The sequence below is a fragment of the Rhinolophus ferrumequinum genome (assembly GCF_004115265.2).
Source record: "Rhinolophus ferrumequinum isolate MPI-CBG mRhiFer1 chromosome 5 unlocalized genomic scaffold, mRhiFer1_v1.p scaffold_110_arrow_ctg1, whole genome shotgun sequence".
NCBI lineage: Eukaryota > Metazoa > Chordata > Mammalia > Chiroptera > Rhinolophidae > Rhinolophus > Rhinolophus ferrumequinum.
In genome coordinates this window covers 10,196-154,374 of record NW_022680355.1, presented here as the reverse complement: position 1 = coordinate 154,374, position 144,179 = coordinate 10,196, and the positions used below count along the sequence as shown (strand labels likewise).

The 144,179-nt window shown below is 40.9% G+C and overlaps 4 protein-coding genes and 1 pseudogene across 10 annotated transcripts in view; 3 read left to right on the top strand and 2 right to left on the bottom strand.

Moving 5' to 3' along the window:
- The window catches only part of PHYH (phytanoyl-CoA 2-hydroxylase), a 16,424-nt gene extending 5,437 nt beyond the window's left edge, over nt 1–10,987 (top strand). Inside the window, exons 5-9 of the mRNA XM_033100567.1 lie at nt 2,652–2,733; nt 3,362–3,543; nt 6,628–6,777; nt 8,613–8,747; nt 10,662–10,987. Of these exons, the coding sequence (XP_032956458.1) occupies nt 2,652–2,733; nt 3,362–3,543; nt 6,628–6,777; nt 8,613–8,747; nt 10,662–10,715 (603 nt within the window). The 3' untranslated portion in view covers nt 10,716–10,987. The remainder of the gene's footprint in view (nt 1–2,651; nt 2,734–3,361; nt 3,544–6,627; nt 6,778–8,612; nt 8,748–10,661) is intronic.
- Nucleotides 3,553–6,621, top strand: LOC117019133 (quinone oxidoreductase-like protein 1; annotated as a pseudogene).
- Nucleotides 10,988–32,201: 21,214 nt separating the features above from the next.
- UCMA (upper zone of growth plate and cartilage matrix associated) lies at nt 32,202–42,005 on the top strand. Its single transcript, XM_033100568.1, has 5 exons — nt 32,202–32,373; nt 32,672–32,737; nt 32,839–32,934; nt 36,859–36,957; nt 41,541–42,005. Exons 1-5 carry the CDS (start codon nt 32,316–32,318, stop codon nt 41,636–41,638), a joined length of 417 nt encoding a protein of 138 aa, XP_032956459.1. The 5' UTR covers nt 32,202–32,315; the 3' UTR covers nt 41,639–42,005.
- A 7,779-nt stretch (nt 42,006–49,784) lies between these two features.
- MCM10 (minichromosome maintenance 10 replication initiation factor) lies at nt 49,785–84,506 on the bottom strand. The gene is given in 21 exon segments (XM_033100562.1): nt 49,785–53,382; nt 53,466–53,508; nt 56,463–56,608; nt 58,570–58,683; nt 60,426–60,544; nt 61,244–61,388; nt 62,432–62,657; nt 64,077–64,194; nt 64,281–64,391; nt 65,060–65,160; nt 66,652–66,851; nt 68,935–69,051; nt 70,292–70,459; nt 72,093–72,258; nt 74,482–74,653; nt 76,292–76,344; nt 76,346–76,430; nt 76,574–76,675; nt 77,409–77,759; nt 82,434–82,519; nt 84,373–84,506. Coding segments are annotated over 20 exon segments (2,628 nt in total). The 5' UTR covers nt 82,441–82,519; nt 84,373–84,506; the 3' UTR covers nt 49,785–53,298.
- A 4,692-nt stretch (nt 84,507–89,198) lies between these two features.
- On the bottom strand, nt 89,199–129,047 carry OPTN (optineurin). 7 transcript variants are annotated; one of them, XM_033100537.1, is made up of 16 exons: nt 128,843–129,046; nt 122,790–122,973; nt 122,117–122,293; nt 121,242–121,444; nt 116,954–117,127; nt 114,807–114,880; nt 112,870–113,004; nt 104,781–104,883; nt 103,422–103,537; nt 101,966–102,115; nt 101,490–101,583; nt 101,264–101,311; nt 99,920–100,078; nt 94,900–95,030; nt 93,828–93,910; nt 89,199–90,145 (listed from the first exon to the last, which is right to left on the bottom strand). In XM_033100537.1, exons 3-16 carry the CDS (start codon nt 122,280–122,282, stop codon nt 90,018–90,020), a joined length of 1,764 nt encoding a protein of 587 aa, XP_032956428.1. In that variant the 5' UTR covers nt 122,283–122,293; nt 122,790–122,973; nt 128,843–129,046; the 3' UTR covers nt 89,199–90,017. The 7 variants fall into 7 exon arrangements, with proteins under 7 accessions (XP_032956428.1, XP_032956427.1, XP_032956430.1 ...); XM_033100536.1 differs by having other exon boundaries at nt 122,807–122,973; XM_033100539.1 differs by lacking the exon at nt 122,790–122,973 and having other exon boundaries at nt 93,828–93,907; nt 128,843–129,047.
- Between the last annotated feature and the right edge of the window lie 15,132 nt (nt 129,048–144,179).

Genomic DNA, 144,179 nt, shown 5'->3' with positions numbered 1-144,179 from the left:
CTAACAGCCCGTCTGCATGCTTGCCTCTGAAATCTGCTCTTTTTACTTTACCGGTGTCTTTCTGCTGTGGCCCTAGAGCAGTGGTTCTCAATGAAAGGTGGCATTTGCAGTGTCTGGAGACATGCTTGGTTGTCATCCATGGACCAAGGAGGAATGGTGTGCTACTGGCTAATGGGTGGAGGGCTGGGGATACTGCAATGGGGCCCAGGGATCCTGTACTGTACAGAATAGCCCCCTCCCCACAAAACAAAGAACTATCCAGCTCCAAATGTCAGTAGCTGTCAGATGGAGAAACCACACTCTAGCCTTTGCTAATTAATTATCTTTGGTTGGGAAGAGCAGGAATCCTGTGTTAAAGAGGCTTTCTCACACTGGGTACAGGCGTGTCAAAGGGTGAGAATGCTGAGGCTGGCTATTCACCGCAAATCTATTTATGTTTTCCCTTTTGTTTCATGAACCTGGTAGGCAGAACTGTGAGTTTGTTCTTATATTTAAACTAGTTTTGGGTGGCCGGTTAGCTCAGTTGGTTAGAGCGTGGTGCTCTTAACAACAGGTTTGCCGGTTCGATCCCCACATGGGCCACTGAGCTGCACCCTCCACAACTAGATTGAAACAACTGCTTGACTAGGAGCTGATGAATCCTGGAAAAACACTTAAAATAAATGAAAATTAAAAAAAAAAAAAAAAACCTTAAAAAATTGTTATTCCTTAAGAGTAATTCATATTTATGAAAATAAGCAGTCCAGAGGGGTATAACATACAAAGTAAGGTCTCCAACCCCCAGCCCCACTCACTGCTCTTCTCTTTTGAGTATTCATCTACAATTATTTCATGTATATGCAAGCATATTTGTATACCCCCACCTTGTGTGTAACGTGGGAACATACTGGTTGTCACCTTGTTTTTCCCACTTACAGATCTTCGACATGTTTCCACCAGTATCTGTGCATCTACTTCATACTTTTAAAACGACGGCACAGTATTCCATTGCATATATGTACCACAGTTCATGAACCATTTACTTAGAATGGATTTACAGGAGATGTCACATATAGTACTTATGAGAAATTATAACCCCAGGTGCTGTTAGAGAATGTGACTCATGAAGAAAGGCTGTACAAGTAGCCACCTACGCTGTCCAGCCCCTTTGTTGGGGATCGGACGGGAAACGGCCCCTCTGGACCATCCATTCATCCCGACCTCAAGTCCTGTTATGGACATGGAAGTTGTGTAGGTGGATCCAGGATGAAAAGCTTGAGATTAGAGACAACCTGGGGGTAAATGAAGCGTTATCAGGATTGTCAGATTTTTCTACATCTGTAAAGGGTGAACCATGTATCTGGTGGTGCATGCAATGATTTTTAGGAGGTATGCATATTTTAATAGTTATCTATTTTAATGTGTAATAGGAAAAAATAACCAGCACATTTAACCCATGATTTCAAAAATCAGGATAAAACTAAGTAAAATAAAGTAAGTTAATTTAAGGAAATCACTAGCTAACTATATTGGGAAATTCTGCAATGTGTGGCAGAAATGTGGAGGATGGCTCTTGAATGACTGAGATTTAGAAAATACTGGCCTAAGTGAAAACCAAAAAGAAGAAAAAAAAAAAGACAGGCTTTATAAAAAATAAGTATGAGGCCTGAGGATTTTTGTAATGTTTCAGGTGTTTCATACGCAAATTGCCAATGTTCCTTATACACAAGAGATCCAAGAGTGAGAAAGCAGTAAAATGTGCTTCTGTTTTTGGAGTCAGATAGACTTGGAGTGTGAATATCAGCTGTTTCATGTAACTGGTTCTGCCAACTTGGGCATCTTATCTTCAGGGATTGCGGTGAGGCTTCACTACGGTGGGGCTGATGTATAAAGTCCCTGGCAGGTAGTAGGCATTCAATGTTAAGTCCTTTCTGCTTTTCACCCCTCCCAAGAAGGGTTCGATGCTAGAGGCAGCTCCCCGGCTGCCAGAGCCCGTGACTAACTCAGCCCTCCTTGTCACGTGCTCTCTTTGCAGCTTCTTCCTAGCATGTGTCTCAACCACAATTGCCCATGTCATTAATTAATATACTTCTGTGCACCGGACTATAAAGTCCGTGGTGGCAGGGATCTGCTTATCCTGTTCACTGTCGTGTTCCCATTCCCGTCAGTCTGCCTGGCTCACAGACCTCAGTAAAGAGCTGCGGAGTGAATGGCCGCACTAGTTGCAAAGTGTCCTCCTAGTTGCCATTCTCCTTTCTTCTGGGCTGTGCATGACAGCTGCAAATGGGTTGGGTCCTTTCATGGTCTCTTCTTCAGAAGTCTCCGTGAAGGAAGAGGAAGCTGGCGTCTCACTGGGCAACTATCCACGGCTTCCATGACAGGGGCGTTGCTGTCCTCCCAGCTGATCTCTCACAGAAACGTCTATCTCTCTTGTAGAGAAAGTGCTTAGGTTTCCACCGGGCTCCAAAAAGCCCATTTAATTTCCGGTGGTATAGATTTCCAATGACTTCCAAGTGCTGACTTTTTCATGCTTTGTTTGCCATGTCATGAAATACCCATTGGTTTTTTTAAACTATTGCCATCTTGGTTCTCATAAAGACAGTTGCATTTTGTGCCACTTGCCTGTGCATCTGATTTCCCATGAATTTCTTTTTTTTATCCTTTTCCCTTAGATTCTGAAATATGTGCAGTGCTTCACTGGACCCAATATCATGGCCATGCACACAATGCTGATAAACAAACCTCCAGATACTGGTAAAGGGCTCTCATTTGTTAATGAGAAGGAAAAAAAGCTTAATCAAGATACCGAAGGTTGATGTTATAACTATAGCTATGTGTATAACTGCTAAACTTGCATAAATGGATATGTGTGTATTGTTTAAAAAGAGACAGCGGGCCCCAAATGGAGTCACTTGTGCTAAGTCTACATCACCGAACGCAATACCTAACCTGACTGCAGTTTCTACTTCCCCCCAGGAATAAAACCTTAGTTCATATTTTCTATTAGCCACTTAGCAGGTTATCAGGGGAACCTTGGATTTGACCACTTTCTTCAATGTAATTAACCAAATCTTTTTTGGAATACTAGGCTCTGTGCCCTAACCAGAGTTAGAAAAGAATAAAGCACAATAGAGATGATGACACATGCACTAGAAAACAGTATAAGTATCTGGCTACCAGAAACCCAGAAAAAAAGTATAGGCTCTGGGGCTGCTGTGTTCATTGGATGTTCCGATCTGGTGCTTATGTCTTTAGGCTGGTTTTCTAGAGTGCTGTATCCTTTGTTTGGTTTGGGTTTTCGGGGGTAGGGCATTGTTCTGGGTTTTTGGGCAGAGGAGAATTCTGAGGCTCAGGCATCTTTTAACAGCAGGCTCCTTTTCAGGCAAGAAGACGTCCCGCCACCCCCTGCATCAGGATCTGCACTACTTCCCCTTCAGGCCCAGCAACAACATCGTTTGCGCTTGGACGGCCATGGAACACATCGATCGCAACAACGGCTGTCTGGTCGTGCTCCCCGGCACACACAAAGGGACGCTGAAGCCACACGACTATCCCCAGTGGGAGGTAGGTCTGCCTGGCAGCTGAGTCTGGATCAGAATCTTTTACTGTTTTGATTTCACAGCAGTATACATCAAGAGCTCTACCCATGAGCTGGCATTTCCTTTCATAGCAAAACACTGTTCTAGCATTTGGAAATCAGGATCAGGGAAACTGCAAGGATGTCAGATAAAATCATCATGGGTGTACTTTCAACAAGGGTTTGAACTCTGGTAGGTGCTGTACAGGATCTGAGGTTATAAAGCCTAATTGTAGAGGTAAGACATAAACACTGCGAGACCAGAGGCATGTGCCAAGTCTTACACTCTGAGTGATGGCTCTGGGAGTAAAGAAGAGGGCGGGAGCGTCTCCTTCCAGCTGGAGAGACCAGCACAGTCTCTGGGGAGGACCGAGCAGGATTCCACTGCCTGGCTGTTTCACAGTTTATCGATTCAGCTATTGATGCTGAAGGACTATTAAAAGCTTTAGAGCCCATGAGCGATGAGATCAAACCGGTTCTTCAAGAAGGAGGGGCTGTTAGGGCCGCCCGGAGACAGGATTTATTGTGACTATGACAGGCTTATATTTTCAACAGAGTGCTACGCATGAAGTGCTACACATTTGTATTTCAAGAAAGGGAAAATCTTCCTGTTGCAGAGGATAACTCTGTGAAACTTCAAGTTAAAGCTTGTGCTCTGAGCCAGATAAATACAAAGCTTCTGGCAGAAATGAAGAGGGAGCAGAATTTCTTCCCTGTTGGGAGAGAAATTGCTGGAATGGTGTTAGATGTTGGAAGCAAGGTATCATTCTTTCAATCAGATGATGAAGTAGTCGGAATTTAAAGCCTGGACTCTGAAGACCCTGGACTGAGTGAAGTTGTTAGAGTACATGAGCGCTATTCACAAGCCAGAAAAAGTTACACGCACAGAAGCTGCTGGAACCATGCGGGATGGAGTATGAGCCTATACAGCTCTGCATTGTCTTTCTCATCTCTCTTCAGGAAAACCAGCGCTGATAATGGAAGGAACAAGAGCCCTGGGTACCACAGCTATTCAGTCAGCACACCACAGAGGAGCCAGTGACTGCCATAGCATGCAGCATTGATGACAAGCAGTCCATTGAAAGACTCAGGCTTTCTATAGCTGAGTGATGGGAAAACCCATGATGCTGACAGCTGTTAGAAGAAACAGGTGGCCTGGGAGTAGATACTGTCCTAGATGCTGGAAATTAGGATCAGGGATGTAAAGATATATGGGATAGATTTATAAAGATGATGAAGCAGCTGTAAGATTACAACTACTGCCACATAAACATCGTATCATCACACTGCTTGGCGTCAGAGGCCGTGAGGGAACAACAGAAGAACACCTGCCATTGGCTCCTCCCAACAGCCACTACCTTTTCCTTAAGGGAGCAATGGTGGCTTTCCTTAACGATGAAGTTTGGAATTTGTCAAATGTACAATAAGGAAAATATCTTTGTATCTTAAAAGATGTGATGGAGAAGTTATCAACTGGTGTTTTCAGGCCTCAGTCGGAAGAACCCACAATATGAAAGTTTCCACGGAAGTTGTTCAGAAAAATCAAGGAAGAAAAAAAGCAAGTTGTTCAATTTTAATTTTGTTTTTTCTCAGACCTCAGTTGGATGAATCCATCTCAGTATTTGAGGCCAGAGTTTCCTTGGAAATTGTTCAGAAAAGTCAAGGAAAATAAAAGCAAGTTGTTCCATTTTTAAGCATGTTTTCCTGCTATCTGACAAGATGTTCCGGGTTATCTCAAGTATTTGAAAAATTACTATACAAACAGCCAAGATAATTCTATAACATCCAAAGGGAATAATCAGTCTTAGTGTTTTAGTTACAAGGCGATAAAGTTTTGAAACCCTGTGATGACAGTCAGAATGGGAAGAGCACCTGTGTTAAGGCAGGAAGAATGAATGTGGTTCTTAGGAAGTAAAAACAATGGCTCTAAGAATGTCTGTCTTGCTTAGAATCCATGCACTGATGATTAGCGCCAAGTGAAGAGAATTTGAGTCTGGATTCTGATATAAAATCTGAGATTGTGCGATTCATCAATTAAGGTGAGGTTTAGGGAAGGTTTGGTGCAAGCAAAAGGGAGTGTTTTGGAGAGCTGTGAGGTCATGCTGAGTCTATGGAGGGCTGGCTAGCTCTGGGCAGGAAAGCGGGCGTCATTGCTCAGTGGGAAGAGTGGGGGTGGGGTCCCTGATGTGGGCTGTTGAACCCTAGGTCTGGTCTCTTCCATCCTCTTAGATTTAAAGTGGCCACAGTGAGAGATGAGATTGGCTTAGCTTGGCTAAGCTTAGAGTCACATACTCTATCCACCCTGGCAGGAGAGAAGCACACGGAACCATAGTCCCAACACAGTAGGGACTCAGTCGGTCCAAAAAGGAATTTGGGACAGTCTTAGGAAGGGGAGTGCGATGCCGCCCAGCCTCCATCCTAAAACAGCAACTGTCCCTCCCCCAAAAAGGCTTGTAAACTTTAAACCACTTTTCACTGTAGTTTGTAATACAGATATAACCATTACCTAAAGCAATAACTAACTTTGGAAATAGTTATAAACAAATACAATGTTTTAACGTATTCTTCTTTCTTTACGCTGGATGTGACATGAGTGGTTTCTGAGCTCAGCAAAATGGATCATTTTCTCTCCCCTAGCTCGGGAGAATAGCTTCTCAGAAATACTCCTGAGTAATAGAAGAATGATTTATGCAAAGTTCCAGGTGAGGACAATATCATAGAGGGAAAGAATGTTTGCAGATTCAGGCTGGAAAGGTGGTCTCCTGCATTAACCGAAAAAGGCAAAGCCTACCTAGATCTTCATTTATAAGTCAGTAATAAAGGGTAGGTGGAAATTCCAAATTTTTAATTTGGTCCAAAAAACCCATGATTTTAATATCAACATGTGACTTTCTAAAACCAGACATCTGAGGAGCTTTTGTATATTTACTTTTTTTTTTTTTAAAGAATCTAATTTATCTTTTTCCCTTGGAAGAACTTAGCGAACCTTTGCTTTTCGTGATAAGCCATTGATAAAGTTTGTAATTACTGGCATCCTCAATTACAGACGTGGCTTCTCTTATGTGTTCTAGGGAGGAGTTAACATCATGTTCCACGGAATCCAGGACTATGACAGAAACAACGCCCGAGTGCACCTCGTGATGGAGAAGGGGGACACCGTTTTCTTTCATCCTTTGCTCATCCATGGATCTGGTCAGAACAGAACTCAAGGATTCCGTAAGGTATGCATCATAACATCACTGCATTTCCCAAACATGAGTGGTTAGAAACAAAAATGTCAAGATATGTTGAAATTTAAAAGATTTGTGATTTTTAACTAAACTAGCCATTAGTCCAGTGTATTTCCCAGGAGGCGTATTTGCCTACCTTATGCCGTTTTGCTCCAATCAGTAGGAAGCCAGGTGACCTCAGGATGCCCGCCTTAATAGTGAATCATGATCACGCATGGAATTGCTTCAGAGCAAGGGCTTACTTGGTAGCCTCCAGCCTGTGCTTCGAAGGCAAAAACCATCACTGGCATACTAAAATAATAAACTCTGGAATGTATATAGCTCATCGTAACCACATAAGAGGAAGTTTATAAATATTATTGCTAATGGGAAAAATATTGCTGATCTCAAAGAAAGGTTATTTATGTCTGAATTGGCTGCCCAGAAATCAGAGTTAGCAGGCAGCCATGTTTTTCACCTTAGTCTTGGAGTGTTTTAAACTTAGTGATTTCATTGCTTACATTAAACACTGACAAATTTCTCATAAATTCCCAGGTTTCTCATTTCTCTAAAATTCAGCACATCTGACAGTGCTGTGGACTCACATTTTCCCCATGATAACATGACTGTTGATACTCAATTTCGGAGCCTTCTGTGAGACCGAATGAGGCTGTCCGTGTTACACTAACCCCTTTGGTCTTCCTGAGGCCAAGGGTTAGTTGCCAGATTTCATCTTTCATTCATTCATATTTCCACCAGGCTCACCAGGGTCAGAATGGGGGTGTGCTGAGAAGGCACTCTCCTCAGGGGCAAAATTTAGTGGGGGCAACTAAAAAAACTCAACGATCAAGTTAATATTTTTAAACTAGAATTTTTAAAAATTACAATTACTCAAAAAAATCCAAGGTGAGCACAATGCCAAAAATTTAAATACAAGTAAGATCAAACTCTCTGTTATCACAATCCTCAGAAGTGTACGATTATTTTGATGTTTGGAAAAACATTAACCATTAAAAATACAGAAAGACATGTATAAAGGAAAGCACAGGTTCCCTTTTGCCTCAGGCTCCAATATAGCTCAGCATGGCCCTGGGGCTCTCGTGGGAAATGGAGTTTGTGACTCCACTGCCTAGAGATGTGATGCTTTGGGCAAAGCAGGAAGTCCTTCTGACAGGTGTGGTCACCTTAAGGTAACTAACTGGTGACAAGGAAGGTGAGTTTTAATTATAGCCTTGCAGCAGATGTGTTTGTAACTTTTTCAAGAACAGGGAAGCCAAGTTACTTCTGTCTCACCTTCATAAGGAAATAAGATAGGTATCTTCTGTGAATGCTATCAGACTTTAAAAGCCCTTTTGAGTCGAGAAGGGTGTGTGTATTACTTTCCTTTGCAAGGTGTTTTGTTTTTTTTTCTCCCCATAATCTGTGGCCATTGAAATAACAAACCATGACAAACTTGACAGGAACTAACTTCTGTGACTAAGAAGATGATGAAAAACCCTGGAATACTTCCTTTTCAGCAGTTGGGGATATCCACTTTTTAGAAAAATGAAATGCTAAAAAGTTAAAGACCTCTTACTTATGTAATTATGTTCCCTGCCCCATATATACGTCTGACAAATAAATATCACAGCTAGTTAAAAACCTTGTAATTTCTCAAGTAGGCTTTAGCTGGGGATAAAAAGAGAGACTGAGCCACAAAGATACTGAGTTAAGACTCAATGGAGCAGGTTTCAATCTAGAAATCGAATGCTGAGTGAAATAACTGACTTTCTTAAAGAAGACTCCTTGCTTGGGTGCTGGTGTTAGTGGGATTTGTTCCTTAATATTAATTGGTTCACTTTGCCCAGGCAATTTCCTGCCATTTTGCCGGTGCCAACTGCCAGTACATCGATGTGAAGGGCACCAGTCAAGAAAACATTGAGAAGGAAATTTTGTCATTAGCAGATAGATTGTATGGAATTAAAGGCGATGTCTCCATGAAGGTAAAGATTTCAGTTTTTGTCTTTTCTGCAGGTGCTTAATGCTGCTCATACTTGATGTAATTTGAAAGCATAAAGTGCTTGGGTTGAGATCTCCACATGGCTGAGACCCACTAAGAAAGACAGTGGAGTTTCAGTTTGTACTTGGTTCCCCTGTGCTCTCTCTTTATGTCTTTGGGCTGTCCTGGGGTGTGCAGGCTACCCTGGTCCACGACAGACAGGAAGGAAAGAAAATAGAAAACAGAGGAGAGGAAATGAAGGACAAAGGGTATCTTCTGAACACTCACAAGGAAAGTTAAAGGTTTGGAATATCAATCACAGGCCTCCTTTATTCCTACATAATTGAGTAGTGATGCATTTGGAAATCCAGTAAGACTCCCAGAAAGCAATTCTCAAGTATGTTTTTGTGTTTGTTTGTCACTCTGCACCCAGAGTGACTCACAGGCTATGAGAGGTACAGCTTGCTTGTTGCAGAGATTAAAGATCACAAATGCTTATCAATAAGGGGCGCGAGACAATATTTCATATGCTTTCCTAATTCATACATCACTTGTAAATTTATTTTTACCTAGTGGACATTCAATGCTGATGAGGATCAACAGAAAAATTATCAGTCAAGGCAAAAAACATATTTGCTTTGTAGACTATGTACGGTTTAGCCTCTGAACCAAGAAGCTGATCCTGTTTGTTGTGTTTTTTTTTTTTTGAAATTTGCATTAGGTAATCACAAATGCATGCATGTCCTATGGGGTGACATGACCCCACATACACTGAGTGTAATGAGAACGCTGGGCCTTCCAGTCCTTTGAAGAGCATTGCACACCAATGGCAGGCTTCCAGTCCCTTGGGAGTTATTTCTGAATACCTTCCCAGCTCAAGAATCTTATTTCACCCTTCCCCCCATCTCCGTTTAGAATCTAGGAATCTATAAATGCACCCCATATCTGAAAATGCTCAGATTTCACATTTGCACATCTTAGAAAGCCTAGTCCTTCTTCCTTTGTCCAGTACTTAAAAAGCCTTACAAAGGGAACACAGGTGTTTAATTGGGGCTTCCACCCCACACCCTGAATTTTAAAGCAGAAACAAAACACGTATACACGATGTTTGAGGTTTGTCAATGTTGTGCTAAATGAATTACCTACCCCCTGTATTAATTTTAGTTACTCTCTTAAGTTATAGTTTATAAGCTATACTTAGAATAACAATACAACGTTCTGCTCTACAGTTCTTTGTAAGGTACAAAAGAACTTTCATAGCCCTTTTCTTATTTTCATCACCAAAACCCAATGGAGCAGAGATTATAGCTCCATGCTCTTAATGAGAAAATGAATTGTCCAAGGTTGGCCTAAGTTAGGTTAAGATGACCCAGCTAGACTTCAGAGTTAGGTCCAATTCCAAAATCATTCTTCCTAGCATACCTTGCTGGTTGCTTAAAAATAAACAAGAAATAGGAAATTAGAGAATCTAAATTATTTTATTAAGAGCAAAGAAGAAAAAAAAATACCCAATAACTCAATGATACCATTTTCATGATTATGATCTAATCAGGAGGCGATCACTCACAATGGGTCAAGGAAATGACCTAAGGACGGCAGGAAGATGGAGAGTGAGCTGTTTCTATTGCATGTGGCCAAGCATAACACTCAGCCAGTTACAATACGTACGGTATAATCAACAAGAGTACCAACTAAATCAGGGCTGACAGTTTGGGGACTCTGTGTCTTAGATTATTTAACATATTAGATGTTGGCGAGAAAATTAATCAGAGTCTCAGAATATGGTTTATTTTCTAAGTGTATGACTTAGATTTTTTTTTTTTTTGCCATTTGTAGATGTTAGAAATTTACTTTCTGTTACGGTAAAGAGACAAATTCAAGTGTTCTATAAACTCATTCTGTTTGGCATTATTTCCAGGATATTTGGCAATTTCGAGGACGACTTGTGAAAGGACAAAGAATCAACCTGTGAGACAGCCTTTTGCTAAACTCTTCTAAAGAAAACCAAAATGAAACACGATGTCTAAGGAAAATATTTTCCTAATGATATGATGTAATCTTTTCCATTGCTTGTTAACAAAAATCAAAATGCGTGTTATCAGATACTTAATTGCATGTGGGTAATTTTGCAATGCAGCCCTGTTGCTTTAATGAGTGTAAAAATAGTAAGAGTGAACTATTACAGTTTTAAGGAAAATTGACTCAGGGTTACAACTAAATAAAGAGGACTGTTGTATAATTGAAGCCTGTTAAATCTGTTTCTTTCATTCATTTAGCTCTTTGCCCTAGCAGAAATAAATGCTTTGAAACTCCGGGTGTGTTGAGTTTTGCATCCTTCTCCTGGAAAACAACCCACCGCCTACTACTTTCATGTCATGAGAGTCTTCTGTTCAAATCTAGAATAATGAATGATGCAGGAACATTTACTGAGGGGCGTAAGAAGGGCACCGTGGACTAAAAATAAGGGGAGATACAAATGCTCACAGACAGGATTCCTTCCATGACATCTCCAACCCAAACCACCCTCCTTATGAAAATAGACTGGCCTGTCCAAGTGTTTCTAAAGAATGAAAACAAGGTAACTTATCTGCTATTTCGTATTGGGCAGGGCAGCTGAAAACCTTCAGCATTTATGAATGAAACCTAACCTCTTTCAAGGTACAGGGACATTTTTAGATACTTTGGTTTGGATTTCGAATGAGCAAGAACTGGGGGAATTTATTTTAATAATAGAGCATCGTATTTCTATACCAGCTGAGGGCAGCAAGGAGACACAGACTTTTTTCTTTTTTTAATTTAAATACCAGTTAGAGCTTTAGTAAGAAAGAGTCCCTTTCTTGTCATTCTGCCAAGCACAAGTTTTCCTAAATCTACTTGCACTGCCTTTTTGTTGGTTTCTCTTGTAAGGACACCCAATTTAAGTTCAGTGCCAGCTGGAGACTGGGGCGGGCAAGATAATTACTGACAAGGTTTAAGGACATTTGATTATGGAATACCTGAAAACAACATGTACGTAAGGAATGCCATGTGAACAGCATGTATGTGGCACTGTTCTATAATCCTTGGGCTTCTTATCATGGAAGCAGAAAGAGCTGACTGCTAAGTCTGCTGAGATGTGTCAGACCTAGACTGAGAGTCTCTTGGGGCTCGTCTCTCCACAAGGAAATGAAGGCAAGGACCTTTGCTCTGCCACGCGTGGCAGCAACTAGAACAGAGCACTCGGCCTCCACCATCCAGCCTCCACTTCTGGGGGCGCTGGGCCTGCAGGCGGTCTGGGCCCCTCTCGGGGAGTCTGAGCTGAGCGACGCCTGCTTGCTCCCACCTTCCTCTGCAGCCTCTTGCCTTTTGACACAAGACACAGAACCACTGCCCATTTCCTGAGCTTCCATGGGCTTTGGGGGTGGCACCACAGTGCCCGGGGTGTTGGAGCCACAGTTAAGCCCCACTGCTTAGAAGTTGACCTGGCCGAGATCTAAAGAGCATCCCACTCAAGGTGGCTCAAAGCCCCTCTCCTGAGGATGACGCTGAGGGTGAGAAGCCCACACCTAAGGATTCGTTGCTCCAGGAGGTGACGACAGCTTAGCACTTGCAGCCACTTTAGGATGAGGACTTGAGCCCACTGCTGACTTGGACACACGTCACTGAGGCCAGGTACCAACGCAGACCCCGGTCTCACCGGGCCACTGTCCCAAGGCCAGCCTCCCAAACGCAACCAGAGCAGGTGGTACTGCGCTGAGATACAGAGGGAGAGACGGAACTCCTGGACTCTGCTACTGCCACTAGACGGGGGACTCAGGTGTTCCCACTCCCGGGGATGGGGGGAGGTGCGTTAGCTTTGCTCTAGAGGGTCTGGAGGAGTGGGTCTCAGACCTGACTACACTTGAATCTCCCTGGTGCTTTAAAAATACCAATGGCTGGGTATTTCTAAGATAGTTGTGTGTGTGTGTGTGTGTGTGTGTGTGTGTGTGTATACAATTTGAAAAATTCATGTATTTCTATCAGCAAGTGCTAATTAAAAAGTCCCTGAATCATTTTTTTCCAGCTTGAGGCATAATGGACAAATCAAAATTGTATACGTTTAAGGTGTATGATATGGGCCCCTCTATTTCTGTTCTCGGGATGTCACTACCTCCCCCAAGACCACACATCATAGTGGGGCTGGGATTGCCTCAAAGCAAGACCAGGTTGCTAACACTTGTATCATGCCTTACTATGTGCCAAGCACTGTTGTAAGCACTTAACTAGTACTGATGCTTTTAATCTCATAATGACTCTACAGGGTAAATACAATCATTATCCTGATTTTATAAATGAGACAACTCAGGCACAGAGAGGTTCAGTAACTTGTCTAAGGTCACACAGCCAGCAAGTGGTAAAGCCAGGATTTGAACCCCAGCTGTCAGGCTCCTTGCCACTTTATCATTGGAATAATTCATTAAAAGATCACATATAACATCGTTTATACATTTTTTTAGCTAATTAACATTTTTTGTATAATGTTTAAGAACTTTAAATTTTTCCAAAATTTTAGCTCTACTAGAGTAATCTCTAATAGAGACACTGGTGTGTTTATGGAAGCTAGTGTTATAAAGGGACTCTGCTGTATGTACAGAAACTGTGTCCAGCTATTGGCTGATAAACCATTGTCAGCAAACGCACAGATTACAGAACCATAGGATACACAGAACATGAGAGCTGAAGAGGGTCTACGGATGATGTAGTCCAAGCCCCTGATTCCATCCATCAATCCATCCATCCGTCCACCAGTCAGTCAATTATCAATACCCTCTGTGGACTTTTCCTGCGTCAGGGTGCGAAGCACATAAAGATGACTGGGCACTCCTTCTGACTGCAAGGAACTCAGCCCTGGGCTCTGAGAGCCCTGAGCTCGAAGGAACTTCCGAGCTGATACATGGAGCAGCAATTTACTGATTGCTAACCAGGAAAGGAGAATAAAAGTCCCCCAACAATACCTTAAAACATCTATGATCCTTTAATTTCTATAAAGAGAATGTAGTCATATATTACTATATTTAAAAATTAATTTTGAAAAGTTCATGCAAATTACTCCTGGTAGTAAAAACACAGTGGAGTTCATTAGGCTAAGCAAAGAGGTTTGATGTTTTTTGGGGCCCTAGTAAAAGTAGAAGATACTATTACAGAAACAAGTCATTCAAAGTGTTGTTTGACTGGGGCACGTCTGTTTGAGTCACGTGTGCCTGTGTACTGGCTAGGACCTTAATTACAGGAACCAGCTTGAGCACGACGGGACCTTTACAATAAGGATCCTGGGCCACCCCATGACATCTAAGACAGGTGGACCGCAGGCCCCTGGCAGCGCCACAGGGTTTCCGGGAATCCAGGACTCCTCCTCCCCAGATCCTAATTCTGCTCCTCGCTGTGCAGCTGCTTCATTCTCTCCCCTCACAGATCAGTTTCTCTTGACTCCCAATATTCGGTGGAATTTGGCTTCTGCCAGCAGTTCTGAGTTTATAACTTCCCCTTTCCAACAGAGCAGTCAGACTGTGGAATTCTCTTACTTTCAATTCCAGATTCCTAGGGAAGGGGTTCACTGGCTCATTTTAGATCAGGTCTCCTACCCGGATCTGATTACTTTTGAATATTGTCAGCTTCTCCCTTAAATAATGCTAGCAGTCGCTAGTAGTCCCAATGAGTGTGTGCATCAGTGTGTGGGGATGAAGGTCAGGGCACAAAGGGGTGTGTGCTAGGTGAGGGCGGGCAGGGCCAAGAGCTGATCAGATAAAGCAACTGGCCAGGACAGGCGTACCTTAGGCAACACATCTCTCTTAAAGCACACTGATCCCCCAGACGACCCGGATGGACCTAGAGGGCATTATGCTAGGGGAAGTCAGTCAGAGAAAGACAAATACCACATGATCTCACTTACATGAGGAATATAAAGAACAAAATAAATGAACAAACAGAACAGAAACAGGCTCATAGATACAGAGAACAAACTGATGGTTGCCAGACGGGAGGGGGGTTGGGGGCTCTGAGTGATAAAGGGGAAGGGATTATGAAATACAAATGGGCAGTTACAGAATAGCCCCGGGGGTGTAAAGTACAGCAGAGGGAATATAGTCAATAATATGGCAAAACTAGATGAATTGGGGGGATCACTTTGTAAATTATATAAATGTCTAACCAGTATGCTGTACACCTGAAATTAATATAAAATAACACTGACTGTCCAAACAAAACAAAACAAAACACCACTGCTCCAATCCAGCAATTCCACTTCTGGGCAGATATCTGAAAGAATTGAAAACAGAGTCTCAAAGAAATATCCGGACACTTACGTTCATAGCAGCACTACTTACAGTAGTCGGAAGGTGAAAGCAACCCCAGTTGTTCAAGGGATGAACGGATACACAAAATGTGATCTAAACACACAATGGGATATTATTTAGCCTTAAAATTCTGACCGTACCTGACTAAATTCTGACCATAGCATAGATGAGCCGTGAGGACACTCTAAGTAAAATACTCCAGTCAGAAAATGACAAATATTGTATGAGTCCACCTATATGAGGTACCCAGACTAGTCACAGTCATAGGAACAGAAGCAGAATGGTGGTGTCCAGGGGCCGGAGGGAGGAGGGAATGGGGAGTCGGTATTTAATGGGTGCACAATTTCAGTTTGGGAAGATGAAGAGTTCTGGAGACGGAGGCGGGTGATGGTTGCACAACAATGTGAAGGTACTTAATGACACTGAGCTGCAAACTTAAAAAAAATGGCTAAAATGGTAACTTTTATGTCACATGTATTTTACCAAAATTAAAAGAAATAAAACAAAAAAAATTTAACCATGGAAAAAAAAATGCATCCAAATTTCCTAAGATGCTATGAAGACGTATACACCCAACTTCGGCACTCTGATGGAAAAGGCTTGTCCCCACTTGGAAAGACTTAGAAAAGGGCGCCCAGACAGAGTCCTGCCCGCCTGTGGCTGGGACCCTGCACTAACTCCATGGTGGCTCAAGTCCCTCCCAAGCAGAGTTAGGTCAGTTCCTCCTGGACACAGCTCAGCACTGACTCCAGGGGGTTTGTGACTCGGCCTGGGGGTCACTGGAGACTTGACTCAGCCCTGAGGAAACAGCTTTCTCCTCACCAGATGCCTTGGACAATCTCTTCCTGATCTTTAACCTGTCTTGCCTGGTCTGTGGGCATTTCCCAGTCTGAAGACAGAGCCAAAGAAACAAAAGCAAAAACAAAATAGTCCCCAGTTCTCCTCAGGGGCTTCAGCATTCCCCTCAGACAGTCAGGAGGTGAAATCCAAGCTCCATTATTTGCTCACTGTGCAAATCACTTTACATCTCTAGACCTCAGTTTCTTCATTTATAAGATGGGGCTCCATGGGGTGGTCTCACATATTAAAGAAGAGTGTTGGGTATATTTCTTTTCCATTCTGATCATTTGTTGAGGAGCCTGTTCAGACTTTACTTGGTAAAGATCTTAAAAATGAGGTCCCCGTTCCCAGTAAAAACAAAGAAAACCACTTGCAGATCAATAACAACTATGCTTAGGACATTGCTAGAACCTTGCAAGAAACCGGACAGGGTGCCCCCAAACCAGCTTCAGTTAGGGGGACTCATGGGCCCCCTATTTCATGTTGGTTCCTCATTGTTCTGATGGACCAGGCATCTTCCTCCAAAACATCGAACAAGAACAACAAAAGCCAAACACCCACATTTCACCCATCATCTAGTCTGGAGGCCCTCAGATTGTTCCAATGCTCTGCTCATAATTAAAAAAACACACACAGAAAAACCCCAGGGTTACATATATAATAATATTGAGACATTTGCCTCATTAAATTCACGTTACTTGAAAGGGATGCGGAAAACCTGGGTAGAGGGAGTGGGAATGAAAATAATCAGAGGGTTAGAAACTCGGACTTCACAGCTGCCAAAGACAGCTTTCGGGGAAAAAATCTTAGGCTGACCAAAAGTTGGAGTCATCTGAAAATTGTACGTATGTCCCTTTCACACTTCTAACTCAGCCTTCAGAATTTCACAGGCTCATAAACTCCCTTTCATACCATCCCTGCAAGAAGACTTCACTCACACAAGCCCACGTTCACCCCTTGTTAACACCTGTACTGGTCCCACAGACACCCTTTCATGAATTCCCTCAACAGAGAAATCCAGACGCCGGCCACCGCATGACCTGTGCACACACGGTCACACCATATCCCAGCACTCCAAAGCTGCTGAGATTTGCCTGGCCACGGTTCCTGCGTCTCTCAGCTGTCATCCAAGTTCTCCGCAGAAATCCCCTTCCACCAGTATTTACTGCATGACATGCTGGGGACCACTGTGACTCCTGGGAGCAGCAGAATGAATAAGAAGTGAGCTTTGCTCTTAAGCTGTTCAGAGTCTACTGGAACAGGGGGCTGCGGAGGAAGGGAAATCATATAAAAATCTAAATTCCGGGGGTGAAGTTGCACCTAAAATTGAAGTAGGGCACAAAGAAGAGAAGGGCTTTCCTACCTGGAAAGGTTGGGAAACGGAGGTGCTGATGAGAAGAAGTGCTCGAGAATAAGCATGAAGAATTAGAAAGACGGCCAGGTGGGCAAGGAGGACATATTCTCTGAGAGAGAGAATATGAAGAAAGAAAGAGCCTGCGTGGCACAGCAAGGGCAGGGCATGCCAGAGCACAGAGGGGAAGATAGTAGGCGGGGGTCGGAGGTAAAACAGGGACGATGGTCACAATACTTTCATGTTATGCAAAGTAATTTGGAATTTATTCAAATTCAGTTTTGAATAAATGCTTTTGGTGGCAAGTAAGAGAAAACGTTGACTCTGGAGGTTTCAGCTGTGAACAAAATGGATTACCTCATGTACATAAGTGGAAGCCCACAGTAAAGGCATGATGTGCTGTGTCATCAAAGACCCCAGTTATTTCCACCTGTTTCCTAGTCCTTCCTCATCAGGCTGCTCAGTCTTCTCAGGGTCACAAAGCGGCTGCAGTGGCCTCAGGCACTGCATCGTCACAGCAACATCCAGGGGCAGAAAACAATTCTCTCTTTTCTTATGGCTCCTTTACAGGACTCACAATCCCTTCCTTGTGTCTCTTTTTAAAAAACAGTGGGGTTTTTTGTTTGTTTTTTTTAAAAACTCCTTTCCCAGACTCTCCCCCACTCCCCCAGGCTTCCTCTCACCCCTCAAACTCATGAGCCCTTTCCTAAGTCATCAGTTAGCAAGGGGATTTACTTGATTGGTTGACTAATCAGGACCCATCCCCTTGGGCTAGAGGTGGAGTCCAGGGGTGTTGGAAGCCCACAGCTGACAAAGAACTGGACAAAATCTTGCCTTTGTTGACAAATAGGGTGGTAGCTGCCATCACTGCGCTGTGCATCCCTGGAGGGTTTCAGGTGGTGGTGTGATATGATCAAATTTACACTGTAGAAAGATGAATCTAACAAGAGTTCACAGGATATACAAGAGAGAGAGAAGAATGACAGTAGAGACAGGAAAACCAGCGTCGGAACGTTTGAAATGACATCCTCTATTAGAGCAAATGCATTCAGGGAAAAAGGGACAAAACGGATGGTACTTAAGACACGGAAGTGATGGAAGTTAGACGCGATGATGTGGGAGAAGGAGGAATCCAGGTGACCCCTGGTCTCTCAGGGGCACTCTCTTTTCCTTCTGCCAAATTCACCTGAGAGACCGCAGCAAAGCCACTTTGGGACTCTCCAAAGGAAGGGCTTTCCAAACCCTTAGAGATCCCACTGAGAATGTGTGTGTACACGTGTATGCAGTTCCTTCTGCCATCAGCTCATCTCCCTCTTCTCAATCTTCCAACCCACTGACAGGTCCTTCTCAGCTGCCTTTGCTGGTTCTTCCTCATGTCCCTGATCTCTAAACCTGTGTCTGCCCCACACCTTCTCTCTTCTCTTTCTGCTCGAGGTCATAAACTCCAGACAGGGGGTGCCTGAGGTCTCTCTAGGTGTGTGGGTCACAGAGAGTTTTAAGGGGCTCAAGACCTAGCTCCTCAACTCCCACACGTTCTCTTCCCCAAACTGTTCTGCCCAAGAGCGTGCCCGGACGGAGGTGTGGGTTTTCCTCTCCCCTTTCAACTGTTTAACAAATGACCAGCACCTCCTGCTGCAACCTTTCTGAAACTTATTGAGATTCACTGTTCCAGGGAGTAAAATATGCGTGGGGGTATCGGCTTCTGAGGAAAGTCTGGTGAGAATAAAGCAAAGGGAATATCAGAGAAAAAAGCTGTAGGCAAAGTGTTTGATTTTGTCACAGAGATGAACCCATGGTGAGGCTCTGTGCCTTACTTATTTATCTTAGAAACACAATTCAGAAGTGAGATGGTTGTCCCAGGAAGTGTATTAGCAGGTTTATTTCATCTAAAAAATAAAGTCAGTCTTTTAATGACGGAAAGTCTGTGTGGGCTGGTGTGATCATAAGATGGGACAATGCAATGTGTCTTGCAATCTGTCTAGATGGCAGGCTTTTCCCTAAGCAATGAGCAAAATATGCAGCGCCACTGTTTGATCAAAACATATGCATGTAAGACATGCTTATGATGCAATTTTTGTTAAAATATTTTATTAGCAAATGTTCAGTAACAAATAATTTTAGACATCTCAATTAAAATTATTCTTATTCTATTTCCTAGAAACAGGGAAAGTAAATGACTTTAGTGACAGGTAACAAATCCTTTTCCAACTCTGGTGGTTTCTAATTCTTAGCTTTCATCAAAATGGAAAGAAGATCTAATAAACCTGTCAGCTGATAGGTCCTTACGAATAATATTTGATGATGGATCACTATGTGATTTTTGTTATATAACTCAGAAAACTTTCAAAGAATTGAGTGACACTGCTATACTAAAACTCCTTGCTTCATCTATTTATGAAAAAAGGCTTCATCAGCTCTTCTATTGATAAAAATAAAAAAAATAGGAAGACTGCTGTTGCTGAATCTTGTCTCAATCTAGCAATAATAGTCATCCACATATACAGAGGGTACCAAAAAAATGTATACACATTTTAAGAAAGGAAAAACTGTATTAAAATTGTAATAATATATACCGATAATACAAGCCATGTGTGTACCTTTTTTTGGCACCCCTGGTATATAAACTAAATGGCAAATAACTACACTCATTTCATGAAGAACGGTTTAATGACTATTAACATCTATAAATAATCATTTGGTGTTTATTATTTAATAGATAATACTAATGTGGTCTGCCCAGTTATGACACACTGATATTAATGGTAAGGACAATTCAATCCAGAGGAAAAAATGTAACACTAAGGATTATGGTTTTAGAAAAAAAAATTACTGGCATAAAAGTATGACAGGGTGAAAAATGAAAGACAAGCTTAAAGATGTGTTGCATTGGGAAAATATTTTGTGAGGAAGCGGAATGGAAAGGCCCTAGAGCCTTGGCACTTGTTATTTCATCCCAGGACTGGAAATAAGAGTTCAATGAGAGAGAGGAAAATATGTCAAATTTCCAACTCTTAAAGAAGAGCCTGTTCATGTATTTTTTATTAAAAATGAATGATGATGGCTATAAATCAATACTGTATTTCAACTGCAGTGAACACATTTAAAAGAGCAATGCAGCAACTTTACTTAAAAATGTTAATGCCTGTAACATGCCTAAAATTATTTGTAACTATTTAAACTTGTAACAAAACTGTCGGTATCAACTTAAAATGTGTGAGAACCATAGTTTTTCAAATTCTTTTCGAGGCCAATTGACATCTATAGGACATTGCCCTCAACAACTGCAGAAATCACTTTTTCTTTATGAGTGAACCCAACTTTTCTCCAGATACACTATATGCTGGTCATAAAACAAGTCTCAATAAATTTCAAAGTACTGAAATCATACTAAATATATTCTCTGACCTTAAAACTGATCTGGAGGAGGTATCTGGAAAATCCCCAACTACTTGGAAATGAAATAACACACTTTTAAATAATGCATGGGTGAAAGAAATCACAGGAGAAATTAGAAAAAAATTGGAAATAAAGGACAATAAAAACACAATATATCAAAATTTATAATATGAAGTTAAAGCAGTGCTAAGAAGGAAACCTATGACTTCAATGTCTTAGAAAAGAAAGAAGAAAAGTAATTTTCAGTGATTTAAGCTTCCCTCTTAAGAATTTAGAAAAAAATAAGACAAAATAAACAAAAAATCAGAAAAAAAGAAATAATAAAGATAAGAGTATAAGTCAAATATAATACAAAAGTGGTTAAGCAACGGGGGAAAAATCAGTGAAAACAAAAGCTGGTTCTGTGAAAAGATTAATAAAGTCAACAAACAGCTACCATCCTAATCTTAAAGAAAGAGAAAATAAGAATTTCCAATATTAGGAATGAAAGAGGGGACATCAATACATGTCACAGAAATGAAAAAGGTTAATAGCATATTTATGTACAGATTTTGTCAATATATCTGACAGCTTAGATGAAATAGGAAAATTCTTCAAAAGACACAATTTTCCAAAACTGATATACACATAAATAGAATATCTGAATAGCCCTATATCTGTTAAAGAATTGAAATTGTAATTGAAAACTTCCCATAAAACTCCAGGCTCAGATGGCTTCACTGGTGAATTTTATCAAATATTTAAAGAACAAATAATATAAATCTTACACATACTCTGAGAAAATAGGAGGAGAGAATATGCCCTAACTCATTTTAGGAGGCCAGCATTAGAGTGATACCAAAACCACTAAAAGATATTACAAGAAAATTACAGACTAATATCCTTGAACATTGATACAAAAATCCTGAACAAAACAAGAGCAGTAGAATTCAACAACATTAATAAGGATAAGTCGGTATAACCAAATAGGGTTTACCCCAGGAATACAAGGTTGGTTTAACATTTGAAAGTCAATCAATGTAATTCATAACATTAACAGAGTAAAAGTATATAATTATCTCAACAGATGCAGGAAAAGCATTTGACAAAATTCAATAGCAATAATAAGATTCTCAGCATACTAGGAATAGAAGGAAACTACCTCATACTGGTGAAGGACATCTGCAAAAAACCAACTGCTAGTATCATACTTAGTGATGAAAGACTGAACACTTTCCCTTAAGATGGTACTCTCCCAATTCCATTCAACATTTCACTATAGATGCTAGCCATTGCAATAAGGGAAGATAAATAAAAAGCATACAGATTAGAAGGAAAGAAGGATAACTGTTTTATTCATAAATTATGTGACTGTGTACATAGAAAATCCTAAATATACAAAAAACTACTATAATTAATAGGGGAATTTAGCAAAGTTGCAAGATGAAAGGCAAATTTATGAAAATAAACAGCACTTCTATATATTAGCAAGAAACAAAGATGGAATACAAATTTTTGATTCCATTAAAGAAACCATATAATACTTAGAGAGAAATTTAACAAAAGCTAAGGCCTCTGTACTAAACAGTATAAAACACTGCAGAGAGAAATTAAAGATAAAAACAAATGGAGAGAGATCTCATGTTCATTGATTGGAAGACTTTATATTGTTAAGATTAAAATTCTCCCCAAATTGTTACTAACATACATATGAAAATATAGAATAACCTTGAATAGTAGAGGAACAACAAAGCTGGAGGTCTTATACTACATTATTTTAAGACACTATAAAAAGGTACAGAAATCAAGGCATGTGGTATTGACATAAGGGGAAGACAAAGAGATCAATGGAACAGAATAATCCTACGGACATATGGTCAAATGATTTTTGAAAGGGATCAATGCAATCCTATGGGGAAAGGAAAAATTTATTATCAAATGGTGCTGGAACAATTGGATATACATAGGGGAAAAAATGAATGTTGACTCCTATTTCATACCATACAGAAATCAATTCAAGATGCATCATAGACCTAAGCATAAAAATTGTATAAGAAAATAGAGAAGATCTGTGAAACCCTGGAGTAGAGTTCTTAGAACACAAAAAGCATAAACCATTTTTAAAAACCCACAAATCATATTTTATTAAAAACTGCTGCTCATCAAAAGATGCAGTGTTGAAAATAAGCAGTCAAGCCACAGCCTTAGAGAAAATATTTACGGACAAAGTGTGTGTGTGTGTGTGTGTGTGTATCTGACAATGTATTATATCCAGGACCTAGAAAAGCCATAAAAAGACAAAGCAATAAAAAACGGGCAAGACTTGAATGGAAACTTTACAAAGGAATATACACAAATGGCCAGTAAGAACATGAAAAAGTTCTCACTATCCATGGTCACGAGGGAAATGCAAACTAAAACCCTAATGTAACATGGTTTTATTAATACCTTTCAACCACATCAATTAAAAACACTAAAACCACCAGATGTTGGTGAAGATGTAGAGCAACTGGAACTCTTACACGCTACTGGCTCCTCACACTCTATATTTTGAGTTATAAAGATGACAATTTAGCCTTCACTCTCCACGCTTTTATTTTTTACTTTGTCCAGGACTCCAGAGAGAAGAAGGGACCCACAGCTTATTACATTGTCTTAAAAGAAAAACAACAACAACAATAAGACGCTTTCCAGTGAATATTATCTCCCCAGTTGGACTGTATATTATTTGAGGGTAGCAGCCCAATTATGTAATACTCATTAAATTATGCTTGTTTCTGGGGCGGCCGGATGGCTCGGTTGGTTAGAGCCCGAGCTCTCAACAACAAGTTTGCCGGTTCAATTCCCACATGGGATGGTGGGCTGCGCCCCCTGCAACTAAAGATTGAAAATGGCGACTGGACTTGGCCCTGAGCTGCGCCCTTCACAACTAAATTGAAGGACAACTACTTGGAGCTGATGGGCCCAGGAGAAACACACTGTTCCCCAATATTCCCCAATAAAATTAAAAGAAAAATTTATGCTTGTTCCTGAAAATGGAATTGGATAACTAACAAGTACTATTCTAGATATAGACTCTCTTTGCCATTAAAAGACCAGTTCAGACCTTCCCAAAATAGTCCATGGGATGTTAATAGGTGCTCCACGAATACATAATGATACGGTCAATTAAGTTCAGAGAATGCTAAACAAAAACAGATTTTCCAGCTGCAGGACTTGTCTGAACTTTTAAAATGCTCCTGTGCATTGTGAACCTGGTGAGGGATAGAGTCTGTAGTTATTTTCCAAATTTACTTGATCCTGGAACCCCTTTATCTTGGAGCATCTTGTAGTACTAGTGTGTCCAAACTTCGGGGAACCCACACTCTAATATTTCCCAGTGCTGGGGTGCAACTGGAATGAGATGCAGGATGATCTCCCTCCAAGTAAGTAAGAGGCCTTCTAACATCTAGTAGGAGGAAGAGGGCCAGGGGTCTACCTGCCATTGTCCAGTCCTGTTGGTTCCCCAAACCTGTGGTGAAGGACTTAGCCTACCAGAGTCCCCACACAGGCTCACTTTCAAAGGCATCCCCACAAGGATGGCAAGATGGGGGCCTGTGTGCCTTTTTCCTTTGGCATGGCTCCGCCGCTACCCAGGCTTCCTGAGGTGACTCGGTTCCTCTCCTCCCTGGGCCTGCCTCAAGCAGTGCCTAGACACAGCTGTGTGTCTGGCCCGGCTGCCCAGAACTCTGGCGAACTCAGAATACACACCATGCATTAACCGGATTCCTGGACAGCCAGGGACCCCAGCCAGCTGGACCCACACTTCTTATCCCACAGACCTCATTTATATGCTCTTCCGTGGGCCTTGCCAGTGCATCCTTTCCTTTCCGTTCCCCTAGATAGCCCATCCTGAAACCAGAAAGCAGTTTTGTGTTTCATCTTCAGAGAGAGAGCCCCTTTGTTCAGAGAAATGGCCGACTCTCCAGGTGCCAGTTCGGGTCCACGTTATCAATAATACCTCTGTCCCCGCAAAGATGTGCCAGACCCTGCCCTCTGAGCACTCTCCAGCCAGGAAAGCGGCCTGATACCAACAGGGAACAAAGAGCAAGCATCTGCTAGCGTCTAAGTGCTGGATGTCCTGGGACGACCACGGGCCAGGAGGGATTCAGAGCGGACACTGGGCATCACTGTGGCTACGGAATAGCTCAGCGAGAGATGAGCTGGATCTAGAAGGGTTGGTAACTTTTGTTTTTCAGAGTATTTTTGGCTTTTCCCCTCTCGATTATAAAATAATTGCAAAACTTAAAAAATACAAAGAACCCCCCCCAAAAAAAACCTAAAGTAAATAAAGATTGGCTCCTTATTGAACGTTTTTTCTCAATGCATATATGTATTTTTCATAAAAATTGGATGAGTCTGTGAATGTGTGTGTGTGTGCGTGTGTGTGTGTGCGTGTGTGTGTGCGTGTGTGTGTGCGTGCGTGTGTGCGTGCGTGTGTGCGTGTGTGTGTGTGTGCGTGTGTGTGTGCGTGAGTGTGTGTGTGTGTGCGTGTGTGTGTGTGCGTGTGTGTGTGCGCGTGTGTGTGTGCGTGCGTGTGTGTGTGTGCGTGTGTGTGTGCGTGTGTGTGTGTGCGTGTGTGTATACTCTTAGCAGTGGTTCTCAACCTTAGCTGTTCATCATTATCACCTCAGATGTTTGCATAAAATAGTGACACCCAGACCGCAGACAAACAGAATCTTAGAGGTTGGGATGATGGATATATTGATTAGCTTGACTGTGGTGATTATTTCACAATGTACACATGCATCAAAACATCCAGTTGTATACCTTAGATATATACAATTTCTATTTATCAATTATACAACAATAATGCTGAAAAAATTAAATGATTCAGAGACTTTTTAATCAGCACTTGCTAATAGAAGGACACGAATTGTTCAAATTCCGTTCACGTACACACACACACACACACACACACACATTATCGTAGAGGTTGAGGCTCAGCCATTGGTATTTTTAAAGCACCAGGGAGATTCGAGTGTGTAGTCAGGTTTGAGACCCACTCCTCCAGACCCTCTAGAGCAGGGGTGTCCAAACTGCGGCCCGCAATCCATTGTTAATTGGCCCACAGCAAATTCCAAAAATATATTTAGTTTACTTACATAAACCAGGTGAGGCAATACGTACTTCACCTCGAGTGAGTGGCCCGGCTGTTTGTGTATTTTATCGCATATGGCCCTTGGTGAAAAACGTTGAAAAAAGTTTGGACACCCCTGCTCTAGAGCAAAGCTAACGCACCTCCCCGCATCCCCGGGAGTGGGAACACTTGAGTCCCCCATCTGGTGGCAGTAGCAGAGTCCAGGACTTCAGTCTCTCCCTCTGTACCTCAGCGCAATACCACCTGCCCTGGTTGCGTGTCGCAAGGCTGGCCTTGGGACAGTGGCCCGGTGAGACCGGGGTCTGCGCTGGAACCTGGCCTCAGTGACGTGTGTCCAAGTCAGCAGTGGGCTCAAGTCCTCATCCTAAAGTGGCTGCAAGTGCTAAGCTGTCGTCACCTCCTGGAGCAACGAATCCTTGGGTGTGGGCTTCTCACCCTCAGCGTCATCCTCAGGAGAGGGGCTTCGAGCCACCTTGAGTGGGATGCCCTTTAGATCTCGGCCAGGTCAACTTCCGAGCAGTGGGGCTTAACTGTGGCTCCAACACCCCGGGCACTGTGGTGCCACCCCCACAGCCCATGGAAGCTCAGGAAATGGGCAGTGGTTCTGTGTCTTGTGTCAAAAGGCAAGAGGCTGCCTTTTGAGGAAGGTGGGAGCAAGCAGGCGTCGCTCAGCTCAGACTCCGGGAGAGGGGCCCAGACCGCCTGCTGGCCCAGCGCCCCCAGAAGTGGAGGCTGGATAGTGGGGGCCGAGTGCGCGGTTCTAGTTGCTGCCACGCGTGGCAGAGCAAAGGTCCTTGCCTTCATTTCCTTGCGGAGAGATGAGCCCCAAGAGACTCTCAGTCTAGGTCTGACACATGTCAGCAGACTTAGCAGTCAGCTCTTTCTGCTTCCATGATAAGAAGCCCAAGGAATGCTGGGTCAGGACCTGCTCGAGCCGCCACACACTGACCTGAACCATCTCTCTACCCCTCCTCTTCTTCTTCTCCCCTCACACAAGACTTGCCCAAGTGATTCATTTTCACAACAATGAAGATATATCCATTGAAGGTGCCCTTCTTCCAGAAAAGTGGGCCAACTTACCCTTCTTACTCGACCCTACTCTCAAGTGGGGACACCTTTCCGGTAGAACATTCATCTACCTACACTCTTGCAGCTTCTCCTTGTCGGCGACTATTGTATCATCATGTTCCCATGTCTTTGAAAACATTTCCGATAGATACAAACAATCCTCTCACACATATACCATAAGTGAGCCCTACGGTTTTAGATTGCTTCCAATTTTTCACTTTAATGATAAAGATACTTTAAATATCCCTGTACATGAATATTTGTAATAAGTGTAGGATTTCTGATAGGGGTTGGCAGTAGTATTTCAGTATCAGAAACAGAACAGAGGAGGCAAAGAGGTGAAAAAACAAAAAAACGTAAGGCCAGTCCAGGGGGCCAGTGAGTGAGTAATAACAAACCCCTGAATTCAGAGTGATATTAAAAATGTTTGATTGGCAAAGGGCAGACACTGACCAATCAGAATCGAAGCTAGCTATGGGAGCTGAGCGGGGTTCTGGAGAGTCCCTGCTGGGCCAAGCATCACCCCTTTAGATAATGGGTTGTGGAAAGTGGGGGTTCCAGGAGAAAGCTTGGGGCCCCTGGGGCGACAGAGGGCATTGTGAAGATGGCTCAGAAACGCAACTATTTACCAACTGGTGAGGAAGTATTTTCATATTTTTGTCACTTGTATAGTCATAACATTGTCTGCCTGCTGCATATCAGCCCAGATATGGGTGATTTCATGGCAGTATTCCATGCAGCTGCAGACTGTCCCAGGCCTTTTTCAAAGCTTTTCTCAGCTAACATACATCCTAGTGGTGATGACAGAAGACAAATGTTTCTTCACTTCCTTGCATGAGATGTGGGAAAAAGCGAGACAGAGAAGGGTTTTTCATTTTCTCTATAGACTTAAGGAAGTCATTGGTCACGCTGGGAAAAGGGCATGAGGCTAGTAATGCTGATTCACTTGGAATGGAGACATCTCCTGTCACACTTAATTTCACGGGGAGAATTCTAGTCATTATTTTCATAGGGACTGATAATATTTGCATGGCACACGAGGGGGAAGCTATAAAGAATATCCATGACGCTCTGGGTAGGTCTTAGAGAAATGAATGTCTTTCACAGAAAAATGAGAAACCAGAAGGGTTTTAGAAATGTCCTGACTCACGAAACCCTCATTTTCCACACCCACCTGTGTCAACACAGTCAGCTCCAGAGGGACTTCAGATGAATTGAAACTTTTTTTGCAAACTGTCACTTTCCTGCCCAACAAACAAGACTTCACATTCACATCTGAGGTGTTTCCTTCTCACTGCTCCTGAAACCTGAGGAGGTGGCAAGAAAGGCGTTCATCTATATTCTTCAGGGAAGTCATGAGTCCCCTATCAAATGGGTGGGGTGGGGAGTGCGGCTCAGGAACATAATTATCCCATTGAAAATGAAGTGAAATAAAAGACTATGATACATTCTTACTATTAGGTACAGACAATGGGCTTTTATATACTTATTTCGGGACAACGCTTACTTTGGGCTATGGTATCTAGTGATCTCATCTGCATGGATCTCACCAAGGGTCGTTTCCACTTACATGAGTTATACCGTCCCTGGTGGATCAGGTGATATGTTGAGTTACTGGCCTTGTCAAAGTTAAAATCGCACCATTAATTGCACTGACAAAGTTACATAGGTAAGGAGGACTTTATTCAAGACGATTGCAATAGAGGAGAGAGACTAAACTCAACTCCACTGAAACAAAGGGCTAGAGAGTTTTTAAGAGCTGGGGTGGGGGAATAGTAGGCCACCTGTAGTTTCTAATTGTTCTTCACAATTGGAGGTGCCTACCAAAGTCAGGCATGTATCCTCCTGTAGAGACTGGGGAGATGGGGGTGTTATCTCCTTCAGTGTTCTCATTTCAAAAATATGGTCCCCAGGTCATTCAGAAAGGCATTTCCTGGGTTGCAACACTAGCAAGAGGCTTGAAGAAGATTTGCATATACAGAGTGTGCCAAGAAAATATATACATTTTAAGAAAGGAAAAAACTATTAAAATTGTAATACTCAATATATACTGATAACAAAACATGAACACAGGTCACGTTTGACTTCTGCAATTACAAGAGGTGCTCAAAGTGGTTCCCATCAGCGTCCAGACACTTCTGATTATGGCAAACTACTGCTTGAGCAACGTTGACCAAGGTGTTAACATCTCTTAAAATGTGTATACATTTTTTTGGCACCCCTGGTATTGCAAAGGGGCAGAGTAAGAAATTATGTTTTCTAAAGTAAATGCTCTAAGAAAAGAAAGGTCAGGGGCCTAAACCTGTCTAATATTTAGTCAAGCTGAAGAGAATGTAAAGGCTGTCTTGCTCACCCTCTAAGACAATCCGTAAGTGAACCACACATTCCTGCTGCTTGGGAAGAACCCTGAACCCAGTGATACAGAAACTTGGACACCTCAGGTCCCTGTATGAGTACCTTCTTATGAATAGTCTGCTGAAATGAACTCATAAATGCTTCCTTTTAATACCCTCAACCAAGAGTATTTTCATTGATTAAGTCAATAAACATTTATGAAGCATCTAGCCTGTGCCAGACACCATTTTAGGTATGCACAGGGTGGAAACTTCTCCTAAACAAGACCTCACAGCACTGAAGGAGCTAGATGAGTAAAAGAACATTTTAAATATAATGTGAAGAGTTCCTCAAAAAAGTTAAACATGGAGATACCATATGACCCAACAATTCCACTCCTAGGTATCTACCCAACAGAAATAAAAATGTCTACATAAAAACTTGCACAAGAATGTTCATAACATCATACATAATAACCAAAATGTAAAAACAAGCCAAATGTCCACGAACTGATAAAACATGGTCTGAGAATATTATTTAGCAATAAGAAGGAATGGAGTACTGATGCGTGCTACAACACGGATGATCCTTGAACAGTGTTTTAAATGAAAGAAGTCAGTCACAATGGGCCACATATCGTATGTTTTCATTTAGATGGAATGTCTAGAATAGGCAAATCCAGAGTTAGAAAGCAGATTGGAGGTTGCCTAGGGCTTTGGGCGTTGGGGGAAATGGGGAGTGACTGCTAATGGGTATGGAGTTTCTTTTGCGGTAATGGTCTAGTAGATTCACAAAACTATGGTTGTGAGAAAATGGAAAGAGCACTGGATTTCACCTCAGAAGACCTGGTTTGAATCCCACCAGTTTCATATACTTGATTTGTCCAATGACATGTCCTTTGAGCTTTCTCTTCTGTTTTCTCCACTTCACTGACCGATCTCACCATCCATCCACCCAGTTATCCAAACTAAACTTGGGAGCCATCTGAAATGCACACCTCCCAACCCCTTCTTGCCCCTAGTTAATGTGTCATCAAGTCCTATTGATTCTATTTCTTCAATATTTTTAAATGCTCTGTCCTCTCCATTCCAGCTCCTTCTGCCTTTTGCCGACATCATCTCTCACGTGGACTTTTGCAACAGCCTTCTCTCAGTCTCACCACTGGAGTCTAATCCCTCTCACCCTCCGTGCTGGTGGGAGGGTGCTGTTTGTAAAAGAAACCTCATGTCACTTCCCTGCTCATTCAGTGGTTCATTACTGTGTCATGACTGCAAACACATACACGCATACAATGCTTCGTGCCGTGCCGGACAGGCACCATTGTAAGGACTTTGGATGCATTAACTCTGTGTGATAGACAAAGGAATCAGGCAAAGAGAGGTAAAATGACTTGCCCAAAGCCATAAAGCTGCTTAAGTCCAGAGCTGGGATTGAACCCAGGGAGCCGGGCCAGGGGTCTGTGCTTACAACCCTCACACAAGGCTGTCCCACCAAGACGGAGGCCAAACTCCTTCCCGTGACCTCGGCCTCTCTACCTCCACCCCTCTACGTCTCCTATGCTCTGGTATTACTGAGCTACCTAGAGTTTCTCAAAAGGGCTTCACTCCTCTGGGCTTCTGGACAATGCCTTCCATTCTAACTGGGTTCTGGAAACCCTTTGCTTCAAGGCTCATCTTTGGAGATGTTGGAAAAGTTTACCCAAAGCTGGTTAGTCAGTGACTAGCACAGGTGCCTAGCTTAAAATAGGTGTTTGGTAAATATTTGTGATTGAAATGAATGGAACAGAAAAAGGCAGCTAGAGGAATGAGGGTACCAAGGATGGCACAGGTATTTCACATACCCACTTTCTCACCCAGGAGTCCCATCAAAATCGCTGTCCTGTGGCCCTTCCCTCTCCCAGAGGACATCTAGTTAATCTGATAGATGAAGCCTGCTGACGTGTCCTCACATGTGCTGCTTCTCCTGAGCTGATCATGCAGAGCCCGTCTACATTCATTGGGGTAAGCCAGTGTCTGGGGGTGTGTGGGGGGCTGTGTCTGCTCCGAGCCACCGACAGCCAGGACAGGTGTCAGTGGCACTTTCCTCCATGGGAAAGCAACCCGTTTATATTGTTTACTCTGCCTCAGTTGTTTTGCTGTCTTTAACATTCTTTTCCTGGCCAATGGCGAGGTATACGTGGGATGTCACCATGCAAGTCTAATGAAAGGGGAGCTTTGGTGAGTGTCGTCACCATTAGGGAAATTTTAAATAATGTCCAAAGTCAACTCTTTAGCCGGTATCGACAAATTGGGGATGGTTCATAATAGAGGATAATGTCAAGACCACATCTCTAAAGGAACTGTGCTCTGCTGGCCCTACAGAGCTCTAATTCGATTGGTGTTCCCATTTCTGGGAACCCATTTCCTACCCTACAAGGGTTGTGCCTTTCTCTCCTTCAGAAGAAGTTGCCCAGTTGAGGGGGCTTTGCACACACTGTGTGCTCCCCACTCTGCAGAGGAAGGCTGACTCTGCCTCTCTTCTTCAATGTCTTGAAAGGGCTGTGAGACCACAGGCTACGGGGCCCTGCTTTGCTTAACAGTGAGCATCAGCTGTGGAGGTGTCAAGGTGAGGGACAATCTGTTTACCAGGAATGTCCCACGCCTCCGTGAGGGCGTCACCCGCAGGGGGTCTTCCTGCTGTTCTGGTTCGTCCTGGCCTGACAACTGCATCGAAGCCCCCCTTGAGCCCCTCTTCCACCCACAGGCTTCGGTCTCCAGGATGAGTCCCCACAGCAGATGCCAGGACCTCTCCGAAACGTGCCCTTGGTCTCTAGAACCCTGACCCTGAGGCTGGGCATTCCAACAGCAACTCCTTGGGTGCGGATCATGGAAAGGCCACTTCAGAACTGTCCTAGCCTGGGCCTTAACAACAGGCTCTGCTTCTGTGAGGCTTGCTAGGCGCCAAAAACATCTCTGGTGTTCCAGCAGGAGCAGCCAATGGAAGCCACAGCCGGGACCACTCCCACTGCCCCCCCCCACCTCCCAGTCGCATCCCAGCCTCCTGACTCTCTCCTCCCTCTCCTGGCCTGTCTGACACAGAAGTGAGGACCCAGCAGCCTCAGGAAACCCTCTATCTGCCCTGTGGCTCCCAGACGGAGCCTCAGCCTTTCCAAAGATGGCCTGGAGAGAGCTGCTCCTTGTCTCCTGTCTCTCGGCGGCCGTGCTCCTGTGCAGTGAGTATGGGGAGGCTCCAGGATGGCCTGGTGTTAGGTAAGGCCATGCAGGTAGCCCAGGGAGAAAGGGGGATGCTTATCTGTAAGACAGGTGTCCTGGGTATGTGTGTGTAACATAAAACAACACAGAGAAAACAGCTTTCCTGGGGACAGCGACTCTGGGCTGCTGTATGTGGGATTCAGGAGCTGACACCAGCCCTGCCAGGTCACAGAGCCTGGGAAGGACTGTCCTGGACTGGCTGGGAGTACGGGTCCCCTTGGGGTGCTTCAGACCTCACTCTGTGCTCTCCTCCCACAGTGCTGCGGGAAGGGACCAGTGCATCCGTGGGCACCAGGCAGGTGGCCGGACAAGAGGCCCAGGAAGGTGAGTGCAGGGACTAGCCAGGGGTGCAGGCTGGGTGGCCGGCTCCTGTGGTCGCCTTGGGGAGCCTGCTGTTTGTGTCACTGGCCTCTCTTGGGTTGTAGGCGTGGAACAGAAGATCTTCATGCAGGAATCAGATGCCTCGAATTTCCTCAAGAAGCGCAGCAAGAGGTCCCCCAAATCCCAAGAGGAGGTGAACGGTAAGGACGCTGCTGCTCCCTCTGGTTCCTTTTCTGCCCAGCAGCTGGACCGCAGGGACTGCAAGGGCCCAACAGCTCACCCTAGGCCCTTCGGGATCACAGCGACTGCAGCTGCGATTGAGAATCTCCACATTTCCTCGATCGCAGGTCACATCTTTGACTACGCTGTCAGAATAAGGAACAAAAAGGGACGGTGCCACATGCACTTAACACTGATGAGCTACATCCTGGTTTCAGAAAGTTAAAACCATAAAGGGGGAAATCTACAACCTAGTCGAGAGGGGCACCATACCTCAGTGGATGCTTTTTTGGGGTACTGCACAGTGAATCCTCAGATGCAAGAGCAATAGCGCTGCAAATAGGGAGAGGGCATGTGGGACTTGGAGCTGGGATTGTGGGTTTGGTGACAGCTTTGCTGCTAAGTGGCCTTGGCCACTTCCTCTCTCTAGGCCCAAGTTTCCTTATTTACAAGCCCCTGAAAGTGTGGTGTTCAGCCAGCAGTGGTTTTTTTAAAGTTTTCATTTGCAATGCCTTCGGGAGGCTTTTAAATTCGGAAGCATATCTTCTTCTTGGCCTGAAGTAGGCCCTGGTGTCCCCTGCCTAGCAGGGACCCTCATTTCCATGACCTGCCGACCCTGGGAGGCAGTTGAGTTTTCTGCCCTTGAACTAGATTCTTCCCAGGACTCTGAGCACTGACTGTCTTTGAGTCTACGGCTTGATTCATTACTTGTGCGTGGGTCTCAATAAACTCTTTGTGTCGCTCAGCACACTCGGCAAGGTAACTTGCTCAGTAAAAATAACAAGACTGTTTACAAATGATGGGGAAGAAGAGAGGAAAAAAATGCTGGGAGATACAATCCCCCCTCCTTTTAAAATTGGATACATATTAATAACACTGGGGAAATCTCCAGGTCTCACACAACGTGGGATTTAAAAGTTAGCAAATGTCAAGAAACACTGAAAACACTGATGGAGGTTGGGCAGTTCTTGATAGAAATCACAGAAGCAACCTCCTGGCAGACTTCCAGTGGGGAACAGTTGTAAATTTAGGAGAGGCAAATAGTTTCCATCCTTGGACGCTGAGCAGAACAATGAGACGCAGGACGAAGCCAAAGGTCCCTCACCTCAAACAGAAGCTCAGTGTGTCGGTAGTGGGGGTGGGGGCGAGGTGCAGGCAGTTCAGGACAGCATGGCGAGTATCTAGGATGCACCTGAGTTCATCTGCTGTCACCTGGTCACTCCTGTGGACGGGCAGGAGAACAGTGCCCAATTATGTCTCGGGTTGGATAAAAGGCAAGTGACACTTTGATAAACTTGAATTTGGAACCAGGAAACAGGCATCTGGTATCTCCAAGCTTCTGGGTAAAGATGCAGGTCATTTTAGGTGAAAGGAGGCAGTAATCTGATGAAATGCATGTTCCTGAGAAGGGATGGACACGATGCATCGTGTTAAGAACAGCATCTTGTCCCAGGAATTAAATTGTTCTTCCTCATTGCTGAGTTAAAGGTCCAATTTGTGGCACCTCCGAAAGGGCAGTTTGGCCAGACTGTCGCTTTTCTGGAGTACACAGAGATGGAAAATGCTTCTTTAGGAATTGGTGGTGGCTCAAGCACCTGCTTTCTGGGGTCTAAGCCCCCTGTCCCTCCACAGCAGCTTTCTGGTGTCTGGGAGCACCATGGAGGCTTATGGTGGGTCATAAGGGAGATACCGCCACGCAAGCTGTGTTGTATCCAGTAGTGGAATGTGGGCGCCTGGGGCTCTGGCTCCAGTCCCAGTTCTGCCCTGATCCTATGACCTCGATTAGGTCACTGCTCCTCTCTGAGCCTGAATCCCCTCCTCAGAAAGGTGTGGATGTGGGGCAAAGGGTGAGGCATGGGGAAGGACTGGAGTACCAATCCCTTCCGCCAGACTAAAGGTTCCTGCAACTCGGTAGGTAAAGGCACAGGTGTGGGAAAAGCATGGGATTTACCTAAAGAAACTGCACTGAGACATGTTGGTTTTTCATCAGAGTTAAATAATAAAAGCATAATGTAAACAACTAGCATTTAATTAATTTACTTATTCTTGAAAGATTTCAAGAAGGATTTGAGATGGTTTACAGTACTACTGTTTCGCAAAGTGATACTACTTGTCTCTCCCAACACCTCTGCAATGTTGGGTGGGGCAGGAAACCAATGGCTTTCCTCAGTTTCTCTGCTTCCATCACCAACCCCCCACTTCCTCTGGCACATGCAAGCTGGTGGGGGCAGCAGCGCCTCAGTCTCTCCACTATGAGGTGAGGGGAGTCACACCTCACTTCATGGGAGGGATGAGGTGCTCTGAGAGACCAGTTCCTCCTGCACCAGACACGGCCTCCCGGTTGTCATGGATTTTTCCAGCAGAAACCCAGTTAAACGAAGTATCTTGAAACTCAGAGAACTTTAAATAATTTCCACTGGACAAACAGAGCTCACACACCACAGGGATCAATGTGAAGATTTAAGGGCAGAAATGGATGAATTTGGTAACTACCTTACTTTACATCTAAAAATCTAAAATCTAGAGTTTTTTTTCTGGGCTACATTAGAGCAGGTGAGGAGCAGCTGCACCTGCTGGTGAGGTGCGATGTGGTAGTTTAGGTGGGGCTTCCCTCTGGGGCTCAAGTACCAGTTCCCTTTGGTACTGTTGGCGGGCTTCACTGTTCAACTGCCAAGGAATGGTCACCATATGTATGTGTTCTCAGCGAGTTTTGTTTTCACTGGGTGCACCTCCTGTTTCATAATGTGGAACTAGGATTCCTCATAAGAAGGTTTACAGCGAACTTTGCTGGAATGCACTACCTTACAAAATAAGGGATACCTGCGGTTGGTATTTCCACCAGGAAGTTTGCCTGATATCCTGTAGTAGTTATCTACTGCTGTGTAACAAATAATCCCCAAATTTAGCAGCTTAAACAAATTACGCCCAAATTCAGCAGCTTGAAATAATGAATGTTGTTGTCTCACAGTTGCTGGGGTCAGCAAGGCTAAAGCTCAGGGTCCATTAACAGCCGAGGCTACAGGCATCGCATAGCCTGACTGCGAGAAGATTCGTTTTCAGGCTCATTCACATGGCTGTTGGTAAGCTTCAGGTCCTGCTGACTATTAGCGAGGGATATCAGTTCCTTGCCATGAGTGGGTCTCTCCATAAGTCAGCTTACAATACGGCAGGTGGCTTCTCTCAGAGGGAGAGAGATAGATAGATATGTGCAGGGGTTGGGGGAGAAGAGCCCCAAACGGAAGCCACAACCTCACCTGTAACCTATCTGGGAAGTCATATCCCGTCACATTTGTCATATTCTGTTCATGAGCAACGAGTGACTAGGCCAAACCCACAGGAGGGGAGGGAATTAACCAAGGGCATGCATATCAGGGATCATCTTAGACCCCTACCACAGGCCATCGCGGTGCCCTGCATAGATTTCTGTCATAGCTGCCATAATGTCTTTTAGTAGAGGGACAGAATCTCTTTTACTTGCTGCTGTCATCCCAGTGCCTAGCATACATTATGGCTGTGATAGGCGCTCAAAGGTGTGGCATGGACCCGGAGGTATTAATTAACGTGAAATGAACTTGAATTACTTCCTCGTAGAATTCATTTCTGATCATCAGACTTCTAGTTTCTAAGTGGCCTAGTATCCTAGGCGTCACTGTTAATTTTTAGGAGTCGTCTTTTGGAGTCTCAGTCTTCTCCTTTGCAAGATGGGAAGATCTCCTACCTGGGTCCTTCAAGTTTGAAAGTCTATGTGAGGAATAAACTATTTCAGTGAAGCCTGCATCCTTACCCCTCACAAACAACCTTCCCAATCAGATTAAGTTTCTTAGGCAAAAATCATCAGTGTTCCCCTAAATGTGTGCAGCTGCCTCTATTCCTGGGGGCAACTCTCATCTCTTCCCCTTCCCCAGCGGAGAACAGGCAGAAGCTGTGGGTTGATGAGCTGCGGAAAGAATATCACGAGGAACAACGGAACGAGTATGAGAACTTCGTGGAAGAGCAAAATGACGGTAAGAGCTCTTCAGCCACCATCTTTGGGGAAGTGGGGCTTGGTGGGAAAATCACGACTTGCCGGTTTCTTCTCCCTAAATTTTAATTAGAGGAAGAGAAGCTTTACTTTCATGTCTACAGGAGTCTTGAAAAGAAAGGGAAAAGTCATAAAATGGCCATAGAACTTGAAAAGGGACAGAAGAGAACGGCACCCCCTCAGTTACCATGGGCTCAAGGACTGGGGATAGGGGAATTTGGGGCTCACTGTATTTTCTCCTCCTACTTGGGAATCACTGTGGTGGCCTGTGTTCTCTTAGCGCCTACACAAGTGGCTTAGCTCTGGTAGAGTTGGGCTGGGAGGATTTCAAAGTGACTTCCAAGTGCCTTGGATTTCTATCAAGGTAATGGCTCTAGAAACTACTCATCGTGGCAAACCAAGGCCTTTGTACACCTGTTCTCTAGAATCAGCATCTTATCTGACTGGTGGAAGCAAAGCAGGAGAACTCAGGAAGCACTGGTCACCGGTGCCCTGCCTTGTATCTTCCCCACCTCCAATACCAACATTTACAGCTGATGTGAAGGCTCCAACTCACCCACAGTAGCGGGCACTTGCAGTTTCTACGTGTTTTGCTTGTGCCCTCACCCAGCTGCTGTTACTGCCTTCCTTGCTAAGCCATCACTGTTGCCTCAGTGTGTCACCAGGCATTCAGCACATCTCGTCCCTGCCCTCAGCCCTTGGGCAGACAGGGCTCCTGCCTCCCTCAGGAAACGCTGATTTCGTCAAGGCCTCGGTGGAGGCAGCTGGGTGTGGGTGTGGCTGTGGGGTAAAGGGAGGCTCCACCTGAACCACAGCCTCCCACGGGGTTGAATTTGACTTTGGACTTAAGTGACCTCACATGTCACCCACAGCAAAAATCTGTAGGTACATTTAATAGGGATCAGAGAAGCAGGTGTGTGTGTGTGTGTGTGTGTGTGTGTTCCCTTCTTTTCTGGTCTTTCTTCAAACTTCAAGACTGACATGCTCCTGAGCAAGCCCCTTACGTACATGACCTTGGACAGAAGGCCCCAGTTTAGTGACCTTTGTTAGAGAAGTCAGTGATTTCAACTCTGAAGCTGTCACCTTCTGGCTTGTTTGCCCTGCTGTATTTGGGAGGTTACACACTCTTAGGGGCTGTCTTAGTGAAAGGATACGATCACCAGGTGCCCGAGGGCTGCAAGCCATGCCCATTGCCCTGCAGACAGGTGTTGGGCTTGGATCCTGGCAAACCACTTTCCTGGGAACATTCTTCAAACAACTCAGGCTCTTGTAAATCAGAGGCAAATACTTCTGCTGGAGATTTGTTTACCAGCTTGGGGAGAGGCATTTAAAAAATGAAAATGTGGCCTCCAAAATTCCTTCGGCATTTTTTTTTTAAAACTCATAGTATTAACAACAGCCTTTCATTTTGTCTTTTCAAATGTTTCAAGTCCAAATGTCTAGCATCTGGGTGGAAAACATTCCCCATTTTTCATGGTGAATCAGGACAAGGGCTAGGCACCTCAGAGATGGCAGGTCCTCCACCAAAGCCAGAGGAGACTGAGAGAGGGGACCTCAGGCCTCGCCCATGAAGATGAAGATGCTGCAGGGCCGGGCAACAGGCCTTCGGAGGCTGCAGGGACGGCAGCTGCTGGCATTGATGAGCACTTGCTCCAGCAGGCTGTGGACTGAACCACCTAATCCGTAAGACCAGCCTCTGAGGTCTCACAATTTCCACTGCACAGTTTCAAAAATAGCCTTAGAAAGGATACGTGAATACCCAAGGTGACATAGCTAGTAAGGGATCTTCGGATCCTAAGCCAGCAAAGCTCATGTTCTTGTAAATGGATGATCAAATGCGTAGAGGTCCTGCAGATGTTCGGTGCAGAAACAGACCCATCAGGAGGGAATGACGAAGGGAATGACTGTAAAGCAGAGGGGGCCCACAGGGAGCCTCCCCAGAGTTTGAAGGAGGCAGAGGTGGAGCAGGCCCAGATGGCCTGAGGGTAAATGTTGATAAAGGAAAAACATTTCAATGTTCTCCTCTTCCCGTGACTCTGCCCCAGAACACTGGCTGCTGCTTGGTGCCCAGGCTGCCGGAAACCTACCTCCACCCAGGGGCGGCGCTCAGAGCCCCACTCTCCCCCATCAGGACTCTGGTTTCAGTTAGCTATCTTGATCTCACAAGGTCACCTACTCTCTGAATAACTGAGAACACTTGGATGTTTATCCTCTCCCTAAAATTATTGCTTCATACAAGCAAATGCTGAGGGATTACCATGGGTAACCAGAAGGACTTGGATTTCCAATGGAGGGATTTTAGGCAGGTGGTCTGGAGAGAGATTTCAGGACAAGGTTCCTAAAGGCCTTAAAATCCCACCCCAAAGGGCTCTGTATCTAACCACCCAGGACCCCGGTCCTGGCCTGGGTAGGGGGCTGGGAAGGGTTAGAACCTCACTGGGCTCTGCCATGGCTCCTGGATGCAACTCTACTCAAAACCACCAGCTTCACATGGCAAAAATAACTGACTTGTGCCCCCGAAAGCTCCAGGATAAGCAGCCTGCCGAGCTTCCACTTCTAAGGCCTACGTGGTAGCATATGTTGGCTTCCACTTTCAAAGCCGGAAGCCTGGGTCAAGCTTTCAGAGGCTGGCTGCGTGACAGAGGCTGGCTGGTCACAAGTGGTGCCCTACACCAAAGCCACACTGTCAGGGCCTCTGGTCTTCACCGGGGAGGCCTTCCCTTTTATCTAGTGAAAAGGTCTAAGAAGAGTCTGGCATGGCCTGGGGGGAAGAATCAACTCCTGTGTCACAATCATGCTCTCAAGATGGGCAAAAAGTAGCTGGTCTGAGAAACATATGAACGGTGGACACCTAACACCCAAAGATCCAGCCTAAGACTCACTCTGAGCTCCAGGCTGTCCCTGGGGTACCAAGTCCCGGTAGGGATTTTCAGCACCAAGGTTAGCACCGACTCTCAGCTCACACAGGAAGGGGCCACTCCCAGCAGCCATAGCGCCTAAACACCCAGTGGTAACCAGAGGCCCTTCCTGCTGGGGGCGTCCGGCTCTCACAGGACTCCCTTTTCCTCCACACTCTGAAGCCACAAGGCCATTCTGTTAGCCCAGTGCCATAGAGGATGCATTTCCCCAGCACTAAAACTTGGGTTCACAGGCTTTTTCCTAGCATTTTTCAGATACTGTAAAAAAAAATTATGGCAAAATATATATAACACAAATTTGCCATCTTAGCTAATGTTAAGCGTACAATTGAGTGGCATTTAGTACAGGCACAATGTTGTGTAACCGTCACCACTATTTCCCAAACCCTTTCATCACCTCAAACAGAAACTCTGTACCCATTAGGCAATAACTCTCCATTCTCCAGCCCCTGGTAACCTCTCATGTGTTTTGTCTCTATGAATTTGCCTGTCCTGGGTATGTCATAGACGGGGAATCACGCAATATTTGTCGTTTTGCGTCTGGCGTATTTCACTTAGCACGTTTCAAAGTTCATTCACGTTGTAGCACACATCAGGTAACCCCTTTTTATTGCTGAATAATACATATACATACACACACACACGTGTGTGTGTGTATGTATATATATATATATGTGTACATATAGTTCACATTTTATTTTTTTATTCATTTGGTCCTGTCTTCAGTCCTTTTAGGTATATACCTAAGAATGGAATTGTTGGCTTATATGGGAATTCTGCTTAGCTTTTTGAGGAGCCACATGGATGCTTTTTAAATATTTAAGGCCTTGTGGTATCTGCTCGAGATTGGATGGTACCTAGCAACACCAGGCTGTCTTGAAGTGGCATTAGGACCCTAATTCTACAATTGCACAAAGGTGTTCTTCAGACACATGTCTTATGACAGTAAAATCAGGACTTTCTTACTCATTGAAAATTCCCTTCTGATCTTTTTAGCCTTTTGCTATGGAAAATTTCAAATACATGTAAAAATATACAGGATAATGAACCTCCATATGCCCAGAATCAGCAATTATCAAGATTTCTCCAGAGTTGCTTCAACCATTCCTTTTTCCAGTTAGTGTCAAAAACATTATTTTTAAAGCTTAGAAAACACAGAAAAGGATAAGAGGAAAAATTACTCATAATCCCATCATTCAAAGTTGATCATTATTTCCTTCCATGATGTTTTCAACGGTATGGCATGTAGCCTCTGTGTATTATTTCTATTTTATTACTTTTGTATTTTGTTTCTTAGTAATAAATAACTTTGAGCCAATGTCTGCACCAGGCCCTTCCCCCTTTGCTGGTTGTATAGGGGAAGCACTGAATGGGAATGCCGGACCCTGGTCTCGGCTCTCTTGGCAACCAGGTCTGTGACTGTCACCTGTCTGGGCCTGATCCTTAAAGTGCAGCCTTTGGACTCGGGGTTCGCAGGCCCTACCAGCTCTGACATCTGATGTCTGTCGACAACGCACACAGGTACATGCAGCTGGTTCATGCCAACACGGCGCCGGCTGTTTTGAGCTGACAGCTGCCAAAAGAGCTCGTGGCTCTCCTGAGATCAGAGTCCTCTCCATCCTAACATGACCTCATCTCTCCTCCCCAGAACAGGAAGAGAGAAGCCGGGAAGCTATTGAGCAATGGCGCGAGTGGCATTATGACGGCCTGTACCCACCGTATCTCTATAACCGTCACCACATCTGACCTCTTCGTGATAAACCCAGAAGACGGAGTTGGAAACACACGGCGTACCCACCCCAGGTGTTCCAGTAACTCTCTCCCACAAACACAGGCCCCTTCAAAGCGTCTCAACTTGGGGCCTGCTGTGGGAAACACACAGGCCTTTTGTTCTGACAGGTTAACATGCCCTGGCGTTAGCTTCTTTGCAGATGAATTCTGAGGTAAGCAAATGCCTGTGGGGCTGCCTAACACCAAACCTACAGTGGTTTCCCCTTGCTTAGCCATTGTTCGCAATGTTAAGATTCCCATCCCACGGAACATGAAAAGAATCACAGCGAAAAGATTACATGTTTGCTTATAGCTTACAAATAAAAATGCTGAGTCAACCTTGTGAATTATCTTTTCAAATATGAAACTGAGCAGGGGTCAACTTGTCTCCCCTGAGGGAAAAAGTTACTCTCACTGACTTGTGCATTTGAAAGCTTGAACTCAGGACTACTGCTCACCATTTCCTCAGTAGTCTCGTGAACACGAGAACAATGCTAATACAATTGTTCTGGTAAAACCATTCTCTGAGGCGGTTACCGAACCCAGGTGCTTCTCTGAAAAGAGTCTTAAGGTTCAACTGTGGTTTTTAACTGCACTGATCAGGAGCCAGGGTTACAGCAAGGCCAGTTGTAACCCAAACTAGAAAACAGATGAAATTAAGTTTTGGTGTCATCTCCTTTTTCTTCACAGCACCTGTATTAGTTTGCTAGGGCTGCCATAACAAAGTACCACAAACTGGGTGGCTTAAAACAATAAAAATGTATTCTCCCACAGTTCTGGAGGCTGGAAGCCTGAAATTATGGTGTTTGCAGAGCCACACCCCTCCAAAGCCTCTAGAGGAGGATCCTTCCTCCCCTCTTCCAGCTTCTAGGAGCCCCAGGCATTCCTTGGCTGGTGGCAGCAGCATTCCAACCTCTGCCCCATTGGCACACGGCCTCTGCTCTCCTCAAGTCTTCACATCATCTTCCCTCTGTCTGTGTCTCTTCATCTCTTTTTATAAGGGCACCAGTCGTACTTAATTAAGTACCCTACTAACCTCACCTTAACCCGATTACGTCTGCAAAGACCCTATTTCCAAATCAGGTCACATTCACAGGTACTGGGACTTAGGACTTCAACATATCTTTTTTTGGGGGGGGGAGGGGCACAACTTAACCCATAGCAGTGCCCCTTTCTCCTCTCCTTACTACTCTGCCTTCCTGCCCCAGACTCGGCATCTCTCCTGCTTCCATCCTTGCTCTCAACTGCCTTCTGGAATTCCACACTAAGAATACAGAAGACTAAGAACAACTTAAGCAGGCACTGCTTAAGTGCCTGTGGGGTCACAGCACTCAGGATAGAGAGGACTCTAGATGAAGAATAAGCATCCACTGTTGGCCATCTTCCGGTCCCCACCCCTGGCCCTTCCCCCATGACTAGGGTCCCTGGCTAGCCAGTCCAGCCTGCTTTTGAGGCTGGGCTTCCAAAGCAGAACAGGGCAACTTTCCTTTGAGGAAACGCTGCTCCACTGTAAAATACCCCAGCAGAGGTGAGGCTATTTATTATATCAGGACAGTTTGCAATGAATGTGTATATTTTAAAATAATGTTTACGAAGTAACAAAATCTTTAAAAAACATGCTAGTGATAAAGTGATTATGCATTTTCCAAATGACCTCATATATATATAGTCTAGTCAGCATTGCGTTTTCTCACACCAGGCAGGCGTTGAACAGGCCTTGGGAAGTTAAGAGACCCCATCAACTGTTACCACAGCACATAGAACAGAGGAGCCATTCTCCTCTCCGCAGTCCTGTATTCATAATCTGTTGACTCGGGCTTGGGGCACAAGTCCTGTCACAACAAGGGAAAGCAGTGCCCAGTTTTCCAGTGACATGACGCGCTTGTGTTCAATGTGACTGAAGTGACAGGATTCGAAGCTGAGAATCCACAATACTTTGATTATGCTCTTTTGGGGATCACTAAGTTATGTGCTCTAAAGTTATGTGACCAACACATATCTTAGATATCTGTGGGTGTCCAAACTGGATCAAACAAGAATGCTCCCAAAGGAAACCAGGAGAGTAATGAAGTTTCCTCAGGCTTGGAAAAACGTGCACAAAATATTCCACTGAACATTGCAGTTCACCACTTAAAACATTCTTTACACTTTCATTCATCCTTACCCAATCTTTTTTTTTTTTAAACAAGATATTTCTACTGTAAAATTATTTTGGTTATAATATGTGCTCAGAGTAGTAAATTCAAGCAATACAGAAATCCTTTACCCAAAAGGGGAGTCTTTGCCTTTGCCTCTTTAGTTCTACCCTGAGGTGAACCCTGCTGGTGGTTTTGGTGTGTATCCTTCCAGGTTTTCTGTTTATACTCATACTCCATCCTTTACAATGGCCACGTCACATGTCATTACGTAAGTCCAGAGAGCCCCGCCCTCAGTAGTGCAGGTAGGAGCTACTTAGCAGATCTGAGTTGGGGAAACAGAACTGGCTGATATCAGCAGTTGAGCTCTGCAAGCTTCCTTTTACTAACAAGGTCTAATGTGAGTATTTACCTCAACCAAGTAGCTCCATTTTTGACACCACGTTCCTTGCTTCTTTCTACTAAGCAAGGAAAGCATTGTGGAATTGGGGCCCTTTTACCAGAACCCTTTTTACATTGGATTTGCCCAGCTTACGCACGCTTCTCTGTGAGGTAATGGGTGCTCAGAACATTGTCTGTGCTCCTACCGTTTCCCTCAGTAAGTCCTAGTTTATATTTATATCACATGGCACTAGTGGTGTGTGTGTCTTTTCTCCCTTTGCATGTTAGTGAATATGCTAAAGTTTAGTTACCTATTCCTCTCTAAGATTTCTGGAAATAAATAAAATGCTGGGTGATAACTACACACATATTAAATTGGATAAATCAAAGAGGTTATGTGTTTATCATCACTGAACATCTTTGCCAATCTTCTCTTAAACCAAGCAAATGGAGAACATTGGCAGAAAAGTCAGAGAGAATCCTTGCGATGTACACTATTCATGGTGTCTCCTTCGATCACAGATCTCACCGTTCTCTAAACCGGACCTCACTAGGTTACTGGTACACAACCACCTGATCCATATATTCCCACCAGCCACCCCACTGCCTTCGTGCCTGTTTGCCACAGAAAGGCTCTTTAGAAACCTGCTGCTCTGCACGGCCCTCACGAAAGTACTAGTAGGAGCTTGAAATGAGAATGCTATAGCAGTGAAACTGGCATAAAATAAGAGCTGTGCAGATACCTCAACATGTTACGACTATTTTTACTTATTACCTGATGAGACTGAGATTGTTTGGGAGGAAGGAGTATTTCAAAGTTTGGAAGCATGTGTCTCAACAGAAAGGCATGGAGCTCTGCTGTCTGCCTTCTATCTCCCCAGGCTCTGATCTGGATGGGAGAAATCAGTCGGCTTCAGTGGAACAAAGGTCTGGGATGTTCCTTCTGGAATTACACGGCAGGAGACACATGCGCGGATCCCATCTGCCTCCTACCACACTCCCGCCAGTGGCAGAACAGGGAGCCTTAGCAAACCGGCCAGATATACCCTCAGGCTCAAGGTGTGTGCTTGTGGGGGTCAGGCTCCACATAGCATCTAATCCCACCTAGACTGGAAATTCTTGCTAACAGGCATGTAGGAACAACACATGTCTAATCTTAACTCGGTTGCCAAGTGCAGCAAGATGGGGAGCCAACCACCTGGGGCAGCAATACAAGCTTAGCCATTGGCTAGCTCATATCTGAGGTAGGACTCTGGGCTGTTGGGCCAGAGATACCAGTGAGGTGCAGTCTACGCACATGCAACTGCCCTCTTGGTTGACCAGGGCCTCAAGCCAGGCACCTGAGGGTCAGGTCTAGTCCCTGACCCTTTAGATTGGTAACCCCAACTTATGAGGGGGTCTGTGTGTTTTTACTTTACACCCAGCTGGGCAAGAAAAACAAAGCACTGCTCTCTCCCCTCAGCCAGGAAACAGAAGCTGTGATCTGGCCTGTTATAAGTGATGATAACCCATCCAAACATCTTCTGGCCAGAGGGCCAGCAACTAGGTGGATGGTGGCTGAAGCCTCTGACTCACAGCCATACAGAGAAGCCACCATCTCAAAAGACTGGCCCTGTCCATAGAAAGGAACACTGCTGTCAAAACCCAAGAATGGTCTGGGTGAGTGGCCAGCTTAAAAGAACAAAACAAAACAAAACAGCCTGCCCTTGCCTTTTCAATGACCGCGCTTGGCATGTTGGCTGTAGATAAACAACTCTGGCAGAAATGGACTCCCTTATATCTGGCAGAAATAAGAATTCTATTACCTCGTTCTACCCCATCCTTAACAAGGGACCCATTATTCCTCAGGGTTTTCAAATTCCACCCAGAATTCCTTCACTAAAAGCCAATCGCAGTCATTTCTGGACAGGGGGAAGCATGCCAAAGGTAACAGGAACGGGAGTCTGGGCAGCCCCATTGAATAGGAAATTAGTAATGAAGCAACCTGTATTTTTAGAGACTGGCCTTGTCAAAAGTGTGGTCTTTGGGACATTCTTCAAGCTAACTCTTCTCTGTTCTTACATGACTATCTACTAGTCCTTTAGGGGTTTCAGGAAAGTATTTGAAAACAAAGCTGTGAAAGCATGGATTGGTGAAAACTCCTTTTCTGTTCACTAGTCTTGCATATCATCATTTTCCTTTGTACGCATGTGCGTGCTCTCCAGGGCAGATACCGCAGCTGATTACCAGGTACTTTTGCTTAGATTTTTTGGGGAGGAGGTGGTAATTTTTGTGAGCCAGAGAATGATTGAAATTTTTTTTTTTAAACTTGTTATATATTTTTATAAGTTTCATTCGACTGAGTTATTTCATTTCTAATTCATTTTCAACCAATTACGTTCTAATTCTTAGGAAGTTTTTCATAATTTAAATGTTCTTAAGGGATTTTTCTAAAGGCAAGTTGGTTAAATGGGGAGGATCTAGTTCAAAACTCGTAACTCTGGTGTACGCTGAGATCTTACTTTGTAGACACTTTGTAAAAGTCCACTTTCTACATTTTGATATTTTTAATTAAAAAAATTTTGAATCAGTAATGTATAGACCAAGTTTAAGTTTTTTAAAAGACAAAAAGAAATAATCTTTCCCTTGTCTCCCAAAAAACACCATGATTCAAGTTTTGAGTACCCGTCAAGTCACCTGTGTATGAGCTCTAACAAGTCCGTGAACTCATCCTAGAAAAAGTGCTACATACCTCATTGCTGAATATCACTACGGTCACCTTCGAAGTACTCCCCTTGGGAAGCTATGCACCAACGCCAGCACCTGTCAAAGCAATTTTGGAACTCTTTTTCTGGAATGGCCATCAGGGCTGTCACTGTATTACCCTTGATGATGTCCTGAATGTCATCAAAATGTCTTCTTTTCAATATTTCCTTTATCTTCAGGTAAAGAAAGTCATTAGGGGCCAGATCAGGTGAGTAGGGAGGGTGTTCCCATACAGTGATTTGTTTACTGGCTAAAAATGCCCTCACAGACAGTGCCGTGTGAGCTGGTGCATTGTCGTGATGCAAGAGCCATGAATCATTGGTGAAAAGTTCGGGTTGCTTTCATCTAACTTTTGCACGTAGCCTTTTCATTACTGCCAAATAGTGAATTTGGTTAACTGTTCATACAGTTGGTACAAATTCATAATGAATAATCCCTGATATCAAAACATGTGAGCAACAGCGTTGCAACAAGTTCGCGAACTTAATTGTCAAATCTCGTACACCTACCGTGTTTCCCAAAAATAAGACCTAGCCAGACAATCAGCTCTACTGCATCTTTTGGAGCAAAAATTAATATAAGACACGGTCTCATTTTACTATAATATAGACCAGGTCTTATATAATATATGTAATACCGGGTCTTATATTAATTTTTGCTCCAAAAGACGTATTAGAGCTGATTGTCCAGCTAGGTCTTATTTTCGGGGAAACATGGTAAGTATCTAGCTATACTTTTCCATTTTTATTTTTTAAACTTGAAAATTCATTTTTGACCAATGATGCCTACTTTACCTAAACAAATTTCTTACCATTAAAAAAATCTGTATAGTTCATTTATGGTTAAGCAGTTTTCAGCAAACTTTCTTAAAGTAAAAAGCCTCCTAGAGAAATGGCAGTTTGAGGGGACACGCCTGACAAGAACACCGGTTTAGTACTTAAAACAAAGGCGAAAAACATTTTTCTAGGTAATTTCTCATTAATTTAGACACTAATAATGAGTCTCAAATAACACACTAGTGAGTCTAAATTGTTCAGTGTGTAGATCCCCAAATTAAAAACTTTCCCAAATAAAAATGGCAACCTCATTAAGTCAAGGAGGTTGGGGAGCACCGGCCTGTGATTTTATTACCTCATGTTTGGTTGTTTATCATGCACCCGGTGTAGAACTGTGGTACCAAAGGGCAAAATATTTTATATTTAGCAAGTGGATTTAGATAATAAACAACTCAAATATACAATTACGTTGACATCCTGAAATCACTGTTGAAAAAAGAGAACAGTACCTTCCTTTACAAACATCACTGAAGACCATTTGTACCTTTAACTCTACGCACATGAACGACATATAACTGGACACTACTGTTTTGGTATAATTAATAATTACGTAAACATACAGTCAGCATCACACCCTGAAAATGCACTCAACCCAGGACTTGAATTGGCTGCCTGTTCCCTCTCAAGGTCAAGCCCACTAGTGTCCAATTGATAACATCATTCCAGGGGATGCAGAAAACATACAAAACCCACAATATTATTTATAGATCTTCTTGTCCAACCTTACTCAAAATACTTCCTTGATACTTAATGGTGAAAGAAAATGCTTTCCTCTTCAGACTAGGAACAAGAAAAAAAGGCACATAGACAAGAACAACAGGAAACATCCTAAGGAATTTATTAAAAAAAAAAAATGGTGTTTGACTAATACCTGTATGTACGTTTTAGCATAAACTCAGGATACAAGGCCAACAGACAAAAATGCATTTTATGTCTATATACTAGCAAGTAATAACTGGAAATTAAAATGTAAAAAAATACCATTTATAATATCTAAACTATGAAATACTTAGAAATAAACATGACAAAATATGTACAGTGAAATTACTAAACATTGCTGAGAAAAATTAAAGACCCAAATAAGTGAATAGATATATATTATATTCATGGCTAGACAGTCTTAATATTAAAATGTCAATTCCCCTCAAATTGAGCCACAGATTAAACACAAAATTCCGGCAGGGTTTGGGGGACAGAAATTGACAAGCTGATTCTAAAATTTACACTGAAATGCAAAGGACCTAGAACTGCCAAAACGAAATTTGAAAAGAAGAACAAAGTTGGAGGACTAACAGTATCTTATATATTATATAGCGCCAGTAATAAGACAGTATGGTACTGGCACAAGGAGTGATATATACATGAATTTAACAGTACTGAATCTAGAAGTAGACCCCAAAGTTTATGATCAACTGATTTTTGACAAAGAAGCCAAAATGATCCAATGGGGAAATTATAATCATTCCATGGAGTGGTGCTGTTAACAACTGAATATCCATTTAGAAAACAATGAACCTCAACTCTTACACATCACAACTTATACAAAAATTCACTTGAAATGGATCAGACCAAAAAGTGAAAGCTAAAATTATATACAAAATTCCTTAAGAAAATCTTTGTGACTTTAAGGCAGGTAAAGATTTCTTAGCTAGCATACAAAATGCATGAACCAAAAGAGAAGAATTTGATAAAATGGACTTCAACAAAATGAAAAACTGCTCTTTGAAAGACATGTTAAAAAAAAGTGAAAAGGGGAATGCAAATTAAATGACAATTTCATACCACCACACACAAATCAGAATGGTTAAAATTAAAATGATTGACAATATCAAATAGTGGTGAGGATGTGGAACAAATGGAACTCAAATACATTACCATTGGGTATATAAAATGGGATAATCACTTTAGAAAATTGTTTGGCAGTTTCTTACAAATCTAAACACAAACTTATCATATGACCCAAAAATCCCACTCCTAGATATTTACCTGAGAAACAAAAAACACATATTCACAGAAAGACTTATATCTGAATATTAATAGCAGCTTTATTCATAACATCCCAAACTGAAAATAATCCAACCGAAATGTCCATCATCATGTGAATAAATCAATTGTGGGGCATATCCACTCAACAATAAAAATGAATGAACTGATAATACATGCAACATGGATGTACTTCAAACATATGCTGAGTGAAAGAAGCCAGATACAAGAGTGTATTCTGTGTGATTCCATTTTTCTCAAACACTAAGGAAAGGCAAATCTAAGTTATAGTGACAAAAAACAGATCAATGATGGCGGGTAGCGAGGGGTGTGGTACAAGGCAACCTTTTGGGGTGATGGAAACATCCTCTATCTTGCTTGTGGCAGTGGTTACATGGGTGTTTACATTTGTCAAAATTTACTAAACTGTGCCTCTTACTATGTGAAATTCAGACCTCGATAAAGTTGCTTTTAAAAAGTACCCAAAGGGAAGTCTTGGCAACATTACTGCAAACCTGGTTTCAACCAACAATTTTCAAATCACTTCATCAATTGTCTAATCTACAAAATGGGGATACTCCTGACCTGGTCCTGTTTTGGGAAATACTACAAAGTGGCTCCTAATTATTTGTGGATTCACCTAATTGCTAAAATGTATTTATAACTCCAAAATCAATATTTATGGAGCTTTTGTGGTCATTTATGAACATGTGCATGTGCAGTGAAAAATTTGTTCCTGTTGTCTGGCTTTTCTCCAAAATGTAAGTCAGTATGGCAGATATGGTCTGAGCTGGTCAGGACATGGCACGACTCTTGCCCATTTTGATCTAGATAGTACAGCAGTGTGGCTATACTCTTGGTTGCTTTTAATTTTCACAAATTCCACAGCTTTTTCACAAACTACCGTCAACTTAAGCCAACTGATTTCTTCCATCTTTTGTGCTTCTCTATTATTTTCTTTAGATATATCACCATTTCTTTCCTCAATATTGGGGAATACAGAATTTCCTTTTTTGAGCCATCCATCCTTCTTGAGAGCTGTATTGTTTCCAAATCTCCCACGGGATCAGAGATGTGTTACTTGTAGAGTACAAGCTCTGATGGGCTGCTGTCAGTGACTTAGGCAAACAGATTTACTCTCCTGATTTTTAAAAATTAATGTTTTAAATTTAAAAATTTAATCTGTACCAAGCTTTACTTCTATCATTATCTACCTCTACACAAAAACCCAATCCATGCACTCTCTTCCTGTCAGCTTTGCTGTACATCAGTCACCTTGCAATGTTTTTAAAACTTGAAAACTTGAAAATTTTTAAAAGCTGTAACTTTTAATATTTTAAGTTCCCTTTGGGGCAGATTCCACAGCGATCATTCAGAAGTTTCTTATTTGCTGTTCTGGATTATTGTTACCTAAATCACTTCAGTTTTCCTTTTGTGGTGTGGAAGGGAAAATGTATTTGAACAAAACTCAAGAGAAAGGTGGTTTTTCTTTAGAAAGCCACTTATTTCCTCTAAACAGAAAAAGGCAGCAAAAAAAAAAAAATCTTTTGTGATGCTCAGAACAGAACATGCTCACGGAGGACAGTTTTTGTTGTGTACTTACCCTGTTTTGATGGCCTGTGATTAACACAATCAGCCCTACAATGCCGATGACAGGGAAAGAATAATAACACACATTTTCCTTTTATAGGAAAGCATTTACACACAAATAAAGAGGGTAGGATTAAGAGACTGATCTCACTGATGAATCCTATTTTCAATGTAAATAAGTCACCTCTCTGGCCCCTTCTCTCTCCTGAATATTCTAAGAAAGCACCCCCTCCACACACACAAATCACCTCAAAGGAAAACTCCCCAAGATCGAGAGTAACTGAGCAGTCATTCCATTATATTTTTAAATTATTTCAAAATGTAAAATAAAATTTAAAAAAGAAAGACATCCAGATTCAGCTCACCATCAACCTCTACAAGAATACCACACTACTTATACACAATATACAAGTGAATATGGACTCGGACGACACGCTTGGTTCAGATAAGAACATGTTCTCACATGTGAAGGGAATTACTCAAAGAGCAACCTGGAGGTCAAGTTCTAAGCAGCTGCTCAGTTGTGACCCACTTCAAACACATAGCTCTGTTTGAAGTTTATGGAACAGATAATCTACTCTAAATGACCCATTAAAAATATCACAGTTTCTAGTGCTTTTGGCCAGTATTGAGAATGAAACACTTTATTCTTTGTTAGCTAAAAATAAAATTTAAAAACCCAACACCTCGTGGAAGGTATAATACTCCTAAAAATATAATCAGGATATGACATTAGAGGGAACACAAAGGTCAGACACAGCACCTTCTACCCATACACAGCAGAGTCTGGTGAAATCTAAGGCACGTGAATTGTATTCCCAGCTCTTATATACCTAAATCAACTTGTTATATTCCTACCACATCACCATCTTGGGAAAATCTAATCTATTTCTAGCAAGAGCTTAAATCTTAGTGTAATAATCCTACCAATTTACCCAATCTTTAGGGTCTACCGGGATTCACTTGGGTCAAATGGTATTTGGAAAATCAGGTAGCCCAGGCAGAAAAATCTCCTAAGTGGACTTTTTGGTGATAATTTGCGTAGGGATTGACCTATAATTCTTGATGTGTATAATAAAGTCTCTGTGTAAATTCCAAACTCTGTGGATTCTGTCTTTAACGGGATGTTTCTGTTTTTCAGCCATGCTTCACGACTTCTCAAATGTTGCATTCATCTTGATTAGAAGTTTCAAAATTTCTTTGGGCCATTTAAAAAATGCGCCCTATTTAAAAATGATATCATTTTAGGTTATTTCCATTACAGAACTCCACAACACTGTAAGGGGACAGACAACCACACAGAGATATGAATTGAAATGCCACGTGATTCAATGACTTGATAAATCTTAAAGAACAAAACCCAGAAAATAGAACAGAAAGAAGGAACCTGGGTTGTAGGATCAGTACATCAAGACCAAATCAAAGGCAATGACCATTATTATCTAGATGAAAAAAAGTTATACATATTTATAGAATCTGAATGCTGAAAGACACATTTCAAGATCATTTAGTCCAACCTTCCTCATTTTAAGGCAACTGAAGCCCAGAAGTTAAGCAACTTACCTGGGGTAAACTAAATTAATTCTTTTGCCTCTGTGTCCATATAAACACTAGGTAGAACCTTACTGTGATAAAGAAGCGACACTGCACATACTATCATCCAAGAGATACCGAAACCAGCTCTTGATTTACCTTCCAGTTTTTGGGCAAAAAAAACTGTATGAATGCAGCCATCAATGCTAAGAACACAGAAGACAATAACATCTTGATTTTCCACTTAAAGATCAATGTTAAATTTGGTGTCAAACCAACACAATGGAGGAAGGTAAGCAGGCAATGCCTGCAGGCTGAACAAGTATTTGTTTTGACTGTGTCAATCAGGAGCAGGGCAACACAGAGCCAATGCCTTGCTTTCCCAGAACCACAGGAAGCAATGTAGGTTGTGAGTACCTGTTTGAAGGCAGGGCTATTTAAGGCTATTCAGAAATTTGGCATGTTCTTCTCCTCTTGGTAACAGGGTTTCTCCTCCTATCTTTGGACCTGTCTTTTCCTGGAAAATTGAAAATAGTTTAATAAGAAATGGGTCATTATTTGTATGGGTCACTAAAATTAGTCATCATGCAAATGCCATACCTTTAGCATTCCATCCCGCTCCCATTTGAAGAGGCCACAGTTACTGAAACAGAAAAGATGGGATTTACTCAGCATGAGGTACGGGCCCACACACATACAGACAGACACCACAAGAGTCTCCCCGATTCAAGCAGAAGCTGATATAGGTGACACATATATTACAGGTTATGTTCAAATGCTACGGAAAATACACACGCCAGTGACTGGAGAAATGGTTTTCAACTCTGTAATGTAAGTCAGACACATCAGAGATGGAATTTCTAAAGGTAGTATGACAGGGCCCATGGTAGGTAATGAATGCAAGCTTGGTGCCTGACAGCCACTAGGATGACACTCAGAGTTAGGAGCTAACCCCCTTTTCTCTTTTTCTGGAACTAAAAGGTTGGGATAAAAAAGGATTAATCTTCCTTCTAGTAGGGATAATCCTTCTTCCTTTTTTATAACCCAAACGCGTTTGCTTTCTTATTATCCAGAAGGCCCAGAGATTCTTGTTCTCCTTTTTTAACATGGTGGGTGAATCCAGCCCTGGGAAGAGATGTGGCTAGTATGGGGAAAGCTTATTTCTAACAAGTGTATTCTGGAGAAGAGAGAGAGAAACACAGAATACAGGAAAGTCATAGAAGTATGTCTTCCCCTGGGCGCTGCGAGGGTGTGGGGCCTAGGGGACGACCTACCTGCCTCATCCTTCTTCCCTGTCTAGTTTTGTAGGGTAAGCCCTGACATTTTCTTTTTCTTTTTTGTGATGCAAGTGCATGACTTAAGCTCTGATTGATGAGGCATCCATTTCGAAGAAGCATCCACTTCGAAGATGGCTAACTCGATAAACACACTGCCAGCCACAGGGCTAGGTGGGCCACCTGCCACTCCATTGAGGTTCCTTGGTTTTAGAAATCTCTGTTACCTTCAACAACTGACCATTTGGGCTACTTGTTTTCTCTTTCTGTGCTTTAAATCCCTCCTCTTATGTTTTAAATTCACCAATAGAGAGTGAGCCCTGGAAACCTTAGACCCCACCCTGACCCCAATAAAAGTAGAATCCCACCTGAGACCTGTGTGGCCCCAGGTGTGCTGTGTAATTTCCAGCTCTTGTAAATAATAAACCTGTATCTTTTCAGAGTTCCCTGATGGTTATTGCTGAAAGGCGTCTTGCAATCACAGTAAGAACCACTGGGGCTGGTCCAGACACAACACTGGCTATTGATAGGCTGAGACCAATACAGAACACAGTTAAGACTCTCCTCCTGCCCTGACAGTCAGCATGCCATAGCCTTAGCCTTGAACCTCTCCATCACCTTCCCCATCTAGAGACCAGTTCAAGATCTACTGAGAGAACTTTTGCAGCCTTTTGTAGTAGATCAATGACAATACTATGAAAAAAAATCACTGTTTTAGTCCGGGCTCAGCAAAAAAAATGCAACCCATGGGTCAAATCCAGCCTGCCATGTGTTTTCATAAATAAAGTTTTATTTGAACACAGCCACGTCCATTTGTGGCTGCTTTCGAGCTACAATAGCAAAGCGGAGTAGTTGTGAAAACAGACCACGTGGGCAGCGAAGCCTAGTATCTTTCCTATCTGGTCTTTTACAGGAAAAGCTTGCCCACTTCTGCTCTAGATCAAGAATTGACAAGAGAAAGAGCAGAGAAAGCAGCTGTTCTTAACAAAAATAACAGTGCCACCTGGAGGCCAAAAAGGCAAGTTGCTCTTCCATTTGTGAGCTGTACTTACTGCTTATCTTTAATGCAGTATGCAAATGTTTCACATAAGCTGTCATTACAATATTTTGGGGAGAAGTCAAGTATCAGTATACACACAGGTACTTAAAACAATAATAATCTAGACTGTAAACAATTCACAAATCAGCTCCTGACAAGGTGATGAACTAGCATGAAGTCCGAGCCTCCTTTCCAACAGTTCAGCTCTGGAGAAACTTGAAGTGAGAGTGAATACGCTTCAGGAAGCAAACAGCAACCAAAATCAAACAAACAAACAAAAGGGTACTGAGACTATTCTGGTGACACATCCTCGGGAAGACTAAAGGTGATCCTGAAATTGCTTCAAATTTCAAAGGATCAATATCATACAAATTATGTCCTCTAAGAATACTGCAATAAAATCAGACGTTAATGACAAAAAAAAAAAAAAAAAGATAAATCAATCCCATATGTTTGGAAATTAAACATTACTAATCCTTGGGTCAAAAAAGCAATCATTGGGTCCATTAAGAAATACATGTAACTACACGTTAAGTTTCGTGGGGACTTCTAGAGCAGCAGGGAAATATGACTGGCCACACAGCAGGTTCTTCGTACCAGCATCACCACAAACACGTGAGGAATGCCTTGCTCTATGACATGACGGCTATGGCATTATAACAGCTACCATGTCACGATGGCTACGTTGTCACTAGGTGATAGGAATGTTTCAACTCCATTACAATGTTATGCGGCCACCGCCATGTACGCGGTCCATGGCTGACTGAAACATCATTATGTGGCATGTGATTGTCCATAAATAAGGAGAGCACTGAATGGACCAGTGACAATACTCTATAAGCTGCACGTGATCACCCACCCTGAAGCCGACAGGGTGTGCTCTATGTGAGTAATGCTCAACACAGCAGCTCTGCCTCTGCATCTGAAGTTTCCCACAAAAGTAAAAAAAAAAAAAAAAAAGAAAAAAAATACTGCTGAAGAGTGGAGGGAAAAAGTCCCATTTCCCAACCCCCAGCAAATACACATACTGCCGAACCTACATTACCCATACTTTATTTACTTAGCAAACATTTCTGAGGACCTACTATGGGCCAGGCACTATATTAACGATTGGGGATAAAGTAGTAACGAGGGCAGGGGGTCCTTCCCTCGAGGAGCTACAAGGCACAGAAATAAGGTTTGACCGTCACGTAAGACTGTCCAATGTTCCAATGCAACAGCAGCACACTGGAATTGGGTTCCAGAAGCCCAGACAGGACAAGGAACGCCAGGCAGTTCTCATACCTGCAGTGCTTTGTGGGAAGCCTGGCGAGGGAGATACATCTGTTTCCACAGGGACACTTGAAAAACCTCTTCATGCCGTCATGCCAGTGGTAGTTATGTTGCTCATGGACACAGGTCTCCAAAGGCTTGAAGTGGGTGTAGGCACACTGCATAAAACCAACAGAAGGGCACACATCTGGTCAGGAGCTCTGAAGGAGAAACCGGTTAGCTGCTATGAGGGCAAGCTTTGGTTCTCTCGTCACCACTCTCGTGCTTGCTAGTAGAGTTGCCACCTTATCTACTAACTACGGTGACCCCTGTGTTTCTTCTTGGGTCCCTCATACTGATACCACTTTTTCTCATGTTTGCCCCAATTTCTGGTCAGGCACGAAGCACACCATAACCTTCTCTGACATCAAGACAACAGCAAGGACAGAGGAAGAAAAGTACTAGAAACCTCTAAATTGCCTCGCAGGTCTGTTCTATAGTGGCTGCAGTCCCTTGGTTATAGGATACCGAGACATGGGGCCCATTTATGAAGGTTGATCAGCAGCTCATTTATTTTTGCTTACAAGGCTTATTACCACTCTTATTTTTCAATCAGCAAAACCAAGACAGAGGTATTGAGTAATTCACTTAATTGTGATTCTCAAAAGGGCTGTAGAGAATAAGAAATGGTGGGTGAAGATCGAAAAAGGTTAATTTCTAGGACAGTGCAAGGTTAATTTCTGCTAATTACATTGAGTCTAGATAAATAACTTCTGACTTGGGCAACCTCAACACGGACAGAGCAGAGTGGTATGCCAGTTGTGTGGTAGGCAGAATAATGTCCCCCTTCCTCAAGGATGTACACACCCGATTCCCTAGAACCTATGAGTCTGTTAGGTTACACAGCAAAGGGGGATTAAGGTTGCTAATTAGTTGCATTTAAGATCAGAGATGATCTTGGATTATCTGGGTGGGCCCAATGGAATCACAAGATGTCCTTTAGAGTGGAAGTGGATACAGGGGAGGAGGCTGGAGTGATGCCACGAGAGGGCTCAACCAGCCATTGCTGGCTTCGAAGGAGGAGGCAGGGCCACAAACCAAGGAATCCGGGCAGGATCTAGAAGCCAGGAAAGGCAAGGAAACGGATTCTCCCCTAGAGCCTACAGAAAGGAACACAGCCCTAAGGACACCCCGATTTTAGCCCTGTGAGCCCCACATTGACTTCTGACCTACAGAACCGTAAGATAACAAGAGGTTGGTGCAAAACTAATTGTGGTTTAAAAGGTTAAAAATAATTGCAAAAACCGCAATTACTTTTGCACCAACCTAATAAATTTGTGTTGTTTTATGCTACCAAGTCACTGGTCATTTGTCAGAGCAGCAAGAGGAAACTAATACACCAGCCAGGTGCTCACGTTTCTCACTTTGTTAGAGTAAAAGCTGTGTCATCTGAGGTAAAACCTTTACTTACTCTTCAAGGCCTGAATCCTCTCAAGGAAGCCCTACTTTTTGGTGGTGGCTAGTTCAAGGCTGCCCCCTAAATATAAAGCAGAATCTAAGAATTTTAAAGGTATAAAGATAGAGAAAATTGTACTTGGTAAGCTAAGCCTCTTTCTCCTCTTACACATGTATAAGGCCAATTAGCTGGGGGGGGGTATAAAATGAGTGGTAATGGAAGCAATAGTGCTCAGCAAGAGATTTTTTTTGGGGGGGGGGCATTTTTTATTAATGTTGAGGAATAGGGGAGATTATATTTTCTGATAGACTTAGGGCAAAAATTCTGCAAACACAGACAATAATTCAAATTCTGCCTTGAGACTCAATTTAGTACATTAAGCCCCAAGTACAAAGGGACAAAAGTAGTTTGTCATAACAGGTGATGCCAGATCAAGTCATTCAGCCAAGGTCCCAGGGACTGTGAACTAACTGTGTGGACTGAGGATACCCTCAGCTAGAAACGTGAGCAAGACGTAACAATAACTTGGGTCCAATGGGCAGAGACGTTAGGTCATAAACGAAGGACCTAAGCGGGTCTCTCTGGTCACAAGACACGGCCGCACATGCCACAGACCCTCCATGTCCTGTTAAGTCACAACAGCGCAAGACAGGGCCCACGGTCAGAACCGTCTCCCGCACTCACCGTCCTGCATGTCACCACTCGACATTTCACTTCTTTGATGTTTCTCATCTTTTCTTCCATTTGTTCTTTTTTTACCAGTGGATCAAAGTAGAGTTCCTGCAGCTCAGCCTCGACCTGGAATGACAAGGCATCCAGGAGACCTTATGCCAAATCCAGCATATACTCAGGCAGCAGTTCAGTAATAATCAGAGAGAACTGAAGAGATAAGCTCACTGGCATGAGGGCACTTGATCATGCAAACCAAAAGATGATCACAAGTAAACACATGTTCTTAACACGCAAAGAAAAAAGGGTATAAAGCATTTGGTGATTTTTACACCATTAAATGTAAACTTAAAATGCTGTCATCACTAACAGTGCCACTAGGTCAACTGCACACGGGAAGGGAATCAGTCCTACTGTCCCAATACAGGCTCGAACATGGAAGGCATTCAATGCCTCCTCAGGGATTACAGTCCAGTCTTTTCTATACGTTTCTCCGGACCAAGCACTTGGCAGGAGCAAGCCCTGGTTGTTCAGAACAACAGGGAGGAGATATGCGGGCGGAGAGGTATTCAAGGCAGAAAGAGGTCACAGGTCTGGCGCCAGTGCAGCTACGTAAGGCACAGAGTCCAGGGCCTTTGGCGGCCACGAGAGGCAAGAAGTGCTCTATGGTCTTCCGAGCATCTCTCCTGATTGAGTTTCAAGTCCAGCAGAAAGGCATGATATGTAACTGATAGGTGACCATCGCAGTAGTCATTTGTTAATCAAAGGAAGAGCAGATCAGAGTATTGGCACTAAATGGGGGCAATACTGCCCCCAAGGGGCCATTTTGAAAATCTGTGGGAGCACTTTTTTTGTAATCCCAATGATTGCTACCCAGGGTACTGACAGGGGCAGGGATACCACGCCATCTGCAATGCACAGAACAGTTCCTCCACACAACAAAGGATTGTTCTGAATGTTTTATGAGACACCATGTGGATGAAATACCTGAATATAACCCTAAACCTAACTGCTTTATATACACACAACCCTACAATATTTGTATGTGGTTTTAATACACACTGAATATTGCAAGAGTGCAGCTAGGCAACTACTGGGTATATGGAAGTATAGCTGAACTTTGTTGTTTTTAAAAGTTTCGCAGGATTATTCACTGTTTAAAAAACAACAACCATATTTTCAAAGAAATACACCCATGGTAATTAAACAACCAAGAGAACATTATCTATATAAGTCTTCCTTTCTAGCTGTCTCAACTATTTGCAACCCTTATAAATCCAACACTCTGACTACTTCATTATTTCTTCTAGGTAAATTGTGCCCATGTATTTAAATAATGAAATATGTATTTTTAATGTAAATATTTTCCTTTTTTCTTCTTTATATTACAACTAGGCTATCATATTGACATTTTCAATATAATTCAACTAGTTAATTGATTATATTATCCACAAATTCTATTTCAAGATAATTAGGGAGCAATACAAAATACTTATTAAAAAGGGGCATTGCAAGTGTTGAGTTGGTAACTGCTGGGCATTTGAGAGGCCAATATAAAAATATTTGAATGGAAAAATCCCTTCTCACATTGCAAGGCAGAAAATAGTAGACAGTGGTATGCCATTTAAATGTTAAGTTCACAGCCATAACTACATGTAAACATTTTTTATAATGCTGAAGTCTATTTAAATAATGTTAAAAACATTCTTCAACGCAAGGACAAAGGTAAAACTAAAATCTATTGGAAATATTTGTTTTTCAAAATGGACTCAAACAAATGGACATACAAAAGAAACCAATTCTTAGTCCCCTGACAAAGCACCACGAGTCTGAAGGGCATCTCTACCATCTTTGATCTTTTGAGCTCTTACCTCTTTTAGGATCCCTGTGTGCTTTGATTTTGCTTTTAGAATTTTCTGAAATTCCCCAGATTCCAGGTAAGCAAGCTGTTCTCTCCTTTTTTTCCTGGCAGGCTCCAATTCATCTTCAGCTAGAGCAGAAAGAAAAAGCATCAGCTGTTCCAGAGGAATTTCAGAAGTCAGCATGTCTCAACTCAGCTTACCCCATTCTCTGTCCACCAGGCCCTTCAAACTTAATTCACCCCACTAGATACCAGGAGAGGAAGACTCTTAAAAAGTGAGCTGAGAAGTAGAAACTAGAATATAGGGGAATCACAGATTTGATCACTGGATGAGAATCTTTTTCACCTTAAAACAGGAACTGATTATAATAATAGATAACAACAAAAATCTTATTTACAAATTGATGTTAAAATGACACTGCCAACTTCAGAATTTTAAAAATAAAAATAGGGCAATTCAGAACAAAGGAATTCTACTTCTTTCAAAGTAAACCTTTATAATGATATATAGGTACAAAGATTCAATGAGTAATCCTTTTCTCAAGTTTTCAAATTGTGCATAATTTCAATTTAATGTGATTATGAAAAACAATCAGTTCCAGTTGTGGAAATTCTATTTAGGTAATAGAATTCAGTTTACCTCTCCAAAAAAAAAAAAAAAAAAAAAAAAAAAAAAAAAAAAAAACCCCCCCGTAAAGAAAAGAGTAACCTCACCTAGAGGTTAAACTGAAGTAAACAGTGACTTGGTATCAAGGACACTGGTTATGGTTCAAACATTTCCTTTATAAAGTTTTTCTTTTCTGTTGTGAACTTTGAAATTTACAGTACCTTGAGGAGAAAATGTGGCACTCTTTTCTACACGTTCCTTCAGTTCCAGGACATCCTGGGGGTTGCTTTGCTTCTTTTTAACGCTGTTTGGGTCTGTTTTTGTAAGAATCTGGCCTTTTGCTCTTAATTTGGTTATAGCAGCTAACTAGAAAAGAAAAAGAGAGGGGGATAAAAATCTAAAAGATGAGCTAGGCATCTGTAACTCTGTACCTCTTTCCCGTTATTAACCAATGAATTCTAGCTGCTCTCAAATATAAATTGGCAAAACATATCTTCATTTTACTTAGCATTATTACAATTATTGAAATTTAAATGCACGGGAGACAGGTCTACAGTTAGTAAAGAAAGTCTCAGCTTATTTAAATATCGGTATTTAACATCAGATAGCCTGTAGGCTTCTAGTCCCATCAAGGGACATCATAAACATTTCTGAAATTTGTTTTAGAATTCCAGCTCTGCCACTTACTGGTTTCCAACCTTGGTTACTTAATTGCTCAGCCTCATTTTCTACATTTATAAAACGAGGGTGAAAACAGTTATGTATCTCTTAGGGTCGTGGTTGTGAATGAAATGAGATAATGTGCAAACTATGTACCTGGACATAGAGAACAGCATATATGCATCCATCACAGGTACAGAGCCACAGTAATGAAGATGTGCAATTGTTATGATTATTACTGTAGGTACGGCTTTGGCTTGCAGCTAGCCTTTGCCCTCCATGTGGTTATAGCTGCTATCAGAACAAAGAGAAGACAGCTTAAGTCGGGGGCTCAGGGTGACTCAGGAAGCAGAGTGGAGAGAAATGCTCAGTAGGCGGGGTTCTCAGTACCCTCACCTCCATTTCAATCAGAGCAACCTAGCTTTTTATGTCTACAGACTGGGCTTCTGTGTGATTTGTTTTAAAGACGGATTCTTTAAACCACTATTTTACAATCTAGCTCAACAATTCCTAAAATTTTTTCCTGAATGCCAGTGTCTCCAGTTGTGAACTAATTAACAGCTAATTTTTTGGGTAAATGAATGGCATTATGTTGACACCATTATAATTTAAAATTCCTTTGACTCTATTAATCAATAAATAGCTATTAGGTCTCTGTGTTTCCTGGTTATAGTTATATCAAATTTGAAACTCCAGCTATGTATTATGGAATGCAAATTCAAGTATTGACGGAAATAGCTGTCAGTTACCTTTTTGGCTTCTGCTAAAGCACTTAGTTTTGGTTTTGGAGGTGGTGACTCATCAAAAACAAGAACATCATCTCCCTCTGAGATGCCTCGCCCCAGCTTGGGCGTCTGTGTGGCTGGGGTTCCTTTCAGCCTGGGGAACCCAGCCCTCATTGGTGGAGAACGAGACAGCAACTGTCGAGAAGACGATGGCATAGCTGGGCTCACCTCACTTGAACTTTGCAGAAATCTTTAAAGAAAAATGCAGTCACAAACTATATAAGCACAAACTATAAAGAGGGAGACTGTAGGCAGGCCACCAGATGAGAAGTAGGTGTCAGTAAGATAATTTCCCCTCCTTGGTTAATAATTCTGCTTAGAACACAGTAAGAATGCTAGTTTCACTAACTCTTCAGTGACTGATTTTTCATTGAAAAGCTCTAATTGTTTTACCAATTTAGAAGTGATTACTATTTTTATCAGTTGGCTTTCCAGTGAGTGCTGTCTACGGAACAGCCCTGAAACGTGAGCTGTGGACCGTATTCCTAGCCCTCTGGTTAGACCATCAGGAATTCATCGAATCGCTCTGTATTTTAATTTACTCTACTGGGAAGAGACAACCACATGTGATACATTTGGACGCCCTTAACAGAAAGGTTCTATAACTCCCACAGTGACCATTTTAAGGGCTACTTAAAAACAACAAATGTCAGAAATCATCTAGTACAAACCCCTTATCTTATAGAAGAAATTGGGGCCCCAGACCCTACTGCTCATAGTGACAGGCTCAGGACTAGCACCGGGTAATCCCAGGCCACTATTCTTTTCACTACATAGACCCACTCTTGCCAGCTCCAGGCTGAGTCTGCAAATTGCCTATCACATCCTGCCCAAAGATATTGGGTAGCAAAATTCTGAAAAATTACAAATTATAATGCCTTTAAAGTGACAGGTGCTCTCTTATTTCCCACAAGGTCCACAATTCCACATGCACTTTTGTCATATGTACATATAATTTTGCCACCTGTTGGCACATGATAAATACCTCCATAGATCCCCATCAGCACCTCATGGATTACTGTACGGACCGAACAAGACACTGCACTGATGGAGTGCATAGCACAGTGCTTGGTACATGTTAAGTGTCTACCAGCAGCAGCTCTTATTACTATTCAGATAACTTGAGCTGAAGAGCCTTTGATTCATTTACCTTCCACATCCATTTCCACTTGATTTTGCCTCGACAATGACTCTCCATTTTCAGTGCCTCTTTTTTACCATTTACCTGAACAACTGCAAAATCTACTCACTGGCTCAGCCTGTAATTAAAAACCTAACTGTGGTAAAATAAAGAAACGGGAGCCAAACAGGTCACCATGTGCTTTCCCCTTTCCCAAAACCCATTTCAGATGGTCATTCCTTTCTCTTTTCTGCAGTGATACTAATTACTGTAACCTGTACCACTTGGTCTCCAGACTGACTAGCATAAGTCAGAAATACATTACTTTAAATGCTATTTAGGTTATATTAAAATTATTTCAACACTTTCAAAGTTAAAAAGGTAGCCAGTTATCCAAAATCTAAAGTTGCATTTTTGAACTGTATGGTGACAGTCTGAGGATTCCTGAGATAAGTTATCCAAGCAGGGGATAGTAAATGTTACTTTTACCGTGTCTCTATTTCTTCTGTTTTCTTTTTCCTTATCTCCAACATCTGCTGCTTCTGTTGCTTCAAGAGGGCTGATGCCGAGATAGACTGGAAAGCAGGTTTCGGGCTCCCCAAGATCCCTAAAACAAAAGCCACAGACTGAGGGGGTTCGGAGAGGACGCGGGAACCGAGGTATGGATGCTAAGCAGTTACCAGCTGACTCTACCTGGTGAATTGGCTTTGGCTAAATGTTGTTTCAAATTTCTGGCTCCAAAGGTAGGCAAGTCCAGCAATTCCCTGAATTCCTCAGAGCAAGACAAGTTCTTTTGGGGTATTCCTGGAATATAGAAACATCACCTTAAGAGAACCCAAAATTCACACCGCTTGATATCATGTGACTTACTTTTTAACCTCTGCATTCATTAAGTCAGTCATTTGTAAATGAAGGAGACGGAATACAAAGAGAAAAAAAGAATCCTTAACCTCTAACATCAGAATAGTAGGACTGCAAGGATATGACAAATATATCTTATTTTGAGGAATGGTTGGATTACTAATATCCGCAGGATCATTTCATATGCTGTTACTGGCATCTGTACTATGGGTAAGGGTCCATGCTGGGCCCTGACCACTCTCAGGAATGAAGCCCAAGTACAAGGTGAAGGCAGCATTCTCTGACCCCAGACCTGTTTCAACGAAAGACAACAGGTAGGTTTGACAGAAACGTGATACTACTGACTCTAGTACTGGACATTCAGACTTAGATCCAGATACAACAAGAAATTTTAAAAAGTATACTAAGCTAAGAAACAGCCAAGATTAATATGCTGTTTTTCCTTAAGATGCTGTTAACCAAACTTGACTCTTTCAGCTTAGGCCACATCACTCACTAAAATAGCGATGAGTGGGTATTTATACCTAGAGGATGAACTGTGACCATTTTCAATCCTAAAGAATACATATTTAAGCTGGAGATAGAAATGTAATCTTGAGAAATAAAGTTACCAAGTTTCTGTTGAGTTTCCTGAATGATCAAGTCTGTGCCCTTCACGACCAAATTAGTCAGAGTGGTTTGAATCTTCTTTTTAGGAGCTACAGCTGCTGCACTGTAATGACAAGAGTCCCCGCCCCCGCAAAGGAAAATCACTGAACTTCAGTGCTCTGATGAGGTAAAGAAGCCAAGGAAGTACCGTGTTTCCCCGAAAATAAGACCTAGCCAGACAATCAGCTCTAATGCGTCTTTTGGAGTAAAAATTAATGTAAGACCCGGTCTTATATAATATAATGTAAGACCGGATCTTATATTATAGTAAAATAACCGGGTTTTATATTAATTTTTGCTCCAAAAGACCCATTAGAGCTGAGTGTCCAGCTAGGTCTTATTTTTGGGGGAACACCGTACTCATTTATTACAAACTGTCAGAAGTTTTTCAAAGTGGCAGATAACTAGACCTTCTTAATACCATGGCTCTAAAGCATAACTGTTATGAGCATGTGTCACAGATATGAAAGAATAGCAACCAACAAATTTGCTTGAAGACATCTGGAAGGACAATCTGGCAAAAAAAATTTTTAAAATGCCAACAGTTTAACCAAGTAGGCTAGGAATTTATCTTCAAATAATTAAGGACTATACAAAAACAGGATATTAATGGAAGCTTTGTTTGTAATGTTTAAAAATTGGAAACACCATTAAGGTTTATCTGTGGGGAACTGTTTAAATTATCGCAGAGCCATGTAAAAGAATACTATGTAGCCACTAAAAATAATGCCACAAGTAAATATTCGATAAGGAAAACAGTATTTTATGTTGAAAAAAAGATCATAAAGTACAGGTACTTTCATTTCATTTCATATTACTAAAAATTCATACATATGGAAAAACAAAAACCACCTAGAAGCAGCATATATACCAAGGACCTAACATATACATACATAATATTTTTTTATAATGTATTGTATTTTTTGCATTTTGGAAATTATTTTAAATCTTAAAAAATGTGCTTGCTATTACAAAATAGGCAGGAGGTAAGAGTCCTGTTGCCTAATTTCTGTTGAACTGGGAACAAAATCTATGTTTTGTCCTTGGACCAACTGGAGCTCCTTCATGCCAGATCCCCACCCGTCACGTCCTCAGATGTGCTTTCCAAAACACAGGACAAGGCCATCAACCACCCGTGTGAGGCCGCACTGCATATTTGTTCACCGAATTAAATGTGGGTTCCAAGAGCTTTGCAACTTCACTAACAGTTGTGAGGGAAATGACTTAAAGGATGTCAACACAATGATTAAGACTCTTTTAATGGCCAATCAGCCCTGACAAAGGTCCACTATTCACATTAGGACCCAAACAGGAAGCGTGGGCTCTCTGTTAAAGACCATCCTGACACGATTCGATTTCTCCCCTTCTGTGCGTTTTCCTCTATATCTGGGAATAAAAAAAAAAAGCCCTCATCTACCTTGTTCCAGGCAGTGACTTATGAAAGACAAACCTATACAAGTTTTCTAGGACCACTACAGAAATGTACAACCACTGGGCTTATTATTTATAAGCCAAGCAAGATCCTTGTCCCAAAAGTAGCTCAGGAATGTCTTACAGTGAGGCTGCACATGATGCTGAAGAAACCCCTCCATAGTAAAAACTATCCTGACAGAGCCGTTCTCTCAAGCTGGCACCTTTGCGGGCAAACTTCTTTGGAATTCGTCCTCCGGAGAAGGTGGACTGCAAGTCAGCTCGCTTGGCACTGAGCTTCTTGTACTGGGTCTGGATGTGATACTGACAGTACTCGCAGTCGTTCTGCAAAATGGAAGAGAGGCTGCCTCAGAATAAGGGCAAGGGCCCAGAAAACAATATAAATGTAAACAGTCCCTTTCTCCCAGCTTTGTGGGGCACCATTCTGTGTGCAAACCCCTTCCTATTAACCTCCAAGGCTATCCCCAAAGTGCAGCTATGCCGTGACGAAGGGGAAAGTTCTTCCCTTAAGTTGCCATTAAAGCACTAGTCAGGTGGAAGAAAAATTGATATAGTTCACTTCCTTTGCCCTCTTTCTATAATTGAAATAAAAGCAGCTTCTAGGATGAACCTTGAAAACATTATGCTATATGAAAAAAGTCAGATACAAAAGGCCCCGTATTGTATGATTCCTCTTATATCATATATCCAGAGCTGGCAAGTTTACAGAGACAGGAACCAGGTTAGAGGTCACCAGGAGATGGAGGTAAAGGGTATGAGGTGAGGTTAGTTACTGGGTACAGTGTGTTTTTATGGGATGATGAAATGTTTTGAAACTAGAGAGCCAGTGGTTGCACACAGAGTGCATATAATAAATATCACTGAAGTGTACATTTAAAAATGGTTACTTGTACATCATGTGAATTTGACCTCAATAAAAATTAATTTAACAAACAAAGCAAAATCGGCTTCTAGTGAGATTTTTCTAGTTCTCTGGTTGACTCTTGGAAAAATGCTACCCATTCAGTGAAAGCAACAAAAAGAAATAAAGTACTGTTCTATTGGGTGAGCCCCTAGATATGTGACAATGAAGTTCTAGGTCTTACATGGATATCTGTCAGGTACTTCACTCTGAGACCCCTTTTACCAACTACCTCCCTCCTTTCTATTTCCTGCTCACTAGCTCATCTGTTAGGCAGGAATGAAATGAAACCAAAACCTGTATTTTAAAGCTTTCATAGAGCTCTAAGAGGTACCACTTCACACCCACAAGGATGGCTGTAATCAGTGATAGACAATAACAAGTGTCAGCTGGCTATGGAAAAACTGGAGTCCTCACATGCTGCTGGTGAGGATGTAAAAGCCACTTTGGAAACCAGTGTGGCAGCTCCTAAAAAACCTAAACAGTCAGCATATGACCCAGAAATTCCACTCCAGGTATACACCCTAGGGAACTGAAAACATGTAAACCTACACAAAAATGCATACGTGAATGTTTACAGCACCATTATGCATAATAACCAAAAGGTGGAAACAGCCCACACATCTCCTTACTGATGAACAGATGTGGACTACCCATACAATGGAATATTATTCAAACATAAAAAGGAATGAAATGCTGATAAATGCTATACCATGAATGAACCTTGAAAACATTATGCTAAGTGAAAGAAACCAGACACAAGAGGCCACATATTATACAATTCCATTATACGAAATGTCCAGATGAGCAAATCTATATAGGCAGAAGGTAGATTAATACTTAACAGGGGCTGGGAGAGGGGAATGGGGGGTGACTGTGGAATGGCTATATTTTTTTTAGGGGGGTACTGAAAATATTCTGAAATTACATAGTGATGAAGGTTGCTAAAAATACTAAAAAATTACAAATTTTTTAGTATACTAAATATATTAAAAAATTATAAATATACTAAATATACTAAAATTTTACAAATATACTAAAAAATTACAAATTACACACTTTAGAAAAGTGAATTGTATGGTATGTGAATTATATCTCAATGAAGCTTTGAAAAAAAGCTCTAAGAAAAGGTATAATGGAGTGAAAGTATAGACTAAAATAAGCTTTTCAGTGTATTTTATCATAGTGCTTGATCTCTGACACTACAAAAATTGGATAAAAGAATGGTTGGCAGAAGTTAAGAATTAAGAGCAAACTAAAATTCTGTTTCTTGTACCTCCTAGTCATCTGACAATAAAAGATGACTTTCCTTAGAGGTTAAATCTTTCCCCTGCTCTCAGTTTTTTAAAATGGTAATTATTAAGCACACATTCAATTTTTTCACTTTGACACTTCCTGTTACGTAGGAAACTCAGTTCCAAAGGTCATTACCACTAAAGTACCTATAATTTATTCCTATTACATCCTTTCTTTAGCAGAAACCATCTGAATAAGGCTGAAACCAACCAAATTAACAATCTGTGTACATGGTTCTCCATTCTTCTTCTTTGCTTTACAGGTTCCCAGGTCAACAGCTTCACCCATAATTAAGATCTTTTGAGGATGATCAATAGATAAGCATACCTGTAGAAAAGAAGTGGAATTAAAAGCAGACAAAGGTTTGGCCTTTTATAAGCAAGAACGAATAGAAGAATGGTAGATATGAGTTAAGAAGCCTTTATCAGTCCAAAGGAATTTAAAGCCAGTGCCCTATAAAACAGTTTTAGACATCAGAGGTGTGTAAGACACATTTAGTTCCCTACCCAATAGCCATCCTCTCCTACGTCTTTGGTATCAGAATCTTGATTTTATTTGAGCTGGCAAATGCTCAGCATAAGGTAATGGATCTTGTTCCCAGTTTTCCTAGCATTCCTTCCAGGTAGCAATGGTCATGTAACTATAATCTAGCCAATGAGACAGAAGAAGGAGTCAGTAGGGAAGGTAGCTGGGAAAGCTTCTGCTTTCCTGATAAAAGCAGATAGAGGCTGGCTCACTTTCTGCCTTAAATGGAGATGCGATGACAAGAACTCAAAGCCACCTTGTGACCAAGAGGAAAAGGCTAAGAGACGTACAGGCACTGGCCCTGACATCACTTACATTGCCTATGTCCGGATTTTTTTTATTATGTAATAAAAGCAAACCCCACTGTTCACTACTAAAAGAAACTGTAATGTAGATTTTCTGTTACTTGTAGCCAAACACATTGATACTAATAAGTAAAGACTTGTTGCCTTTCTCTCACAAAAACAAGGAATGAAAAAACTTTGTCTCTAGCTTCTCCTGATAATAATAATCTGTCTACAAGGTGAAGCTTCTTGCTGGGTCAGATGGATAAATGGTCTGTCTCATTCACACTGTATCTAGATTTACAATTTACTACAGAATCAGTGGGTAGTACGGAAACTGTAGTGCTGCTTGAGAAAGGTAAAAATTCTCTTTGATTGTAAGTCGTAGCTGTGGTTGTATTAAGGGAACAAAGTCCTCTCAAATATAAAACCTTGCCTTCTTGATGCTGCCATGGAAATTAATGAAAGAGAGCTAAGAACACCTAAGTGTAACAATTCAAAAAACTCCAGGAACCTTGGAACTGATTTGAAAAGATATAATGAAAGAAGACGATACAAAACACTTGAGTAGGTAGACATTCAGAATACTGGTGGATGAGGGATGAACAAGCAAACGAAAAAACAGATTAATGGAGCTAGAATAATATAAAAGTATGACTTACTACCTGGAGGTAGACCAATACAAATGTTTTTGACAGAACTTGACTAAGTTGCAAAGACTCTTCTCCCTCCCCCACATCACAGAACCAGATTCTTACCTCCTCTGAACCATCCCTGGGCTTCATGGGGTTAGCATTGAGGAGTCCTATGACGGTACCCTGCTCAGTCTTCCAGAGTTCCTTGTGAACCTCTCCAAACAAGAACAATGACACGGTCCGCGTCAGGTCACGAAGATCATTCAGTCGCCAGATGCTGAATGTCTTTCCCTGGAAAAAGTATTTATTCTTAATTTTAATAATTTTTGAACAATGGATTGTACTGTCTCCATTATTTATGGTTCAAGCATTCTACTGTGGGAAAATATATAAGTATAATCCACCCTGAATATATAACCATCAGAATGTCTATTATAAATTAATCCTTTCTCTAGGCTTTAATATTATCCTTCTCATTTTAGAGATGAAGATGAGGTAACGCAAGCCAGGAGCCAAGTTGTCACTTGAGTCTCTAATTCTCAGGTCTAAATAGTCAATGGGATAGCACCACCTTTCTAATCTCTCTCTCTCTCTCTCTCTCTCACACACACACACACACACACACACACACAAAACATTAAAAGGACAAAAGGAAGGTGTAGCACTACTATTTAATAATTTACTAATATAAATTTAGTAAATCAATTATCACTAATTATATTATTATTAATAAAGAGGTTTCAGCTTTATGCTTCTAAATCTTTGCTTAGCACAGAAGCAAAAGCATCACTAAAAAAACATTGTGTTTAACTGTAAAATTTCAGAAGTATTAAATATCTGAAGAAATGCAACTCAAAGTCTTAACCACTTATAATATGCACATTTACAGAGTTTTTAAAAAATAATTCAAATAATATTAAATCGAGCTATTTCAAAGAGGCATCCCAGAGTGGATATGGTTTTAGGTTATAGAGATCTATTGCCTGAACTCAAGTATTATAATTATTCCTCCATGGATTTGTACAATGCCTTTCTTGGAAGAGTTCAGATAAAATTTCCTATCAGTTATTTCAATGTCATCACAGCCAGCTGTTGATACAATTAAAAACTTAAATAAAAACCAGACTTGTTCATATTTACCTAGACAGAACAGGGTTAGAGCAGGACACAGAATCTAAAACTCAACCCGTGATGTCAGAACTAATAAATAAATCTAAGGTTGGCTGAGATCAATATTAGAGAATCAAATCAGTATTGAGCATGACTAATCAAGCGTATTTTAGAGCTGGGAGAGTTTCCACATACTCAAAAGCCAGTTCCTTCACTTTTACAGAGAAGGAAATGAAGGTCCTTAAAGAAAAATTAAAGGTTACCCTAAGGCCACAGTTAGTTAAAAGGAGAATGAGATTCAGAACCCAGGTTTTCTGAGTTGCCAGGACACAAAATAATTTTCCTGTTATGCCTCAGTTGGCTGCAATTTTAAAACTTGCTAGATCTTTTGCAATATCCAGGAAATTAAATACATCATAGTGTGCTGGCACAGGTCAGCAATTTAGAACTTCTGCGATGGACATCTCACATCTAGTAAGGCTCTCGAACTACTGAGCTCAGGTCTCTTCTATTACTTGCTCCTGTCCTCCACACGAGGGATTATAATATCACAGGGGCAACCATGTGGTCACCGAAAACAATGACAAGTAAAATGCACGTGGACAGATGTGGACAATGAAAAGCCCAAGAATATATACACCCAGATCTTCACAAATTCCTCTTGGACAGCAGCCCAAACACAGTGAGGCAAATTGAGAACTTACTAGCAATTATTTCACAATGAAATAGTGATGGGCTTTGGGTAACTAATCAAGAACGAGTCCCCACTGCCAGTTTGTCACGAAGCAGCTTAGAAAGCAATAAAATGGCTCACACTGTTACTGCTTTGTGGAGTGACTTTCTTCAGTATAACCCCAAATGTCACCCAGTCTATTTCTTCCAGCTTCTCATGCGCCATCTTTTCCTTGAGCTGAGATAGTCTGATCAGTTTTCGGCCAGCCATTTTCTTGTTCATTTCTGTGGAGGATACTCGAGGCCACCTGGATCAAGAAATCAGCAATTAGGAGATTATTTTTCTAATAAGAGGTTATCTGGCATTGTAGCTGATTGGTTAGAAGAGGTGTTATGGGCAGAAATCTCTAACGTACCTGTTCTCAGTGGCTTAGTTATGTAGTAAGACAAGGCTCATATTTTTACATCTAATAAATACAAGGTTATTTTTTTTTTCCTTAGGGGAACAGGACTTTACTGGGGGAACAGTGTGCACTTCCAGGACTTTCCCCCCCCCCCAAATTGTTGTCCTTTCAATCTTAGTTGTGGAAGGTGCCGTTCAGCTTCAAGTTGCTGTCCCCTCAGTCTTAGTTGTGGAGGGCGCAGCTCAGCTCCAGGTCCAGTCGCCGTTACTGGTTGCAGGGAGCGCAGCCCACCATCCCTTGTGGGAGTCGAACCAGCAACCTTGTGGTTGAGAGGATGCGCTCCAACCAACTGAGCCATTCGGGAGCTCAGCGGCAGCTCAGCTCAAGGTGCCGTGCTCACTTCTAGTTGCAGGGGGCGCAGCCCACCATCCCCTGCGGGACTCGAGGAATCGAACTGACAACCTTGTGGTTGAGAGACCACTGGCCCATGTGGGAATCGAACCGGCAGCCTTCGGAGTTAGGAGCACGGAGCTCCAACTGCCCAAGCCACGGGGACGGCCCCCCAAAAAAACAAGGTTATTTTTAAAGCTAGGTTTGTATAACCTTGGATGTAGAACTGGGGCTTATATAGCAAATAAGATCACAAATTCTTTTAAGTTTTTATAAATTTAATACAAAATCATGAAATAATTAAGATGTAAATTTCATCAGTGCTGCAAGAATTCCACAGGTTCTACTATTTTCAATCAGATTTTTAAAAATCAGATTTTCACATAATAAAGGTGTTGAATCAGCTTCGATTAAAATAGCCTTGTTCGTATCGACTGGTCAAAACCTGGTGAATTTGCATATTATTTTTCTCTCGAATATTAATATCTGTTTCATGTTTTATCATATTATATGCATATATTCAAGGACAAGAGAAAACACAAATAAGCATGACTTTTGACTCTTTCAGAAATGTTCTGGAATAGAAAGCCCTAGAGCTAACTCTGAACAATGAAGAATATTCCGGAGAAATCCTATTTGCATGATTTTTGTGAATTAATAGGTTACTATCAGGTCACTATCCTTTGGAGTAATTTTAGGGTCTGAGGTTCAGGTTTAACAATTATAGAGACCCAAATAATTCTGCCGCCTCCTATATTTGTAGGCCATTCAGAAGCTCTGGCATTTGTCTACCTCCATTCCCTTCACACGTGGGGTACACTTGCACCGTGAACAGCTCTCATTACTCACAGGGAGTTTCAACTGGGGGGCAGGCAGGAAGGGCATGTTTACCTAGATGAAAAAGAACCCTGAAGCCCCTCAATGAGCTTTTATTTTACCATGTATTCCATCCCTCAGATTCTGTCTCAAATGTAATGAAGATACCGAGTACTTTTTTTTATTTTAGAGATTAGTGAATCTTCACAATACACTTCTACTGCATTACTGTGTTTACAGTACTGTGCTGTAGGATGAGAGCCACTTGTTTTCTACCTTCTTAATCATGTACAGTTCAAGCCCTTCGCAATTTGGGTTTAGATCGACAAGGTTTAGGTGTTTTAGACGGGATACACTCGGCTACTGCTCTGCCCTGGGCTCCAGAAGAAATGAGGGAGACACAATGCAGTAGTGGCACAGAACACAGTGAAAAGGCCAGTCTTCCCACAGATGTGGTCCTGGGATTCATTCCTATTTTAACTGAATATCTTAATCTGTCCATGTAACATGCAAAGAATATAAATTTGCCTTAAAAGTGATTAGGAAGAAAAAGAGCATAGCTGTTTTTCTTAACATCAATTACAAGATAGTGTTATCCTGGTTAAACTGTATATACCTGTGTATTTAAAAACAGTCTCTATCACTGTTTCTGTCAGTTTCTGATTAAATATACTATCTGTCCATTTCCTTTTATATCTATCTTTCTATATAAACAAGAAAAAGTCTTCCTTAAACACTTCATATGCAAATATACCCAGTGCTCACTGACAAGTTTTGTCCAATTCCAGAGGTGCTGGTGTTCTGTGGCTCTGCTATACAAACACACTATTCCGAAAAGGCTCAGCAGTTGGGAAGGAGGGCCCCGTATCTATCTGTCTGGCCGGGCATGTGGGCAGATGAGGGGCTGTCACGGTTACTGACCTGAGCCTCAGGCCAGAGAAAGCTTCCACGGAGACTGGCTGAGCCGTTTTCCCAGAACTCCTGGGGGCCCCTGGACCCGGATCTCTAGTCACCCCGTTAGGCTTGTTCCCAGGAATCATTCGAAGTGGTTGTGATGGGGCACTCGTCATCCTTGAAGGCGAGCTTTTGGGTGCTAGGAAGTTAAAATAAAAATTAAGTGCAAAGATAACCACAGTGATAACTACAATGATTTTTGTGGAACTGTTGCTTTTCTCATCAATACATACAATAACCAAATGTTGAGAAAACAAAGGAAGCCAGAGGCATTTCTGTACTACCCTCAAAATCCCTGCAGTGTAGTCCAAAAGAACTTGCTGCAACGACAGAAATGTTTTTTACTGCTACTGTCCAATACAGTGGCCATCAGCCACAGGTGGCCATGGATCACTTAAAATTGACTAGTGTTTCTAAGGAAATGAATGTCTAATTTAATTTAACCTACTTTAAATTTAAATAGCCACACGTGGCTACGGGCTGCTGTATTAGACAGTGCCGCTCTAAAACACTGCTCTTCTGTGCAACGACATTTGCTGGGTATTCACCATGTACAGAGCAGGAAGGGACGAGAGCTCTCTGTCAGGAATCAATAATTAATGGAGACTGGTGCACAGATCAATTTCCACCTGAAGAAAATCCAAAGTTAGCTCCCCTTTCTTTTGTTTGTTTCTGTTTCATTTTATTTCACTCCATTCCATTTTACTTGTGGGGTGGGGGAAATTCTACTGACATGGTTACTTTTCATATTTTAGAAGCATTTGATAATGCTCCTAAAGGTGAAAAGGCTTGGGTATTTTCCTTAATAAAGTATCACCCTCTGTGAAACCAGATTTTTGTTTACCCTCGAAGAGACTTGGGATCACCGTTCCCAGGCTACAGGTCAGGGCAATCCTAGAACTTTAGGATTTCTCGAAACCATGTCCAGGCCCACACCCATCAAAACCAAACCTTGGAAATTGCTTAATGTAATACCTTAGTTAACGCAAAGGTCCTAAGGGGATGGACGCTGTTCACAAGGAGATGCATGAAATACAAATTTGTTGCCAAATAAATATGAACCCTCAGAGGCTGCAACTATTCGCTACTGCTGTGCTCTAATGCCAATGCTATTCCAAAGGGCCTTTGTGAGCACATGTGGTCAATAAAATGCTGCTTATTCTGTGTTATCTCCAGACCATTTTGTCTTCCATCTTCCAAAGAATCATCACTTTGGGCAAACTGAAGCAGTATAACAAAATCAATACAGAGAGCTTATAAATCTTTTTCATTTTATTTTGTGTGGATATATGTGTGTGCTGAAACAGGCTTTCATTTGCGCACCATTCTAGACTCCCGGCAAAGAAGCCTTTTCTAAGAAATTGACCTTCTGGTTTCAACCTGGTTTCAAAAAAAACATGACCACTTCATAAGGGAAGCTGTGCCTCAGTCTCACAAGCCTAAAGATTAAATCTCTAGATTGCTAGCATGAGAACTCAATCCAGTGGTTATACTTACTACAGTTCAAGTCAACTACAGGGCTATAGAGTTAAAAAAAAAAATTTCAACCCATTAAGTATTTAGTAAATACCTACTCTTGACCTAAGGATTTTCTAAGTACTTTGAGACATAGAGAAAGAGCATAAAATACAGCATATAGTTCCCATTCCCCAGAAACTTATTTTTCCAACAGGCAGATAAAGTAGACCCCCCCCCCCCACACACACAACACAGAGCCAAAATGTATGTTAAAACAGAACCAGGGCAGTGAGAAACCAGGGAGTCTCCAGTACTACACCTGCAGGTGAAACCTTTGGCGTCCGAGCCACTCGCTTGGTTTTGGTAGAACAGGACATCAAGCTCTGCAGAAAAGCACGTTGATTCCTGAATTCTCTGAACTTTTTTCTCCTTAAGAGGGGGACGTGGAGACTTATCTACTTGATAAAAATTAAAAGAAATTAGTAAAGCAAATTTAGAAAGAGGCTCAAAAACTATTTTACTAGGAACTGGATGCAGAAGTAATGTTATAATTTCTTAATAACAGAGATGCATTCTATTCCTAGAATTACTGTCTGATTACCAGGTTTATGTGGATGGGCTGGGCTTGCACGCTGTTTAATTGTCGCCATTTCTAGCTGTTCTTGTAAGGACTTCATTTGCTCTTGCAATTTCTTTAATTCATCTAAGAAGAAGAATATATTGCTTTAAGAACCAGACCAGAGGAAATATTATACAGAATGAAAGTGCTGGAATTATTTTGGGCATTTAGTTCCCCTGACAAAACCTTGAGACGATTAACTTTGGCACTTCAAAAAGGTCTCCTTAGAGAATTAAACTTTATATTTCCAGTAATCAAGCTTCTAATACCAAAGCTAGTTATGAATTTGTACTAATGACAGACATCACAGATCCATATTCACAGTTAACTTTTAAGGAATCAAGAAATTATTATACTTATTTCACAAGTGGAATATCAGAATACAACAAATGCCTGCTCCTGTGTTAAAAGAAACTGCCAACTACTGAATTTTATTATAATTTTAAAATATATCAGAGAAGATGCCAGGAATAAGAAAAGGGCACTGTTCAGGAATGGTCTCCTACTCAAAGTAAGGAGCTTTATAGTCTTATCTCTGGCTCCACATGCATGTAAATCCCAAAGTACTAGTTTTCTGTATAAGCATGAACAGTCATTCTGTGAAGAGTCAATTGTAGTGGGCGGATATAAGGGACCTTTGTAGGCTGGAATGCTTGCCTTAAATGTATGATCTACTAACTCAAGAAAAAAATTATTTTTCCCCAAGGTCATTTATCTCCACCCTTGACTCAGCAGCTATCTTGACGAAAACAGCCAGACTGGTGGTTTTCATCTGGTCTATCATAAAGAAATGAGAGAAAGCTAGTAGTGAGGGCACCTTGCAACTCTTGATTAGTTTTCCCTTGACTGGGAGCAGAAGCAGAAGCAGGAGCAGGGAGGGCTCTGTTTTTACTTGACTGCAATGCAGGAATTTCTTCCTCATCTGTTAAGTCCCCCATATCTCCAAAGAGAGTGACCAGATTTTCCTTTTGGTCTTCAGTCTTTTCCACTTCTCCATCATCAGCCTCCTCTGTGTAAGATTCACCATCACCGTCCGCATCGAAGAGCTCATCAAATGTGTCAGGTTTACCGTCATCCTGGGTTGAGAGCTGGCTCTCTTCTGGGTTACAATCCAAGGCTGACTCATTCTCCAGCAGTGCGGTCAGCAGAGATAATTCATCCTCCTCCACTAGGGGAAAAAAAGAAGAAAAAGGAGAGAAAGTAAGCCCACCTGGGAAAAACTGTTAACGACAAGCATAATTACAAGAGTCAACATTAATAAGGCAATTAAGATGACTGCAGACTCATCACTTGGCCTGGTATAATTATTGATCTTGTCTCCGCCTTCCCTCTTCCCAAGTGCTTCTTAGAGGGCACTGGGCTAAGGAAGAAGGGGCCAATAACTGCTTAGACACCACACTGGGCAAGTCACGGGGCTACATCTTTTGCCGCTACCTCAGCTAGAGACAACTTCCTGCATACCAACTTCCATGAAATTCAACCCACAAGGGAATAATCAAAAAACACACTAACCATACATTTAGGCCCTAGAAATATATATTCCCCTGCTCTTTAACTGAACATTTAAAAAAAAATATATAGAAAGGTACAAAGAATTAAATAAAAAGCCCTCATATCCTGTCACCCAGAATTAGTCATCCCTAACATTTTCTCAGGTTTGCTTTGGGCCTTTATGTTAAATAGTTTTTTTAACCACCCCTCACCTTTTGTTTTTTAACTTACGCCAAATCTTACCTCAACTCCTTCCCACAGCCTTCAGGTCCCACTGCAATCACCATCTATTTTGGTATACCATTCTAGTCTACTTTTCATACTTTTAACATACATTATGATTATGAATATAGGTATTCATAATCAATACATAGTATTCGGTGGTTTAAAAAGTATTTACATAACTTATTTCACACTATGCGTATTATTCTGTACCCTGGTTTCATTCGACATGGCATTGATTGATCCAAATTGTAAGATTGAGCCAAATCAAAACACATACTTCAGTTTATTTCTTTCAATTGCTGTACAGTAGTCCATGGTAAGACTGTATCACGTTTCACTAATCCATTTTCCAATAAAGGCCATTTCTAATTTTTCCAATGTGGGCTATTTCTAATTTTTTCACACTATAAACTATGCTGCGATCAAGTACAAACCTTCTTGCACATGTATGAGAGTTTCTTGGGAATACACTTCAGAAGTGGAATACCTGGATTGTCAGGTACACATGTTTTTCACCTTAACTAGATACTGCCAAATGGTTCTCAACGCGGTTGTACTCTCACTATCATTGTATACAAGTACCATTTCTTCCTACCACCTCACAATGTCTGATAGGTCACCTGATTTTTTGCCAGTCTGATGGATGATTTAAAAAGGCAGTTCACTGTTTTGATTTGCATTTCCAGGATTATTAGTGAGGTAAAAAATTGCTTATGTTTATTATTAACCAGCTGGATTTCTTCTGTCTTCATTTGTCTGTTTATTTTCTTTGCTCATTTTTTTTCCTACTTGGGCATTGTTCCTTTATGAAACCAGAGGCATTAAAGCAAAAATGTTAAGGATATTTGATCACTTCCCTCATTGGAAATACAGGGGCTGAAATCCACACAGGGTAGGGGCCTATTCAGGATCACTGGTGAAAAAGGTCAGTGAAAGAGCCAGGGTTAGAATGGAAATCTTCAGATTAGGAAACCTATATCCTATCCTTTCCACTGCTCTGCACACTCTTACCAGACAGAAAAGAATAGCCAAATTCAAGGCCCAGAACCTGATGAAAGGGTCTAAACCTTTCATTCAGAGGTTGCACGACAATTAGTTTGAATGCTTAGTCCACAAAGACTCCAAGACTGCAGGGTGCAGTAAGATAGAAGAGGCAATCTGGCTCACTGTGCTCCAGGTGAGATGGTCACATCCCCACAAGGGAGCCAAGAGCTCCCCAACAAGAGGCCTTGGCCCACACCACTGGGAAAAATATTGCCTCATGGCTTCATACTCTTGGCCCTGAACCCACCTTTTCTCATGAGAGCACCAGAGCTAATCTGTGATGCCTACCACCCCAGTTTACTTCAGTCATCATCAAAAAATCATGTTTTCCCCACGTTATGTTGACCCCATAGTCCTGCCTCCTTACTCCCAAACTCCTGGGACTCCTCCCAAACTCTCTGAAACTCAGAATCTACTACCAGCAGGTTTCCCTACCTCAGGGGCTCTTACAGAAATCTGGCTGCCCCTGAGAACCTCTTGAGTGGAATTTGTTCAATGGCCCACACCTCATATTGCAAATGCTAGAAGAGTGCTCAGCATGCAACAAATATTCGGTAACCAACTCCAGGGCTCTGATGTCTTCCTGCTTCTCCCTGTCACTTTGGAACCATTAACCTTTCTTCAAGTCCATCAGGACGTCAGATTGTTTTCATCAAGAAACCCTCCTGGCTGCTATCATCTGTTGTCTTTCCTGGGCGCCGCCCTTCTCCCCTCCCTCCACCACTGTCACCTCCCCTCCCACCACCACTGTCACCTCCCCTCCCACCACCACTGTCACCTCCCTTCCCACTACCACTGTCACCTCCCCCCCACCACTGTCACCTTCCCTCCTCCACCACTGTCACCTCCCCTCCCACTACCACTGTTGCCTCCCCTCCCACTGTCACCTCCCCTCCCACTACCACTGTCACCATTCCAGGTCGTGGTCTCTCAGTCTCCTGACCTCCTCACCTTCACTGATCTTGTTCTCCTCGCATCTTAGCCACCTACTCCCAAGGCCATTCCCTGTTAGGACAGCAAAGGCACCTCTTACCTGAGCACTGATCCCCCTCCGGCTGGTCCTCCCACCCAGCCTGTTACCACGTTATGAACAAGGCCAATCCGTGCGCCCTCATACAACATTTTCACCCCCCCTCACCCTCCATCCCGCACGTCCTCACTTTGGATCCATGTTCTAGCATTATAATCACTGCCTTCTAATAACTCTTCTCTCTCTCATACCCTCATGTTCCTTGACAGAAACATTTTTTATAGTGGCATGTGTTATTAAATAAATACAGAATAAATAAAAAATAGGTACAAAGTCATACAAAAATTATTCCTCAGGTCTAATTCAGTTTTAAAGGTCTGTGAGAACCTAATGAAGTGCTGGCTGCAATCGGTCTTATCCCACTCCATGAATACATTATTTCTTTTATATTCATCTTATAGCCAATTTTATCATTCATAATTCACTGTATTTTCTCTAAACTTCTGTCTTCATGTAATTTCCAAAATTTTATAAATGTTGATTTTGACAAAATCTTAACCCCAATTAAGGCTACCACCTCCATGCCTGAAACCAAACTGGTGACCTTTCCTGGAGAAAGACCACCATACTGGTTGGCTTAACTTTAAATATATACCGGCTCCAGAACAGGCACTCAGTAGTGTTTTAAAAGCCCCACACTTCCCAAATACATTTGCTTACCTATCTCTAACCACTTCACAGTCTCTCCTCAAACTTCTGATGCCTCTCCTCCCTCTTTACTCTTAGCTGATGATCTTGTCTCACATTTTACCAAAAGAAAAAGAAAAAGGAAGCAATCGGACTTCATCACTGTTCACGACCAAATCTGAACATACATTCCCTGCTTTCCCTCCTGTTACAATGGAAGAGTATCTGGTTCTATTTATGGCCAATTCCTCCACTTAGTAACTAGATCCCATTCCTCTCAGCTTCTCAGGGACTTCATCCTACAACCACCAGCTCGCTCTCTCCCCCCCAATGACAAATTTTCTATTTTCTGGAGCATTTCTCTTAGCATACAAACTCATTCCCATCTTACCGATCACCAGATATTTTCCTATTTATCTGTTTGTTATTATCTTGCTCTCCCTACACTAATGTAAGCAGGAAAACTGTTCAATGGTGTATCTCCAGCACCAGGAAATGTTTTGATTTCATCTACACTGGATCAAATTGTGAAGCCATGCCAACCAAATGAGACTGTACTAGACACAATTTCTTAGAGAACACATACCCATTCACCACTTATTTTCATGACCATCTCATAGCAAAAAGTTGTACTTTATTACATAAAGTGCACTGTAGGTAATTTGATGATTTTAGGAAACAGGAAGCTATTATTATACCAGAAGTGTAATCAATTTCACATATTATCAGTGTGATGAATTTCAACATTCAGTCCTACTTTTTTTTAAAGGGCAAGTATAATAAACTTGGATTTAAAAAAGTACAGTTTCAGACACGAACTCAATTACACAAGAAGAAAAATAATACATTTTACTTGTTACTGCCTTTTCACAGCCATCACAATCAGTTTTGTGCTGCTCCTTGGCTAAGCTCTGCTAATTAGAGCAACATCTCTTTACTAGGTAACTATTTTGCACACATCCCTGCAAAATGAACGAAACTGGAAAGGACTATACGAATTTATGTCAAAGCGAGACTAAAACCACTTCAGCAGATTTCAGTATCAAAATGTGAACTCTGAAGTCAGACTTGCCTGAGTTCCAATCCCTTCTCTGACAGCTTCACAAGATCCTGAACATCAGTTTTTCTGTCTATAAAACACGGTTGCCGCGAGGATTAAGTCGGTTAATATGATTAAGAATCGTAGAGCAGTTTGGCACATTGTGAGTACGTGCCAACTATCATGATCGTGAAAGATAATCACTGCTGCCAGGTGTCTCAAATCCCACCTGATTAAAACAACTAGCATATACTGACTGAACCACTCAGACAATACTTGAGAAGGAGGTAGCTATTTCACCATTTTGCAAAAAGAATAACAAATCCACGCACAAAAGGGTAGTTTTCCAAAAACAAAGAAAAATTGAAAAAAGTGCCAGGACTTACCGTCCATGCTGTCTAGGAACAGTGGTGAGAAAGAACTTTGAAGGAGGATCAGGAGCCCAGAAGACAGCAGTAATGCAGAATCTCAGCTGTGTGAAATCATCATTAGAAAAGTCACTCTTGTTTCTCTCGCTCTCACACTGCTCATCCAAAAATTCCAGAATCCTACACATCCTAGGGGCTCTAACTATAGGATTTACCCAGAACCTGACCATTTCTCACCCTCACCGCCAACACCATTTTCCTCCTACTGTTTCCCCAAAAATAAGACCTAGCTGGACCATCAGCTCTAATGCATCTTTTGGAGCAAAAATTAATATAAGACCCAGTATTATATTACATTACGTTATATTATATAAGACCCGGTCTTATGTTATAGTAAAATAAGACCGGGTCTTATATTAATTTTTGCTCCCAAAGACGCATTAGAGCTGATGGTCCAGCTAGGTCTTATTTTCAGGGAAACGCGGTGGTATGGAAGCAATCCTCTTTTTCTTGTCTTCAAACTATGGTTATAGAAACTTGGGTGAGGTGCGGAATTTGTGTGATACTAGACCACATGGATGAGACAAAAATGGTGAAGAGTATTACTGTGTTATCTATCTATTGGGGAATCTGCTGGATTGTAAGCTCCTTGCCGGTTAAGGAGGAGGAAACTTGTTCATTTCTATAACCAACCACCCTTTCTGCCCAGACACACACATGCACTTCCTCATCCTCACATTTAGGGCCAACAGACAAGTGCTATGGGTTCTATCTCCACAATATTGTTCAAATCTCCACTTCTCCCCAACTTTACCGCCAAAAGCCTAGTCCAAGCTACCGTCAATCTTTTAATTGGACTCCTGCATTTGCCTCCTGTATAGGTCTCTTTGGCTCTGTGTAATCTATTCTCCACAGAACAGCCACAGCAATCTTTTCTTTCCCTAGTAATCGTTTAGAAACATAAATCTGATCATGGTTTTCCTTCAATAAGAATTCTTTAATGATTTCCCATTGCCCTTAGAACAAAAGTTCCAAAGCCTATGAGGCAATGGGTACGCTCTCTCTTGCCTACTTCTACTTCCTCATCTTTTCTGTGCATCCACTCCACCCAACTCCACCCATCTTCCAAACAAGTTTCACTAAGATTAGCAGCCTGCATGCAACTTCCTGAACACACTAAGTCCTCTCACGCCTCAGGCACTTTGAAAAGTTCTTCCCTAGCTCCTTCTCACCCTTCAGTCTCCGCCTGACTGTCAGTTTTTCTAAGCCTTTCCAGACCACTCTGTCTATCTGGCTAGGTCCCACCGACACCCTGTCATCTTACCCTTTTCATTCCACTATCGTATACTTGCTTGTTATCTGTTATCCTCTTTATCTATCTTATCTCTCTCTCTCTCTACGTATGTATGTATGTATTTATTTAAGGAAGGCGCCGCTCACAGTGGCCCATTCGGGGATCGAACCGGAAACCTGGTGTTATTAGCACCACTCTCTGACCAACTGAGCGAACGGGCCACCCCTCTGTTATCCTCTTTAGACTGCAAACTTCACAGGGAGGGCAGAAGTAATGTGTGTTTGGAGTCCCGTACATCGCACGTATTCAATAATTATTAGTAAATCATGACTTAGAAAATGAATGAATAAAAGAACTCCAAAAGGCATGCATTTGAAGTCGTTTTAAAATGTTCCTTTCAAAAAGAAATAACATGGTCCCTTAAATAGAGTAGACGGCACCTCACGATGAATTTCTGAAGTGCCCCGCAACTCCTTAGCCCTCGAACCTCCCGGTCGCGACAGCCTGGCGCTCGCCCGAAGCCACCCCGGCTTCCCGTCTCGCCCACCGGGGCGCCCGCGGCTTCCGCGCCCCTCGCTCTCCAACCTCTCCCGCAGACGCGGGTGGCGCCCGCTCTCCCGAGCCTCCCAAGGGCCACCCACACACCCAGACCCCACGTCTTACCCGGCTCAACACCCCTTCTCTTTCTACTACCAGACGCGCCAAAATTCCAAGTTGACTCCACCCTCGCCTCTGACGTTGACGCACGCCGGCTTTGCGTCGCGCTGATTGGCTACGTCAGAGGTCGAGGAGACATCGACCTTTGAGAAAGGGCGCGAGACACGCCTTTCGTAGAGCAATCTGATTGGTTCACGTGACCGGGCGCCCTCTTTGTTGGGGCAAGGGAACTTCCGGTCGGCAAATCTTGAGGCTCCTTTAGGTAAGATAAAAATGTTCTGGCGCCCTCCAGCGCCGCGAAATGTAAGTATATTCCTGTATGGTATTTTTACATGAGGTCAGAGCTCAATTCCTAACATTCTCCGGGACCATGTCATCCAATCCTGAGCCTCGTTTTCAATTTACCTCAGGTATAACAGGAACAAAGACTTGGTCCGCATTCTAGGAATTTACTGTCTAATTTGGGAGATGTGACGTATGTGTAACATAAGGTAATTACTAATGAACGCCAGTCTTGCTGGAGAGGAGATAACAGGAGACGAGGTAGAAACATTAAAAAAAAGTAGGTAAAACGAATTGTATGGAAGATGATGGACTCGAGGGCAAGAACTTCGGTAAGCAGTGAAAAGACCGTGTTTGAGCAGGTGGGGGAGGAAGGCAGATGTATAGAGGAAAAGTGTCGCCATGTGCTTAGGCTCTGGAGTTGAGACTGCAAGATTTTTCACTGCCACATACTACCGTGTTTCCCGGAAAATAAGACCTAAGCTTAAAAGAAGCCCTAGCATGATTTTTCAGGATGACATCCCCTGAACATAAGCCCTAATGTGTCTTTTGGAGCAAAAATTAATATACAACCCGGTCTTATTTTGGGGGAAACACGGTAACTGTGCAACCTTGAGTAAATTGCCTAACCTCTCAGTGCCTCAACTTACTCACTTGAAAAATGGACAGTAATAGTTATTTCATAGGGCATTGTGAGGATTAATGAGAAAAACTTGAAAATATGCATAGTGTGCTCAGCACACGTAAGCATTAGATGTGTATCATCTTATGTTCTTACTAGTTTATAAGTAGTAAGGCATTGCTTTAGGGAGACTTTATAAGGCATTGCTTAGGAAGGTTAAGTTAATAAAGACAGGTGCACAGCAACTGCATATCCCAGAAACTGGAGGCAGAGAATCTCAATAGAAAATTATGATAGTCCCAGACTATAAAAGTTGAAGGGAAGGACAAATAGGAAATATATTCTGAAGGAAAACCTATCTGCTTTGGTAACTGCCCAAAGAAAAGTTACCTTTGGTGGGAAAAGGAGAGGACAATGGCCATATTGGCAATACCTGGGAGACTGGCAGAATTATAGAAATGGACTAGAAGTGTAAAGGAGGAGCTTGTTTTGGACAGAGGAGAGATGATGAGTTCAGGCTGAGGGGATGCTGTGGATATTTCAGCAGGTACCTTTAGAATTGTGGTTGAAGACAGGGGGACGATCAGGGCTTCAGGTATAGGTTTAGTGAATGCAGTTGAGTTCTCTCAAGTCTGTAGAAGCAGAATATTTGAGTATGTTTACCTGGTTAATACACCAGATGCTTAAATCAATTCTTCCATCTTTAGCCCCAGCAGGAAACAATGTTATTCAAAATCAGAAAACCAGACCTACTGGGAGAAATAGATGGTTTCCACAGCTCCCCCCATCCACCCCACTAAACACACACTGTAGATATCTGTTTACACCTTCCATGTTCCATGGTGCAGAACTCTCTGGAGTCTTATCCCAAACTTGAATTTTTTCAACTACTGGACAAGGACCCTGTACTAAGAAAAATGTTATCCCTGCTCAGAGGCAACCCTGTACTTAGAGATCAGTGGCCCTTCTGAGAATGAGGAAAACCCAGGCTCCTTGATTTTTCATAACAGAATATTGTCTTTACTGCCCAAATAAATGTCTCTTTTCAACCAACTAAAGGTTGAAACAGCAGAATTATGTTCCTCCATCTAGTTACCTCAACTGGTGTTTTCTGAAAGGGAGCCAAGAAAAAAATCTAGCCTTGGTGGTTTCAATGAACTCACTTAGAATGTTCAACACATTCCTTCTTGGTTTTGCTGGGTTAATAACCAATATATATTTTAAATATGTAAAAAAACTACCCATAATCATGGCTCCATATATTTGAAGGACAAAATTGCTACATAAATCTGTCTACTAATTGAGGGTTCCTGAATCAATACTTTTTGTATTATAGTTCACGTCTTTGCAATTACTTAGCTAGAAAAGATAAAACTTAAATTACTCAGCAATGACTAAATTTTCATTGCAAGAGTACATATTATTTCAATAAAATGATCAACTATGTAAGTCAAAGGGTGCCAAAAAAGATCGTTAAATTCTCTCTACTTTTTATTTGCCTTTCATAGCAAAGCAATTTGGGTACCTTTTGTTGTTCCACTAAGTTATTTGAATATTGGTTCATACACTTAACTAGCTGCTATATCAGCTTTCCTCTATTGAATTAATGATGGCATAATAAATTTGATATTTCACTATAGTCAATTCCAAGTTAGCACTTTCATTATGGGGTCAACTGGAAGTGCTAGCCAATCTTCACAAGAATAGGGTATACACAATAAATTTTATGTACGTTCATATTAAATATTATAGTTCAAAGTTGTTATTTTTCTCATTTTTTAGAAAATAATAGACTTTATCTTTTAGAGCAGATTATAGGATTACAGAAAAATGCAGTGTAAAGAACAGAGTCCCCGTAAAGCCCCTTCCAGACACAATCCCCCCTATTATAACATCTTGCATTAGTATGGGACATTTGTTACAAGTGATGAGCCAATATTGATACATTATTATTAACTGAAGTCCATAGTTTACATTAGGGTTCACTCTTTATGTTATACACTCAATGGGTTTTGACAAATGTATCCACAATAACAGTATCATGCAGAACAGTTTCACTGTCCTAAAAATTCTGTGCTTTTATCTATTCTTCCCTCCTTCCCCACAAACTCCTGGCAACCACTAATTCTTTTACTGTCTCCACAGTTTTGCCTTTTCCAGAATGTCATATAGTTGGAATCATACAGTATGTAGCCTTTTCAGATTAGCTTCTTTCACTTGCAATATGTATTTAAGGTTCATCCATGTATTTTTGTGGTTTGATAGCCCATTCCTTTTCAGTACTGAATAATATTCCATTATCTGAATGTACCAGTTTATCCATTTACCTACTGAAGGACATCTTGGTTGCTTCCAAGTTTTGGCAATTATGAATAAAGCTGTTAAAAACATTCATGTGCAGGTTTTGTGTGGACATAAGTTTTCAGTTCATTTGGGTAAATGTCAAGGATTGCATGCTTGGTTTTGCAAGAAACTGTCAAACTGTCTTCCAAAGTACTATTTTGCATGTTCACCCGCAATAAACTAGAGTCCCTGTTGTTTCCATATCCTCATCAGCATTTGGTGTTATTGTTTTAGAGTTTAGCCATTTAATAAGTATGTGGTGGTATCTCATTTTAATTCGCATTTCCCTAATGACATATGATGTTGACCATCTTTTCCTATGCTTATTTGCCATCTGTATATTTTCTTTGGTGAGGTATCAGTTATCTTTTGCCCATTTTTAAATTGGGTTATTTTCTTACTGTTGAGTTTTGAGAGTTCTTTGTATATTTTGGGTACTAGTCCATCAGATATCTGTTTTGTAAAGATTTATTCCCAGTCTGTGGCTTGAGTTAGCTTTTATTTAAGGTGTAAGGTCTCTATCTAGATTCAATTTTTTGTTGCATGTGGATGTCCAGTTGTTCCAACACCATTTGTTAAAAATACAATCTTTCTTCATTTAATTGTCTTTTTCTCCTTTGTCAAAGACCAGTTGACTATCAGGGTCTATTTCTGGGCTCTCTATTCTCTCTATTCTGTTTCACTGATATATCTGCCTATTCTTTCACCAACACCACAGTCTTGATTACTATAGCTTTATTGTAATTCTTAAAGTCGTGCAGTGTCCTCCAATTTGGTTCTTCTCCTGCGATACTGTGTTGGTCATTCTGGGTCTTTGGCCTCTCTCTATAAATTTTAGAATCAGTTTGTTGATATCTGCAAAATAACTCGTTCGGATTTTGATTGAGATTGCATTGAATCTATAGATCAGATTGGGAAGAACTGACATCTTGACAATATTGAGTCTCACTATACATGAATGTGGAATATCTCCCCATTTACTTAGTTCTTTGAGTTCTTTCATCAGCTCTTGTACACATTTGATTAGATTTATACCTATTTCATTTTTTAGGGCTAATGAAGATATATTTTGATTATATATTATTATGTATTTGGATTTTAGATTATATTATATATTTAGATATTTCGATTATATATTTAGGGCTAATGAAGATATATTTTGATTCCTGTTTGATTCCCTGTTTGATTCTATGTGTGTGTGTGTGTGTGTGTGTGTGTGTGTGTGTGTATTAAATCAAGTTCATCTAGGAGAGATTCTTAGGACATAGCCAAATAGAAGAGATATTTTAATTTTCTCTTAAATGTTTTAGGATCTAGATGCATAAGATCATTGTTTATTTTTATGGCTGACCCAGTATTAGCTAATCTCAGTAAACTATACGTTTATAAAATATGGCATATCCTATCTTTTCACCTCCTTGGCAAGAACAATTTCTAATTCAAACAGCACATACGGTTCTCTACTAAAAGAATTTGCTCTTAGTCATAGAATTAACAAAACAGATCTAAATTAAGTAATAAGCTTATATGAAGCTGAATCCAGAAAATACATTCTATGAAATTAGCCAGTCACATATGAACAGTATGAAAGATTCAAAAGCAAAATTTTATTTTGCAATAACTATTTTTGTGATTATGAATATATAGTCTGATTCAGGAAGAAAATGAATAAATAGCTGTACTTTTTAGAAATGAATAAACTCTCTATTGTACAAGCCCACAAACCTACAGCACAATGAAAGAACAAAGATAACTTCTTTGTCCTCTGAATGGTTATGTCAAATCCAATGAATCTACTTCATGTGTGCCAGTATTTTTTCCCTTTGTCCTGACGATCAAGTAAAAGCTCACAGTGCTCACATGAAAAGAGCCACATCATTCCTAACTTTAGTACAATTACTGTGGCTGCAATAAAACTACAACATACACATATGCACACAGCCCCAAACAGATTTGTCTTAAATGAATTAAGAAAAATAACAATATAATTTATTTCAGAAATATTTTGAAGACATTTTTCTTTATGAAATCTGTGACCACTTCATTTTTCCTGCCTCCTTAAAAGGTTCTTAAGGTTTATAAGTGAGGCATCTTCCATTTAATTACATTTACTCCGTCCCATGACGTTACACGCTAATTAACTACATGAACAGTCAGTGCTCACATAAACTGAACATTAAAAAAAAAAATGACTCTATTATCAGGAGAGTGGTATGCTAAGGATTCTACTGTGCGAGTTTATGGAAATACGCAAAAAATGTCCTACGTGGAACATACCAATTTTCTGTCTCCTAAAACAAACATAATGAGCAAAAATATTTAAGTGAAAACAACACAAAAGTACAACTCTTGGAGGAAAAAATCTGACATTGACCAACAGGTTGGGGAGGTGAAATGTCAGCACTTAAATGATGCAGTCCATGACGTGAATCTGTAATGTATCTATGTCAGGCAGAAGTTCTCCACATTTGGGGCAAGAATGAATCGGCATATTCTGTTGTTGCTGTTGCCGCCAGTTCCTATCCTCAGCTCCTGGGAACAAGCATTAAATGAAATGTTACGCCATTCCTTCCATGTTGTAAACAGTTTTCTTTTATTAATTTGAGTAACAGATGTTAATTTTAACACCAGTTAAACTTTGTAATCAATACCTAGTGGGAAGTGAATCCAGGTTATTTCTGTCTTTAACTTTAACACACAGAGAGTGTTTCCAAAAATACTACCCACTTCCCTATTATTTTAGGATTTAGGCTCTCTTTTAGGTTCTAGGTATGTGAAAATATATGGTTTCACTTCTAGATACAGGGCAAAACATGTTCTAGTAGAAACTAGAATATTTGAGAGAAGGTAAGAGGTAGATGAGGGTATAAGCTAAAGAGGAGGAGAGATTGTGGGGAAAATCATGAGCAGAGGTAGCATGGAGAGGGGGATCCCCACAGTATGTACTAGGGGGGATCCTTTAACAGTATGTACCTGCTCAGACGCAGGGACAATAATTACGTTCATTCAGCAGGTAATTTTGAGCACCCTGTGAAATGGAAAAGAAAAATACAGACATGATAGGGTGTCAAACAAGAAAAGTAACAGTGCAGTGCATGAGGGAAGTGCATGGCTGTGTCATACACAAGGTGGTGGAGTGACAGGACAGAGAAAGGCACCTGGCTCAGATTGCTCTGTGCAGACAGCCCCCCTGGTTGAGACCAATTCCACTTGAGAGAGACTTAAGAATGTGTAAGGGTTATCCAGGCAAAGTAAGTGAGGAAAAAGAATTGAAGAATGAATCCTGTCATTTCCCCCGATTTTGGAGTTGGACCGAGGATCAAGTCTAAATCAAAGAATGCTCGAATTAAGCCTTGACTCTAGGTGAGTCTCACATGTGCAAATGGTGATGGATGCTGGAAATGACTTTGGACTCCTGGGGCAACTCCCTGATCTGACATGTCTGGATGGAAGCAAGCCACTGTGGTTTTTTAGAGTCTCCTCCCAGGTCTCCAGACTCATTCAGCCCCCAAAATGCTTGTTTTTGGAGGATGACAGTAGAGGTAACCTTTAACATGGTTATTTGATTTTGAACATATTATATGAATTGAATAATATGTGAGACTATTACAGATAGTTTGTGTTCAGCAAATTTTAGAAGCACCCTTGAACAGAAAGACTGATCACAAGGCGTGATTTCTGATTTAGGGAGCTTTCTAATGGTTTCGTTGTTCTAGATTAGGGGTCAATAAACTTTTTCTGTAAAGGACCAGAGAGTAAATATTTCAGTCTTTGCAGGTCATATAATTTCTGTCAAAACTACTCAACTCTGCCATTGTAGTATGAAAGAAGCCCTATGACACTATGTCAACAAAAGGGCAGAACTATGTTCCAATAAAACTATTTATAAAAACAGGTGACAAGGTGACAAAGCAGATTTGGCCTGTGGGCTGCAATTTGCCAAACCCTTGTCTAGATGACAACCAGCAACCCACCAGGCACTGTTGACTCTTCACTTTAAACTCTATTGCATCCATTTGTACCTTTCTTTTTGTCCTGGTCTAGGTTTCAAGACTCCGCCTGGGGCTGTTGTATCAGTTGGCTAACAGATTCCCTCTCCCCGCTGGCTCTTCACTATAAAATAAGCTCAGGCAGTTTTCATTGTTAACACCTCACATGCATTCCCGCCTTTGCCCTTTCATTCTCACCCCCTCCTTGTCTGAATCCTGGCTTCAAAGCCCCCACAGATCTGACCATGCCTAACGCCCATTTGGTCCCCTGTGCTGAGCCAAGTGTCTTAGACCAGGGTAGACTCTTAGATGGCTACTGATGACAATAATGACGAAATACATCGAGAGGGGCTCTGGCTTAAGGCAGCTTTGTTAGGAAACTAAAAGAAAAAAATCTTAAGCTCATCTCTGAAATATTGTTTTTTATAAGACAAAAAAGCTTATTAGGATAATTATGAATAAATTTGCACTTTGTGATGATTTTTAGATTATAAATATAAGTCAGAGTCTTTGACCAGTCCTTTTCCCTTTTAATGTAAATAGGCATTTGCCTTATATAGTTATGATGAAGGACAATCTTCCCCTAACAAATCCAGGTACAAGAGATTGCCCTTTTTGACCCAAGACAATTGTATAGATACTTCTAGATATGAGGTGTATTGATCTTCCTAGGAAATTTAAAATCAGATTACAGAAAATGCATGGCAGTGCTCAAGTGGGTATATGCAGAGGAGAATGTAGCTTTACTATTGATGCTAAAAAATACCTGAGGCTAACATTTATGTCAGTTCATAGGCTGCTACCTCTGCGTATGTCCCATGAATACTATGTTTACTTGTAGCCTGAATTACTATCTCTAATATTTACTTTAGCCTATTTTTTCCCCTGTAAAAGAACTTTGGTGGGGGCACCAGGGGAGATGGGAGGTAAAAGGGATACTTAGAGAAATTTCCCCAAGATTTAACAGTTAACTATACATATTAATATTATCTCCATGCTGCTGATAACATTGTGATGTAGTTCCATTTCAATAGTCAGTTGGTCTGTGGAAGGGACTTAGACTGGTCCAGCACTATAAAAATATTAAAGATTCAGTTTTATGTGAAATTCAGGATGGCATCCTAAACCCAGAATTTTCTTTCTGGCATTGCTATTAACTTTTATTCTTGCCACATCAGTCTTTGATCTTTTGAGTTTTGTTTTTTATTTTCAAATCTAGTATCAAGGATAACACTTCCCTTTCAGTACTATTAAGACAGTGATTTATTATAAATTACAGAACATTATTACTAGCATATTAAAATCATATAATAAACACAGCACAATACTTTTAAGTAGTGTCATAATCAATTTCACTCTGGAAATTAAAATCTGGATGTAGTACATAATTAAGTGATAATATATTCTATGAAATGCTGTGTAGTACTTAAGAGTCAGAGAGGCTTGGATTCCATGTCCAGTTCTGCCTGTAACTAGCTTTGTGGTCCTGAGTTATTTAACCTTGTCTTCTGGAAGATGGTGGTAATGTAACATATACCTGATGGACTTTTGTGAGCATCACATGAAATAATGTGTATGAAGTGATCAGCACAGCGGCCACGCACACCACGCATAGTAAACTCTCAGTAAATGGTAACATTATTATGTGCATAACACCAGGTAGTCGGTGAAGATACAAGCTCTGAGGGAGCTTATTTAAAAGAGACTTAAATGCACATTTAGAATAAGTAAGTAATTATAATATAAATAGCAGGTAGTACTAAAACAGGAATAAAATGCTTTGGAAATTCAGGAGGGAGAGGTTACATTCTGTTGGATTCACAGATGTGGTATTTGAAATGGGTTTTACAGATGGGTAAGAGTTCATTGGAAAGATTGGGGAAAATAAGGATGTGAGTGAGGGAAGGGCATCTAGGTGAGAGGCAAGTACATACAGGTATACAAGCATAAGGCAAGTGCCAGGAACAAGGAGTCATTCCGGTGACTAATTTCGGTGGGGAAATTGAGTGACAGAAGGCATAGAAGTTTGGCTATGGCAGGCCTTAGTGCTGGCGTGAAGTCTGGTCTGGATTCTTTAGGTAATGTATGCAGATCAGTGTACTGTGGAAGTAAGACTGATGGGTGTTATATTTTTGGCAGCTCGATTTGGAATCCCTTATATAGGATGTAGTGGAATTTTTTTTTCAAGCATCTACTTTGAAAACCTAGAATCACACATGACTCACCTCTTTGAACGAGGTAAGCCTGCTGGTCGGGGTCACTGGTTCTCGCCCCATGACGGCTCTGCATTTCCATCAAAGACTGCCTACTGGGATTAAAAGCAACATTCTAAAACCCTGAAATATGATAGTCTAAAACCCTGAAATATGAAACGTTAAGCAGACATTCAACAGAAGTATGAGGAAAAAAAAGAGCTGAACTATAAGGCTGAGGTGCACAGAAACCAGAACTTTAGATTAACTTGCGTTGTAAATATTATTGGCACTAGGACATGATACAGTAAAAGTAAATAACAATTAAGATCTAAAAAATCTGTTAGGAAACAACCAAACTGTCCATTGATAGGGGAATGGAAACGAATGAATTAAATCTGCATATGAGTATACATAACAGAATTCAAAATCACAATGTTATGTAAAGTGAGTTGCAAAACAATACTTACAGTGATCATTTTGTAACTTAAGTGCACCGAAATCAGTATGATTTTGATTTAAGATATTACATAGATATGTATATATGTAAAAGTATACAACAGATGGGGATGCCGCCTAACGAATTCATTATGGGAATTATGGGAAAGGGAAGAGAGGAATATAATGAGGGATGGGAAACAAAAAGACTTCAACGTCATCTATAACTCCTTTTTTAATACAAATATACTTTAAGTAAATAACTGTCAGTTCTGGATGGGATACATGTTGGTGTGTGTTTTATTCTCTATATTTTTCTATTTCTATTTCAAATTTTTCTCAAAATGAAAATTTAAAAGACAGAAGTAATTTTAGCAGTATTTTCTTTTAAGACGTATTGCAGAATTAAAGAGTTAGGACTATTTCATTCATGACAATGGCAAGATATGACTTCGAAATTCATAATGTCATGTTTTTATAGCTTATCTAAAAGCAAAGAACTTGATCATGTTCCCACAAGACACTGTCAAGCCTTGTCAGTCAAACTAAACGTTAGGAACACAATCAAGTGAAGTAGATTCAGAGTGACTCTTATACGTGTAGCTCAGATTAGGAAACATCTCCTAGAGCCCACGCTGAAATGTGCTAAGTCTTCCCCTCACCTTACCTGTCTCCATCTTCGAAAGCATTATTGTCTTTCAGCAAAATTGCCAACTGCAATGCCAGTTGCTCCTTTTCTTCATGAATCTTCTCTCTTGCTGCTCTTTCAGCATGAAAGTCCGAACAGTAAACCTCCATCTGTTTGAAGAAGAAAGACACAGAAGTTACTGTCTATGCGATGTAGATTCTCTACAGCTCACCTGTCGATCAGGTGAAGAGGCAGGGCTGCAGCCTGAGATATACCTTGTAAATGACGGGTGCAGGTTCCTGCTAGAAACCAGTATAGTGACCATGACTTTCCAACTATCTTCAAGTAGAAGACACAAGTTGTATATGTGTGTGTGTGCTTTACATGGTTAGAACCTGGCAATTACCCTGATATAGGTGGTTTAAGTACTGTACATTCTATCAAGTCAGTAAAATTCTCTGGTTTCTTTTTAAAAAGTAATATTCTGGATTAACTTAAGATAGTAAATGGTTTATTTTTTCTGTCAGGTATATTTATGAAGGCTGGCCTTAAGCTAAATTCAAAACAGTAATAATAATAATAATTAGATGCTATTTATTGAATTCTGTGCGAGGTTCTATGTTGACTATCTTATTTCACTTTATCAAAAATCCTGGGAATGTAGAATTGCTATGTTCATTTCACATTTGCAAGTTTAATAGCACTTAATCTTGGGGAAATTAGTTAAATGGTCAAATAGGCATTTGAACTCATTTGAAGCCCACATACCACGGACTCTTCCATATACCATGTCTCTTCCCACAGTGGCTGCCAGCCTCCAAGATGGCTCCAGTGATCCTCACCTCTTGGTATTCTTAATCTCTGTGGTCCCCTCCCACAATGAATAGGGCCAACCTGTGCAACTACTAGGTGTGTGGCTTCTGAGAGTAGGTCATAAAAGATGCTCTGGCTTCTGCCTTGTTCTCTCCTGGACCACTTGCTCTTGGGGAAGTTAGTGGCTGTCATATCATGAGGGTGCTGAAGCAGCCATGTGGAGAGACTCATATGTGGGCCTCCCACCTACAGCCATGTGAACCATCTTGGAAATGGATCTTCTAGTCTTGAATGCAGCCTCATGAGAGACCCTGAGCCAGAATCACCCTGCTAAGCTGCTCCTAGACTCCTGACCGATAGAAAGTGTGTGAGATAACAGATGCTTATTGTTTTGGCTGCTAAGTTTGGAGCATAATTTGTTACCTAGAAATTGATAAATATTATGCCATGAGAGTAATTTCTTCAGTTACAAAACTGTAAAAATGAACTACTTAATAGTGAATTGAGCATTATTCCAATACCAGTTTTTAATTTTCTATATTTAAAATTTGTTTTTTCTTTTCAAATGTAGTGGTTCTTGGATAAAAATTTTAATCTTTAATTCTCTAAATCTTTAAATCTTTAATTACTTTAATTTAAATTTTTAAATCTTTAATTATCTTTAAATCTTTAATTAAATCTTTAAATCTAAATCTTTAATTACTTCTCTAAATAAAATTGATAAAATTTTAAATATTCACAATTGTAGTTACAAAGATGTATGTAATAAAGAAATCGTTTTAAAGGACTTCCTGCCATTTGCAAGTAATCCAATATTTCACAGTTTCATTGAGGGAGGGATCATGGGTTTTTTTGAGTCAGACCCAAATTCAAGTCAGAGTCTCACTTCTATCCCTTATTAGCTTTGAGCCAGTAAGAACTGGGTCTTTGTTTTGCCCATTCCTATATCCCCAGCAGTGAGAACACTTGTCTGACATACTATAGATGCAGAATGTGGCAGAAGTACACAACTATGGCATCATGAGGTACCGAAACAAAGGAAATGCTATAAAGAGCGCAGGTTGAGATTCTATTCCTGTAGCAATAAAATTAAAGCCCTAAGTCCAATCAACCACCTCCATATTTCCCTGGGTTGGCTGCTCTGGGCAGCTGGAAATGAGTTATGAATGTAGGGAATAATAAACTATTGACATTGTTAAAAATAATCTGTTTATCAGATTAGGAAACATTTTGAAAAATGATGCAAAGATGTGGGGAAATAGGAGCACTCATCTACTTTTGGTAAGAGAATAATTTTGGTTGTGCATTTTTGGAAGGTAACTTAGTAATAATACTTATTTGACTTGAAAACAGGCGTACCCAATGACCCAACCATTCTACTTTTATGTCTTACTACAGGGACCACAAGTGCACAAAGACATACATACAAAGACATGTTCAGTTCAGCATTGTTGATAACAAAAATATTGGTACAACCTAGATGTCTATCAGTAGAAGACTGGTAAATCATGGTAATGCACAGTTTAGAATACTGTGTAACCATTAACAAAATAACACATGGCTGTGAGTAATAACAAGGAGATATGTCCAAGACATATCATGAGTAAAAATGTTGTAGTATAAAAGGTATAGTGTGATCCCATTTTTAATTAAGCAAACAAACAAAATAAAAACAGAAGAAACTTAACTATACACTCACCAATATGAAATTCGGGGGAGTTAGAGTTCCACTTTCTACTTTCTACATTTTTGTATAGTCTAAAAATGTTATAGTATAATGAATAGTATTATTTATATAATTCAGAAATAAAAACATTTTAGTACCTGAAACTACTTCTGAGATCTCTAGTTATTTAAAAAGAAAAAGGTTTCCCTCCCCTTTTTTGTGATCTTCCATCTCAAGCAGGATGTATTCTCACTCATAAACTCTCCTTGAAGTGCTCCACTGATCAGTAATCAGAATGAGCTGAAACAGTCACAATAAGCCAACTGTATACAATTCTCCCACAGAACAATAAAAGAAGAAATGTGCCTTAACTTGTTTTTATGAGGCCAGCTTAACCCTTATATCAAATCCTGACAAGGACATTAACAAAAGGAAAATTCTAGGCCAATCTTAAGAATATAGAAACAAAAAAATGCGAAGCAAAATATGAGCAAACCAAATTTGGCAATATATACAGAGGACAATTCAAGTAATGCAAAGTTTAATATTTTAAAAATGAATGAGATTTACATTAATAAAGGAAAAAGCATATAATGATCTAATTATAGCATTATATGAAGCAAAAACATTTCCTAAACAAAATTCAACATCCATTCAAAATAACAATTTTTGGCAAATGAGGATAGAAGGAAATTTCATAAATCTGATAAGTGATGTCTACAAAAAGCCTATAGCAAACATCACACACTTAATAGTGAAATGTTGAAAGCATAGCCTCTGAGACTGCGAGAGGCAAGACTGCCTGGCATCTCCATAGTTATATGTTAATAATATGGGACTGGGGTCCCAGCCAATGCAATAAGGCAAGAAAAAGAAATAAAAAGTAGAACTGGAAAGGACAAAAACAAAAACAAAACCCTGTCATTATTCAAATGATATAATTAATATACAAAGTTAAAAAAAATTAAGAAATATTATTAGAATTAAAATGTGAGTTGAGAACGTTTATTGCATACAAAGCGTTTCTATATAACAGCAACTCTTAGAAAATGAAGTTTTAAAATAATGGTATCTATAATAGTATCATCAAAATATAAACTATCTAGGAATAATCTTAGTAAAAGAACAAAATCTCTACTAAGATTAAAAATATCACTGAGTAGAATTAAAGAAGATATGCCATACTCATGGATTGAAAGAACCAGTGTTGTAAAGATATCCATTATCTCCAAATTCATTTACATATATTTAATATATTTCTAATCAAAACCCTAGTAAGTTTTTCTGTGTATATGGAAAATACCAAGTGGATTATAAAATTTATATGACAAAGCAAAGGAAGACCTAAAGTCCTGTTGAAGAATGTCAATGAGGTAAGAAGACTTATTCTACCAAAATTCAAAACTTTTGATGCTTTATAATGAATCAAGACAGTATGGTACCAGAGCAAGGGTATACGCAAGGATATACAGAAGGCCCAAAGGACAGGATAGAGTCCAGAAATAGACCCATGGGTGCATGGACACAATATATGACAAAGAAGGCAGCAAAGTACTTAAGAAAAGATGCTCTTTTTAATAAATGGTGCCAAGTCAACAGGATATTCATAAAGGAAAAAAACATAAATCTTTACCCTTACTTCACTCCATATAGAAAAGCCAATTCCAGGTGGCTTCTAGATCTTAATGTAAAAGGCAAAATAATAAAATTTTCAGAAGACAATATAGGGGAATATCTACATGGCCTCGAGGTAGTGAAAGTTTTTTTAAACAGGATACAAAAGTACTAATCATAAATGATAATAAGACTGATAAATTGGACTACAGTAACATTAAGAACTTTCATTCATCAAAAGACACCTTTATGAGTGAAAAAGGAAATCACAGAGTGAAGAAGTGTGCAGTGAATATAGAGAACTCCTATAAAATCAAGAGAAAAGCCAGCAAACGAGAAGAAAAATGGGCAAAGACATGATTGGGCACTTCACAAAAAGGGATACCTAAAAGGCCAGTAAACATTTGAAAAAGTACTCAATCTCATTAGCCACTAGGGAAGTGCAAATTAAATGAGACACCATTATATACCCACCAGAATTTTAAAAAATAAAAGTAAAATTATTGATAATACAAGTGTGGGTACAGATGTAGAACAGTGGGAACTCTGTTGATGGCAGTGAAAACTGGTACAACCGCTGTGGAAAACTGACGTTATATGTTAACGTCAGTACACGCATACTCTATGAACCCGCAATTCCACTCCTAGGTATGTACCCAACAGAAATGAAAGGACAGGTGAACAAAGAGACATGCAGAAGAATGGCAGAGCAACATTAATCATAATGCCCCAAACTGGAAATAACTATCTATCAACTGTAGAATGGATAACTTCATTGAGCTACGCACTTAAAAGTATGGTGCACTCTCCACATGTACATGATATGCGTCAATAAAAAAGTTTTAAAAAACATATTGGTAGAAATAATGTAAAAACAAAAACCATATTTTAAACACCATCACTTTCCCATTTAAGATTGTAAGCAGGGTTGGCCTCACTCAGCTCATGTTTCAGAATGTAGCTTACCTGCGCCCTAAGAACTGTCATGGTTTCCAGGTCTTCCTCCTGCATGGCGATAGTCTGCTTCATCTCATCCATTTGAAGCTGCTTGGAAGCCAGGGCCTTCTCTGCCAGTTCCAGTTTTTCTTTTAGTTCCTGCACCATCACCTTATCCACTTTTTCTGACTGAAAGAGAAGTTTATTCCAGAAATGGTTTTGAAATAATTCAACCTATTTTAGTAAGATAGTAGATGGTTTATTTTTTTTAATGATTGGCTCTAAATTTTCTGTTAACTAGTAATGATAACTTTGATAACCTACTCAAAAAGTTGTATTCATGTAACTTATGGCTTGCAAATAATCATTTCCTAATTTAAGACAATATTAAAAACAGAAAATACTAACATAAAAGAAATAATAACAAACTCTGATCTCTGAGATTATAACTTGCTAAGGTTACTATTTTCCCACTCACATTACTCTTACTTTGTGAAGTCAGTGGAAAAGAAGAAACATGTTTAAATTAAAAATGTACTAGGTCCTAGAGAGGAACAACATTCTATTAAAGGATAAATGAAAAAAGAAAGTATTTTTATAAGGATATAATTCAAAGCTTCCACTGTCTTTATTTATTGCAGCTTTATTGAAGTAAAACTGACAATAAAATGTGTAATAAATAAAAAGGTATTAAAGTGTCCAAATGTGATGATTTGATATACATATACATTGTGAAAGGATTCATCCCACTGGGTGAATTAACACATCTGTCACCTCCCATGTCTACCCATGGTGTTAAAATTATCACACCATGCTGGGCATATTACTAACTTAAGTCATAGCCTAAGTCCAGGGTCTCAAGTTTACTGACAGCAGGCAAGCTAGCCTTGGAATGGTTCCATGCAGCAGACAGCCCTTCTCAGCCCCAGCCAGCAGTCTCACTATGCACTACTCACAGTAAAGTTCATGCTCTCAGCTCTCCTATAAACCCACCCACCGTGAGAAATGCTAAATAAAAGTTAACGCCCTGAGATTAGCACCACCTTTGTACACAAAGCACATTATACAGGCATACCTTGTGTTTTTGCACTCGCTTTATTATGCTTTGCAGACACTGTGTTTTTAACAAATTGAAGGCAACCCTCCACTAGCAAAAAGATTACAACTCTCTGAAGGTTCAGATGATAGTCAGCATTTTTTCGCAATCAGGTATTTTTTATAGCTCGATGAATTTTTATGTATGTTAAAGTATTTTTTAATTAAGGTATGTACATTTTTTTTAGACATAATGCTACTGCACACTTAATAGATCACAGTATAGTGTGAACGTAACTTTTACGTGCACTGGGAAACCAAAAAATTCATGTGACTCGCTTTATTGCGGTGGTCGGGAACTGAACCCCGAATGTCTCCAAGGTAGGCCTGTACATACGTAGAACATCAGAAGTTATAAGCACTTAGACACAAGAAATCAATTATAAATTGAAAAACAATTTTCAAACCAGATTAATTTAAGATTAACGCAACTACTTTACATATAAAATGTTCAATAGTTTCTGTTCCTTACTAGGCTATGAAAGTAATTTTTTTCTATGAATACCTCTTTCCTTTTTAGTTCTTCAACTATTTTCAATGCATTATTATATTCTTGAAGAAGCTTGTTGTGTGTCAACTGTAGAGTGGCTAATTTGGACCTATTTAAAAAGAAATTGAAAAATGGAATCTTGGGAACATAACATAGAAACTTAAAACCTTGACTCCCAACCTTCTTCTGAACACTCAAGTAGCAAAATCTTCTCTTTCACCTTTCCCATCCCACCACCTACAAGCATTTTCTAACTCTCAAAGAAAATACTTTTTTCCAAAAAAAGAAAAATCAAGATAAGATTACAAATAATTTTCATAATTTTGTTATCATAAAACTATAATTTTATCTCCTCAGAAAAGTCTCCTACTACTCCTTCAAATAAATAAAAGGGAAAATTTTTAAATTTATTCTCAAATCCAAATTCCAATTTTGTATAAAAGAGCTATTCTATCTTTTAGCAAGCAGTCATTCAATCACGGCATACTTACTTTTCATCTTCTGTTTTTGCTTGCTCCATTTTGATTTCTGATCGCATGCTTTCCATCTGCAGCTCTAACTTTTTGTTATTATAAACAAGCTCTTGCTTTTCATTCTGCTCTGATGGCGTTGCAGAATTTTTCCTTTCAAGGGCCTGACATCTAAGAAAGACCAAATTTCATGAGGATAAACAACACTCTTTTATCTCTCAGTGGCGTTTAAACAAATCCCAAGATTATGTAGCAAATAAAAAAGGTTTTAGGATTGCATTTTTCAAGGATTTAACAGTACAAAATAAAATATTTTATCCTCCTTGTTTCTTTACTAGAAGCAAGTAGTATTTCCGAACCCTTATGTCTAACATAGAAAAGTACAGATCTAAGATCACACAAGCTACTGCACACTTGAAGTAATTGTTTTAAGTAGTCATGCAAATATATTTTTGTTATTCAGACACAAACCAAAGTAGTAATTGGCTAAAGGTGCTTCTCATATAGTGATCCATGGATATCTTTTATATTTTCAAAAGGGTTCTGTTAAGCACAAAAAATATGACTTCTGACAAAGATTCAATAGGGTGAAAGGAAGCGCCCTAAGTCCTTGTAAAGATCAGAAAAAGAATTTCAATATAATAATAGCAGATATGAACCAATAGTAGTTATGGGCAAGGCAGTAGTGCCAAGCACGTGAAACATTATCTCACAACACATTATGATATACATTTTACAAATGATAAAACTGAGGCTCAGAGAGGTTAAATAAATAACTTGCCCAAGGTAATATCACAATTAAGTTGTAGATCCATATTTCAAGCTAGGTCTGTCTGTCCAGAATGCTTAGCATTAGCTACCATGCTGTACCAGATCACCATAATACCGCACAGCCCTGGGAAGTGTAACTCCAAGGAAACATGTGTGCACGTTGTTCTGCAAATAGTATATGTTTGCCAACTAATCCAAAAGAACAACATCAACTTAGCTTTCCTCAATTTTGGACACCTTCTTACATCAAGAGAAACCAGCAAATGCAAAATTCTCAACTTACACATTGGCATTTATAATTGATGGAAAATGAAATTTTTTTGTAGATAAATCTCACTCAAGTTCTTCTTGCTCTTTGCAGCTTTATGTTTGTTCACATTAATGTTGTCAGTTCATGTAAGTAGCAGGAAATCTGGCTCACTGCTTTTTATAAGTCCTCATATAGGCTAATATGCTTAACAAATGTCCCCAAACAGTAGAACCAAGAGTCCCCTGGGCTCCATCACCCCACATTACTACAAGTATTTCATGTTTATATATCAACTTGTTCATTAACCTGACCATTAGTGTTTTCTGAATTTGTACTTTAATTAGGTCTCTACTTTTAGTCAGTAACACAGTAACAAAACTATGTTTTTATATAGTAATAGATTTTGTAAAAATACACATTTTTTGAAGGAAGATAAAATTTATCTCTTATTCTTACTTTTCTTGAAGTCTCTTCTTCATTAGCTCAGCTTCACTGAGTTTCATATGAGCCTCTTGAAGCTCCTTAAACAGGGTTGTCACCTGCAGTTTCAAAGCTTCCACTTCACTTCCAACCTATCGTAAAGGAAATCCCAAACATGCATATGTGATTCGCATCAGAGATTAAATGAACCTCTTTTTGAGGAAACAGTGTTACCATTAGTTAAGACTGACTGGTGAATTGATTAAACTTTTGACAATACTTTTGACATATGAACTTTTGGTTCATATGAATGCCCTAATATCTTGTATGAAAAGAAATGTTTTGGACACACTCTGTTTCCTCTTAGAGCATTAACTGATCAGCACTTGTGGTGATGATTTGAATCATAATCAAAATTAATCCTGATCATGATTCAGGGGATCACAGATCACAGTAGTGTCCAAGCACAATCTAACTTACCCAGTTAGCAAGACCCATATTCCTGGCTGACTCATGTTTCTAGTTTACTCAGCTGTTTTCATCATACTGCCTTTTTCCTGGCATCTCTAGAATTTTTGTCAATGAGTTTTATGGTGCCTTGAAAGTTTCAGTACTTTTCTATTATTGGTTATCGAATTAAGTTTTAGTCAACTGGGTACTATTATTCACAGGTTGTTTCTTCATCTCAGTTTTCTAAATGTTCTCCATTCTCTAGAAAGTAGGGGTCTTAGCCCACAGCATGGCATACAGTAGGCATTCAATATATATTTGTTGAATAAATGAATTAGCTAAAGTGCGTATTTTATGTAAATGCTTTCCACGCGGGCTATTTGTGGCTCTTACAACTCCCTGGCTTCATCGACTTTGCCTAGGTTTAAGACTGTGTTTGCAGACTCCAAAACAGTCAGTGAATTGCCATGGAACACTGACCATGTTAAATGAACCTTTCTCATTCAAACTCTCTTATTCAAACCAGCAGTGGGATAGAACTCAGATCTTTCATGTCTACCTCAGTTTCCGAGCCATATCTACAAATGATCTCATTATAAAGTGGACAACATTCCTTTGTCATTTAGGGGGCCTGTTCACTTAGGAATTTAGGAGAGGAAATCAATCCAGAAGAGACAGAGGAGTGATTTCCTAGAATCACTATGGCAGGAACACATCTCACTACAATTTACAATAAATGAAATTCAAATCAGGACAAGGAAATATGAACGAAATAGAAAATATTCAATGTTAAAATTATTTCTGTATTTCTAAAGCCAACAACACATCACAAAACAACTCTAGCTTCTATACTACTCTTATGTCCATCAGGGCGGTGGGGGGGGGAAGGGCGATCTGGCCCTTCTGGGAAGAAGGTGAGAGTAGTCTTAGAATCTCAGTACCCACAGTTTCTGTGCCTTTCTCCTCTTCTTTCTCTTTTTCGGTGTTCCCCTCTGTCTGGGTGTCAATCTCGGAACAATCATTGGCTTTCTTTTCTAATTCTGAAATTCTAAAAAATCAGAGAAGAAAAGTTACTTTCTCTTTGGTTCAAGAGGAATAACAATTGCAGAAGCACTGAAAAGAACATTGTTCAAAATCTGGATAAAGGACCAGAGGTTTTCAAAATCTCTTTGCATTCACCAAATTAGCTTTGGTTTAGCTTGCATCCTAAAATTGGCTAAAACTGATTTAAGAGATGAATGCATAGGGATAACTCATCTTGAACACTGAAAAACACTGCCTCTTTTCATGTAAGTATAATACTCAGAAATATTTTTAAATTTTGTGTTTTTGTGTGTGTACACATGTGCATGCATATGTATTATACATGAGTATGTGTCCTTTATAAGGATTCAGCAGAGAAGAAAAGACTTTTCCTTTTTGGACCCATCTGAACTTACAAGTCCCTAAAAACAAACAAATGTAGCAACATCCTTCCACTAAATCATAATCACAGGAAAGCCATCGCAATACAAATGAAACAGAGACTTGTGGTTAAAGATGGTAGACTGATTATATGCCTGAAATTTTTCTCCTATCCTGAACCCCACTAAAAAGACTTTTAAAAAGCCAAACACCTACAAGAACCCCACTAAAAAGAGAAAAGGAGAGGGAATCAGAGCCAGAAGATTTGAGAAGCATATTATGAGTGCGAACTGACTAAGAAGGCTCAATCTGAAGCCAACCGTAGGGAGAGCCGAGATGTAACCCGATTCACACTATGGGACCCAAAAGGCTTAGGAGTCAGTGACAACAGGTATCTCTGGACTTGGGGATAAAGTCGGAGCACATTTAGGAAGAACTAGAAAATTGTAAAATAAAAGGTCTTTGGACTCAGAGACATAAATCAGAGTCGAGGGCTTGGGTTCCCTATGGAGTCTTCTCTTACTCATCTCAAGAATCCTGGCATCTAGGAAAGTTCCCTCCAGACAGGAGACTGTAAGTTTCCTCTGGAGTATGTGACTAGGAGGAGGCAAAAAGATTTAAAGTTCCTGACATGGGGTTCACCAAAGAAACCTCCCAGCCATATCTCCCTACACACGCACACAGTGCTTCAATCAGCTTCCAATGCCCCCTGTTAAATCTGATCAGACAGCCAAGATTACCAGACCTTTGAGGAACACCTTAAAATGAAACAGAAAAAAGTAAACCAAAAGAAAAAAACCAACTTGCTGAAATTAGAATATGCCAGGGGAGCGGGGTAGCCAGGAGGAACTTCCAAGGAACTATCATTAATATCCTTAGAGACAAAGGAAACGCTACAACCATAAAAAAAGTAACACTATAAAAAAGGAACATTCAAAGGACACCTCCCCAGAAAAAGGAAGATGAAAGTTGATCAAATGTAACAGAAAGGAGGGAAGAAAAGAGAGAGAGAGAGAGGCAGAACAAAAAGTTGAGAAAATTAGAGGATTGGTCCAGGAGGTCCAATTCAAAATAAGAGTAGTGCTAGAAAGAGAGAACAGAGAAAACTGAGGGTAAGAGATTATCCTTAAATTAATTCAAGATCATTTCTCAAGAACTAAGGGACACGAGTTTGAAGAGTGAAAGAGAGTTCAAGAGTGTCCAGAACAAATAGATGAAAAACAGGCTCACACCAATGCATACGAGAAGTTCCATCCCAGAAGATTAGGAATCTGACTAACAGATTTCTCAGCAGTAACATCAGGAGCTACAATAAAATGAAGTAATGTGTTCAAAATTCAGAGGGAAAATTATATCTAGTATACAATTTTATATCGAGCCAAACTATCCATAAAGTATGAAATGGAAAGAGAGATTTGCAGAACTGCAGATTCCAAGAAATATACTCCTCACATATTTTTTCTTAGTAAATTAGTGGAGATGTGGTGAGCTCTATTTGAAAAAACAAAAAGTTTTTTAAGAATAAGAAAGGCACTCGATTAAGGGAACAGGTGATCCAGCATAGGAGAGCTGAAGGAATTCCACAGGACGATGGCAAAAGGAGATTCCAAGATGACTGCAATACAGCAGGATCTAGAAAGCAACCAGGCAAGACTCCAGCAGAAAAGTCTTCAAGAAGAGAATACTACTAGACAGTACTAACATGTTCATTGGGGAAGAGAATGGGGAAATTAAGCAAATTTAAAACAGGTAATTATGCATAGAGGTAAAAAAAAGTATAAAAAAGGAAAAGTGGTCAAGGCGCAGAGCACAGATTAACCGAGAAGTGTGTGTTTGTGTGTATATGTATGTGTGCATGCACAATAATGTAAACAATGGTTAGTGATCTGACTAAATTCCAATGTACTGTACTCAATTTCAGAGTTGGGCAAGGAGAGGAAGAAGGGTCCAGAAGCATGTGTGTGTGATGACGATGATGGGGATGAAAGACAGTTAAATATTCATCCTTCATAGTGGGAGATCAATAAACTATGTTTAAAATAGGGGGGAAATTTTAAGTAGCAATTTAAGCCTGGTATGTGGAGGTAAATGTGGAAAGAACCAGCTAAATATGTTGAAAGTGGTTATCTGGGGAAGCAGGAAAAGCAGGTGGGGGTGTGGCCAAGGAACTACTGTTTCTCTATACAAAGCTTATGGAACAACCGACTCTTTAAATTGTGTGAATGCAAAACTGATTTTTAAAAAAGAACTTAGTGGTGATAAAAAGTAAAACAAACAATATTGGTATCTTGCAAATTGCCAAACCTAACTGGTGCACAGGCTCAGTTCCTGACTCAGCAAGTAAGTGGGTTAGGAGCCATTTGGTGCAGGGTTGAAGGAGAGCCTTTACCACTCAAACATCTACAGTGTTTTGACCTACATGTGAATTACAGCTTATTTTAATTTTCTAGGGCGCATTTTCCAATTTGGGTTGACTTTTCCTTGCTAACTCTCAATTTTCCTGGGTCACAGTTCTTACACACTTCCCCTCTCCTTACTGGCTGTCAGTTTGTTTAGAAAACACAAATTACGTGACATATTAAATTTGACAAACAATGAAAGAAAGACAAATCTACTGTTCCCTCTCCCCACAAATCACCTAAAATTTTTCAGAATTTCATACTGTCTAAACCATTATTTCTTCTGATTAATGAAAATGAAGATTAACTTTATTTGAGAAAAAAACATGCTGAGTCTTGGGATGTGTTTTCATCATATCTTCCATAGTATGTAAATCAAGCCAGGATGTTCAGGTATCAGTGATTTTATTTCTAGGTGTCAGCCCTACCTTAGGAGGAACTCATCAACCTGATACCCACATAGAAAACATTAGTCTTGGCAACTAATCACTGACTTGCTGGTTGTTAAATACTGAGAAGGCTGGCTCCCAAAGCTGAATTTTAATGCAACTGAGAAAGGGACCCTTAACAGGGTACTCAAGGTGAGAGAGTGAAACACCCATCTCAAAACAGGCCTGACTTCCTAGCTGCCATTTGAAGAGCTATGCCTCTTAGCTACCAGACAGAAAGTTTTCCTTATTCTGAAAGCAGGAATTATATATATTATATAAAAGATCAGGGTGTATAATTAGCAAGTTCCTAAGTTTATACTTCTATTATTATTATTATTATTATTATTTTAAACAGGGACACTTTTTTTGGTTTTTCTTTTAATGTGTTTTTTGTTGTTGTTGTTTTTTAATTGGGGAACAGTGTGTTTCTCCAGGGCCCATTGGCTCCAAGTTGTCCTTCAATCTAGTTGTGCAGGGCACAGCTCAGCTCCAACTCCAGTTGCCCTTTTCAATCTTAGTTGCAGAGGGCACCGCCCACCATCCCATGCGGGAATGGAAACGACAACCTTGTTGAGAGCTCGCGCTCTAACCAACTGAGCCATCCTGCCACCCCTCTGGCAGCTCAGTGGCAGCTCGTTGTCTTCAATCTAGTTGTGGAGGACGCAGCTCACTGGCCCATGTGGGAATCAAACTGGCAACACTGTTGTTCAGAGCTCACACTCTTAACCAACTGAACCATTCGGCTGCCTCCTACACTTTAATTTTTAAAGCTAATCATGTTGTCTAAGTAAGGATGAATTACTGGCTGACCTTGACACTTAGAATGGTGTACAGAACTCAGGAAAGGAAACGTGCCTATGAAATAGAAACGCCAATTACTCATGGCTATTAAAAGTCTCCTTCAAAGCATAACATCTTCTTTTTAAAAGTCAGCCGTAATAAGGTGTAAAAAGAATGCTTTTGTTTATGTATTTGTGCATTATTATTATGTTTTGGGATTTGTCAAAAAAGCAGGACAAATATTTTACTCCATTAGAATACATGGTACTAGTCTTCTAGATGTCCACCTCCGAAATTTTCTAAGCAGTAGGACATGGGAAAAATCCTAAGATTTATAGCAACCATGACCTTTTCACCTTTGAAAAGAGCTGACAACCAAATAAATCATTGGACAAGTGCCAATGTGTCTTCCAGGTTAACCTCATTCTGAATAAATAACTTGTTTCCTATTTTAAGAACAGATTTTCCTATAGTTAAAAATTTTAACTGCTTCAGATAGAAAGCGTTTCTTATAATGCTATAATTTTAAGATTAATGAGCCATGTATAATGTCTGAGAGAATTAACTATATCATAGTATATTTATGATTAAATGTTGCATTACCGGAACCCTAAAACTATTTTTTTTTTTAATTAAAGTTCATTGGCGTGAGAATTGTTAGTAAAGTTACACAGGTTTCAAGTGTACAATTCTGTAATACATCATCTATATATCATTCTGATTAATGAAATCAGAATTGGGTGTTCACCACCCAGAGTCAGTTCTCCTTCCATCACCATATATTTAATCTCCTTTACCCTCATCTACCAACCCCTTCCTCCCTTCCCCTCTGGTAAGCAGTAAACTATTGTCTGTGTCTATGAGTTTTTTTTCTTATTTTGTTTGTCTTGTGGAACCCTAAAACTATTGCATAACCTCCCCCATGTCTTATATGGTCTAGCACTTTGCATTTCTAAAAAGTGAATTCCTACATAGAAATTCATTGGCTTAACAACTTTATAAGATACATTTTACCACAAAGTGTGTGTGTGCAGGCGTGTGTGCATGTGCGCATGTGTGTATACCACAGTCTATGAAGCCAGTATTTCTCTTATATTAAATCCAGACAAAGACATCACAAGAACAGAAAACTACAGACCAATATTGCTTATGAATATAGAGGCAAAAATCCTTAACAAAATACTAGCAATCCAAATCAGCAACATGAAAAAAAAAATTATAAACCATAATCAAGTGGGATTTATCCAGGAATCAAAGGTTCGTTTAACATCTGAAAATCAATGTAATATATCATATTAATGAAGGTTTAAAAAATCCCATACAATCATCCCCACAGAAACTAAAAAGCGTTTAACAAAATCACAAACCCTTTCATGATAAAAATTGCAACAAACTAGAAATAGAAGCGCGTTTCCAAACCTGATAAAAGCATCTATGAAAAACTGAAAGCTAACAGTTACCGCATTTGATGGTGAAAGAATAAAAGTTAAAGAAGTTGTGGTATATATACACAATGGAATACTATTCGGCGGTAAGAAAAGATGATATAGGAACATTTGTGATAACATGGATGGATCTTGAGAGTATAATGCTAAGAGAAATAAGTCAGACAGAAAAAGCAGAGAACCATATGATTTCACTGATATGTGGTATATAAACCAAAAACAACAAAAGAACAAGACAAACAAATGAGAAACAAAAACTCATAGACACAGACAATAGTTTAGTGGTTGCCAGAGGGTAAGGGGGGTGGGGGGTGGGGGATGAGGGTAAGGGGGTCAAATACATGGTGATGGAAGGAGAACGGACTCTGGGTGGTGAACACACAATGGGATTTATAGATGATGTAATACAGAATTGTACACCTGAAATCTATGTAATTTTACTAATAATTGTCACTCCAATAAATTAAAAAAAAAAAAAGAATAAAAGTTATCTCCCTAAGATTAGGAACAAGACGAGGATGTCAGCTTTCTCCACCTTTTTTTAACATTGTATTGGAAATTCTAGCCAGCGCAATCAGTCAAGAAAAAGAAATATCGTGGTTGGTAAGGAAGAAGCAAAATTATCTCTATTTGTAAATGACATGATCTTGTATATAGAAAACACTAAAGGAATCCACTAAAAAAATTATTACTGCTAATGAATGAGTTCAGCAAGGTTGTAGCCTATAAGATCTATATACAAAAATCAGTTGTATTTCTACACACTAGCAATGAATAATCCAAAAATGAAATTAAGAAAACAATTTCATGTATAACAGCACCAAAAAGACTAGAACATACAGGAATAAATCTTGAAAAAGAAGTACAAGACCTGTATGCTGAAAACTATAAAACATCACTGAAAGAAATTAAAGATGACCTAAATAAATGGAAAGACACCCCATGTTCATGAATCAGAGGACTTAATATTGTCAAGATGGCAATGCTCCCCCAAAACTTGATTTCCTAACAAAATCCCAGCTGGCTTTTTTATTTTTCCTAGAAATTAACAAACTTACCCTAAGTTTATGTAGAAATACAACGGACCCAGGAGAGCCAAAACTATCTTTTAAAAGAAGAAAAATTTGGATGACTCACATTTCCTAATTTCAAAATTTACTACAAAACTATTATAATCAGGACAATGCAGCACTGGCATAAGAATAGACATTTGGATCAAAAGAATAAAATTAAAGGTTTAGAAATTAACTTTACCTTTATGGTCAACTGGTTTACAACAAGGGTACCAAGACAATTCAGTGAGGGAAAGAATAATCTTTTCAACAAATGGTGTTAGGACAAGTGGATATCCACAGACAAAAGAATGAAGTTGACCCCTAAATCACACCATAAAAAATGAACTCAAAACTGGATCATAGACTTAAATATAAGTGTTAAAAATATAAAACTCTTAGGAGAAAACATAGGATTGAATCTTTGTAACCCTAAGTTAGTCAATGGTTTCTTGGATACAAAAACCAAAAGCACAAGAGACAAAAGAAAAAATAGATAAATTGGACTATGTCCAAAAAAAAAAAAAAATTGTGCTACAAATGATACCATCAAGTAAGTGAAAAGGTAATCCACAGAATGGGAGAAAATATTTGCAAATCAAAAATCTCATAAAGGACTTGCATCCAGAATATATAATGAACTCTTACAATAAAAAGACAATACAATTTTTTTAAATAGGCTACGGATTTGAATAGATATTTCTTCAAAGATATACAGATGGCCAACATGAAAAGATATGCAATCCTATTAGTCATTTAGGAAATAAAATTAAAATCACAATGAGATACCATTTCACATTCATGAGGATGGCTATAATAAAAAAGACAGATAGTAAGTAACAAGTGTTGGTGAGGATGTGGAGAAAGGGGAACTCTCATACATTGTGGGAATGTAAAATGGTGTAGCCACTATGGAAAAGTTTGGTAGTTCCTCAAAATATTAAACAGAGTTACCATATGACCCAGCAATTCTACTCCTGTGATACAACCAAGAGAATAAAAAAAAAATGTCTGCAAAAAAATGGTATGAATGTTCAGAGCAAACATTATTCATAATAGGCAAAAAGTGGGAAGAACCCAAACGTTCACCAACTGATGAATAAAGAAAATGTTGTCGTCATACAATGGAATATTATTTGGCAACTAAAAGGAACGAAGAACTGGTATGTGCTATAGCATGGATGAACTTTGAAAATATTATGCTAAATAACATAAGCCAGTCACAAAAGACCACATATTATATGATTCCATTTATATGAAATGTCCATAACAGGTAAATCTATAGGGACAGAAAATAGATTACTGAGAGGAATGGGGAATGACTGCTAATGGGTACCGGGTTTCTTATTTGGGAGAAAACATTCTAAAATTATAATGTAATAATGGCTACATAACTCTGTGAATATTCTAGAAATCATTGAAATGTACACTTTAAATGGATGAATTGTATGGTATCTTAATTATATCTCAGTAAAGCTGTTAAAAAAGCAATGTATGCATATTTTAAGTTACGTATTTCATACCTTTCTTTGGCTTCCTTAAGTGCTTTCTCAAGTCTCTCCACCTTCTGCTTTTCTTCCCTTAGACAAAGCAGGAGCTGGCTCACAGTTAGTTCCTCAGATTCCAAGTAATCCCTGGCACTTTCTGCAGATCTGCTCCTATATCAAGATGGTATAAAGGTTTTCATCAGAAAACAAAAATGTTCAACTCTAAGAGTGTAACTGGAACCACCTTAAAGGAACAGCTTTCCAGAACACTCTCCAGTTAATACTCATTTACTGAGCAAGCACAGCTGGCCCTATGACGCCCAGTGCCCCAGGCCTCCGTGCTTTCCAGGGAAGGGGTGGGGACTGATGGGTAGCCTCGCCTTACACTGCACCTGCTCACTTCCTCCAAATGTCACTGTGCCCACCACACCAGACAACAGGACCCACTGAAACAGCGGAGCACAGGTAGTCCTGGTTTCTGATGCCCAGCTCTCCTAGAGAACTAATCTCAAAGAGGACACAAAGTACACAAGCACACGTGCTGCCTGTGGTGACACGCACATCACTGGCCTTTCTCCAACTTGACAGAAGCCATCACATTCTCAAGTCAAGAGAAGAAAATCAAATAATTAGAGCAGAGAAATGTGGGTACCGTTGGCATATCAAATATTTTTCTCGATTTCAAAATCTGATTACATCAAGAGGCAGTTCAATGACAAACCAGCACCACAACTAAACACCCCAATGACTATATTTTGCTAATGGCAGCTGTTTTTTCAGTAATCTACTCAAGTTCACACGGCTAATAAACAGCTAGGATAAAATCACGATTCCTGACTCCAAAGGTCAAACTCCAAACCTAGAAATCAGTCTCTGTCTCCTTAATACACTTTCAAACAGGATAAAGATACTGCAACAAAATAATAATAATAATAAAACACAGCTGCGTGGCTTGAAAGAGGAAGTGGTCTGTGCATGTGGATATAAATGAGGAGGAAGTGGCTTGGAAATTTCAAACAAGGCTTTCTTCCTTCCTACCACTTCCAATAAACTCTTTTGCTAGTAAAAGTACAACATGGGGGAAAGCTGAGGAATTTCTAACGAAAAAGGGAATTAACTTTCATTTATGCCCATTGCCCTGCTTGATGAAAGAATATTACCTAAGGCTTATTTTCTCACTTATACAAAGGTTTGGGAGCATAACAGAAAAAAACCCACCCACTTTCATGTTTTATAAATACATTCATCATTATAGAAAAATGGTATTAAAAGCCTATGAAGGAGGAGATCCTTAGAGAAACTGTCAGATAACTGTCTCTTTTAACAGGTCTTATACTTTAGTAACCAATTTACAGAGGGTGAGTGGACAGCCCATTCTGGGGGAGCACTGCCTGCAAGAGTCTCAGGGGCCCAGTTCCTCAAAGTCCCCCCATCATTTAAGAGGTCTGCTTCCTAATATCTTCTTGGGACAGGTCAACTTGAGACTCCAGAGATAAGATATCTGGGCACTTCCAACCAACGCCCAGTGACTCAGAGCACTGGCAGTCATTGTTAGAGAAGATTATCCAGTAGGATTAGTCCCCTTGGTGTGTGCTCAGGAATGAACACGGCAGAGAATATAGAAACTTCCCACTTATCAAGCTGGGCAGCCTGGTCCAGGTCAAAGTGCACTGGTGTGCAAATAAGGAAACATGGTATTTTGATGGAGAACAAGTTTGTTTTCCCTTCTAATCTGATGGGAGATGGAACACTTTGAGTGGTGAGGGTTACCTAACCAAACATTGCTTTTATTCTCTGCCAGTTTTGACTGCAACATCAAACAGCATTCAAACCGAACACTGTTGCAAGGTTCTGGTATAATGTAATAAGAAGTGACTTTTCCAGCCCATCATGTGTGACCTCGCAGTGGGGAGCTGGAAGTGACATGACTGCCCAGTCTGCCTGTCCAACAGCCCTAGTCTTTCTTCACATACGTGTCAATGAAATCAGTTCTTGTGGGCCCAGGACTTGTCTTCATTTCTTTCACTGCCACATGTGCTTCTCCTTCCTGTACAAGCAGAAATGAAAGGGATTTAACACATGTCTGCAAGACAAATTATCAAAAGAGCAAAGGCAAAAGATCAAGAATTTTGGTGACACGCAAGCCAAGGAACCTACCAAACATTAAGATGTGAGATGCTTAAATTTGGTCAAGTGGAATGGAAATGTACCCTTCCCTCACCCCACGTGCCCTATCAGGATTATAAATACCTCGATGAAGGCTGGGCTCCTGACCCTATAACATGAAAGCTTATCTCCTCTCTCTCCTTGGCAGTTCCCTTCTTTCCTAGGTTAAGGTCACACAGAGTTAGTTACAACTCCACATACCATCCAAGTACAGTCCTTTAAAATGCAAAATCCTAGAACTTGCTGAAGCAAAGTTGAAAAAGAGGCAGTTTTCTGTGAGCAAGGCTCACAAAACACAAAGTCGGCTCCCATTAGAAATCCTGTGTATCTTGGGCCATTTAGGAAAAAAGAACATTAGGACCACTTAAATGATTTGAAAGATATTTCTATTCTAATGACCTAGTGGGAAAATCTTCCAAAAATGAAGAAAGATTGTTCTCAGTAATTTTGATTGTGACACTCATCCTAAATCTTGGGCAATGTGTTCCAGTTCACAGAAGCAAGGCAAGAAAAACAGGTTTATACTAAAAATAACTCACTCATCAGTGAGGGAACATATTATTCTAACCATACACTCTGAAGGAAGATGCCTCATTTGGAAACTTCTGATATGCTCTTTGGGCTTCCTGAATTTTATCAGTTATTTGCAGAAGGTTAACACTCTGATCAACCTTGTGCTTTATAATCTTCAGTCATTTGCAGAAAGGGTATTCTGGCAAAGGATGCTTTTCAAATGGTATTTTAATTCTCTTAATTTTGACCACTATTAAGGCACCTAAAATTTATTAGGGGGCATGGATGGCAAGGTTACTAAGAGCCATTTTCCAACTCTATCAATCTTCAGTGCAGCAAATGAATCAGATTTCAGATACACCAAATAATTTAGCTTTTTGTAAGTTGCTCCCCACTCCCCCTTATGTACTAAGTGTACTTTTCTTTCAGAGACGTGCACTTTGACAAAGCTAAAATGACAGTATGCATGACAGGATTTCACCCTCATGTGTTTTTCTCCCTCACTTTTCAATCTTTTTTAGTAGCAACAAAAAAGAGGCCCCTCTGTGGTTTATCCGCCTCTGTAGTAGGACACCCAGACACAGCTGTGACCGACGCCTCATATGTGCTTAGAAATGGGGCGGGACCTGCCATCTGGCTCAGCTCACTTCAATATGGGTGGCACATGAATGCGAGTTTGATAGCACCGGCTTCACATTCTGTTCTCAGAGGTCCCGGAACAGCTGCTGTTAGAGAAAGTTCCTCCACCTATATAACCAGAGCAGCTCTGCTCCTTCTTTTCTCCACTTCTGATTTTTAATAAACCAGGGTACTTTATAAGACTGTCTTTGAAAGCATGGTTCTATTATTAAAAAGTGTTTTTTTTTAAATTCTTTTGTTGGAGAATATTGGGCAACAGTGTGTTTCTCCAGGGCCCATCAGCTCCAAGTTGTTGTGCTTCAATCTAGTTGTGGAGGACGCAGCTCACTGGCCCATGTGGGAATCAAACCGCCAACCCTGTTGTTCAGAGCTTGTGCTCTAACCAATTGAGCCATCCGGCCGCCTCTGAAAAGTGTTTTAAAGCTCTTAATTTACTGCATCTGATCACGATTCTGCTCACCGAAGTGAAATGCTGAACACAGCTTTGAAACCTGGTCTGAAAAAGTTTATGCTTTTATTTTTAGGTCAGTCACATAAAGGTCTGATTTGTCAGGACATACTGGAATAAAGAAGGACGATCTCTTTTCTCACAAAAGGTAGTCGATATTTTTCCATTTCAGCAATGATAACCCTTATAAGCATTATGTTATACTTAAGAAATAAGAGCCAATTTATCTTTGCCACACTGAAATTTTCCCACTACTTGGCTCCATGTGTTGAAAATAAATGGTGGTATTTTTATCAGCTGTCCAGGTGAGGTTTTGTAATTTGCTTAAAACAAAACCAAAGCCAAAACACTTACAGCCATCCTAATTTCAACAAAGGAGTCTTCAGAGTGGCCGCTTGAGTTCAGCTTGAGTTGTAATTCAGACACAATGTCCAGCAGATCTGCCTTTTCAGCTTGAAGGCGCGCCACCTGGGTCTTTAGCTGTTCCATTTCCTGTTCTGCTACTGCCTTGGGGTCCCCAGTGAGATCCTGGAAATGACGAGGAACAAGGCGAATTAACTAATCAAACTAAGAACCTGGTTGTCAAATTCAAGTGCTTCACACCCACTGGGAAGGCAGATTCTCAACATCTTCGTCCTCTATGATTTACAATAGAATATTCTAGCTTGTCCTTAGCAATTTATTTTGACATAACATTTAAAATGAACATTTTCATATCATTTTATTGTATTCAAATAATAGCAAATTGAAATAACTTCTTGACAAGAAAGGCTTCCTCAGCATGCTGGAATAATCTGGTATTATGAAAATAACCAACCAGACCTTGGCAATGGTAGACTTGCAAGTTTTAGTCCAGAGTATCAGAAAATAAGGACAAAATGCTGCCACAATTTAACCTCTTGCCTTTTATTTTGCCCCACAAATGCACACCCACCCCCTCGCGCCCCATACCTGTCATCTCCACTTAGAAGCCCAAGAATCAAGGACATCACTTGGCACAGTAACAGCAAAACACAATGAAAGGTCCACAATTCTCCCAGGTATATATTCTGGATACTATAATACTCTGTGTTGGTGCTTTAAGATGCTAAATAAGCAAACTGAAAGTTCAGAGGCTGGTATGAAAGCTCAAAAAAAATTAAATTTCAGCCTCTATAAACATTAATGGTAAACATTAATATTTCACCAATACATCAAGTATGTGTTGTGTTCAGCCGGATGCAATTACTGCATACGACAAAGTCGGAAGAAAGACCCTGTTTAGATGCAGTGTTTTACTTGGGAGCAGGGAGAACAGACTCGACTCCACACTCAGCTAATCAGTGTATGTGCTGCCTTGAGCAGATTCACTTAATGTCTTGGCCTCAGTTTACTTGAGTTAGAAAGAAAGACATGGTAACACAGGGTCTCTGTTCTCTTCCAGCTATGACCTTCTCGGCCTCTCTGATTTCCTCCTCAGGAAACCTTCACTACTCTTGAGAGCATGGCACCACCAGAAATATGTACACTTGAGATTGTCAGACGAGGCAACACATCAGAAAACTGACATGCACGACACACATACCCCTCTCTGTGACAGCTTTCCTAAGGAATGGTAACCAGGCCCAAAGGTTCGCAGTAGAACCAAAAAGTATCAGAAGGGCATGTGCCTGGAATATAAACCAGCTCGTCCATGAAATATCAAAAACTGATGGACGGTTATTAACTTGCAACACGGAGGTGCCCCTCCTACCATCGAGATCATGCTCTTCCTTCATTTGAAGCATTTTCTTGCTGGGAAACTAGCACAGGCCATTGAGCAAAGCAACTCCTTGTGAAACGAAAGAGTCAGGTCTGCAAGGAAAGGTTAAGAGCCTGTGCCATCTCTCTTAATAATGACTCACACCAAAGAAACGTACGTGTAAAGGAATGAAAACATACAAGGAAAGGTACCACTGAGCCTGGAACCAGGAAGCAAACAGATGAAGGCAAGACTACATAGGATCATTAGGAATCTTCACATTTACCCACCTGATCTGTCAGAGAACACTTTATGGAATGGATTTTTTAAAACTACCTTGGCATAGAGGTAGGAAATAGAGTTTTATTTTTTTTAAAAAATAATAGGCTTAGAGCTTTATTTGACTTTTCTGTCTCCTTATAAAAGAATGTTCCTGGAATGAAATGTCTGAAGACCAGGGATATAAGGCCGTGACACTAGAATCTCTGACTGTCATGTTAATTTTCTTTTTCACAATTCTGAGTATCTCTTAATTATCTTTGAGAAAATATGAACCTACTCGTTTGGCCATAAACACCTTGAACTCTAACACTTTAAATGTCTCTCTATTTTACCCCCGAGAGTCTTTTCACTGACTTCGTGGACTAGAACTTCCATGGTTTATTTTTCTAGGATCTCAGCCCCAATTCCACCATTTGTCACATTGTCCTCACTTTTAATCACTTACCATTGACCTTTGTGAAACACAGCAACTTCTGTCTTTCTGGGTATTTATATAATGTCTCTATCCTACTGTCCTAGCAACGTGCCCAGTTGATACCCATTCTATAATCCAAGAAGAAAAGCCTATCTATCTATGACCTTTGCCTAGCATTCTGCAATTAAAATTTAAAAAGTACTCTGTAGAGACATGATATGAAGTATAATTCGGTGAAATCAAACAAAACCATTAATGCCTCAGCCTCACCCTAAGGATTGGAAGGCAGATCTCTAGAGGAAATTTCCAACTCTCTTCCCTGTGGAGGACAAAACGCTTGAGAAGCCCTTATGGCCAAGGGGGGATCCCTGTGGAAATAGCGGCAAAGATGGGACATCAGGAGTGAGACAAGTCCCAGGCCTTGAGAGCTTTATTAAGTGAGGAAGATGACTGCCTAAATCTAAAAATCACCTCAAGGGAGGCAAGGGGTCAGCCTGGGAGGCACAGTTTTGTGTGAGGAGCGGGCTGTGAGCTGACAAAGGCCTTGCACCTGCAAGGTCATCCTCATGGGAAGCCTGCTTGTTCTGCTAATACTTGTTTGTATAGATAACTATTCTAAGGCTGCATAAAAACTGTGTGTGAAATAAAGACTGCGCCACTGTTCCGCCATCCGTGGACGGTGGACCTTCCGATCCCAGCTTTCCTGTCTCTGTCTTTTCTCAATCTCCTCACACTTCCCCCTCAGGCAGAGCCCTCCTGGACGCGCGGGCCACAACAGTTTTGGGGGGAGAAGGCTGATGACCAAGGGTCATCAAGAGCCCCAAGTATCTCGTTGTGCCAAACACCCAAGTCCTGTGTCCCAAGGATTCGTTTCTGAGTCCTGCTTGAAGCTCACTTCGACAGATCACCTACACTGAAACAAGCTGTCCAGAGTTTCAACTTCTGATCTCAACTTCTTCCAATACTGGGATCTGGAAGAAAACCTACAGGCAGACAATCTCAAACTCCTTCTGGAAGTTTGGCTTCAATGTGCTAGGCCCCAGCCGGCTGAAGCCAATTGTCAGTTCACATCCCAAAAGCCAAGGGAGGAAAACAATATAAGATATTTTCTTCCAGAGAATAGAAAATTACTCATATAGCCCAGGTGTAATCATTTCTTCAGAGTATTATACCTCAAAATCATTTAGACAATGAGCGATTCCCCCCCAAAGTGATAATTCTCTTCCAATTGGAAGACACGTTGAAGCATCAGATGTGGTAAGCCTTATCCACAGTGAAACATTTCCAACACTAATATAAATGGATTAAAGCTCAATGTTTTCATTGTCTCATGAGCACGAATTGATGAGTAGATCACTGACACAAACTGATACTTTTCTAAGCAACTTTTCATTCTTCAGATTATTCTATATCATCCCCTTTTCATGACTTTCTTTCCATTTTATTTCTCTGTTCGCATTCTTTACCCATTCAAGAAATTAGAGATCATCAAAGTTCAAGGTAAAGTCTCAAGAAAGATCACTGATATCTGGAGTTATGTCCTCCTAAGAGTTAAGTTCCAGGTCTGGAAGAAAATGAACAGCAGATGCGTCCATGTAAACAAACAATACCCAGTGAGCGTTAGCAACCAGGCAGAGGGTGCACTTGTGCTCTGCTTTGTTTTTCACTAACATCTTTGATACCCATTCTTGGTTGTGAGCATATTTCCAAGGTTCTTTGGTCAATGAAAACATGGCAACCCTATATAATCTTCTATCACAATATGACATTTGTTAAACCATCTTTCAGAAGTAAATGTACAATGAAAAGTGATGAATCTTAGACAGACAGGAAGGACAAGGTCAATAAGTAAAACTTCTGAGTAACAGATTTCTTAAAATGTAATTTTATATCACAGACACACACTAAAAACTAACACTTGGATGGTTCTAGGTAGAGGTCCTTCTGCACTGTCTATAATGAATACAAAACATTAGTTTATAACTGCAACATTCTTTTCACTATAATCAATATGGTGAAAACTTTACAAATTTCTTTCCCCCAACAGTGATTATTCATGACCCTTAAAACTGCAACCAATCTTCTCAGCAAGAACACTTCTTTCAAGGTAATGCAAAACATCTGTCTAACCTGAACCATGAAAGGTTTTGATCTAGAAGTCTAGACAAATAAGATTCCACTACAAATATTAGTAAAATAAAATCACAGCCAATCAGTCTGCTCACCTGGAATGACATTTCTGTTTTCCCTTTTAGTTTTCCAAGTTCTTCCTTCAATTTTTCATTTTCATGACTCAAAGCCATTAGGCGTTCTTTGGCTTCTTTGCTCTGGATCTCAAAAAAAAGGCGTTCTTCTTTCTGCTTCTCTGTCCAGGCCGAAAGCTCCTCAAATCGTCCTTTCATAGCTTGGTTATTTAGCTTCATGGCTTCTGTATGGGGTTCAGAGTGAGGGTGTCACACACCAGGGGTTCATGAATCAGATTCATGAACCTGATTTCATGAATCACACTGCCCCTCAGACCCCTTCACCAGGAGGCTTTGGATCTAAAGATGCCATGTTGGGCCTGGGCCTAAGGGTCAGCCAGAAGAAGGCTGTAGCAAGATGAGGGGCTTTTGTTTTCAGACAGGACTAGCAGGTCTAATGGTATTTCTAGTCCTCATAAGACTCAAGAAAATAAAATCGATTCGGGTACCTCCATATAGCACAAATACCTGTGTATAACTACAAAGACTAACCAGATTCAAACACAGGTCCTAACAAAAGCCAAGGCTTGAGATATTAGAATGCTTCCTCTTAACAAGGTAATAATATTTAGGACTAACTCTGCAATAATAGCAGCCTTCTTTCTTTTTCCTTTTAAATGGACTAAATGTCAATATGGTATTTCCCTGAGACACATAAAATACTTTTTATACTTACCTTCACCAGAAGTAAACAATGAAAGCAGCTTTAGCCTTACTAAAAGCTAAGTTCGGTGCTCTTTCTGCCCCCAGGGAACCGGACAGAGAACAGGAGTTCACGACAAGCCTTATTACAAAGGGTATTATGTTCAGGAAGGTCCAGGGTGACTGGAGAAACACGGGGGCCAGATGCTGCTTACCTTTCAGCTGATGGTTCTCCATCAGGAGCTCCTTCATTTGCCGCAGCAGCTCCTCTGGGGTGAATGTGTCCAGGTTTGGGTGAGCCAGATTGGGGGGTCCATTTCCTGTGGTTTCGTTGGGGCTGTCCCCTTTTTCAGTTAGGCAGTTAAGCGGGTGGTGGGACATGGCAACAGATCCTATGGAAAAGTTACAAACAGAAAACACAGCTGTCCGTCCTCTGCAATCCCTGAATCCCCCCAAATCCATTAGCAATTGCTAATATGTATTCCAAAAGTTGCCTACTTTCCCTCCCATTATATTTTGAATATTTTTTGAGTCTTTTAAACAAAGGCATATCCTAGCTCAGTGTGTATGTGTGTGCACGTGTATGCCTGTGCATATGGGTGTGTAAAGGGGTACACTGAGGAGCTGGGAAATGGAGGAGGAAAAAAAAGGCCCGGCATCATGATGATCTGGAATCTTAGCAAGAGTCATTCAGGAGGATTTCCATATATGTATATTTGTAGATATGGGCAAAGTATCATTAAGCTGATTTTCCCATGCAAATTATTCCATTCAAGTCTCCATATGGTGGGTGAATTGTATGGTATGTTAAGTATATTTCAGTAAGCTATTAATAATCTCCATATTTTATTTCTTGTATTTTGGGCTAAGAAGAAAGGGAGAACTAACATATTTCGGATGCTTACTATGTCCCGAATCACTGCATCAGACACGTCACTTTTTAATCCTCACTGAAACTCAATTATATTTATTTTACAGGTGACAGAGCTGAGTTCACTGAGGTTTTATAGTTCTTCCAAGGTCACTTAAGAAGAGGCACAACCAAGTATCAAGGATGACTCCATACCCAGACCTATCGGACGATAAGGGGATGACAGAATATTTAGGCTTCAATATTTGATCATTTTGCAAAGCACACTAAAAAGACTAAGAAATCTCGCGTAGTTATTGCATGTTCTGAGACTGTTTTCAGCATACCACTTAACGTGTAGAGGGGGCAAAGCCGACGTAAATAAGAGACAAGTGTATCCCAACTCCACTTCTGTAGGGCCTATCACCTGGGCAAACAGATCTCTCTTCTCATGACTGGCTACATGCTACAGGCAAACATTCTCTTTTACACATTTCATGAAGAAGATGATAAGCCTTTTCATGAAACACTGCAGTCAGTGAAGACGAGGAGAGAAGTACACTCTCTGAAATCTTACTGTATCATCACGACTGTGAGTGCTCTCCCAGTGCCCATATAAGAAAAGACAACCAAATACACTAATGCAGGGCGGTACTTCCTCCTGATCCAACAGGAGGCAGCACCTGGACTCTCTGGGGGTCTCCTGGAACCAAGAGGCCAGAGACCTGCCTTTGGTCTAAAGGTACTTGTAGGAAATCAGAGATGGAGCTACTACTGATGGGACAGCAGGCCCCCAACAGTGTCACCTGTGTGACTTCTCCCCAGGGCAGCTAGCACAAGGCAAGGCATTCTCATGAGATTCTTTAATGAAGATGGCAATGTCGGGAAGTAAAAACACTGATAAAGCACAATATTCAAGTGTGAGCCGTTGAAGGCACCGATGTGTCCCATATCCCAATTCGTTTAGCAGAGAGGATACTGCTGACGTGTGCTGTCTGATAGTATCAGGGGACGAGAACGAGCTTCTTTTGTTTTCCACAATAAAATAATCTGGATTATTTTGCATAAAATAATTTGGACAAAAATAATTTGAATAAAGCCAGTTTCTGGCTTTCCGTAAAATTCAGTTTTGTACAGAATGATGTTGGTGCTAACATTTCATAAAAATGGGTTTTTACTTAGTATCAGCGTTCCCATCTATTTTGCAGAGGAATACTAAAATTCTAGGTGATAGACCTAAAGATAAAATCCTTGTAACGTGTATCATTTACTCGTTCACATTAAACTTCCTCAGGTATTCAGTGATTACACTACGCTATGAAAAAGTAACTGGAAACTAACAGATTTTTAAAAAAGTACCTAAGCAGGTATCCATAAATGTGTTTCGTTCTATTTTATTATATGCACACATTTCTCCTTAATAGTTTTTCCAAGAGAGGGGAAAGAGAAGGAAAGGAGAGGAGAGGGGAGAGGGAGGAAGGAAAATCACCCAGATATTTTTCCTCTTTGACTATCCTTTATACCTCTACCAAGTCTTCAGACACACCACAAAGAAGTTAAACAGGTTCTAGTTATTACATTGGTGCTTCTCACTTTTCCAGGTTGCCCAGATTTTATAAGTGCCCTCACTTTTCCAGATTTTATAAGTGCCCTCACTTTTCCAGATTTTATAAGGACACCAGGAAAAAAAATAGGGTTATACTAAGGGAGACAGTAGAATAAACACTGGGTGCCACTAACCAGATGTGTGACCTCCAGATGTCACCTGACCTCTTGTGATGGTTAGCAAAAGTGACTTGTCTAGCAAATGATCATTACAGTCGTTTTCAGCTCAAAAGTGTTCTTAAGCTTCTAATAAGGTCACAGCCAACCCATGCCATTCAACACATGCACCCTAACGCCCTCAGGGCCACGCCACCCTCTCACAGTAATAATACATAGGCCTATCCTAGTTATAGTAAAGCCTTTGTTATTCAGCACTGTTAGGAAAAATTATTTGGTAATGAAGATGTCACAGCAAATAAAAAGTTAGCCTGTGTGCTGAATATACGTATATAAATACCAAAATTATAAGCATGTAAATTAGTACCAAAATTTTACTAAAAGCAATTTAACTGACTTTTGGTGATTCAAAGAGAACTTTATGATTTTAGAATATTTCAAGGGGCCTCATTATGAATTATCACAGTACAGTGCATATGTGAAAGGTCTCTTGGTAGAATGCCAGTGAGAGGGAGCTGAGTACTCTGTTTTTAACAACACCTTGAGCTACTTTCAATGAAACAAACACAGAGATGTATTATGCATCCTTGCACGCATCTTCAAAGGTTATGAAAATTGGAACTAAGCCATTTATCCCAAGGTTCTACCTGATTACAGATTTTTTCATAAAAGTCCAACTAATGTGGATCTGAAATGTGTCATTTACAAGCAAAGGTGATACTTAACCACAGAAGGCTGAATTAATTTAACATAGGTTTTGTCAAGAGTTCATTGATGAGGAAGGAGGAGAGCTGCCTAGAAGGTCAAAAGATCAAAAGCAAAATCTCCGGGATTTTATTCCCAGATCCACTATTTGAATTCCTGATTATATATTTTTACCATTCTTAATTCCAGAATGATAAATTCTGGAATTGCTTAACTACTTGTAGTTAAACAATGACTTGACTTTGTAAGCATGAGCTTAAATTTCATCCCTGAGTTGGGCTTTAAAATGATCCAGTCCAACTCCTTATTCTGGCTCTGGCGGCCCACGACGGTGGATTAGAAATTTAACCCTGGTCTTGAACAACAACAACAACAAAAAAAATTAAGAAAAAAAAATGTCTTGTCTGGCTTTTGTGGCAGATGGTCATTATAGACCAGGCGTAAATGACTTCAATGACAGAAAATATGAGCAATGACCTTAGCAGGCAACTGCCCATTATATTACGATGGTTCTGATTGCCAGAAAGTCATTTTGTATTGAACATAATAGCCTTATACTGACATCCCCCCACTGGACATTGGACCAGTGGAAATACCGTGTTTCCCCGAAAATAAGACCTGGCCGGACAATCAGCTCTAATGCATCTTTTGGAGCAAAAATTAATATAAGACACGGTCTTATTTTACTATAAGACCCATTCTTATCTAACATAATGTATTACCGGGTCTTAATTTATTTTTGCTCCACAAGACCCTTTCGAGCTAATTGTCCGGCTAGGTCTTATTTTCAGGGAAACACCATAATACAGAAGAAGTCTAACCCTACCCTGGTGTGATTTATTCTCCAAATTTGCTGATTAAGTATTCATAGGTTCAATGATGAAGAAATTTTTAACAGTGAAAACCTATTTGGTGATTGGAGACAATAGCTGGCTATTGGCAAATTCTGGTTTGGGTTCACAGGAAGCTGAGTAAGATTCCAAGACTGCATCAACTAAACCCATCACCATCCTGGGAAAAGAACTCAAAGTATGTATCCTTCTAGGGGGATAAAAACAACTCTCACCTTTTATGCCAGAAATGGTATTGATTTTGTGATTTGCTAATATACGGAAAATGGAAATAGATTTCACCTCATTGCGCCAGGCAGAAACCTGGGAGTTGTGTTTGATTCTTTCCATTTCCTCTTCCTCCAAGTCTAATGGGTCACTAATGGGTCACAAAGGCTGTCACTTCCGCCCCCTCTCCAGCCTCGCCAGCTTAGGTCAGGCCCTTCTTGTCTTGTCTGGATTATAGATATCAACGTTGCACTCCACAGAGTACAGGATTTCTGCCTATTTTGTCCACAGCACCTAGGACATTACCTGACATATTTGGGGGTCCAACAAATACTTGCTGAATGAAATTTCATAGCCTCCTACACAGTCTGACTCTCAGATCTTTCCCTCTCAGCCCCACTACCTCCATGGTTTCTTTCCCAATATGAGCTCATCCTCCTGCTTAAAACCCTTCCCATACAAGACAGAGGTCCAGCTCCTTCCTGAGTGAGACAAATAGGGCCTTTCAGGATCTGGCTGTCACTTAACCACCAATATCATCTCCTGTCGCCATGCCAATCATACTCAGAGGACATTACAGAGTCACAGTTCCCTGCACTCTTACTTCTATGCCCTTGTATCTGTGTTCTGTCCTGTGCTTGAAATGAATGGCCCCCTTTTGCCCTGACAAACAGCCACTGGACAGTTCAATGTCCAGCTCAATGTCCAGCTCAAATAGATGTCCCGTTCATTCCTCTGCGTACCCAATAGCGCGTTCCACCTGTGTTCCACCTCCCTTGTTTTTTCTGCAAAGTAATCACCTCATGCCCGTCCATCTTCCTGTCAAACTTAGGCCAAGATCTCTATTTCATTCTTCCCAGATACTGGCACACAGCAGGCCCTCAGTAAACATTTGTTGAAATGAAATGAAAATATAGTTTAACAAGGTATTTTGAAGTCTAACACTAGTAAAACACTTTCTGCTGTGTAGGTGACAAACCCACATGCTAGTATTATGAGTTTTTCTACAGTTCTAAGGCATTCACTTCCAGATTCTTAAATTCAACTTTTAAAACTTATCTTGAAAATTAGTACTGTTTTTTACATTACCATTAGGTTGCTACAAAAGTAATTGAGGGTTTTGCATTTATTTTTAACTTTTTAAACCACAATTACTTTTGCACCAAGTTAATGCAAACGTATCTGGACATCACTTCTAACATATATTCTGTTATTCAATCCTCATGTGCATCAAAGTGAAAACAATGAAAACTATTAATATGTTGTTTTTTTTCTGAATGAAATAGACGTATTTTCAAAAAACAAAGTTTACTTTTTTCCTTTTCCTTTGTATTTACCGTTCCATAGATTCCAAAGAACATGTCATACGGTTCAAGTATCTATAAAGTTCATAAGTTGCAGGGCTCGGAGATCTACTTAAAGGGGGGGCTTCCACGGTCAGGTAATAAACACAGTGACCAGTTCCTTTCAAGAATGAGTTTGTGTTGGTTTCTGGAGGGTTTATTCGGATTCCATAGCATAAGATGCAACCTGAGGTCAATTACAAAAAGACACTGCTGTTCACAATCTCTAAAGAACCACTGCAACTGTCCCAGTAGCAAAATGGATCCTTCATCCCAAAGACTCTAATCATCGTCTTCTCTCTCCAGGGTAGTCCATCCAGGGCGGTCCCTGGCCCTGGCCTCCTCTCACGGTCTCCCAGCTGACTACAGACTGGGCAGGGCCTGAGGGTGAGCCTGGCCCCTAGACAAAGAGCAAGGGGGGTTTCCCGTTCACAGTGCCACTTGCTGAACCAGATCTCAGGCTTTCCATGTCCTACCACCACCTTAGGGTCCTACAGCTTTGGTTTTCCTTAAATATCTCTGTGGCACACATTTCCGTACAACAGTTTTCCTGGTGGAGGAGGCAGAGGAACCTGGTTTCATTTTCTCTCCTGGATGTTTATTGCCTCCAGCTTACACATCTCCAACAGTAAAAGCAACTCCTCAGCCTCATCAAATATTCACATTCTCTGTCTGTCTAAATACATGTATGTAAGTATGTATATACACATATCGACACCCACACCCACACACACACACACCCACCCACACACACACACATATTCTAGACACAACGGTTTATGAAGATTCCTTTCAGGTAGCTGTTCAGTATCCCAACACCTGAGAGAAGTCATTTGTTCTTTAGTGTTCCGGGGCCGTTTCCTAAAGCTAGAGTAGTTTTCAGTTTTTACGTCTTCCAAAGGTGTACCCTTAACCACTTCCCTTCTAATGAGGCACTAGCTGTACAGTGATTCCCAACCCGAGGGAGGGTATCACCTTAAATCATGTTGGCGACCTACAAAGGAAGTCACCTGCCGCCGGCCAGGCCGGTGAAGGGGGGGAAGGGCGCTTAGGGATGGCCGCCCTCGCGGCCCTTTCCCACCAGGTCAGGATCCGCTGGGAACTGGAAAACCTCCCACAAGAGGGGACTCCCCACCCCTCGCCACCCACTCCTCTACTGACTAAGGATGGCAGGGAAGGGGTCTGCGGGAACAGCTTCCAGGGTAGATAAGAGAAGGAGCCACCGCCTCGCGCAACCCCTACCCGCCCCCGGCCCCGGCTCACCCCGCGCCCGCGCTCCCGCCTCTCTCCGGGTCACTGATTCCTCGGCATCGTGCCCGCTGGGGGAGGCTCGGTACCCGGATGCAGACGCGGACCAGAGGACCCGCGGGAGGGCGGCGGCGGGGACTCGGGAAGCCTCGGGCTCACTTGCGGCCTTGCGAGCCCGCCCAGCGACGCTCAGCTGACTGCCGTGTGGGCCTCCCCGCCTCCGCCGGGAATTTCCCGGCCCCGCCCCTCGAAGGCCCCGCCCCTCAACAGGCCCCGCCCCTCCGAGGGCCCTGCCGCGAGTATCCTGCGGCTCCTCTTCCCTATGCCGACTCGCGCTGGCTCTCGGCGCCGACCGGGATAATGAGGGTTGCGCCAAGGTGTCAGTGTGATAACCGTGACGAACGGCGTTAATTAAAATAAATTATGAATTAAACCATGTGTGCGGAGTCGGTCTTCCCCGCGGGGGTCCCTATATAAAGCCATATCCACAGGGGGTCGCTGCACCCGGTGGAAAGAGGAGGATGGTCCCAAGCATCCTTGGAATTAGACGTCGATCTCTATTAAAAGTCTTACATCTGGATATAGGTAACTGAGCACGCATGGCTTTCCACCTGATTTTACGCTGAAAATAGACCTTTAATTATAAACAAAAAGCCTGCAGGATGCTTTTTCGGCTTTTGTTACCAGGAAACAAAACACCTGGTTTTGTTCCTGGATGTTTCAGCTGCCCCAGGCAGGGGGATTACTGCATTGACCTGGATTGTACCTGGGAAGCAGGAGTATTGCTATACTGGACCAGAGGAGGGAAGATGCTTCCGGATTTGTCAGAATTAAAAGGAAGGAAACAAGACGAGGAAGGAGGGAGGACCGCGCTAGTTTGCAGTCTAAGCACGGTGAGCAGGAATGAGCATTCCTGACGCAGAAGTCATCTGATCTCAGGGTCAAGGTCTAGACCAAGGTGGTGCGGTCGGAGCACCCGGCAGGCAACGGGACCCTCGAGCAAGACTGGAAAACAGCAATTAGGGCGGGGTTGCACCTGGTCTGGAAGAGAGTCTGGGAGCAGGTTTGTGCTGAAGACCAAGAAGGACGTCATACCCGGAAGCCTTGATTTTGGAATTAAGGAGCTGACGCTGCTGAAATCAGTGGGAATAAGCAGCGTGTGGATGGAGCATCCACGCTGCTCACTGGTGAGATGGAAACGAGCCGCAGGCACGGGGGTGCGGGGGAATCCTAATACAAGTGGCAAGAGGCGTATGCTCCCTTTCCTGGCATCCCGGAAATATTCCGCAGGATTCTGCTTCGCTATCTAGACCGCCTGCTCGGGGCTGGCTCCTCCTGCCTGGCCCTTCACACCACCCTGAGGTTAACCCCCCGGGAGCAGAGCAGGGGCAGCTAGCGAGTTAGTAACTGCCCCCAGACTCAATTCCAGAGCGCCCCTCCTGGGTCTGGTAGGGGTGCCTGGGGTGAGTCACACTCCCCTGGGCTTCCTTCTATTTTAAACCATAGTAAGGTAAGATGACCTGAGTATCAGAGAAGCTGGGGAGGGGGTAGGGGATGGGAGGTGGGAGTGGAGGAAGGTCATACGCAATGCAGCCCACGCTGCAGAGTGGGAAGGTTGGGGATGAGTTTCTGGTACAGAAAGTGGTCAAGGGAATTTTCTCTCCACCTACTTGCTCCCAGCAGGAAGGGCCTCTGAGGCATTGAGCACCTCCACCACTTCTTACTACGCAGCTATGTGACCTTGGACAAATTACCGCTCGTGCTGTGCCTCATTCGCTCTCTGTAAAATGGGGGCTGTACTACAGATCCCCAAGAACAAAAAGTTCCGAGAACCAAACCCTTTCTTAATTCACTTAAAGACAAAACCTGACCTAAACTGATGTAAATAAAGCCTTTTACAGTCTTTAGACCACTTGTGATTATTTGTTTCCCTGAAGGCACATTAACTAGTTTGTATGAGAACTGCTTCGGATCCTCTTGGGGAGTTATGTTATATAAATTACAGGCATGTATTACCTTGCTAACATCCAAACAATTCTGAATTCTGAATCAGAGCTTGCTGCAAAGGCTTGAAATCTACAGCACCTACTGCCTCATGTCCTGGTGAGGGTTAAAGGAAGAATGCATGTAAAATGCTCAGAACAATGCCTGGTGCATAGTGTTAATTGTATTGTTAAATTGCTAGTGTTAGAGCCAGCTCTGCTTCTCAGCCTGAATAGTCCAGGCAGTATCTCCTTCCTCTTTCACACTTCCACGAGTAGATGGTCTCTAAGTGCCCCTAAGAAAACTGAAACTGTAACTTGCTTATACTGATGTGGTTTTCTGGTAGCGTATTTTGGGAGATACTCGTTCATTTATGTAAATGATCTCTGTGCTCCTCCCCACCCGCTAGCTCCTTCTGTTTGAAGAAGGCAGCTAATCCCTGTGTTTCCTACTTCAAGGGCATTTGCAGGATCCTTTTAGTCTTTTGAGAGAGCTCATTCTCACTAAACACTGTATATATCCCAGGTGTCCTGGTGGGGAAAAGGGAGATAGGATGGATGGGGTAGGGGGCTTTTACAGCAGTTGAAGAATGACTGCTCTAGAGTGGAAGGGGTGGGGATTGGTGGTCTCCTGAGCTCCTGCAGCACCAGGCAAGCTCTTGGTGTCACACAGCATTGTGATGCATTTATTAGACCTTGGGAACCCGGTCCCACAGTTTTGGCAGATTCTGGAATCCACACTTGTCACTGGAAATAATAGAGCAACCTGCCTTCTCCTTAGACGAACCCATGTGTTGGATGATGAGGGTATCAGCAGCAAGATTAATGGGCTGAAGAACAAGTGGTCCTGATTCCAATGGTACCGAAAGCCCTTCTAGATTTTTGCACGACCCTAGAGGAGAGCCTCCACTCCAGGCTGCAGTGATGCCTGACAGCGGATCTCCCTACATTACTACTGGCACGGGCTGAGTGGAAAGTAAAGATATATAATATTTTATGTACATCTGAGGTAGTAAACTAATATTCATACTTGGGACACCCGATCCAAAAGATCTACCTAGACCATGATTTTATTATATATATATATATATATATATATATATATATATATATATATATATATATATATATATAATATGTCTGGAAAAGGGAAACAGAGAGACAGAAAGCAGACCTGGGCTTGCCTGGTGCTGGGAGTAGCTTTGACTGCAAACAAGCTCGAGGGAATTTTTGGGGTGATGAAAATATTCTAAAACTGGATTGTAATGATTGCACAACTATTAGTGTAATTAAAATCACTGAGTTTACAGTTATAATGGATGAATTTTGTGGCATGTAAATTATACTTCAGTCGAGTTGCAAAAACACCAAAAAGAACATTAGAGCCTGAAGTAAATAATCATATCGTCCCAGAAAGGATATGTCCCTTCTCCTGTTGGGCCAACATCTACTCAGTAGCTGAGCTGGTCTGGGCCTCCTTTGAGCTTTAGATTCAGTTCACCATTGACTCCAAATATTCTGAGGATGGGTTCCTTGAAAAGTTCAACACAATTACCACATGACCCAGCAATCCCACTTCCAGATATACACCTGAATGAATTGGAAAGAGGGACTCAGACAATTACGTGTATAATCTCTAATAGGTCGCTTTCCTCTTACTGATATGCAGCATCTGCCTGTACAGTATGAGGAGTGAGGTGTATAGTCGAGGCTTCCATCAGAAAGAGGCTCTGGGAGTAGACTCTCAACTTCTGCCAATTTGCAACAGACTCAGCCAAGTATCTTGAATCCCAGGGAAAATGGCGCTGCTTTATGAAACCCCAGAGTGAGTGTGTGTGTGTGTGTGTGTGTGTGTGTGTGTGTGTGTGTTCCTTGTTCCTCTCCTTCATCCTATGTCCCTAAATCGTGAAACAATAAACTCACTGGGAAGGAGTTGGGTGTTTATCCTTTAGGGGATTGTTGGTCCTCTGTGAATATTAAATAAGAATACCATAGTAATAATACTACTTATTAATGGCTTCCTACTCCTTTCCCATTGCGTATACAGAGAAGCTATCTTAGTGCCTGCCACATTTGCTATCAAATCAAGGAAGAGCATGGAGTAAACATTAAATCTTTTTTTCTCTGTTTTGCTGTAAAACTGTTAAGAGTTCTTGGAGCAAAATTTTCTGTTAAAGTCTTAATTAGCCAGAGCCAGTGATTTGGAAAAATAATCATGATATCACAATTCTTTGTCATGGTCTGAAAAGTATTGTCATTATCTTCTATGTATGCTTGAGGAGTGAGAAATAGTCTCAGTACTTCATTTTCTGCATGGGTTCTTGCTTCTGATTAAATAATTCACCTGTCAGTGTTGACACACATGTGATTTGTCTGTTTTCCATCTCATTTATTTTTTCCACAATGAGATATCTCTCTTCTCAGAAGTCCCTGGTGGAGTGGGGGACACAGGCTGGGTGTCAGGCTACCTGGGTCCAGCCTGAGACTCAGGAAGGGGCAGATACCCTGGGACTTACCTCTCTATCAGGGAGGTAAAGAGGCCAGGACAGGTGAACTCTTAGCTTCCCTCTAGCTCTGAAAGAAATGTGAATTCCTTTTGGTTCATTGTATTTGGTGTCCTATTTTAGTAGACACCAAATTAACTTAATTTTAGTTTAGGCTTTTTGTTTATATTAATCAGAGAAACAGAACTACCGTGTTTCCCTGAAAATAAGACCTAGCTGGTCAATCAGTGATAATGCGTCTTTTGGAGTAAAAATTAATATAAGGTCCAGTCTTATATTATATTATGTTAGATAAGACCTGGTCTTATAGTATAGTAAAATAAGACCGGGTCTTATGTTAATTTTTGCTCCAAAAGACGCATTAGAGCTGATTGTCCGGCTAGGTCTTATTTTCGGGGAAACACGGTAATAGAATGTAATATATTCATTTTCTGGGACAGATATCTACACCGTGTAAGCATGTCTGACTCTATATGAGATAGAAACCCTAAGAATGTTAGGATGGGTGGTTGATAATTAGAGGATTGGGTGTTTGAATACTAAAGAAATGCCATTTTTTATACCTCAAAATGGTGAAATGGGATGCATCACTTATAGATATATACCGTTGAATTATTTTATTGACCCTCTCTGCTGCATTTGACACCTGTGATCACATGCTCTGTGCTTTTCCTGCTGCTCCGAATGCCCTAAGAGCTCCCTCATAGCTGACATCTTTGTGTTCCTGATATTCCCCCTCAGCACCCTTCAATGCTTAATGCTTCTACGCTCTCCTTCCCCACCCTGGACAATCTCACTCACCCTCATGGCCTTGCACATACCCTCCTCCAAGCTTCAGACGTCTGCAATCAGTTGCTTGCTGGAATCTCAAAATCAACGTGTTACAACCGCCAAATTCATTATCTTGGCCAAACTGTCTTCTCCTCGCTATTCTCCATCGCAACTCATGTCATTGACATTCACCCATTTGTGTACATTAGAAATTTGGATGCACCTCTGACTCTTCCCCCATATTGAATTAATCATCAAGGCTTGCCCCTTTTTACTTCTTAAGCTTTTCTGGAATCTATTAGCATCTCTACTTCCATCAGTGATGTGCTGGTAAATGTTTAACCACCTGCTCTGGAGGGAAGCCTTGCTTTATAGCAATTATTAATTTCTGTAGAGCAAATATTCCTACTGTGGATGATTTCAAGCTATCAAAGTTTTCACAGTCTCTCCCCCAAATTCCTGAAAACTTAATTGTGTTCTGTGAGGTGATAAAAGCCAGCTCCCACGCGCACTTGCCCCAGCCCTCATTGATGCTTTCTCAACCTGTGCGTCTTGCTCCAACCTTCTTTTGCCTCAGCCATTCCATAGCCAGATGCCAAAGAGGTCTGCTCCAAACTGACATCTGACCATGCTGGTCCCCTGCTGAAATGACATTGGGAGATTCAGTCCACATGTCCTACCAGCTTACACATTCATGTCTGCCTCACCAGTGTCATTTCCAGCCACCTTGCAGCGTTGTCCCTGTCCCCACTGTGTGTATGTCTTCCCTTGCTATCCTTCTCATGCTGTCTGCGCACTCCCATTCCCTTCCTCTTTTCCTGGCTTCTATCCTTTTCTTCTTTGAGGCTCAGCTCAGCTGAAACCTCCTCCAGCCATTCTTCAGATTGGGTTGGGTGCCCCATCCCTGTGTGTCTATAATAACCTTAGCAGGCATTGATTGCTGCGCTTACAACCTTGCACCCATGGGGTTTTGTTTTGTTTGTTTGTTTTGATCTTTTTTCTTTCTAGTCTGTAAGCGTCTTAGAGAGAAATCATGTATTGAGATTCTCACCCCCACCTCTGCCCCAGCTTTATAGCTACAGAGCATAGAACAGTGGCTCTCTCATTGAAATCAATCAATAAATGCTTCTAAATTATCAAGTGTGTGTGTGTGTGTGTGTGTGTGTGTGTGTGCGCGCGCGCACGTGTGTTGGGGATGTGGTGGAGGTTAACAGTTGTCCAATTATCTATTGCTGTATAACAACCACCCTCCCAACCACACAATTTTTGGCTTAAAACTGTTAAAATAAAAAGTAAACAGAGACCAGCCTTGAAAATTCCCTGAGCAGACAAAATTAGTTTAGTCATACCAGCAAAGCTTAATTTAGCTGATTTTGCAAGTCTAACTTGACCTGGTTCATTTCTTGCTTATGCCTCTGGAAATCAGAAGCAAACCTTGAACTCTTTCCCAAGGTTGATATGAGGTAACCGCTGACCAATTTCCCTGTCATTTAAGAACATTGTAATATAATAACCAATCCCTGTGAAGAACAAACAGTCACTGCTTTCTCACTCTATAAGCTGTGAGATTTATAACAATATTCCATGTTTGGTTTTGAAATGTTCTTACTTTGCAAACCATCTTTTGGCGTGAACCCAATAACCTTTTACTAATCGCTACTTTGGTGATTTGTTGATTTTACTTCTGTTATTTCTGAACTTTTGACAAAACAGTAACAATTATTTTGCTCATGAATCTGGGAGTTAGTGGGGCTCTGCTTGACAGTTCTTGACTGAATTCCTTCGGCAGTCAGATGGTAGGTAAAGCTGGGGGCATCTCAAAGCCTGGGAAGACTCAAAGGGCTGGGGCTCCGTGGGACTCTTCCCCCCGCTGCATACCTCCCACTCCACGCACATGGCTGCTTCAGGGCAGCTAGACTTCTTCCATATGATCTAAAGTGGACTTCCTCTACCCTGCCCCCCCCCATTATGACTGTCATCTATTCAGTTTTGGGAGGGTACAGCCCCCAGACTCCAAGATGGTTTTGAGGTGTGGGTTTTCCTCTTTCAGTGTCTCTTTGACTAAGTTTCGGGTCAGTTGCTCCGTTGTGTTTCCCTCAGGACCTGAGGCTGAAAACTCTTTCCCAGGTGTTTTGGCAGCTGACTGTTTGTCTCCCCAACATCACAAAAATGGTCCATGGGAAGCCTGGGAGTTGAGAGAAAGCTTTGGGAGATCTGACTGACAGATTTTAGGTCAAGAAAAAATAAAATTCATGAGTTTTTTGGGGGTCAGGGAAACCTGTTTTCTTTCCCAGTTCTTCTAGGTCCAGATCTCTGACATTTGAATGGGTTCCTCTTTTACTTTCCCTCATTTGTCACAGATAACATCTTAATCAGTAATTTGCAACAATAGAGTAATTTTTTTGCATACTATTTCGTGCAATAGATGATTTTTGTAAAAAGACAAGCTTTTTGATGATAAGCCATAAAAATGATCTTTAAGAGTTTGGCAACTAAGCAGGAAAGACAACCGGCAGTCTCAAGACTTGGGCTCAGATCCTCTCTCCATCATTTAATAGTTACTTCACTTCTCTGAGTATCGGTGTCCTCATCTGAAAAACGGATAACACTTGCCTTACTTGCTTTCTAAAATCATAAGGATCAAGGTTGGTGGAAGCTCAGATGTTGCACCTGCCTGAGAGTCTGGACAGTGGGTGGGGGAAGCGCTTAGAGGGGGATCCATGGTTTCTGCCAGCGCTTCTGCTGTGGGGAGGCTGCCCCTCTGGCTCTCGCTCTGCAGCCAGATGATTTGCTTCCTCTTTGTGTGTCCCTGGCACCTTTTGAGCTGCTGCCCCAGAGCTGGAACTCAGAGTGAGTGAGTCAGTCAGCAAAATGCTCTTCCCCACTTCTCCTGCCTGGCCCACACTGACTCATCTATCCAGTCTCAGATGAAACATCATTTCCTTAAGAAAGCCTTCCTTGGGGCTGCCGGTTAGCTCAGTTGGTTAGAGCGCAGTGCGCTTGACAGCAAAGTTGCCCGCTGGATCCCCACATGGGCCACTGTGAGCTGCGCCCTCCACAACTGGATTGAAACAACTACTTGACTTGGAGCTTGGCTTGGAGCTTGGTCCTGGAAAAACACACTTAAAATAAATAAAAGTTAAAAGAAAGAAAGAAAGCCTTCCTTGAGCACACCCCACCAGGCCCCAGTCTCCTGGACTATGGTTAGGAAATAGATAGCAGATATTAGGATAAAAAAAGCTTTAAAAATTAAGAATCTAATCAAGGCTGAAGAAGTTAGCTACAACCTCAGTGAAGATTACAGATTTCTCTGAGCAGATGGAAGAAGTCAGAAATGGCATCCCTTCAACTCAGAAAAGCTCAACCGTATAAAGAACTCAGACATGGTATAGTAACTGTGAAAAGGGCTCATTCTTAAATTCTAAAATTGAAGATACTAGAATGTTTCAACTTAAATACATTTACAATTATGATTTTAGATGGGAATTATAAGGCTGACTTGTTGGTCCAATTAGGCAAATTTTCTTAAACATTGCAAGTACATAAATACCAAATATGCACAGACTCCTTAATGTAAAAAAAAAAAAAAAGTCAAAACACATAGCTCTTAAAGATTTAATGTATGCTTTAATTCTAAATCTTCCTGGGGTTAAAAGAAGCTTCTTCTGTAGTAGGCAGAATTCTAAGATGACTCCCATCCCTTGCGTATGGGTGGAACTTGGAAATATGATGAGATGTTATTCCCATGACTAGATTACTAACCAGTTGACTTTGAGCTAATCAAAACAGACTCCTGGAAGGGCCTGCCTTAACCAGGCAAGCCTTTATAGGGTGAAACATCGGAGTAATGTGCTCCTGCTGAGTTTGAAGATGTAGCTGACCCCTGGCCAACAGACAGAAAAAACACTGGGACCTCAGCCCTACAACCACAAGGAATTCAATTATGCCAACAACCAGTGAACTTGGAAGAGGATCTTTAGATGAGAACCACAGCCCCAGATTTCAGCCTGATGACACCCTGATCTTACCTATGCCTGAACTCCTAATCCACAGAAACTGTGCAATAGAAAACTAATATTTCCTCTGTGGTGGGCTGAATTGTGTCCCTTCACCCAAATATATTGAAACATTAACCCCGCATGACCTTATTTGGAAATAGGGTCTTCGCAGATGTAATCAAGTTAAGAGGAGGTCATGCCGAATAAGATTGGGCCCTAAATCTGATGACTGACATCCTTATAAGGAGAGGGAGATTTGGGGACACACTTGCACATACACAGGGAAGGTGGTCAAGTGACGATGTAGGTGGAAACTGGAGTGATGTAGCTAAAACCCAGGGAATAGTAAGGCATGGATGCAGACATCAGAGCTGAATCCTAGACAGTCGCACTAGCTGGGCTTTTGGGACACTCATCTCTCCTGGTTCTCCTCCTGCCACTTTCAGTGGCCCCTCCTACTCAGTGGCCTTGCCGGCACTCCTCCTATTGACCTCTAATGGCTGGAGTCCTCAGGCTCCGTCCGGGCTCCAGCCCCTGAGTCTCTCGCCAGGTGATCTTGTCTTTAAATCCCATCGATGCGTTGACTACACCAAACTTGACATCCCCATGTCAGGCGCCTTCTTTGAGTTTCCTTCTGGAATGTACAAAAGCAGGTCTGATGGCGTCCCCGTCCAGCAATGCCCAGGATGCCACCCGACCCCACCCACCTTCATTCTTTATTTGACTTCCTTCAGATCTCAGCGAGCTTACATTTAACCTTCTCTGACCAACATAGCATTGGATCCATGCCACTTCATCCTGCTCATTTCCTGCACAGCATTTTTTAATTCCCTACAATGTTATTCATTTCTTGTTCACTTGATTATTATTGGTTACACTTTCTAGAATTTTAGCTCCATGAGGAGATCATGTCTCTCATTTACTTTTCTGGGCCCAGAGCCATGCAAAGTGACTGACCAAAAGCAGCTGCTCAGCAATACCTGATGAACAAATGAAAGGTTGTCCTGAGCAGGTCACCTAACCTTGCTGAGGTAATTCCATCTATTCTATAATATTAAGAGGATTCTATGGGATATAAGTTGGTATACTTGGAAGAGCCCAGTCTGTTACCTGGCACATAGCAGGTGTTTATTAAAAGTTAGTAAATGTAAATTAAATGTTATTTCCTTCCCCTTTTTCTGGGCCATACATAATAAGCTTATAACATGCACCTAAAAGCCCTTCATTAAATCTGGTGTGATGCACATCACATAGTTCTAAACGAAGTGTACTTATTACCTAGTATACAGATGCACTGGGCTGTATTCTCAGAGACAATGATTCAAAATGTTGTGTATCCTGCTGTATGTCAAAGTTTGAGATCCAGTTATATAGAGTATACATTAAAGTGCGGTACTGGGTATATTAGTCAAAGTTCTCCCAAAGGGAAAAAGACAATAGAAGATTATCTATCTATCTATCTATCTATCTATCTATCTATCTATCTATCTATCTATCATCAGTAGGGTATGCTGGCACGCTGGACATTAAGGTAAGACTTGATGTTGCAGTCTTGAGTCTGAATCACACAGGGAGCAGGCTGGAAACACAGACCGGATTTTATGCTTCAGTCTTGAAGAAAATTCCTTCCATTTTCGGGAACTTCAGTCTTTGCTCTTAGGGCCTTCACCTGATTGGACGAGGCCCACCACATTATGAAGGGTAGTAAGCTTTACTCAAAGGTACTGATTTAAATATTAATCATATCTAAAATATACCTTCACAAAAACATCCAGATTGGTGTGTGACCATACAACTTGGCATTCTGTCTTCGCCAAATTAATCACGACACTGGGCAAATATTTTAATGATCAATTTTAAGAAAAATGTTGAAATAGTCTAATATTTCTTCAGTTTTAGCCTAAGTTTCATGGAGAACTTATAATACAAAATCCTTATTCCTTCCTGCAGGAGTTTGTTATTGATTTTTCTTTTCAGTGTTTTCCCCATTAGTCTAAACAGATTCAATACTTTGGAGGTGGGAAAAGGGTTCTTAGTTAGGAATTTATTTATCATTACTCACCCAGACTGGCAAGTCTAGAAGTCTCTCTCCTTAAAATAAATACATCTGTGTGTCATATACCCCACTTCAAATATTGTTTATTATTTCATTCAAAAAGCCACAAAAACAAAACAAACAAAACAAACAAATTCCAGACCACTAGTCACTATGTGGGATGCTAGTTACAATGACAAAATGTGGCTTTGGTTTTCTAATTGTTTTTTGCTGTTTGTCACAGGTCCCCTTAAATCTCATGACTTGATTTGACTAGATAAAACAGGCACTTTATGAAACTGCAAAGGAAATGGAAAGGAAGTAGCAGGAAAGACCCCTTAGCTTCTGAGATACTCATTAGAAGTTGGGAGAGATTTGTTATGAAGTGATAGAAAGCATTTTCCCAGCAGGAAACAATTTGTTCAGAATAGTTCCAGGTACGCAGTGGGCCTCCTGATGCTCATTAAGTCTCATCTGATTTTCTCAGCCTGTGACTTTTTGTGTCCAGTAGAAGGTGCCAAAGGAACACACTCATTGGCTGAGACTCTTTCTTTTGCTCCATTTTTGTGTGACATGTGGATCAGAATAAGAAGTGGACAAGAAAATAGTTGCTTCTCCTGGCACGTGGTATATTGTAGAATAATGGAAAGGTAGGTCAAACCCAGACTTCCCAGTAAAACGGCACCTAGACACCGAGTTAGCATGGGAAATTGTGTGTGTTTGTGTGTGTGTGTGTGTGAGTGTGTGTGTGAGTGTGTGAGTGTGTGAGTGTGTGTGTGTGTGTGCTTGCACAGTTTTGAAATTAAACAGCAAAGAACGGAAGTGATGAAAAATTCTTCAAGAAAAGGCGATCAGAAAGTATTCTAGAAAAACCTATGAAGATAATTAAAACGTTGGAGAAGATGATAGAGAGAAGGAGAGCTCAAGTGAACATGAGACTTGGAACTTGGATTAAAAATATTAATGTGAGGAACTCCAGAAGAAGGGGTCCTATTCCTCTATTTCTTGTAGTCCTCATAATAGTGAATGGAATTTCAATGGATACCATACAAGTGGAGGATGAAGGAAAAACACACAAATCATTTAGAACCAATTCAGTGGAATTCTTTGTGTCAAGGGACTCAAAAGTCTAGTGCTCACAAACTACATGTAGTACCTGTTGGGGAAGGTGAAGTCAAAGCTTCAGGTACTCACAGAGGAAGCACCCTACTGTGGAAAAGGAGACAAGGAAAAAGCAAAGTTGAGTTGGAATGGTAGACCTACTGGGTTCACTTGCTGTTTGTTACACTTTTAGAACCTCCCATTAAAAGAACCGATAAGGTGGACGATGCCAAGAGAGATTTTCTGCCACTGCAGTTGAAGGATTTCTTGCTCAGTTTAGAAGCTGCTTCCAGAGCGTGACCATCGACATAGTTTGGAAAAAGTTCCCTGTGTCCTATGCCACCCATCCAGAGACATTTCAAAAAGGAGCACAAAGGAGAGCACTAATGAGATATTCTCATGAGCACACACAGGTGACCACTGAAGACAAGACTAAGAAGCTACCATGGTTTGTTCCTGAGAATGTTGCTTCTCTCAGGGTTCTCTGCAAGTTATAAAAGTCCTAAGTGAACTAATGCTACAGGAAGAATAGGTAATGCATAACAATATACAAATATTATAGGCTTTGCAATTTACTTCAATTCCAAGTAACTTCCAACATTGGGTGCCAAAAAACTAGAAGTTCCTTTCTTCCAGGAGTCTTGATTTCTTACTCAAAGAGTATGCCATCCAGGTTGTTAAAAGTTCGAGCTGAATTATAAAATCTATGGAAGGGAGTGGTGCTTAGTCCACGTTATTCCAATTAATCATTCAAAAAAGATCTCCTAAACATACTCTGATAAACCAGTGGCTCTTAAATTTGTGTGCTAAAGAATTGTTACCAGGAATGACATTGTACCTCATCTTCTGCTGGGCTAGTAAGGTATTTGTAGTCCTGACAAATAGGATGTGTGCTCGGATAAGCAGGCTGTCCTCCTCCTTTCTCTGACTTTTAACAACATATCTCTTTGATTTAGAGGTATGTGTAAGCCTGGAATCCTGCTAGACAGCTGCAAGAAGTCTTGATCCAAGTAGGAGCTGCAGCAAGGGGCTTTCTAACTGGGGCTAAGTCTCTCTTTCTCCTGCTCATCACTGTCTACCTACCTACCCCATCAGAATCACCTGAGGTTCTGGTTAAGATGCGGATTCCTCAGCCGAAACTTCACACTGTCTGAGCAGAGATTGGGGGGTAGAGCCTAGGAATTTGCATTTTAAACAATCATTTCAGATGACTTCAATGCAGAAGAGCGAAGGACCTCTTTTAGAGAAATATTGCCCTAAGCAAAGGCAGATTGGTCAATCAGAGAGGACTTCAAGCTCACTTCTCCATTCATTCATTCATTCATTTTTTCATTCATTTATTCATTTACTCACTCCCTCTCTCCTGAACACATTAATTCAACAAACATTTCTGGTGCCTTAACAGTGTACTTGGCGATGTGGGACATAGTGAATATAAAGAGACTCAGTTCTTGCCCGAAAGGAACTTGTATCTAAAGCCTGAGATATATGTAATATATATCTCTCATTTATGTCCATTCATATATATATATGTATGTATATATACATGAGGTGAGATCAAAACATTTGGTGAATGTTTAAATTAAAAAAATGTATTAAGTAAAAGACACATTGACATTAATCCCTCACAAAATACTCCCTTCTCACTTTGAACACACTTATCCTAGCATTCTTGCCACTTTCTGAAGCAGTTCTGGAAGTGCTTTTTCACGAGTGTCTTTAGTTACGGTGTCCTGGCTGCCTCCATGTCCTGAATCATTTTGACTTTGGGGACGAGCCAGAAGTCACATGGTGCCAGATCCGGTGAATTAGGTGAATGAGGACACACCATAATGTTTTTATTTGACAGAAATTGCCATATATCAGAAGCAATGTGTGACACGGAGCGTTATCATGATGGAGGATGATTTATGGCACACTTTAAAGCATACCTTCTCGTCTCAATTGTAGCTCACACCTGAATGACTGCACTGAACAAGTTGAAACTTGTCACTGTTACTAAGGTTCGACGCGTCGCTTCCCATATTGAACGTCTCTGCCTTTCCGTTGGATGGCACTCAGCAGCACCACTCATTCTCTCTCTCTCTCTCTATATATATATATATACATATATATAAATATATAATATAATAAATATATATATAAAAATATATATACATATATTATATTATATATAATATATGTATATATATTATACACTCACACACACAGGAGTGCCACAAAAATGTATACACATTTTAAGAGATGTTATATATGCTCAAGCAGTAGTTTGCCGTCATCAGAAGTGTATGGATGCTGATGGTAACCACTTTGAGCACCTCTTGTAATTGCAGAAGTCAAATGTGACTTGCCATTCCTCTTTTGTTATTGGTATATATTGAGTATTACATTTTTAATAGTTTTTCCTTTCTTAAAATATGTATACATTTTTTGCCATATATCTACATCTCTATATATAGTTATATGCCATATGTGTGTGTGTGTGTGTGTGTATACACACACACACACACACACACACACACACATATATACACGTATTCACAGGATGTACAGTACAACATAGGGAATATAGCCAATGGCACTGTAATAGCTCTGTATGGTGTCAGATGGGTGGTAAACTACTTGGGGTTATCACTTTGTGAGGTGTGTCAATCTCTAATCACTATGTTGTTTTGTACACCTGAAACTAATAATAAAAAAACCTTATCACGAGAAAACAGAAGTTGCTCTTGATGAAGTTTGCCCCTAGTGGCCATCTGTGTCATTACTACTCCAGAGAGGCTTTTCCTCTGGTTTAGGACGTTACTGGCTATGTGTATCATTTCTACCCACTGCATCCTTTATGCTATATGCTTCTATTATTTTAGTTTTCTCTACCAGTTTCAGGAAGACTCAGCTGATTAACTTACCTCAGAAGTTTCTTTCCTTCTCTACCAAGTAGGTCCATGCTGTTTGCCAAAT

Excerpts from the sequence above, each read along its gene's own strand:
- OPTN (XM_033100537.1), bottom strand. The coding sequence starts at position 122,282 with ATGTCCCACCACCCGCTTAACTGCCTAACTGAAAAAGGGGACAGCCCC. Across the intron at positions 101,312-101,489 it reads AAGAACTAAAAAGGAAAGAG|GCCTACCTTGGAGACATTCG; the intron begins GTATTCATAGAA and ends ACGTATGTACAG. Across the intron at positions 90,146-93,827 it reads GGCTTACCTCGTTCAAAGAG|GAGCTGAGGATAGGAACTGG; the intron begins GTGAGTCATGTG and ends GCTTGTTCCCAG.
- UCMA (XM_033100568.1), top strand. The coding sequence starts at position 32,316 with ATGGCCTGGAGAGAGCTGCTCCTTGTCTCCTGTCTCTCGGCGGCCGTG. Across the intron at positions 32,374-32,671 it reads GGCGGCCGTGCTCCTGTGCA|TGCTGCGGGAAGGGACCAGT; the intron begins GTGAGTATGGGG and ends CTCCTCCCACAG. Across the intron at positions 32,738-32,838 it reads CGGACAAGAGGCCCAGGAAG|GCGTGGAACAGAAGATCTTC; the intron begins GTGAGTGCAGGG and ends CTTGGGTTGTAG.